At 42.6% G+C, this 142,594-nt stretch overlaps 6 protein-coding genes across 8 annotated transcripts in view; 3 read left to right on the top strand and 3 right to left on the bottom strand.

Annotated features, from left to right (window-relative positions):
- MED17 (mediator complex subunit 17) overlaps positions 1-3,829 on the top strand; it is a 12,538-nt gene extending 8,709 nt beyond the window's left edge. Inside the window, exons 11-12 of the mRNA XM_027677412.1 lie at positions 427-586; positions 2,475-3,829. Of these exons, the coding sequence (XP_027533213.1) occupies positions 427-586; positions 2,475-2,680 (366 nt within the window). The 3' untranslated portion in view covers positions 2,681-3,829. The remainder of the gene's footprint in view (positions 1-426; positions 587-2,474) is intronic.
- Positions 1-14,319, bottom strand: part of VSTM5 (V-set and transmembrane domain containing 5) — a 15,206-nt gene extending 887 nt beyond the window's left edge. Inside the window, exons 1-5 of one of the 2 annotated variants that reach the window (XM_027677420.1) lie at positions 14,143-14,319; positions 10,543-10,872; positions 10,305-10,442; positions 8,610-8,734; positions 7,321-7,438 (exon numbers count right to left, since the gene is read on the bottom strand). In XM_027677420.1, coding sequence (XP_027533221.1) covers positions 8,691-8,734; positions 10,305-10,442; positions 10,543-10,872; positions 14,143-14,227 — 597 coding nt within the window. In that variant the 5' untranslated portion in view covers positions 14,228-14,319 and the 3' untranslated portion in view covers positions 7,321-7,438; positions 8,610-8,690. Of the gene's footprint in view, positions 1-7,320; positions 7,439-8,609; positions 8,735-10,304; positions 10,443-10,542; positions 10,873-13,614; positions 13,707-14,142 lie in introns of those variants that run through there. The other variant, XM_027677421.1, reaches the window with a different exon arrangement.
- A 13,942-nt stretch (positions 14,320-28,261) lies between these two features.
- Positions 28,262-33,679, bottom strand: LOC113964768 (high affinity choline transporter 1-like). 2 transcript variants are annotated; one of them, XM_027677410.1, is made up of 4 exons: positions 32,543-33,679; positions 31,434-31,572; positions 30,363-30,580; positions 28,262-29,922 (listed from the first exon to the last, which is right to left on the bottom strand). In XM_027677410.1, exons 3-4 carry the CDS (start codon positions 30,522-30,524, stop codon positions 29,353-29,355), a joined length of 732 nt encoding a protein of 243 aa, XP_027533211.1. In that variant the 5' UTR covers positions 30,525-30,580; positions 31,434-31,572; positions 32,543-33,679; the 3' UTR covers positions 28,262-29,352. The 2 variants fall into 2 exon arrangements, with proteins under 2 accessions (XP_027533211.1, XP_027533210.1); XM_027677409.1 differs by having other exon boundaries at positions 30,363-30,487.
- Positions 33,680-42,239: 8,560 nt separating this feature from the next.
- Positions 42,240-57,723, bottom strand: LOC113964770 (transmembrane 4 L6 family member 1-like). The gene is made up of 6 exons (XM_027677411.1): positions 57,582-57,723; positions 54,388-54,567; positions 51,139-51,204; positions 44,458-44,603; positions 43,492-43,678; positions 42,240-42,975 (listed from the first exon to the last, which is right to left on the bottom strand). Exons 2-6 carry the CDS (start codon positions 54,556-54,558, stop codon positions 42,955-42,957), a joined length of 591 nt encoding a protein of 196 aa, XP_027533212.1. The 5' UTR covers positions 54,559-54,567; positions 57,582-57,723; the 3' UTR covers positions 42,240-42,954.
- Positions 57,724-71,809: 14,086 nt separating this feature from the next.
- On the top strand, positions 71,810-105,292 carry HEPHL1 (hephaestin like 1). Its single transcript, XM_027677407.1, has 20 exons — positions 71,810-71,979; positions 80,436-80,680; positions 81,419-81,631; positions 83,401-83,580; positions 84,552-84,806; positions 85,770-85,938; positions 86,624-86,760; positions 86,919-87,050; positions 89,704-89,915; positions 90,335-90,485; positions 91,700-91,912; positions 95,158-95,371; positions 96,990-97,129; positions 98,194-98,334; positions 101,185-101,291; positions 101,781-102,003; positions 102,715-102,854; positions 103,475-103,634; positions 104,848-104,928; positions 105,008-105,292. The coding sequence occupies exons 1-20, from the start codon at positions 71,810-71,812 to the stop codon at positions 105,208-105,210; spliced, it is 3,486 nt and encodes a 1,161-aa protein (XP_027533208.1). The 3' UTR covers positions 105,211-105,292.
- Positions 105,293-109,615: 4,323 nt separating this feature from the next.
- On the top strand, positions 109,616-135,575 carry PANX1 (pannexin 1). The gene is made up of 5 exons (XM_027677408.1): positions 109,616-109,829; positions 119,601-119,740; positions 129,034-129,257; positions 130,750-131,420; positions 133,155-135,575. The coding sequence occupies exons 1-5, from the start codon at positions 109,649-109,651 to the stop codon at positions 133,238-133,240; spliced, it is 1,302 nt and encodes a 433-aa protein (XP_027533209.1). The 5' UTR covers positions 109,616-109,648; the 3' UTR covers positions 133,241-135,575.
- Positions 135,576-142,594: the final 7,019 nt, after the last annotated feature.

The following is a 142,594-nucleotide window of genomic DNA, read 5'->3' as shown; positions in this document are numbered from 1 at the left end:
TACTTTTAAGATTTTTATATATTTTACAGTGGAAGTCTTGTTTTTATTCACAGACAGGATTGTTTAAAAATCCTGTTTGAATCCCTTGAATTAGTTCTTGAGACCTAAATATAGGTATTTGTAAATTGAAAGCAATATTTAAATAAATTGCATAAACCCATATACCTATGAAAAATTCATCTAATTGAATAATACAGTGGTCTCCTCTATCTGCACAGGAAGTAGTCTACATTCAAATAACACAAAGCTCTACCAGCATACATGTAAAAAATAAAAAAGTTCCTCCAAAGTAGAGAACTTAAAGTACAAAGTCACTTTTATAAATAACTATTGTATAGAAATAAAAAGGCTTGGTAAACCCAGTAAGCAATTCTTTCTGTGGTGTGCAAATACTGAACAGAAGGCGAACCTCTTGTTATCTTTCAGATGTCACAGCACCAAGTACATGCAGTTCAGCAGCTTGCAAAAGTTATGGGATGGCACGTGCTGAGTTTCAGTAATCATGTTGGTCTGGGGCCAGTGGAGAGTATTGGCAATGCATCAGCAATAACTGTAGCATCACCAAATGGAGACTATGCCATTTCAGGTAATGTTTCTATTGCAAATGCATGCAAAGTCATAAAATTCTCAAGTGAGATCTACAGGCTTTACAAGTCTATTTCTGAGATATTTTGTGGAGCATTTTGGTATAAATTGATACTATTCTATACAAGTGTAGAGACTATTTCTTTTGTGTATGGAATTGACATCTGAATAGAATCAATACTTTCCCTAGGAATCCACTTAATATAAACTTGATTTAATTTACACAAGTTTGAAAATATTTCTTACAGTTAGCATAAAAACAGAAGATTACAGAAACCATCAAGATCCTGAAGGAGGGGGAAAAGGTAAACAACAGGATCACAACTCTGGCCTTAAGGAGAAGAGAGTTTGGTCCCTTCAGGGATCTTTGTGAAAGAATCTTATGGGATGTGATCCTGTGGGATGGAAAGGAGTTCAAGAGAGCTGGTTGTTTATTTTTTTCAAGGATCACTTCTTTCAAGCTCAAGAATGGTCATACCTATGTTCTGGAAGTTGTGCCAAGGGGACAGAAAATCTGTGTGTATGAACAGGGAGCTCATGACTGAACTCATGACAATAGAAAAGAAGCTGCAAGAGATTATAAGCATGACCAGTTGACCTGGGAGAGAGAGAGAGAGAGAGAGGCTGTCCAAGCATGCATTGACGAGGATAGAAAAGCTAAGGTCCTGAGGGGTGTACAGGGCAACAAGAAGAGTTTGAGCAGGTATGACAGCAGCAAAGGGATGATTAGGGAAAATGTGGGACTCCTTTTAAATGGGCAGAGGACCTGATGGCACAGGACATGAAGAAGGCCAAGGTACTCAGTACCTTCTTTACTTTGGTCTTAAGACTGGCCTTTAGGAATGGGTCCATGAGACCCATGGGAAATTTTGGAGCAAAGACAGCCTCAGTTGCAGAGGAGCAAGCTAGAGAACCTTTGAACAAACTTAGATATTGACAAGTTCATGGGACCAGGTGGGATATATCCATGAGTGCTGAGGGAGCTGATTGATGTCATTTGTAAGGCCACTCCTGATCATCTTTAAAAGGCCGTAGGGATCAGGAAGGATTCCTGAGGACTGGAAGAAGGTAGATGTTGCATCCTATATTCAAGAAGGAGAATGTGGGGAAACTACAGTCTGATCAGTCTCATTGCATTACTGGGAAGATAAGGGGGGAAAAACCAGTCCCAGAAGAAGTTTCCAAACATATTCCAGAGAAGGTGGTGACTGAGAGTAATTGGCATCAATTTATGAAGGAGAAATTACGTTCAATCAGCCTGACACTCATCTGTAGAAGGCTGGCTTGGTAAATGAGGGGAAAGCTAAGTGTTGCCTCCCTAACTGCTATTTAAAAAGCCAACACACACCACTACCCAGCATCAAAACACAGAAATGCATCCAACCAACAAAACACCACCACCCCTCCACCAGTCTTGCAGAATTTTGAGATTAAAAACAACAACTATGCTGGTGACTTTGTCCCTGTCCATTTGAGATAAATGCACTAGAAACAATACATTTTTGCTCACATTTTTCAAAGAATAGTGGGAAATACATGCAAGGAAAGAATGAGCATAATAACCTTTGCCCTTCCTGGCATCATTAGGGAAAAATAAATGTGTTTGAAAGGTGTATGTGTGGGGGTTTTATCAGATGTATCTCTGGTTTAATCTAACCAGAGTTAGATCCAGTTAAACAGTTCGTGCTAAAGCAACAAAATCGTAGAGAACTAGGAGATGAGAGAGAGAAAATTAAAAGAAAAAGCTTTTAAAAAAAAAAATTCCCTTGTTTGCTTTCAGCATGCTTGGAATTGAGTAGGAGTAATGTATAGTATACACAAGGAAGAATATTTAATAGGAGAAATTCGTACAGTGTAAAAATGCTCATTAAAATCTCTGTTCATTGCAGTACGTAACGGTCCGGAAAGTGGCAGCAAAGTTATGGTTCAGTTCCCTCGGAGTCAGTGCAAGGATCTCCCAAAAGGCGATGTACTGCAAGACAGCAAGTGGAATCATCTCCGAGGGCCATTCAAAGAAGTTCAGTGGAATAAAATGGAAGGGCGTAACTTTGTGTATAAAATGGAACTGCTCATGGCTGCCCTAACTCCCTGCTAATGATACGTCGGCCTTACTGTGAGGGCTTTGAATAGTCTCTGTGCAACAATCACTGCCCCTGCAGCAAAGGGAAATGGAAGCTATGGGCCAATACAAGAAAGCAACCCCAAATTTATTTCCTGTACAGATATGTCCATTGTGGAGTTTGTAATAAAACTTTTTTCAATGGCATATAAAATACATATAATTTTTTGAAAAAGTTCTGCTCAGCTGTATCTTTGCTGATTGCTCTGTCCAGGGTAACATAACTGAGTAACTAATGTATTTTTTATTTATAAAATTAAATTCAGTATTTCTTTTACTACATAAAAGGTGTGTGCTTGGAATCATTCCCTTTCCTCTCATGCCCTTATTTTTTTCAATAGATCTTTGCAAGTATTTCTGAAAGATTAAAAATATTAGAACTGAATTGGGCTCTCAGTGGGCCTTTTAGTGGTTTGTACCACAGAACCTGGCTATCCCTGTGGATGGTAATGGCCTTGTTTGATGAGAAGTGGGACAACAGTAGAAGCAGAGCTCCTGTGTCAAAAATTGAAGCTAAACAATACTTAAGATCTTCGCTGTGTGGCATTCTTGAGTTGGATTGTTTGTACATTGATGGGGATTCTGGGTGACCCATTTATTACTTACTTGGCAGTTCGTTTAAGTTGAGAGTGTTACAAAGTCACAGCTTGTGTTTTCTGTCTCTCTTTTTTGCAAGAATATAGAGGGAAGGTCTTACTCTGCTTGCAAAATTCTGACAACTTGAGTTTGTGAGTGATTTGTGTAAATTAATGTCTGGATAGAAGGTGGTAACTCTCATGCAGTAAACCTTGGATCTCCACACTTGTGCTGCTGGGTTTTTATCCTACACTCTCAATGATTATCATCCAGGGAAACAATAATACCCTCCTGAATATCAGCTCTTTTGAGTTCTTTCAAAATAAAAAAAATTATGGTTTTGATGGTTTTGGTTTGGTAATTGTAGCCTTCTTGAAGCTTCTAGTAAGGTGTTTAACAAAGCTTTTATTTTGTTTGGTACTTAATTGCTAAAGGTCTTTTTGAAACCTGTCTGTATGAACTGGTTCAGATTCACGTCCGTGTTGTGTTATGAGGTGTGTGTATATACGTATATATATATGAGAATTTCTTGCACATGTTTGAATTGAACATCATACTTCTATGATGACAGTTATTATTTTGTTGTACTCAAGTAATAAAGAATAGTTTTGGGAAATACATATTAAGCAACTGCTTGTGGCAAGCTGCTGCTCATTGTGTATCCAAAGCAGCTCTTGATGTTTGCCAGCATGGAGCATCTTGTTTCAGTTCCTGGATGTATTGGCTTCTATGTAACTAATCTGTGAGAGAGAAAGGGTTTTCCTTTCAGGTTCTGATGAGTTGCCCAAGACAACTGATGAAAATGAAAAATACTAGTTGAAAATAGTCTACTGACCTTCTTGAAAAATGGGTGTATTATATTTAACACCCATGATGTCATGTCCTGTATTGCTGGACTAACAGACACTGTACAACTACAGGCAGGGAGAACTTTCGTTTCTTGGTGAACAGTTCAGCCAACAGCCTGATGCATCCAACTGTATGAGGCTGTTTTGACTCCTGCCAACACAACAAATCTTCCCTTACTAATAATTAGAAGATGAGTCTATGAAACTTGAACATGTCTTTACACTTCACTGTTGTTAACCTAAATTGACAGGTCTGCATGTAGTGATAGCCTTTTCATTAGGTAAGTTCTTCATTACCATGTAATCAGATCACTATGGAGCTATTAGAATCTCATGGTTGCAGGACTTGTCTCCTGAAAAGAAATAACGGATGCAAGAGGACATCTAATGTGTTGTGGAAGTGCAAGCACTGCATGTTAGCAGTGAAAACATTTGTCAAGACTTCCATATCTAGCTGAAAAAATAAGAATAATAACAATAATTTTAATGGAAAACAGACTGATTAGGCCTCTAACAGTCTTGAAAATTAGTAGTTCATCTTTGAATATGAGATGAAGACAGAGAATGATTAGGACCTTTACTACTTGTCATGGTTTGAAAAGTCCAAATCCAATTCTGATTCCTAGCCCCCCCCCCCCCACATCTCAACTCCATGTGAGATGGGTTTTCTAGACAAAAACACGAGTCTTAATATGGGGGAAAGGAATATATTACAAAGACTATACACATAAATAAATACTATAATACACTGCATACAATCTTAACTCTATATCTATCTCTACCATGACAGTAATATTTACAATGGGCCAAATCTCTTCTCCCTCCAAATAAAAGTCCAGGAGAGAAGAAGAAGAAAAGACCCCTTCTAGTCTCTGAGCAACAGGTGTCTCTCTAGGCAGCAGGCTTTCTTCTTCTCTTTCAGGCAGCAGTTGCAGCTGGATCCTTGCCAATACACACGAGGGGGGTCTCCAAGCCCCTCTCGGCCCTCCGTCTTCAAAACGGGGGTCTTTCTGTGGACTACGTAACCCCAGACAAGGTCGTTCCACCACGGTCATATCACGAAGCACGGGGGTCTTCGTGACAGTCTGGTATCTTCAGGGGAAATCAAGCCCCTTCACAGAGCTTCTGTGCTCTGCCTCAAAGATGGCTGCCAGCTTCTCTGAAGCTGCAGCAAGGAGGTGGGGGGAAGCCCAAGGTCACCCCCTCCACACACATTCCTTTGGCCATCCTGGCTGAGCTCTCAGGAGGCCAGAGTTTCTTAGCTCCTCTCTGTAGTGTATACTGCACTTTAGGACTCCACTCAGTCCACCACCCCCTCCTCTTTCTCGGAGGGGTCTCTAGTGAGTTTGGGGGTTTTGGTTTGTCCAGTTCTTACCCCTCGAAACTCTGTTCCTGCTGCTGCTGGCTCTTTTCCTTCTCTTTAGACAGCTCTCTGTCTGCCCTGGTTGCATACTGGCTTATGTTGTTCCTTTGGTCTTTATCAGTTGGCTCTTTGCCACTGCTCTTCGGACGCTGCTGTCTCCGCTGCTGCTCCGTCGCTGCTCCCAGCGTCTCCCACTTCTACTTACAGGGGAGAAACTCCCCCAGCTCCTAGCCGCAGGCACTCAGCCCAGCTTCAACACCATTCCAAGTCCCTGCAGCCCCCCAACCGGGGGCTGGGGGGGCAAAGCCCCCAGGGGCCCTAAGCCCCTGCTTCGTGGCTTCTACAACATGGCCACCCTTCTTCTAACAACCAGTGCCACTGCTTCTTTTCCGGTCTCCAGAGATATGTTTATATTTTGCAGGAGCACTGATTGGGTCAAGCCCCAAGGGTCACCACCCCCTGGGGGTTACCACTTTCAGCTTCAGGGGGAAACCTGGTTCAAACCACTACATACTGATTGCCAAAGCAATCTTGTGAACTTGGACATCTCTTTAATTAGTTTAAAAATAAAATGCCTTAATCCGTTTGATCATCTAGAATGCTCTAAATATTAAATTCACTGGTGTTCTGCAGGGAGTTTACAAGAGGAGTAAGAATAGCTATTAGTTTCTGAACTTCCACTGTAACAACTTGCCATAAGGCTTTAGATGCTTCAGGGCAGCAAGAAACTGTTATAGACAGCTTAGCCTCACCTTCTGTACATAAAATAATACTGACATTAATAATGCATATTGACAAACATAATTTTCAGAAAAATGTTAATGTTTTATAAAAGACCCTACCTGTGTAGAGTAAGCATGTTAAATTCTGGGTAAAATTTGTGAGTGAGGAATTGTCTATAAGGAAAGCTGTACATAGGCTAACTGTACTGGATGTCATCAGTGAATGTTCAGTCCCTGTTGTTCATCTGGGATATTACTGCCTAAAAGCGAGGTTGGCACCACGGTTAACAGCCAAGAATAGGTGCCTGAAGTTGCAGTGACTTTGGCCAACCTAAGAGAGGTAGAACAACTGTGCCAGGTGGAAACTTGTTACTGCTGTTGTAGTACATCTTAAACTGAAGAATTTTAAGTGGTCGTTTCTTGCTTTCATCTTAGCTTTCAAATATTGTAGTTTACAAGTGTGCGTGATCTCTACAATCACAGCAATGCACTTGAATAGTCATTCATGTCTGGATGTGTTTCCTGACTTCCTTTGGCAATTGCAGTGTTCAGGGCAATGTTAGCAGATAATAATGGTGTTATGTGCAAGCTGCACTTTTTGTACTTTCTAAATAAGTCTGGCAGAGCACCTACTACATATTCAGTTCAGCCTAATAACTTCACATTCAAATTCTAAGATTTAGGGAATAAAAAAATATGGAATAGGTAAACAGAAAAAGCCCCAATAATATTTTCCATATGCTATAAGTATACTTCACCAAGTACTTCAAGCTTGGTGATTGGAACAGATGCACTTAAGGGTTTCTCTGTTGTCAAAGCTTAGTTCACTCAAAGATACGTTAGCTCGGTAATACACATTTGAAACAGAAAATTAGAACAAACTGTCAGTCATCTGTGCTGTCTGTATCTGAGATTTTTAAAATTTAATTTCTTCCCTTCTTTGACCTGTTCTCCTAAATGCAGGAAGGAACAAACAGCTGAATCTAGTACCTGGATTTATGAGTGGGAGAGAGGCCCTTGTACTACAAATGGCCAGTTCAATCTGGGGATGACTTAAAGGTATTTTGCGTACAGGGTGCTTTGGAAAAAAGCTTGTTTGACACCTACCTGCATCGTTTTTCACTTGGTGAGAAATTCTCTGACAGTTTTTCCAAATGGAACCCATAGTACCTCTGCACCTGGTCATCCTAGTCCCTGACCAGAGGGGAAGCTCTGTCAGTCTGTCCTGTAAAAGGTTTTTGCAAACAAGTGAGACAAAGAGTGAGAGAGGTAGTAGGAGCAGTTTGACTCAAACAGCCGTGTGGCAATCTACAGGCACAGACTAGTCCAGGGTCTCTTACATTTTCAAAGTTTATTTCACACTGCAAAATTCTCATTACAAAAGCAAAACAAAATAACTTGAAGCTCGGTCAGTTTACTGCTTTCTTGCTGACAAACACAAATGTTATGCCACCTGCAACAGATCTGCAGGTGGAGGATTGCATTAAGTGCAATATGCAGATTCAAGAAAGCATTAGTTGGAACACTTCATGTTTTCTTTGAACATAGGGAAAGCAAAGGTGGCTTCTCAACAAGAGCAATTTCAGAACTGTTTTTGTAAATACTAAATTTCAAAGTAATATTGTTCTAACTTTTCTTCTCAGACGGTTTGTCACTGGGCTAAGTTTGCAAAGGACTGGACATCTTTCACAACAAAACTGTTTAGTACTTTGCCACCCCACTGGTGCAGTGTATCAGTATTTTGCGACCCCCTCATATCTTTGTAGACAGCGTCCTCTTCAGTGCCTGCACAGGCTTCCTTGTATAACCACCTGCTCTAGTAATGTCATAAAATGTGTGTTAATATCCATTCCGGGGCAGTGTAAACAATTGCAAACATAAGCGGGAGAACTTTGACCAGCTCGGCATTCTTTCCAAGTCAGTTTTGTCTCATGAAAAATTACAGTTTGTCTTCAGAGCTTCAGGAAGTTCCTTACACCTGAAAGTAGCAGCATAGCTGCAATAAACAGGATTCAATGCTTGCAATTAATTTTTAATGTAATACTGTAATTAGATATTAAATTTATTATGTTGAAGAATGCTAATGACCACTGTCTTAATAGGAGACTTGCTGTATCCAAAATACAGGTGTCCTTCAAGACCATGATAATTTCCTTTATGGGTTGGTCTTAAAGGCTTGGTTGCTTGGTTGGCTGGTTGTTTTTAAGAATGGTAGAGGCTGTAGATTTTATTAGTTAGCCACAAAAATGTGTTCATGCTTCGCATGAAAGCATTCTCTTTTTTACTGTGACCTTGACTAGCAGAACTGAAAACTTAACAGGTCAAAACAGCTCCATCAGACACTGCTGATTTAATTGCAAGTCAGGATGTTTCTGCAGTAGTCACAAACATTTTACCTTCTAGGTTTGTTCTTGCTTTCTTGGTCAATATTTTCTCCTGAGGTAGAATTGTTATTTTTGCTATGATACAGTCCTTGGCTAACACTCAATGGTTTCCAATTCAATCTCTTCCGTTGTACTTGCTGTAAATAGAAGCATATTGTTATTGATTGGCAAATGGATTGGAAGGCCAATGTTCCAAAATTATATGTGTTGTGCTAATAGCTGAGATATTTTGAAATTTTTAATATTAGCTCCAGCCTGCTCATCTACAGTTAGGTTTTAAATACATCTTTTCAAAATATTTAACTGCATAAAGAGGCCCTCACAATCTTTAAAGTGACACTGGTTTCTTCCAGTACAAGGCTAAAGGCACTATGAAAACCTAAGTCCACAGGGCCCATCCTTATACCTCTCTTCATAACTTCTGAAAGGAGGGCTCTTCTAAGGCGGACTTGGGGCAGAAGTTAGGTCCTTGCTTTGAACCATGTTCTGGGAGATGACACGACAAGTTTCTGGAACTGTGGTTTTCCTGAACTCTGCCAAATAACTATTCAATTCAGCTCTGTAGGAAGATTAGCTTTAACTGGAGGAAGAGGCTTTATCCCAACAAAAGCCTATATTTTCTGGCATGATAGGAAAATTTTCAGTAGCTACAGAACCTTGTGAATGGTGTGTGTACCATGAAAACAGCAGCAGCCCTTAAGCAGCCCTGTATGTGAGTGACAGAAAGGAATAGGCAGCTCAAGCCAAATTAGTTTCTTCTTTTATCAGGTTTTGCAGAGTTGACACAAAGTCTGGGCCATGAGGCTTAGGATGCTCGATTATCTGTGTTGGCCTAGTAAAATCCTGATAGCTATGCTGCTTGTTGTAATCTAAAAGCTTAAGCAGCACTCATTATAGAAGAAATACAGACCTATTACCTACAGGGCAAGAAACCACTAGTGGATCTGCACTTCCAAAATATGGAGGTAAACATCTGAAATGTTTTGAAGAGGTAAAAGAAACCTCCCATTCCAAGGATGCACCTAAAGAGCTTGATCCCAGGTCCATAGCATGGTACCTTGTCTTGCTGCCTAGGCCAAATATCCCTGGTGGTGGCTTGGAAATTTCTTCTCTAATATGTGAATGTTCCCTTCAGTGCAGCCCTCATGTTTCCTTGACCTGCTTTTCATGACTGTTGTCTTTGGTGCGTGTCAGGAGTCTGGTTTTGATATAATGCAGTCTGCAACTGGATCAAAGGTGAGGACAGATGAAGGAGGGGGTTGAGAGGAGTGGGAGAGGTGCAGTCCTTCATGAACTGAGGTGAGGGCCACTCCCAAGGGCTGTTTGATTATTTTCCCCTAGGATATACTCTTCTGGTGTGAACTCTGAAAGAATTGCTGATGCTCTTGACTTTGTCTCCTGCCCTCTGATACGGGGGTTATTGCAGCTCTTGCCTTTTCTCCCCGGGTTTTGCAATCAGCAATGTTGGTAAGTGTTTTATTATTTCTGATGTGAAGTGTATGAGGTAGATGTCCTGTGGCTTGTTCTGCAACCAAACACCTGTTATTCAGTTGCCTCAGCTAGTAAAGAATTAGAACAGGATAACTGATTTTGAGCCCTTCAGTCTTGTTTCTCAGTGTCCCTGTTTAGCACCCTTATGGCACAAATTTTAGGCTCAAACTTCAGACTTGAAACCCCTATACCTTGACTGCATTCTTAGAGAGATACCTGTGAGTTTGTGTGTCTTCTTCTGAAACAGATGCAGAGATTTATTACACAGCCACATGAAGCAGATTAGAATGGCAGATACTGCAGCGAGAAAGGCAAAGAGAACTGCTACAAAATGTAAATCTTCATAGATAATTTCTGTAGGGAGAATGGAAAAAAAATAATATTATAAAATTGATTACAAACAGATTGGTATTTAAACACAGGGTAAAGTCAAGAAGTCCCATCTAGTTTGTACCGTAAACATTGACTATGATGGTGCCGTAGGCGTTGTTTCCATACTCCTCTGTTACAGTGACAAAATAGTAGCCAGCATCTCGCATGCCCACGTTGTGAAGCTGTATAGAGCCATTTTCAAAAGTAGTCACTCTGTCCTTGTAGACAGTGGATATGTTGACATAATTCCCAATTTTCCACTCAACAATGCTGGTGGTGCCCCAACTTGACACATGCTTCCACTCAATGGTGGCGATGCCTCTGCAAGAGTATTCAACTGAGAGGAGGATGTTTTGTGCCACTGTTGCATTGATGTTGGGTTGTGGGACAACTAACGATACTCCTCCAGGAGCTGAAAGACAAAGGAGGGTGATGAGTGTGGAGGTGATGCTGCACCAACCATCCAGGGCAGGTTGGGACCTCTGGGTGTGATTCATCCTACCTATCTCAGTGGTCTGTTTTAAGAGAGGATAGATTATGCTTTCAGCAGTGAGAGTCCTGCATGCTAACCACTGGAGCCCGTTAGCCCTGTGAGGCCATCCATCTATGAGAAGGTCACTCTAAACAAACCTACGTCCTGAGGACCTCACTGCCATTGTCCAAGATTGCTTGGCCCCGGCAGATGAACCTTAGGATTAAAGGGTGGGCTCAGTTCAGCGCAGGTTGTGTCTCACCTAAAAAAAAAAATCCATTGCGCAGGCTGGAAAGGTAAAAAGACCTTTCCCAAAATCTTCGTTCGCGAAGACTGGCCATTATTATATTAGATTATGCTTTGCAGTATCTCTTTCTGCTGTCCGTAAAAGTAACATACATCCTTACAGACTAAATACACATTTGCAATTGGTGATAGCAAAAATGTTTCTACTATAGAGGATAAGTAATTGTGTGGTTTTAAATGTTTTCATACCCAAATCGAAAGGAACTTCAGAAGGGTCTTTTTGGATGAGGGAGCATAACATTTTCTGAAAACTGAGCAACACTTTTGTGTTCATCAGTAACTGGCTTTCTTTTAAAATCCTACATTTAGATGGAAAGTTTAATTGCCATGTCCAAGGTAACCTATTATATTAATTAATTACCATCACCTAAAAGCAAGAACTGTAGTAGGCATCAGTATGTGAAGACTCAGCAAGGACTTGGTCTTGTTTTCAGGATGTGTAATCAACATTTGAGACATGAGCTTCTTACAGGCAGCCAGTTATATGCCAGCACAGATAAATTGCATGTAATCAAAGGTACGCAGTTTCATGAGAAGCCAGGGATTTCATGTTCCTGATGATGTCCGGGCAAAAATGCAAGTAAAAGAATATTTAATTCTCATCTAGTTCCTCCTGATGTGATTACAGAGCTGTTCATAACTGTGAAACTGAACTGACCACTTAGTTTAATGTGTAACAGCAATAATTTCTGCTTGCATGTGGGTGTTTCTGCATGAAGATTTGGATGAACACCAACATCTGAGTTTCAACTGGCATACATTTTTTCTTTTTATTAGTGGCATGTTTGAGACATTTGGCTAGAGGCTGAAATCCTGTTATCTCCCCACAAAAATCAAAGCAGACAAAAGGCAGATAAAGCACAGAGTAAGGCTGAAAGCCTTTTCCTGGTTTGGCTTGGAGCAGCTCACCTACTCTCCTCTCTTGCTGTGGGAACAGCCTGACTGCAAGAGCAGAAGGAAAAAGTAATGCTGACCTGCAAATGTCTGTAACCCAGTGAGGAGTGAGAATGAGACCCTTAGCTACACTGCAGGAGTGCAAAGGAGGACCCCTGGGGATGTTCCTGGAGGTTCTACAGAGTCCTCAGAGATAAGAATGATTAAAAAAGGCAAAGAAAAAAATCTCCAAGGGAAAGAAATTATTTTTAAAAATCTTAAATTAAGAACCCTCCATGAGCAACCAGAAATGAAAGACATGGGTAAATTAATTACAAGCTGACTTCACTGTATTTGGGATATGTAACAAAATTCACTAACTCTTCTGGTCAAGGTAAGGCAAGGAAGCTCAAGAAGGCATTTCGATTCCCAGGCCCTCACCTATGGGACCAGATAAGATCTAGGCTTTTTCCAAGATAACACTTTTGGGATTCTCCCTTCATGGGCTTTGTCATGATCATGCTGCCCAGTCACTCTGCAGGAACATCATCACACTTTCTGGGCAGCCCAGTGCATCCTCAGCGGAGCTGTAGTCTGCTGTTCCGCCTGTGTACAGGAGAGACTACCCAGAGCTGTGAAAACAGACACAGAACAGCCGGGAACCTCTGGTAATCGCTGCAAATTGTTCCAATTGTTTTCTGCTCCATGTGTTTATTTAAAGGCCTTTCCCACTGTCTCTGACCAGACAGGAGCTGACTGTCTGCCCTCAGTGACTCTTTTATGTTTTGATAGAGGCATCTTTCCATTGAATTATTTGCAAACGTGTTCTGCCCGTATCCAGCATGCAAAGCTACAAAAGGCAGTGCAATATTTAAGCATTCAAAAATATTTTTAATAGGCAGTGTGCCTAGATCACCTGAACCGGTCTAATCCCAGCAGAGCTGCATCAGGCTGGAGAGCAAACATCACACCCACCTGCAGGCCCCTTTGCATGCCGCTCTGCTCTGCTGCTTGCAAAACCAGACCCTTCACGCCCAGTAAAACATGCAGCCAGGAGAAGAGGGCACCGGTGCTGCTCAGAGCACAATAAGTTTGCTGTCCTGGCACGCTGCACTGCTCCAAAGTATTTGCCTGGCCGAGTGTCAAAGTGGCAAGTGTGGCTCTGTGTACCAGACCGGCCATAGCTGGGGAGTGGGTGGGAAAGGGCTGGCAGTGAGGGACCTCCATGCAGGAGCTCTAAACTGGGGGGACAGCTCTAAAACAAAGCTCTGAAACCCTTGGAACAGTTCCTCCAGCCTTTGGTGTCCTGTTTGTGCATCAGATCTGATGATGGAGTGTTGTGGCATGTCCAAACCAAACTCTGGTGGCACGGACATCCCAGTTCCCAGGGGTGGGTGGGGTTGGCAGCAGTCTCCTCCAGCCCTGGCTGGAAGAGCGAGGACGGTTCTCTGCAAGTTGTCCCATCCCCACTCACTCATCCTGGGGTGCTGGGTGGGAACCCACCTTCTCTCTTCACTGCCGCGTTTCCCGGCGTGACCCGACGCCCTTCGGACTGGTTAATCGGGCTTGATTCCCCCTCCATGCCTTGCCCCTTCGGTTGCTGGAAAAGCAGGGGGCGAAGGACGGCTGCCGGGGCCGCCCCCGCCGGGAGCGGTAGGGGGGCGCGTCGCCCCCGCGGCCGCGGCTCCTGCCCGGGCGGCCAGGCTGCACTCCTGGGCCGGCCCCGCCCGGCTCCCCAGCTCCCTCCGAGCAGCAGGAGCCGGGACGAGCCTCCCCAGACCACGTACAGCCCGCAGAGAGTAGCGATGCCTGCCTGAGTCCCGGTATGTCCCGTCCCCATCCTGTCCCCAGCAGCTCCCGGGAGCACGGCCGGGCCGGGAACAGCGCTGGCCGCGGGCGGGGGGCGGCGGGCGCTCTGCGCCGCCCCGAACAGGTGCTGGGCGCTGGGGCTGAGCTAGGGTATCGCGGCGAGGAGGAGGAAAGGGGTGGGGGAGGAAGCGGGGGGAGACAGGGACGGAGTCGGACACTTACTCTGCAGAGCCCACCCGGCGGCCAGGCAGAGGGTGACGGTCCCCACGACGACGCCCCGTCCGCGGCAGCCCTTCAGCGGTCTCATCAGCGAGAAGCCGATGCCCCAGGGGCGGCATTTAAGTGTCTGTGCCGGCCGGCGCGGCCCGCCCCCGGGGATTGCCTGCCTCAGGCCTCTCCCTCGCTTCCCTTCCTCTTCTTCCTCCCCCTCCCGCCGCGGCGCCGGAGTTGCTCCCAGCTCCCCCCCGCACCGGCCCCAGGGCGCTCCTCCGCCTCACACCCCGCGACCCTCCGATCCGCGCTGGAGATGCAATTGGTTGAGGAAGGGAAGGCACTGCCCGGCGCCGGCCGTCGCCCAGCCGGGAAATGAGATGGGCGGCCGCGGAGCCGCGCAGCCCTGCCTGGCCCTGACGCTACCCGCTGGAGCTGGGAGCCGAGAGCCGAGCCCGCGGTCGGGACACCCTGCCGAGGAGGCTGCTTTTAGGTATGACTGCGCATCTGCGAGGGAAATTTCTCTTCGAGGTGTTAAAACTAACTTTATTGCCCTGAAGAGCCTGGTGATCCTGCAGGGAAGACGGTGAGACTGGGCATCAGCATCTCTGCCTCCAGGAGTCACCTTTAATGACCATGCTGGAAAATAAGACTCGTTCCCATCCCATCGTACCCAGCAGATGGGCAGGGTGCTCCTCTCTCCCTTCCATTGTCGTCCAGCGGAGGTTCCCAGACACCCTTTTCCTTTTTTCAGAAAAGCACAGGACAGTGTGTTAGTGAGAAGCGTGATTAGAAAATGTGAGAGCATCCCAATCCCGAAATTCATCCTTGCTCAGAGGCAGCCTTATACATGGCTGCCAGAAGCCATATACATCGCCAGGAGAGCCACTCCTCTGACCAGGGAAAGAGTTACACACCAGAACAGCCCTTTTGCAGGTCTTCCATCCTCCTCTTCCTCACATTTCCTTCTCCTCAAGTTCTCTTTCTTAGATTGTGGGTAAAAGAGACACACTTCAGTGTGCTGGTCAGCAATGGCTCCTCAGTGTGGGTAGGAGAAAAGGTCAATCCCCCAGGTGAAGAGGTACAGCTGGGATCTGCCGGAGCCCTCTGTGCTGGGCAGTCACATCTCCCACTGCACTAGTTTAGGTTTCCCTGGTACTGGTTGTCTATGAGAATGACAGGTGAGTCCCATGGGGGTCTGGGTGGCTGAAGCACAGCTCTTGGCAGGGGGCTGAGCAGGAGTAGGGCTGGGCTTGCACAGGGATCAGCTGTGGGGGACCCGCTCCCACTAGGGCTTTCCAAGTGTGATGCTGTCATGTGCAGCCAGGTGAAAGCCTCCCTATGGCATTACAGCTTCTTTCTTGCACACCTTAGAGGGGACTTCTAGGACTTTAGTGTCAGGCTTTGACAAGAGAGGGTGCAATCTGCATGGGCTCCAGGGCCCAGATTTTATTCAGGTGCAATAAAATCTCCAGCTTCCCAAAATTTTGGTGTCTCCCTTGAGCTTCAGCAATGAGTCAGATAAAGGGACTGGGGGAGAGAGGCCAGTGAGGATGTACTGCCCAAATATATAATCTCACATAGGTTTTTCAGCCTGCCATGGTGCTGGGGTTGCACAAAAGTGCATTTGCACTTAATCTTCAGAGGCAGGCTATGAATTGCTTATCTTCCATCCCATCTGGCATCAAGCAAAGCATCACCAGCCAGTCAAGGGAGGTGGTTGTCTCAGCATGTGAAATGGTGGCAATGGGTGAGTGCTTTGGGCAGGGTGCGAGCCCGGTGGCAGGGAAGCAGAGCAGCGGAGGGCAGGGGAGATTTTCAGGGTAGGCTTCTTGCTAGCAGCCTGTGGAGGAGTGTGTCCATAGCAAGCTGCACCATGGGAGCTGGTGCTAGGGACCATGAGGTGCAGCCCAATCAATAAGTTACTACAGAGAGAATCACTTGGCTTCAAGGAATCAGAATCATTTAGGTTGGAAGAAATCTCTGAGTTCATTGAGCTTGACTGTTATCCCAGCACTGCCAAGTCCACCACTAAACCAAACATCCCTAAATACCACATCTACAGTCTTTTAAATACCTGCAGAGATGGTGACTCCACCATTTTCCCGGGCAGCCTGTTCCAAAGCCTGTTCCAATCCTTTCAGAGAAGCAATTTTTACTAATATCCAGCCTAGACCTCCCCTACCACAACCTGAGGTCATTTTGTCTTGTACTGATGATAGCTGTATGATTGATTAGCAGCCAATCTAAGTTTGATGCTTGACCCCTCTGAGTTCCCTCAGCCTCTGCCTGCCTCTCAGCACCCCCAATGCAGTGAGGGATGAATCTCAGCAAGTATCTCCTGCTGTTGGGATGGAATATGAAGAGGATGCGCTGTGGATAAGCTGGTGTGTAGGCTGTGGGCTTTGGTGCTTGGGCATCAGTGCAAGGCTTCAGCAATGGAGCTGTTTCTGCCAGGTAAGAGCAAAGGCATGCATCCTGCCTGACTCTTCTGCAGGACTGCTAATTTGGTAGCTAACTCAGGGTAATTTTACAGGAAGGCCAGATTGGAGTGTTATTCCTGATTTTACTTACCTTAGCATATTCATGATGTATTTTCCTAACAAAGCTTTTTATTAAAGTTCTGTCCAACCACATCCAGATGAGGCTAATGATATGCCATTCCAGGTTATAGATGTTTCATCCATTAGTGCTGCTCTACTGGTTTTACTTTTCTCTGCTTGTCAAACAGCAGTTCTAGGAAACATGGACATATCATGCAATACAATACAGACTGTAATAGATGAGTTTTTCTTTGTTTATTACCAAGTGGCCTTAAACTAGCAGGCTCTGTCAATGATTTACAAGGCTTGTAAGAGATTTGACTCACAATCCCTGCACTGCTATAGATATCTGCAGATTTTATTGCTATATGCTCAGTATTTTAAGTTTCCCTTCCCTTTCCCTTTGCTTATTTCCATTATTTTAAGCATTTTTTCCTTCCTTCTTGCTGGAAGATGTCAGATGACAGTCTCTCAACTTTGTGTGGAAGGCCTGATTTCTTTTTCTTGTGTCATTAATAATGGAACAAAACCACATTAACAATTGCAACAACAGCCAGATAGGAGCCAGAAAGCTCCTTTTACTCTCTAATATGCTGCATAAGTAGTCTGAAGTACTTTATACAGAGGGCTTGCTTTTTTTTCCCCTCACCCTTTTGCATTGATATCTTTTTTCTACTTGACAAAATGCTTGACCTTGTCTTTTGCTGAAGAAAATGTAATAAACACCAGAGTTAAAAATTTAAAGAGACTGCAGACAGGAAATAGCCCTTTAGAGGTAATTTCATCCTGCAAGAAACCATGGGAAAAAACTGAGCAAAGAAATGTTAGCAGGGGCTGCAGGACATTGCATCTGCAGGGTCAGGGGGCTCTAGAGGCTGCTCACCACTGCCTTGAGATGCTTTTGATTGATGCAGTGAGCTGATAGAGAGCAGGAAAGAGCTACAGGTTTCTGAATCAGCAACAGAAATGTACACCAGGCATAGGAGTAGTCAAAAAATGGGTAACATCCTGCTGGCCCCTCCTCTTTCACATGGAGTTGGTGGTCCAGGCTTAGCTTATTCTGGTCTTCTCTAAGTGAAAAGAACATTCATCGTGAGGTCTTGGTGTATAAAAAATATTAATTCCACTTGTATAAGATGAAAAAAAGGCTTTTTCATCATCTGAAGTAGAATCTGGCCAAATCTGCACTCTGCGTGTCAGTGGTTTCTTTTTGCCTTTTATTTTTTTGGCAGAGGCACAGTATGAAAAGCCCTTCTCTTACTCCTAATCAATCAGTAGCTGTAAGAGGAGAGGCCATGGTCTGTTCTGGTCTGTCAGCATTCCTCCACTTTTTAAGCTATCTGGACTGCCTGAGTCTCCTTTTGAATTTGGTCTGTGGGTTTGCAGGTTAGAAAAACAGGGGAAAAAATCAAATGATGGTGCAGAAATGTGTACCTGAGAATGCACAGATACTTAGTGGAAGGGAGACATTTGGAAACAGCTGTTATCAAATTGGAGGTACTTTAAGCACACCTTTGAGGTGGGTGATTGCATTCGTCCATAAGGCACTGCTGTGGCATTAAAACTCTTCCAAGATCATCCTCCTTCTGTATTTATAGGGAGTGTAATATCCCTGTGTTCCTTCAATGGGAAACCAAAGCACAAAATTACTTTTTTTTCTAGGAAGTTTGTGCCAAAACAGAGAAAATAAATCCTCACTGTCCTGAGTCTCTGAGGAGGTCTTTATCCCACCTCTCTGGGCAACCTGTTGCAATGTTTCACCACCCTCACTATAAAAATTTCTTCCTTATATCTAATCTAAATCTAATCTCTCCTTCAGATTAAAACCATTACCCCTTTTCCTATCACTACAGTCCTAGCTGTGCCTTGGCCTTCCTCACCCCATACTTACACACCTGGGCAGTGTCCCTATACTCTTCCGGGGATACCTGTCCCTGCTTCCACTGCCTATGTGTTTCCTTCTTGCCCTTTAGTTTGGCCAGTAGGTCTCAACTCAGCCATGCTGCTCTCTTGCCTTCCTTTTTTGATTTCTTACAGCTGGGGATCAAGAGCTCTTTTGCTCTATGGAAAATATCCTTAAAGATCTCCCAGCTCTCTTCCACTCCCTTGTCCCTGAGGGCAGTTTTCGAGGGGGTCCTATTGACTAACTCCTTGAATGGCTGGAATTTTTCTTTCCTAAAATTCAGGGTTCTGATTTTACTCTTCACCTGACCTGTATTCCTCAGGACTGTAAACTCCACCAGCAGCTCAAGCTGCCTCCAGTCTTGATGTCACTGATCAACTCAACTCACGTTGTGGTAAAAATAAAGCAAAATAATAATACCCTTCCAATTAAATAAAAAAAATTATATTCTAGTTTGGCATATTCATATAACCCTTCACCTCACATCAATGTCTGAAGTTATTGTCTATTGCCTAGAAAAGGGCTTGGTTAGTGTTACACTGTACAAAGAATATATAAGAGGAGCCTTTATCGCATATAAGATTCATCTGACCATTTTCCAAGGTACTCTAGTTCTATTTTTCTGACCCATGGTAATTTTCATTGTTGATCATTAGCGGTATGAATATTTTCAATTGCAGAATTCAGCAAAGCGAATGGCATGTCTATCCACTATGTGCAGAATGAAAACAATCTCAAAAAGGGGCAAATGCAAAAGGGTCTCTTGTGTCTTCCCTTTTTTCCTGTGAGTTTCAATGCTACCCTCTCCACTACCAGAATAGCACAAGCTTCCATCATCTCAAATCTTAGGATGCCCCAGGTGCTCAAGCCTGTCTTCTATGTTCAATTTGGTCACTTCCTAAGATGCAGGAGTAGTGATATGTCCAGATGGAGTGAGAAATTAAATAAAATTAAGCATGAGTAAAAATTAAGCAAAGCAATGATTAGATGTGATTAAGCTGGTATAGTTGAAATCAACTATAATTTAAATATTCACACTTTAGTCTCAACCACACTTTTTATGTGGATCACATGAACACCTCTCCAATTCATTTGGCATAAATTTGGTGCAAAGAATTTACTTTGGCCTGCCCTGTCAGCACAACAGTGTCCTCACAGGGTCTAACTGAACTGCCAAAACCAAAACTCTCTTTTTGTACCACTGATTAGGCTCACTCTGGGTTTGCCGAAGCACTGGGCTGGGGCTGCCACAGGGTCTCTCTAGAGAGCCAGGCTTGATGCTCCTCACTACAGGCTGTGTTGGCTCATTGTCTGTGTTGGTTCCTGTGTCTGGAACAATGCCTGCAAGGCAGCTGGGAATATGGAGCACTGAAGCAAATTGAGTCAAGGTCAGCTCATCTGGCCCTGCAGAATGACTGGTGAAGCATGTTAGGCATGTGGCCTTTCAAATAATAGCTGTGATTGAGCAATGGTGGTATAATTATGGTGCCTCCCATGGAAACAAGTATGGGTAACTCAAGGCAATCACAGCTCAGACCTTTGCACACGCATCGTGGGTGGTTTCCTCCTGGAGCACCACAGATGTCACAATGTCATTTATAGCCTTGGCCTTATGCCCCACCTCAGCCTGTGTGTGTGGAGGATTTAGGAACTGCTCCAAACATATCAGAGATGGAAACTTCATTGATATTTCACCTCTAACTTGCAGGAGTACAATGTGGGAAGGTGGCTTCTGGAGGAGGTCACACATCACCATCACTAACAGCAGAAGACCTCCCAACAACTTCAACAGTGTCACGCTGTGGGTAGTGAGCTGCGATGGGCTGCAGGTGTCTTTCCAGGGCCCAAAGGCCACTGGCCACTTGGGGAAGTGTCCATCTGACTGGGAAGTGGCAGGCAATGGTGCTTGGTGGTAGTCTGTGTCTCCTGGTACGGACATTTCTGGTGATACTGGGAGGGCCCCACTCAGTGTGTGGGGAAGGGTGTACTCTGCAAGGGAAGTGCTGGTTTGTGTTACTGGGGACTGAGCTTACGCAGTGCTAGAGTGTAAATATTTAAAACATCTCTGCAATTTGGGTATCTGGGTGGCGAGTTCAACAACATTTGTCCCTAGAAAATCTTGTGAAGAATGGTGATCAGGTGGACTCAACACATCCCAATAAGGCATGTCTCACGGTATGTGCCAGGGAGCAGTGATTAGGGAAAAACCATCTTAAATTCTCTTAGCAGTTTAGTACTTTCTCAAAACTCAATTTGAAGGACAGTAGACCCTCAGGTTTTATCCAGTATAATTCTGGATATATTCTCACCACAGCGATATTTAGAATGATACAGTCCAAATAAAAATGCACAAACCGAACAGTGGCTTATGCATTCTCTTGCCTATAAAGCGTAACTGGGGGAGCAGTGAGCTCGGCCTCTGTCCTATTTCCCCTATGTCTCCTTCTAGTCCTGTTTCTTCCAACTTCCCAAGAAACTTCTTTCTCCTTTCTTGTCATGTAAATCAGGGTTTTGCATTGCCCAGGTTTTTGCATTGCCCAGGTTTTTGCATTGCCCAGGTTTTTGCATTGCCCAGCAAGTTGTGCCAGGGATTTTCAGTGATGAAGAATCTAGCTCAGTCCTTGGCAAATTGTTCTAACATTTAATGGATCTTACATTTAAGATGCTGAGCCTTGTTTGTAGTCTGAATTTGTCTAGTTTTAACATCCAGGCACTGGATGTTGTCATAAGCCCTGCCTGTGAGAAAAAAAAAAAAAAAGATAAAGTAGCAGAAGCATGCTCTGGGTAAGACTGATCTCCTTTGAATCTCCACATTAGAGTGCATAGAGTCACTTGGACCTTCTTTTTAGAACAACACAGCCAATAGTTTAGACTTTGATACACCTGATCTGTCTATAGACATCTTCATTAGATTGTCCATGAGCCCATACTGACCTGCAGCTCATTTGACCAGCTGAGCACACAGTGTGGACTGGTCCTCATTGCCTACCCAGTCACTGGTTAGTGCAGTAAAATTGCATGATGCCAAGAATCAACCTCGCTAGAGGTTCAGATACTGGATGATAATTTCCTACTTGTAATTACATTTCAAACCTGTCAGTTAGCCAGTTGTTAATCTACCTAATGTACATGGCATTGATTTGGTATTGTTTTTCTTTCATAATCAAATTTCCGTCTGATACCATCTCAGATGCTCCGCAGATGAACTATAAAAATGTCAAGGAAAACCAAGACAATGAAAGCCTCAGGGTAACTCGGTGGATCCTGCCAGCCCAGGCAACAACAGAATGCTGCACAGATGCTGGTGTTTGCTGCTTTAAGCCTGTCTACTGCAAATGTTTCAACCTTTCAGTTCAGTCCCAGATCCCAGACCATTCACTGTCCATTTTGTGTGAATGTTAGTGCATTCTCTGGACCTTTTTTGAGTGAACCAACTGGTTTACTTGAAATGAAAATTCAAGTGCTATTCTGGAGACAGTTCATCTCAGATGACTCCAGAGGACAGAGGTTGGACAAGACTTGGTTCCTCCAGTTTCTGCAATCTTCCACTTCTATTCCAGCAGACTTTTCACCCCCACCTGATTGCATTAAATCTACAATTTGGCTTAGGGGCCAGGGCTGCTCTATCATGCAGAAGCATTTAGTCATTTAGACATAACCTTTGAGTCCACCAGGTCCTCTCCATGCCTCATGGAGTGACCCTGTCCAAGCAGTGTCCAAGAGGCTTTTCATCTTGTTTGAGGTAGCAGACTAAAATCCAGTCCAAACACTCTTTTAGTCTGGAAGCATTTTTTCCACATTTTTAGAATCTTTCTTCTCATTGTCATGCATAAACTACAATGGCACTAGAAGCATTGAAGAATTCTTATCACACCCATATCCACAGAAATGATCCAGACCTTTCTGGCCTTTTTATCCCAGCTTTTGTTAGTTTTTCATATAGCCAGCTAAGCTAGACTTGTGTTATTGTGGACAATTTTAGGTCCGGACCACTGTATGACAATAAAAAAAAACCCCATAGCTTTATGAGAACTTTAAATAAAACCTTTCAAAGATGAAACTGTTTGTTATTGCCAGTGGCTAAAGTGAGAAATATCTAAAAGGAGTCCCAGCCCAGCCCACCAAAGGGATGCTGCCACTGAAGGCATTTACGTTGTGCCACGAGACTGTCATTGTATTCTTCCAGGGTCACAAAATCACACAAAGACTGAAGTGAGAAGGCATCTCTGGAGACTCTTTAGTCCAACCTCCTGTTCAGAGCAGGGTCAGTGAAAGCAGGTTGCTCAGACCTGTGTCCAGTTGACTTTGGATATCTCCAAGGGTGGAGTCGGCTCAACCTCTCTGAGTGACCTCTTCCAGTGCCTGACCACACTTACAGTGAAAAAGGCATTTCTTATGGATTATCCTGGTTTTCAGTTTGTGTCCATTGCCTCTTGTCCTCTCACTGGGCACCACAGAGGACAGTCTGGCTTTTCTTCCCCCAGCCCTGCCTCCCTGCATCCCCCTGAAATTTAAATGCATTGGTAAGATCTACCTGAGCCTTTTCTTCTCCAGGCTGAGCAGTTCCAGCTCTCTCAGCCTCTCATTGTATGACATATGGTCTGAATCCTTAATGACCTCTGTAGTCCTTCACTCAACTCTCTCACCAGGGCTGAGCAGAGGGGAAGAGTCATCTCTTGCTGGCAGTGTTCTGCCTTATGCAGCCCAGGAGGCTGGTAGTGTTTTTTCTTGCTAGAACACATTGCTAGCTTGGCTCCCAGCCTTAGTGTCTGGTTGATTCCTCCCCAACTGCAGGACTTGGCACTTTGCTGCAATTCATGAGGTTCCGGTCAATCAGTTTCTCCAGCCTGCCCAGGTTCCTGTGGATGGCAGCACATCCATCTCTTGAATGAGCCACTCATCCTTGTTTTGTATGATCTGCAAACTCACTGAGTCTGCTGTGCCCCAACACTGAGGCCGTTAGTGAAGATGCTAAACGGTAGCGGACCCAGCATTAAGCCCTGGGTCACACTAGGTTTTGGCATCCAAAACCATTGCTGTAGATCACAGATCTCTGAGCCTGGCAGTTCGGCCACTTTTCAGTCCACCTCACTGTCCACTTATCTAACCTGTAATTTATCAGCTTGCCTTTGAAGATTTTGTTAGAGACAGTGTTAAAAGTCTTGCTAAAGTAAAGATAAATAATTTCTACTGGTCCAGTGTGGGAATTAAACTGATGGGGAAAACTGTCCTCCAGCTCTGGACAGAAATTCTCACATGATGCAAAAAGACTGTTCACCATATGTAGCAGAGCATTCTTCCAAAGATCTCAAAATCCTTCTCAGAATGAATTAAAATGCTGTCCCTCTTCAAGGGACTGGGTAAGCAAAGCACAAGTCAGTCAAGTGTGTTGCTTAAAGGAGATCTGTGAAGTTGAACTCGTGCAACAGTACCTCAGGGTCTGGTAAGACAGCTGGTGGAGGAAAACTGAGGAGGGAAGGAGGAAAATGGACACCTCTGCCAAGACAGGTACTGCAAGAGACCTGCCAAAAGATTTTTTTAAAAAACACAACCATTTGCCCTTTTGGCCAAAGAACTGAGACTGTTTGTTCTTGAGGTTGTTTAATGTTGAAGAAAGACATTTCCCAGCAGAATTCAGGAAAACTTTATCTGTACATCTCTTGGGATGTTCGTGCTTTTGCATCTGATAGTAGAAACCTTACTCTAGTTGATGTTGTTCTACTTCTTTTGGTTATTCCAGACAGCCCAAATTCCAGACACAAAGGTGATCCTGTCCCTACTTGGGGGCAGAGAAAGCCATGCAGCAGCATTCCCATCCCTGGGGATGATGGATCATCTTGAAGTTTTAAGGATCAGCAAAGAAATCTGGGTTTTTTTAACATATTTACAATTGCTTTGCTGTGGGAGATTAATGCCTTTCAATTCTTCTTTTCTTAGAAGAGCACAAAAGTCAGTGGTAGTCTAGAGCAGGAAAAGTTATTAGAAGACTAAAAAGCTTTTCTGACTGAGGTGATGTTTTCTGCAGCAGAATTTGTAGCAAAGTCTAAGAACTGCAAGGCAAGACTGGTGTGTGGCATGTGGGGAAAAGCCAGAGAGCACAGAATTTGGAAACAATGAGAGGTTCATCCTGGCCCCATGCAGCTCGTAGTTCACCTGGAAGTATCTCCCTGGCAGTGCTAGAAATGTCTGGCAAACCTGCATGTTTTTGTTTGCTTTCTTGCTGAATGCAATTGTTATTCCATTGAGGACACATTTAGGAAATCCTAAAAATTAATAAGTGAAAAAGGGAAGAGATGCAGATTTCCCTTCAGTAGTGTTATCTTTCTAGTTTTCTTGTCTACATAAATGAGACATCTAAAGATGTCTGGTGAGGATCTGATGAGATGCCAGGAACTCATAGTAAACCATATGCTTCCCAAATTGCAGGTTGGGTTGGTTTTTTGGTTTTGGGTTGGTTTTTGTTTTGGTTTGGTTGGGTTTGTTTGGTTGGTTTTTGGTTGTTAGGTTTTTTTGTTTGTTTTGTTGTTTGTTTTTTTTTTTAGTTAAACATGAGAGATAGGGTATTATTAAAGTCAGAAAACATAAAAAATGCCAAAACCAGGTAGCAGCTGTCTACGCTGAGGAAAGTTTATGAAAACTGAAACTGAATAGAGTCATTGGCATGGACACATCTAAGGGTCAAAGGAGATAAATCCATATGTGGAGAGGTAAACTGAGGCCCTCCAGTGACAAATGAATTTTTTATAAAGAGGGAGAAAGAAAAATAAAGGAATATTGAACTGGAGGCAGTTCCTGTGAGAGGAAGGCTTTCCTGGGAGCTGGGTCATTTTCCCTCATCTAACATCTCAAGGACTTTGGGTGTGCTGGACTGGAACAACTAAGCATTTGGTCATTAAGTATAGGCTAGAATTACTTTTATATTTATTTTACTTGCAGCTAATTGCTTTCAAAACTTTGTCTGACCTTGATTAATGTTTTCTTTTTAAGCTTGATGGGGGATGTTCTGAGAAGGGAGTCATAAAAGGATGGAAAATGGTAAACATTCAGGAGAGCTACAGTAATTGTGTATTTGCCATTTTCCTCTCTTCACACAAAGCCGAGCATTTTTTGTGGTATGAAATTTAGGGAGGCTTTGAAAGGGCAGAGTATGGCTGAGTATGCCCCCTTACAGTGCTGAGGTGTTCCTATTTGAAGTCTCTGTGAGTTTCTGTGGTGACGCTGGGTGGTAACATGGTGGTGGTGCTGCTCTTCAGCAGTGTCCTTTGACGCTCTCTCGGGAAGCTGTGGATCTACTGTCCACCACGCCAAGCATGTTAGCACAGAAAGGCTTTAATGTCAAACTTTGGGACTCTGCGGGGAAACAGCCAGAGAAGTTGAGCACAACAGTGTAGAGAAAAAGTATCTCAAGATGTAGGCATTTGCCTTTCAGAGCTGCTGCGTGGGATGGCTCCTGCGCTGCATCAAAAGAGATGTGGCCAGAAGGTCGAGGGAGGTGATTCTGCTCCTCTACTCTGTTTTTGTGAGACCCCACCTGCAGTGCTGCATCTTGCTCTGGGGTTATCAGCTCAGATAGGACATGGACCTGTTGAAGTGGATTCAGAGGAGGCCACAAAGATGACCAGGGGACTGGAACACCTCTCCTATGAAGATAGACTGAGAGAGTTGGGGTTGTTCAGCCTGGAGAAGAGAAGGCTCCAGGGAGATGTTATTGTGGCCTTCCAGTACCTAAAGGGGGCTTGTAAAAAGGAGGGAGAGGGATTTTTTTATATGGGCAGATAGTGACAGGACAAGGAACAATGTTTTTAAACTGAAAGAGGGTATGTTTATGTTAGATATTAGGAAGAAATTCTTTACTCAGTGGGCAGTGAGGCACTGGAAGAAGTTGCCCAGCTGTGGCTGCCCCATCTCTGGAAGTGTCCAAGGCCAGGTTGGATGGGGCTTTGAGCAACTTGGTCTAGTGGCAGGTGTCCCTGCTTATGGCAGGAGGTTTGGAACTAACTAGATGATCTTTAAGATCCCTTCCAACCCAAACCATAGTATGATTCTGTGGTCAGGAAGCACAGTGCTGATCTTGGCATGAGGACATCAGTTTCACTCTCAACTGGGCCATGCAGCAAATCTGTGCCCTGGTTCGAGTGCAGTATGTCAGCTTTGGTCTGCTCCACCCAGGGGGAGGTACAGGTCCCCAAACAAGGTCAGCCCTATATCTTACAGGGGAATATGATTGAATCAGCATACAGCAACTGCGATTTAACAAGAGCCCTGTTCTTCTGGTGCTAAGATAATGACAGCTTTGGTGTCTCCCTTAGCTAAGCACATCCTCACTTGCTCCCACTCAAATCACTGGGGTGCAGAAGATTTCAGTGGGTGACCACCTACGGCCATTGTAAATGATAATGCTTTTAGTTTTCAAAACAGGGTTTTTTTCCCATTTTCTAGACACATTATAATTAATATTTCATGGCAGTCTCTAGAAACATAGAAAAGAATTTCTGGTCTTGGTTTAATAAAGCATATAAACAGAACTGCTGTGCATGGGGAGCTAAGTGTTTCCAGGTGTTCACTAACACTAGGGCAAAGCATAAGGTTGTGTGATATTTATCTGATGGGGAGCAGAATCTCCACCTTGCTGAGAATGGATATTTTAAAGGAGATGAATGCTCCCCATGGGGAGCAGAGTCATCAAAGCCATATCTACAGCAAAGAGCTGCCAGTCCTCTTCCTGAGCCATAACACTTGCCTTGGTATAGTTCAGAGTGACTTGTGGCTCCTCGCTGACCTTGGTGCAGCCGTGCATCATGGCACCAGTGGAGTTTCTCTCCTTGTGCATACACATGCTGGAAGCAATTCATGGAACAGCATATTGTTTTCACCCTCAGCAGCTCAGTTGGCTGTGAGTTGCTCTGCTATAGGGTATTTTGGTTATGACAGTAAATATCTTCCCTCCAACAGTGCAGGTGTTTCCATGCACAGCAGCTTCCACAACCACTTTGTAAAGGTATTGTGAACATTATTCCTGCTGACTGTTGTGGGTGGATTGCAACTGATCCCTGGTGAGCTGCTGCACAGCTGCTGAGGGAAGTATAAAATGATAGCTGTCCGTGAGCCGCTGCTGCAGGATCCTCCTGAATCTTTAATTCATCTCACATCTTAATGGCCCATCCCACTGTGGGATGTTCTTAGTCCATCAGACTTCAGACTAGAGGCCAAACTCACTACTGAGCTGAGTTCCTTCTCTTCCGAGCCATTGAGAATTTATGCAAACAAGGTATCAGGGGCTTTTTGTTCTGACCTGTGGCTTGAATCTTTTGGGATCTTGTCCTTGGGATTTCATGTACCTGCAGAAAGATTCACGATTAGTTTCTAGCACCTTTCTGTCATCACAGTCCTTTGAGTTCTCACACAGCGGTCTGTGTGTGTCCCTTACCATCCTATCACTGTGCTGGAGTAACACCTTCACATGAGTGATTTACCAGGTGTTTTAGAGAAAACTCATCCAAGAGTCTCTCTGGCACCTCTATTTTTTCCATCTGGTTTGATGCCAAAAAATTGGAGAAGAAACTCCCTAGAGTCATTTAGAGTATAGAAAAAGCACACACGTTTATTGCAGCACCGGGTGCATCGAAAAAAATCCCAAAGAATGCACCTCAAATCACACAGGTTTTATAACTTTATACCATCCTCTAATTACAGATTCAAGGATTACCTCACCCATCCCACCTCATTTTCTCCCACAGTACGCCCCCCTCGAATTGCTTGTTTTTCTCTTGACTCCTTGGTTCTGGCATGGTTTCCTGCCTTCTGGACCTGGTTCAGGGCCTAAATCCTGTTTCATCTTCTTTCTCACTTTTATCAGTCTCTTCACAGGTGCAAGGAACCATCTCTGTTTTATCAAAATTCTGCCTGTAACGAATCTTCACAAGAAATTACGAACTACGCGCTTTCCCTTGAGAACTTCCAACCTTACTACGATACATGAATTCTACGGCTAACACTCTTCCTTTAAAATGCTTAGTCTAAAATACATACATTCTATGGCTAACAATTTCTAATAAAGTACTTAATTTTACAGCTAAAGATTAAATTTTTGAGATAGTGGCTTATTGAATAATTAAGGGCTGTTGCTTCATCTTGCACATCTGCTTCTGCCTTTTCAGGTCAAATGAGAGGCGACGTCTCACACATCCCCAGGCTGTGGGATCCACACTGACTGTGTGGCCTGGTACCACAGTGGGGAGAGGCATAAGCAAAAGTTTTTGATGTATCAAGGAAAGCTTTGTAAAGCATACAAGGAATGGTGCAGAGCTGTTATTACTGCTGGACTACTGTGGTGGTTGCACCGCTCTCAGTAATCTGTGTTTTTATAGGTTTGATATTCTCCCCAGGGATAGTTATGCTAAACCTCTAGCTGTGTAATGGAAACAGGTTTGCCCACCTTTTTTTTAAATCAAGAATATCCAATCTATTAAACATTAATTTGTCTCCTTTGTGGTGAGAAAAGTATGTGACTTGGGAATGCCCTAAATGTTGGAGCATGATTTATAGCTTTGCTTTCAGGTGGGGTACCCAGAGCACCTTGAAGCAACCACTGCCGGGGCCCAAGGTGCCCGCCCTGGGGTCACCACCACAGGAGTGTGCTCCATCACCATGTGACTTTAATCACTGCAGACTTCAAGCTCACACGTAAACAGAATTTGGTTTTATTGCTCTGTGAGGACTTTAAATAATTCATACTAGAGAGAGCAAAGGGAAGAGCTATGCTGTTTGTACCATACTCTAACTGCTGAATGCACAGTGGCCTTTCAAATGAAGCCCCACGTTTAGCCACGGTTCTCTTCTGGTGCAATGGTTGGTGAACCCCTCTGTTTCTCCATCTGCTGCAGGAGGATGAGGGTGCGGTTCCCCCTGTGATATTGCAAACATCCCACCTGTGGGGAAGGAGGTGAATATTCTCTGAAATAAAACCTTGGCCGAGTATGAAACAGCAAGGATCATGCTGAAGGTGAGAAGCATGGTGAATGTTTTAAAAGGGAAGACCTGGCTGTAGATCCCGTTCACCAGGGAGCAGACTGGGTAGCAGATGACAGGGGGGATGCTCAGGGCAGGCTCCCCTGTTAGTAGCCTCAGCAGGAGCCCAACCAAGGATCCAGCAGCTAAGCCGTAGGTTTTGGTGCTGGGAGTGAAGAGAGCACAGCGGAACTGGGGGAAGAGGAGGGCATGCACCAACTCCCCACTGAGGAACCAGAGGTCATGGACAGAGCTGGAGTAAAAAGCCAGACTGGCAGCCCCAGCCCCAAACACCAACATGGAGGTCCTCATAGCCCATAACACCTCTATCTCTGCAGCCTGTAAAACAGAGATTGTAGCATTAAAAGTCATGGCATTTACTGGTGGGATGGCCAGCACTGCCCTGTCCTGGGCTGGTGCTCACCAAGCCCTTGATGCTTTCAGGCACTACTTGCTACCAGAAGCCACCCAAGGCAGGCACCCCTGGAGATGGAGCTGCCCTCTGGACTTTTAAGGGTCATGGTTTTATGCTTTTTCCATTAAGATGTTAATCCAAATTTTATACCAGTCATATTAGAATGAGCAAAGCTCACCAATATGGATATTGGTACCCCTACCAAGGATATGAACACCCTTGACTTACGCTTGGAGCTCTAGCTCCAGGAATTAGTTCAGAAGCTGAAGGACTGATACGTCCAATCACAGACTGGATTAGAAATAGTCTTGAAACAAGACTGTCTTTCCTGACGCCAAAACTGCTGAATGCTGCAACCAAGTACCTTTTTCCTCAGGATTTTCCTGTAGATATTGTAAGCAAACATGGAGCCAGCAGAGAGAAGGGCTGAATCAGCAGAAGACATTGTGGCAGCAGCAATGGCTCCCAAGCCAGCAATGGAGATACATGCTGGGCAGAGATAGTGCAAAACAAGTGGTAGTATCATTGCCGATTCCCCTCACTTGAGCAGACTTGGAAGATTATAGCTTGTCTGATTCCAGTCTTTTAAACAAAACAAGGAAAAGTCACAATAAATCCTTCATGGACATTTCTGCTGCCTTTGAAGTTGCCTTATCACAGTGACCAGTCACAGCAGGGCTAAGAGACCCACTTGGTATTTTAGGACTTAGATTAATTTTTTGGGTTCTTTTGTGATCTCTTGGGATTCCCCTTAGCATACTGCAGCTCTCACTAGATCAAAGATTTTCCTTTTCCTTTGCAGCATCTCTAGATACAGCTGTGCTTTGTGTGTTTCCAGAATTGGGATAGTTAAAGGTCAACCTCTAGACCTGGGTCACAGGAGAAGGGTGTTTTGCTCTGATGTCCCTAGTGACAGATGAACTCGTGACTTCAACTGATTTCCTTAAATGTTCAGCAATATGTCTGCTCTTCAACCCTTGCTCACCAACACAGGACTGATCCCCTGGGTGGAGGCTGTGAGTTTACAGGACTGAACTTCTTGCTTCCTTCAAGCGAGTTTTCTTCAGAATCTTGTTAACAATCTGTAGTAATATTGGTGGGTCTTACATGCAAAAGGCATTAATAGAAGGAAGCATAAGCTTTCTTCTAAAATAGTATCATACAGGGTTTTACAACTTTCCTCAACAAAGTCCATGAAAAGTCATATTATCATAATGAAATAGCTTTAAACAGGTCTTGGGACTGTTTAAATGTCTTTAGGTAGTTGTGCACTGAACCTCAGAGGGCTCCATATTTCTGGTAGAGATCACTCACCTTGGTGGCCAGGGCCACAGGACTGGGTAATTTGAAGTCTAAATCAGGACTTCTTTGGATCCCATTTTAATCACTTTTGACAAAAGCATGTTAATTACTCAGAGACAACAATTAGTTTTACCTGTTGATGCTGCGACTGCACCAATGAGCACAGAGAGGATGGCCATGGCAAAGATGTAGGAGATGAGCCTTGTCTGTCCTGTCGAGGCAGTGGAGAGCACCCTTTGGAAGTAGGTTTGCCATGGGATGCTTCCAAGCACCTGAAATATTCAGATGTTACCAGTGGTACTCACCAGGCTGCTGGCTGCTGTAGGGCATCATCCATCCATTCAGATGGATAATAATCTTTAGTGTTATAAAATTTTCATTTCAAATGCATAAATGTTGCCCAGCTCTAACTCTTGAGGATGGTATTTCTTATGGTTGAGGATGTCCTTTTCTTTTGTTTTCGTTCTGATGAATGTAAAATTTTAATGGAAGCAGGTTAATGGTTTGGCAGACTGAGAAAGCTGAAAAATAGGTTGCTTGCAATAGTGAATCAGGTGCTTGGAATAGTGAATCAGGCACAGAAGAAAGGAAAGTGAATTTTTTCAGGAATACCACTTTTGTAAATAAATCTACACAAACTTAGCTAGATTATACTCTACAGAGTAGAGACCTCCCATAACCCTAAAGTATGACAGTGCATGCTGAGACAATGATAGTCAAAGAGCCTTCAATATCCAAGATGACCCTCATTGTTGCTCCTGCAGAAAAGAACAGCAGTCAAGTATTTTAAGACGGATTTAATATGTGCAGAATACAGAATAAATACAGCTATGTTATTTTTTTGATGCCAGCACACCACATTACATAAGAAAGGCAGTCTACAGAGAGTGCAATGAGTGAGAATTCGGGACAGCCCATGTTCGCTTTCTGCTCTTGCTGGTACATTGCTGCGTGGCGTTTGCCAAGGCACTTTGCCTTTTTTTGTCTGCTCTCCCACAGGCAAGAAGAAGGTACAAACTCATATTGACAGACCTCTCTATTATATTATAACGAATATATACTACTGTCATTTGTTTTAAACCTAAAAATATGTTTTCCAGGAATAAGAAATGGTTGTTTCTCTCACAAAAGGAGACATGAAGCACAACCTTCCACAGCTTAATACGACACAATTCCCAAATGTGTATTATACTCTGACAGTTGTGCCACACTAACAAATATAATAGAAAAGTAAGTATTTACCCAGAGATGCCAGGATAGCTGCAAATCAGACCACCTTTCTTAGCACTGGTGGAATGAAGAGTAAGCTTCCCATCATGTTCCCGTAAGTTTCTTGTATGGGGTCCATCACTGTCACATAATTCTTGGATCTCATTGGATTTACAAAGAAGTAACCACCTATCAGAAGTGATGACATGTTTTATATTCCAGAAAAAAAAAGTAAGAATAATATGGTATTTGTGTATCAGACCCATATAGTGACTGTGGAATTCATATGTAATGGACCTTAGAGAATGACGCAGCCAACCAGACACCGGGGCCTAAATTCACTTGCCTAAACATGGGGGTTTGTCCATCTGGGAGGTCCCAGATTATAAAGATATCTGTTTACAGCTGACAGATACAACCATCCACTTTGGCACACCTGCATCTTTCTGGAGGCCTGGTAGGTCCCCCTAGGGCACCCCAAATGGCATAAGATAGCTGTGTGACTGTAACAGGAACTTAGCTTGGAGGATTGCCACATATAACCTTCTCCCCATCCCCAATGACCTACCAACATGAGACATAAAGTTTTCTGAACTGCATCCTGTGGAAAATGTCAGTAGGGAGAGACTCATATTTGGCTAAAAAAGAGACAAACTTTTGTCCTTGGCCATGTGAGGCAGCATGTTGATATATGTTCTTTTTCCGATTACATTTTCGTTTTGGTGGCTTCATTGCCTCTTCCCAGAACTATATTATTTTAATCTGTGCATTGAGCTGAGTCTCACCCACCTTCATCTAAATATTAGACTTCAGATGTGCAGCCATCTCATTTAAACCAAAGAATACGTATAGTGCCTAGCCCTGAAGCCAACAGGACTGCTTGTCTAGGCACTGCTGACCTGAGCAAAGATTGCAGGATCAGACCTGCACTCCTCAATTTCATTAGTAAGAATTACTCACATTAGCAATGCTTGCAATATATTTCCAAGCCTGATTCATATTCACGTCAGTTGGACTCCTTTCTTTGACTTGAGAATAAAGGTCATTGTTATTTTAGAAATTCCTGTGTAAGGTCTGCACAGGTCTCCTTGCTTTCATCATACTGTGTCCCTAGAGAGTTATGGTATAACACAGTGTGGCCTGGAAGAAACTTTGTTCTTGGCAAGACAGCTGAACCTCAGTGTGAGTTCAATAATTCTCGGAGTTAGAAATGGCAACTCAGATATAGAACACTGCACACTTAACTTAGTTACAACACAGTAGTGACCAGCTGTGAAGTGGGATAAGCTGGATGCACTACACATTCGTCCTGAGATGACACTACTCAGAAGAATGTACTTTAGAGCAAAAATCATGATAGTGTTATTTCATTCCACAGAAATTTCAAAGAAAAAATAAAAGATAACAATATTCTCAATAGTCTGTAAGTAAGAGACCATGTTAAAAAAGCAATATGCACATAGCCACACTCTTCTAAACTTGCCAGGTAAGATTTTTGTCCTGTAAGTTGCTCCAAGCAGGCAAAACTCTACACTAGCTGCAAGCTACCCTAACTTGTTATGCTTCAGTTTAGAGGATAGCATTAAAAATGCTTATTCTGGTTCTATGGGAGACTGAAGAATCAAAACTCACTTTAAAATGTACTTTATACTCTGTTAGATATCTTAATATGCTCATATGATATATTTTTAAAACTTATGTGTCCTAATTGCATGAATTATTTACCAACAACAAGGGACAAGGCAAATCCCACAGGTGCCTGGACCCACAATAATCCTTTTGAAGGCAGGTAGACGATTTCAGCTGTGCCATTGATATATGCTCCTCCAACCCGTGTGGCTATAAATGTGGAAGATGAAAAGATAAGAATGGCAATACATATCCTCAACTAGTCTTGTAGAACACTGTGAGAGCTTGTAAACCTTTTTCTCATACAAATATTTAATCACACTTCTATTTTCTTTTTTTCTCTCATGCTGAGATGTGCTGATGAGTTTAAACATTTAGAAGCAATTTGAATATATTAATTTTTAATTATTTTTTTTTCTCAGAGGAAGGCTTTTGCTACAGCAAACAGAATTGCCTTTGTTATTCTGCCATGACTGATTGACCATCCTTCATGAGCAGCACTTACATGGTCTAAGAAAATGGACATTAGAGAAAAAGTATGCAAGCAGAATTTGCAGTCAGAAAACAAACCTACAACACTGGCTGAAGTGTCTTAGGCAAATACCATTTGGGAATGCCTTCACAAAAAAACAGGTCAGGGAAGCAAATTTCAGATGATGCCATGCAGCAAAGAGAGTAAAGGGGAGCAGAGGGCAGCAGTCAGTGGGGAAACATTTTTTCTTTAGGAGAGAGTCCAATGGTCACCAGGAGTGGCAATTTATTCCACACAGAGCTAGACTGTTCCAGGAGTAAAATTGTTCTGTAATGCTGGATAACAGAAACTGGTTCAAGAATAAGACGACAGTTGTCCTTAATGAAAAGTGTCATATTCTTCAGTCACTCTTAAATTAAACTCTTTAACTCTTAACTAAACTCTTAAATTAATCTCTTTAATTTAAAAGCATCTACATAAATATTAGGTTCTGCTCAGTGTGAAGAGGTTTGGAAGAATCCATCCCAAAATGATTCATGAAGCTGTAGCCTTTCAAAGTCACACTTAGGTAAAATCTACCCTGACATTAAAGAAGTTAACTTGCTTTGAAAGAAAAGTCACCCAGTTCTATGTAATACAAGTGCTTTAAGAAGAAATTTGAAAAGAAAACTTACCAGTTGCAGTAAAAAATCCAGTGAAAACATTTATATTCTGGCCTCCAACTATGGCCATTTCTGTTGGGTTCCTGTTCTGCTGATCCTTTTTGCTTTTCCAAGAAGCCCGAATTCCAGCAGCTAAAGTTAATATAAAAAAAACACTCGTAGATACTAAGCGTGGTATATTTAGAGCCATTTTCTGTTGCTTAATTTATACCACAGAGAGGAATGATGTCATGATGATAGTATTCTTTGAGTCCACAATCAGAAAAATATAGAAAAAAGTCAGTAAAAATAGTGCTGCCTTGTAAAGAAACTGCTGAATATTTGCTGTACTTTGCAAAGGGAGATGCAGTATGAAACAGAGCAATAAGCCCTAAAGTCCTGAGAACTTGATGCAGAGTTTCTGTCTTTGGAGGAGTATCGGCAGTTCTGCAGTCTTCCCCCTTCTTCACAAGATATGCAATCTTATTTTGTGGGGAGCAGAGATTAAGAGCGTAGTAATTAGTGTAGTGGAACACTGATGTGAGGGTTAATAATAGCCTGTCTTAAAGTGAGGGAAATGGTATGTTTTGTATTGTATGAAAATAACGCATATCTCTCTAGGTTCTAGGCACAAGGCTAACGCAGAAGTTAGGGCTAAGAATTTATCTGTTTAAAGTTGAGTGAACTACACTCTCAGTAAATAAACCTAGGAAACAGTAAACAATTTACCACTGACCAATGGAAGGAACTGCATGCTGATACTCAAAGCAGGCATGTTATCATTCCTTTGCTGGAAACCAGTAAGAAAGCAAGGTGGTGTTGTACTCCCCAGTGAAACTATAGGAAGGATACAGACTTTTAAACTACTTTGTGAAGCTCCCTTTAAACAGATATAATTCTGGAAAAAAGCCTCATATGTGCATTAAGGAATTAAATTAGTTATAGAGTAGCCATACCAATATCCTTTTAGTTGCTCTGTGAACCATTATCATCTGTCAAAGTATGGTTCTTCATAACCAATTCTATGTAAAAACTGCCGTATTTAGGGCATATGTATGGCTTTTCTGGATACCTGCGTTCACCTGTGGAGTGGGGGACATCACAGATTTCTTCTTCACAGACGCACTCTGAGTGAAAGGCCAAACCTTTAGAAAGGTTTTCTGCAGTGTGCCATCTCCTGCAGACATCCAGGAGTAGCTGTGCACAGAAATGACAGTGGCACAGGCTAAGCATGTCTCATGAGCAGGACATGGTAGGAACATGTGGGCACATCGGTGATGGCTGTGAGAAGTGAGGAAAAGTGCAGGAACCCCATGGTGTCTGTGACACCTTTCTGTACAAGGGGAAATAAGGATTTTGGTAAGATTATGCAGTGGTCTGGTTGGAAGTGTTTACAAAGAAGAGAAAATTAAAAGAGATTAAAAACCTGGCAACCTTATTTATCCTGCCTTACAAGAAATATTCCTTTATATTTATAATCAAATGCTGTTTTAACTGAGTAATGGTTTTTAACATTGACCCAATTATCTAAGTACAAAAAGGGACACTGTGAATTTAAAGGTGCATTTTTCTGAGTGGTAATTAGAAACACTTCCTTCCACCCTAAATGAACCTGCTACAAGATCCTAGAAACTGCATCTGTCAGTGGCAATGGAATCATTGGTTTCTCTGGTTTGTCTCCCTTTATCAAAATGGACGTTTCAAAAACTTTTAAAACATTGTTTACACACAGATACATGCTAAGCTTTTCTTCTATGAGCAAATGTTTTACAGCATATTTCCTAGGCAGGCAAAGGATAGGGCTGCGGGTGCATGTGGCTGAAGGTGCACTCAGCCAGGTCTCGGCCTGCTCTGCAGTCAGCCACTCCTAGGAGGACATACCTGACATTGCACCCTTCATGGGGGGGTCTACTAAATTACACATGTCCAAAGCAAGATTTGAATTTGTCCTTTGACATCTGCAAAGATTGTCTGCTTTTTTTCATGTCTTGGGGGAAAAAAAAAATAGTGGCAGGAAGGGAAACTTCATTTAAAGACCAGAGAGGTGGAGGGCAGATGTAGTGGGACAAAACGTAAGTAAAAACATTGCACAATGGGATGAAGGAGACTTAGAGAAAAAGGATGTGTAAGGTAGTTCATCTGAATCTGGAATGTTTTTGATGATATACAGTGCATGGAAGAATTAAAAAAGCACAGGCTTATACCAAGAAGACCAGTTCCTCAATGAATCTGTTGTTGTACTCTTTTGCCGTTAAATGACTCTCAGATAAGGAAAAAAATGAAGAAATCTCATCAATTAAGAGTTTTTTGAGGCGGGCTTCACCTTCCCGCTCATGATGGGGGGCTGCAGCTTATTATGCCAGCTGCTGCACCGCTTGCTTCAAGCTCCTTGAGTAACCCATGGGGAGAAATATGCAATTTTAGGGCGTGATTTACTGACCTGTTTAGGTCTTGTGAGGCAGGACAGGGTGAGGGCAGGTCTCAGATTGCTGAACTCAGGGCTACTTTTAGGAGCAGTGTCACTGTACACATTAGATGTTTCAGAGCTTGATTTGAATTTTCACAAAGAGATGAGCATGTGTCACCTGAGATGCTCTAAAGCCACTGAGATGTCCACAGTCCCTGTGGGAGACGCATGCCCCTCTGGAACAGCAGCTGGGATATTCTGGTGTATCTCCAATGGTTCTGAGAACTTACTTGCAGGATACAAGTTCCTGTCAGTATCTGAAGGGGCTACAGGAAAGATGACAAGGGACTTTTTACAAGGTTCTGTAGTGATAGGACAAGAGGTAAGGGCTTTAAACTGAAAGAAGGTGGGTTTAGATTAGATATTACAAAGAAATTCTTTACTATGAGTTGGTGAGGCACTGGAACAGGTTGCCCAGAGCAGTTGTGGCTGCCCCATCCCTGGAAGTGCTCAAGACCAGGTTGAATGGGGCTTTTAGCAACCTGGTCTAGTGGGAGGTGTCCCTGCCCATGGTAGGGGCATTGGAACTAGATGATCTTTAAGATCTCTTCCAACTCAAACCATTCTGTCATTCTGTAATACTTAGCTGAGTTCTTACTCTTACTCCTTATCAGTTGACCTGGGTAGAACAAACTATGGGTTGTTGATAAAAGTAGAGGAATGCCTGAAAGAAAGCGAGGAGTGCTATGTACCAGTGAAGTTTTCTATCTCTGGTGGAAATGACCTGCACTGTAGTGAGCACTAACATATACTTAGCTTTGAATCTAACTGACTGGAAGAAATAAAGAGGGACAAAGCAGTGGCCTCTGGGCCTAAAACAAAGCCTTTGCCCTGCCTTTATGGGTTAAATGTGCTACAGTATGGCTGATGGGCTTTAGATGGCTCCCTGTGGCCCTTGGGCTCAGGGTAAAAAGGGTGCTTTGGGGTAAGAGATGTTCTGCGGGGAATGGCATTTCTGAAGGGTGGCTGTCCCCTGTCACTCCTCTGGAAAGGGACAAGCTGGAGCTCTGTAAGAGATAAAATAAAGTAGTCTGAAAGTCTGGAAAGATTTGGGTTTTTTCTTAATTTCCTTTGGGATTTTTTTAAAGTTCATTTACACAGAAGAGGTTGCCCGGGAGGAGAGGCACAGGACTGGGACAGTAAAGTAGAGGCTGTGGCACTCGGAGGTCTGCGGGGACCAACCTCTCACTGGTTTGCTTCTCTGTGAGTGCCAGCAAAAACCGAGCACTGGGGCCTGAGGTGTCTGAGCCATTTGCATCAAAGTGAATCAAGTTCCTCTTGAAATGAGATGTTATGAACTAGTCTGCGGTTTACAACGCAGTCATTTGGATTGTGTCCTTGATCCTGACAGATGAAACACTGAGCTGTTGGTTTTCAAACATTTACAAATTTTCAAATGGTATCCTTGGTCTAAAGTTTAATTCATATCCCAAGTCAATCCCAGGAATACTTTTCCAACCAACAGATTTGCAAGTGGCTGGTCTCCTCCATGAGTTTCAAATGCAGAAGACGGGGATAATTTGATGAGAAAACAACATATTTTTAATCCTTCTATAAGAGCCTGGGTGGTGCGACTGCATGGTAAATAATAAATATAAAAATTAAACACTTTTTTCATTATGTCTGTGTAAGTTTTTGACCAGTAATTAAAGATCATAGATATAGAGAAGACAGATTAATAGGTAGACAGAAAGATCAATAGAGAGAAAAGAGATACAGAAGAATATTATGAGTTCCTTAGTTTTACTAAATTCTTCATGTGTACAATACATAACAAATTTCAGGGACAAAATTCCTCTTTCTTTTTTTAAGGAGATTTCCCTGAAATAACTCTTTTCATTTTGGGAAAAAAAACAACCCAACAACTTAAAATCAATAGTAATCCCAATTATAAAGCATGATATCTTATCTGTAGTCAAGCCAACTCTCTGTTCAAATCAAAGTTTTTATTATATTTAGTATTATGCAGACATTGTATCAGGAACAGTGTGGTCAACAGGTCCAGGGAAGTGATTCTTCCTCTGTACTCAGTGCTGGTGAGGCCACACCTTGAGTGCTGTGTCCAGTTCTTGGCCCCTCAGTTCAGGAAGGATGTTGAGGTGCTGGAGCAGGTCCAGAGAAGAGCAACAAGGCTGGTGAAGGGACTCGAGCACAAGTCCTATGAGGAGAGGCTGAGGGAGCTGGGGTTGTTTAGCCTGGAGAAGAGGAGGCTCAGGGGAGACCTCATCACTCTCTACAACTCCCTGAAAGGAGGTTGTAGCCAGATGGGGGTTGGTCTCTTCTACCAGGCAGCTATCAGTGACACAAGAAGGCATGGTCTTAAGCTCTGCCGGGGAAGGATTAGGTTAGATATTAGGAAGAAATTCTTTACAGAGAGGGTAATCAGGCATTGGAATGGGCTGCCCAGGGAAGTGGTGGATTCTCCATCCCTGGAGGTTTTTAAGATGAGACTGGATGTGGCACTTAGTGCCATGATCTAGTAACCACAGCAGTGTTGGATCAAGGGTTGGACTTGATGATCTCGGAGGTCCCTTCCAACCCGACTGATTCTATGATTTTCTTTTGAAGCCTTGCCCACCAGAAGAGCTTGGGTTTGCAGGTCTCCCTGCAGTGCTCGTCATGAGGAGCTGCCTCTGTTGCAATGTGATGGCCAACTCCTGGAGAAGGCCCTGATGACACTTCTCAGAGGTCAGGCTTTGACTCCCATGAAAGATGATTTGGGGAGCTGAAATGATTTAATCTAATTTTAGCCTCCTTAGGTATCTTGGTTAAATGAATTTTTAGCATAGAGACAGGTGCTTGCTTTGGTCACCCACACTTTTGTGTTACCAACTCCATCTGAGATACTTAGGTCTCTAGACATCTGTGAGTGGCTCTCAGATGTGACAGGGGACATGGGAGAGACCCTTGCCACCTGGAGTGAGATCTGGAGGTTGAGCAGGATGCTTTGCTGGACTTCAATGGCACCAGAAACTCCTGTCCATGGTGGACAACTGAACCTTGCCCAGAGACACAATGCCTCTCACCTGCCTTAGGCACCTCTCTCAGTGTGGGCTGGGGGAAGGTTGCCTCTCTCCATAGACTATGTATCTTGATGCCTACCTAGAAAAGACTTCTTCTCAGTTAGACAATTTAACTCTGATTTCTGTGTTATTCCATTTCTCTTCCTACTGGAGGTACTTTGAAGTCTCAAGTCCTTTACGTCGCACAAATCAAGCCAGAAAATAACTTCAGAAGAACAATATTTAATATTTACATATATTAGTGAGACCAGTGATCACACAGTTGGCCCAGGAGCACACAGACATGACACTAGATATCTCCAGGGCGGGACAGCTTGGGACAAGCAGATGGCAGCAGTACAGTGCACTTAATGTTCTGTGCTGGAAGTGTGCCAGTGGGTATCTCACTCTCCTGGTGCTGGCACAGCCCAAATTGGCTTTATCAAAGAGGTGAGAGTCAGAGAGTCAAAGCTAAGGGATGAGGGCAGGGACCGTGAAGAGTTCATAGAGCCCCTCTGCTGGTGAAGGGGTGTCTCTCCACCTGACTACATGTGAATATTTCTAGCTGCCTCCTTGACTCTTTTCTTGGTTTGATGTCTCCTTTATGTGGTAGCACTGCCCAGGCTTCACTGCTGACAATGAACATGAGCTTTTTAAGCCACTTAGCAGGCTTGGATGCACCTAGTGATGATTACAAACTTCAACTTATTTTTTACAGAAGATGCTTTTAAGTTTTATGGGTCAAATTTCCTGCTTCTAGAGGTAAAACTGTGCTCCAAAGTACATATGCTCCTCATCTAGGCAACTTCTTCCCCATTTTTGTATAAAGGACACATTTATATGAAGCATTTTGTATACTACGTTGGAGGACAGCACAAACAGTGTGTGTCTGCAATCACTGTGTTCAAATAGCTTGCTCCAATGCAGAAATATGAACAACTATGACTGAGAAAACACAAATGTGTCTCTTTGAAAATAGGCTCCAAGTACTTTAGATATATTCAGGTTTTCATAGCTGCGTACATATGTTCAGCACGGGTAAAGATTGCTTAAAAGGCTGACTGAGGGAAGACAGTTCATGTCCAAGAATTAATCTTTGAGGAAGTCACTGAAATGATGGGTTTTCTGAAATTTCCCAGTCATGGACTTTAGCTCAAGATCAAGGGTTTATGTGATTATTTCCCATAATCGTAAGGACTTGTGTGATTATTCCCCATAATCACTCAAGATCTTGAGTGATTATGGGGAATTATGCAGATCCTGGTTGGGATTACTGTTACTGTAACACTAAAACTGATGCAGTTTGTTGCCTTCAGATTATATCTTTTATTTTTTACTAAGATGAACATAATTGCTACCTTTACCTAACCAAAGTTAGGTAGTTAATTGGTTTGGCCATATGATCTGTTCTAGAGCAGCCCTACAGACCTGTGTGGAAGTTAGTGAAATTCCTATGTAATCTCATGAGGGCAAAATGGTTTTCACTCTTGTGTTAAACCAGACATTTCTAAACTCTTGCTCCAAACCCTGCTGTCTATACTGACCCAAATGGCCCTCAAAGGCTCCCATATCTCTCAGATACTCCTGAAGAACCGATTTAGAAGTGCACTGGACTTTGTCAAACATGACAGCAAGTTACTGAATGGCACAAGGGGATTTGGCTCCAGGGTGGCTGAAGGATGCTGAAAACTGTGTTCTTCAGTTGCCTCTGCAGTGTCTCAAAAACTGCTTGATATATTCTCTGCTCATCCTAATTCAAATCTGTGAGTGCCCGGTTAGCAAGTTAATAGGAATGGACAGGGGAGCCCACAGTGGGATCTGGGGAGGACGGGACGTTATTTACATCAGGCAGAGAGTATCTTCTTCATGCAGTTGATAAATATATACATTAACAACAGTTCCATTTCCCACATACACAAGAGGGCAAGTGGTGATCCTTTATCTGAAGATCGTTGTGCTTTATACACAAGTCAGGACCAGGTAGATTAATGTTTTTGCCAGTACCTGAGGTTTAGCAGGTATAGTTAGAGAGATGAAAATGTGGAGTCTCAGATCTAAATGATCTAGCCCTTTTCCACCCTGCTGTCTTTTATAAAAAATTCATTTTGCCCTCGAAAACTCCTGAACATTTTGTTTTTAGTTTGTTGTTCCCCCATAAATACAGTACAGTGCACTATCCTTATTGTATGTGAATCGGCAGCTCGAGGCTTGTCCTGGCATTCCCTGTAGGTCATTCACATCCCAGAAATATTTGTCTGTAAGGCAATGAATGAAAAATGATTAATTAATATTCCAGGGGGATATTAGGCTTACTGCAAATATCTTGTACAATGAAAAGAAACAGTTAAAAGGAAGCAGTAGTGATAAATTAAATTTGAAAGAGGTTTTCTTCCATTTTGTAAAATAACAACTTAACTGCTGTTGACCAATTTAAAACATGTCTACTTTTTGTCTCTCTCTTACAGATGCTAGGGAGGGTCATTACACTTTATCAAAAAGGCTTCTTGAATAGGAACACAACCATGCAAGTGAGTATGTCAGTATGTCATACTGCTCTGCTGTTCAGAAATATCTGAGGACCAGGTTATTCCTGACTGCAATGTGATGGAGAGAGAGCAAGTGTGTGCAAATAAAATCTGTACTGCTTGAGCTCCCCAGAGGAGCTTGTTCAGGGACTGTGCACATCTGTCAGCTCATGTACCATTACAGAGCCTGAAAAATAAAATTGGAAGGAATGTAAAGCACTCTGATATCTTCTACTGCATACCAACCTTTCTTCTTCTCATACATGTGCCACATATGAAACCAGTAAGTCCATTGATGACTTGAATAAAACAAAGAATAGCTTCAATCACACCGATGGCCAGGAGAATAGAGAAAAGGACAATATTCCAAAGGATGATGTTTTCAGGTTCTTTGCAAATACTCCATGTTGTCTGGTTGAACAAGTAATTGTCTCTGCGTTAGAGAAAAATAATTGGCAAGGTATTAGAAAATAAAAACTGCAGAATGCTTTCTGTGTTTTCTGGCATTACATTTTCTGAGCTTGATTGCACAAAGTGAGTCTCAGATTCTACTAGTTGGTAAAAGCTGGTGATTCTCTTCAGAATTCCCTTTACACAGATGCAATTGATAACTAGGGAAGAGAACCACATCTGTACTTTGTTGCATACACAAGAAGCTCCTCTTTGTTCTATGGCTGAATTATATTAGTTATTTTGTTTTAATAACCAAAGAGAAAAGTCTGTAATGGTTTTAAGATGTGTCTCCATATTCTCCATTCCTGCTGTGGTATCTCAGCCCATCTCTAGCTCTGACTTGAGGAGCATGATTGCCAAGGTTAACTTTAAAGATTCAGAGAAGATTTTTGCTTTGCTTTTCAGAAGTAAGTAGAGCAGGCTCAATTCTTGATGATTTAACAGATTAACGTGGCACAGTAATCAAACATTTCTCTTTGACTCCTTTGGGAGCCACAGCTCACCAGCATTTTGAAAGCATGGTGCAAATTGCACAAGGGGCCCATGACAAGCACAACAGAAGAAACTCAGGCAATTTGCCAAAGGATGATTCCTTGGTCAAAGAGGTGACCAGCTGGAACATGCTATTCAGAGAAATGTGAGTTTAGTCATACACAGGGTGGACCATCAATTCATTTTGTAAAAATTCAAGTTTGCTATAAAAAGGTGGGGAAGAGATCAGGGAAAGCGAAGTTGGAGGAGCCTGTAAGCAATACTCACTTCAGAGTGTCATTCCTGAAAGGGTAGAGGTATTCTCCATCACCTGTGTCACACAGAGGACCCCCAATCAGCCCCAGTGAGGAGATGACCACACAATATGCTCCTCCTGCGAATCCCAGCACAGCCAGGATCACTGACAGCAGCATCTGAAAGGGAAAAGACCTTCAACATTGCATGCACAGAGGTTTGAGTAGCATAGAGAGTGTGGGAAGATGGCTGGCATTAAAAAATTAGAGGAGACTAAGAATTACAAGATAAAATGCAACTGCTACTCAATGGATGGAACACGGTTGACATGCCCCATGAGAGTTCCCTATACAGCAATAAACACCTGCTATGGGGGATGGAAGGGAGCAGGGAGCAAAATGGAGGTGCTATGGCCTCCCACCACTGCGGCACAGTGGTACTTTGTAGTTCGTAAGACTGTATGGCACTTCTTAACCAAGGGAGATAGATGAAGATGTTCTGCTGCTGAGCAACAACTGTTGAAATCCCACTCCTTGAATGCCAAGATACGTCCACCTTCCATTAGGCATGAGAAGCGAAGTGAGAGAATTTTACACCAGTACGAAATAAAAGGATTTATGACTCAAGTCACTCAAGCTCTACCTAAATATAAAGAAATAGTATAAAAGTAAGTTGAGAATAAGGGAAAATTGAGGAAGACTCCACTGAAACTTCTGGGATGAATCAACAGGCTGGACCTGTCTACCCCCCTATACGGACATCTGTTGGGTAAGAATCATACTTTATGTGCATTAAATACTGATATTAGGATTAGAGCTTGCTTTATAGTGTAGCAGATTGTTTTAAACATGTTTTTGCAGTCAGATACTATCACTGGCAACCCTCAAACCTTATTAACCTGTCACAATTTGTATTAATAAAGAGTGTTATTCCATAAACAGTTAGAGTGAGTCCTTTGCAGGTGCTGGCAGTTGACGGCAGCAGATAACACATTGGTAAGACCCACTGAGGGGTCTCCATGCTGGTGGCTTAGCCCCCTGAAAAGGGCAGTCGAATCACCCTCCGATCCAGGGAATCTGTTCAGTGAAGGGTCCCCTTATGGGATGCTGACAGACTGGTCAAGTATAAGGGTTTTGGCTTCCCTGGGGCACTGACAGACAAATAAATCACTAAGGGTTGAGAAAATCTCCCCACATTAAGGATTGGGTAAACCCCCCCTTTTCAAATGACAGAGAGCTTACACTGAATGGGAAAAAATTCTCTTTATTTGTTTCTTACTATATGTTGAAACTACTACTACTACTTTTTCTACTACTAATAAAAATAAATTTGTGGGAACAAAAAATAGTTGACTTTTTCTGACTCTTACAGCTATCCTAGATGTTAAAGGACTTCAGATTTTATTTGTTTAGCTTTTAAAAGGTGGCAAGCTCAGAGCTCTACTTATTCAGAGTTTTATACTTGAACTATCAGTTATGAAAAATCTAGTGAGTCTTCTTTCAAAAGCCAGTAAGAAGCCAGTCCTGGCTTGATGTATTCCATATCGTGTGCCTTGGCATTTCCAATTCTTCACCTTTCTTGGCCCTTGCACCAACAGAAACTAGAAAGCAACCACCAAACCAGGTATGAAAGTAGCAGAAGACGCATTGTTTTTGCTAATTGATGGAATGCAAAAAAACCTTACTTCATTCCTGCTTTCCTTCATTTTGCAACACCATGACACATGGTAACCACTGTCGTGTTGAGAAATATAATTGTGCTGTGTGTGGCAACAAACCAGTGCTTACTTTGAATTGTATGTAATGCACCTATATGTTTTACATCAGCCACTCCCACAGAAACATTACCTTTCCTCCATTTTGGGGTAGTTTTCTGTTAGTGGATGGGATGTATCTGGTTGCTGTTTGTATATAGAAACAAGAATACCAGGAGCTGTTACTGGTGTTTATTCTGGGACAGGCTTTCCACTAGTCTTGCTAAGAGTCACTGCTTGTGGTTGTTCACAACACTGCCAAGAAGGAGAAAAAAATCTGGAGCAGACTGATAGAGCCAGGGGAAGACCTGGAGCACGGACAAAGCAGCAAGCCTGCCTGGAAGTCAGGATAGAGACATGGCTGAGGAAGCACACAGGAAATACTTTCATCCATGACTTGGGTTTGAAGCCAAAAATACCTCAGGTCTCATTTCCCTGTTGCCAGCAAATACCGGTGAAACATAACAGTCCACAAGGCAGGTAGAAACCTCCTAGAGCCAGTTGCTCCACAGATCTCTGCATTACAGAGTCAAATGAAAATGCCCACCATCCATGTTGGAGATTTGTGACATAGTCTTGAAAAACTATTCACTGTCTAAACATGCTGGTGAATGCAGTTTCCAACTTGCTAGCTGATGACATTATTGCTTTCTGTAGAACCTTGCATGATGCTGGTGTGTGAATTGACTCATTTTGTGTGTCGTTTTGCCTCTAAAGCAATCCTTGAATTAGAAGTTGCTGAGATTTCATAATAATAACAGATTAATAACTTTTTTTTTTGCAAAGCTGGATACCCTTTTTTGTCTTTATCTTCATGTTGGCTGAGTTGGCTCTTAGCAGAGCTTCATTGTCAGCAAAAGGTAGGTAATTTAGTATATTGTCCCGGACCAAAGGAGTGCCTGGGATGTAGCTGGTGCACTGTCTGTCATAATAAGATCACCAACCATGCCTTGTAGTGAACGTGAGTGACTGATACTCTGTTTGAAACTCCTACCTATGCTGAATCACTTTTCTCATTTACTTTAACTGTGCATTCTGGTTGAAAGATCTTAATAATGCTAACAATTCATTTTAGCACAGTATAGCTGTATGGGGCATCCCAAACATAATTATGAGAGAAACAGTCAAATTGTCTTTTGCTATTACTGTGTTTTATGATAGTAGTTACTACTAGTAATACTTGTCAACGCTATCTTCAATGACTGTTCTTTGTCACATGATTTTCTCATTTGAAATCTGTCGACTGTATGACTAGCCTCAAACCATTTCCCTTACTGTGTATAAGATCATATAGACAAAGGCATTAATTGTCGCCAAAAGGGGAGTCTGAGGTTACTGCAGATGTTAGATTGGCTCTCTTGACATTTTCTAGACATGTAGTGGCATTTTCCCGTTATATGTACTGTTCTGGACACTTTTCTGGAGGCTTGCCTCATAATCTGTAGAAATCCAAGAATTTTATTAACTAATTCATGATCTCAAACTTTCAGTGTTTTCCCTACTTTTACTTTTCATTAAAATTTTTATTTCTTTATTTATGTCCTTGGTTGCAACACAAGGTATAAACTGGGATGCTTGAGTTTGTTGAAATTAGTTTCCTGTGGTGTTGACCTGTTCTCTACTTCTTGCAAAGGTTTTGCTTCTCTTTTTGCTGATTTTCTTTTAATCTTTTCCCTGCTTTATCCTTCACTCAATTGGATTGCCCCTGGTGAGCTGATGAAGACTTTTAGCATTCATTCTCTGAGAATTTGCATCAGCTGCTTTGGTGAAGTTACCAAGTTCCTCCTTTCCTAGCTTGTGTTGCTCTTTATTGCCCTGGTTCTTGTTTCATGCACATTTCTTTCTTCTTTGTTTCTTTCTCTGTAGGTGTGGAGTGGTTTGTTTTTTTTTTCAGTTGGTTGGTTTTGTGGGTGGATGGGTTTTTTTCTGGAGTTATTATTCTGTCTGGTTATCCAGATATCTTTGCTTTTCTAGGTCTGTTTGTCTGGAAAGCTGCTATGGCTATTCTTGTTCTACTGGTAATTCTTAAGGAAGGCTTAGAGAGAAATACTGGAGTATGTGTGCTGATGCAATGGGAGAAGCTGTATTTTGGGTGGGACTTTTTTCCTCATCATGCTAGTGCAGTGGGTGCTTTTAGATGTGCATATGCTAAGCTGCAAAACAAGGAAGCTTTCTAAATCTCTCACTTTTCAAAATCATTACTCCATAATGCAAGGACAAGAACCCATTTATGCATGTTTGAAAGTAATAATTTAAATTGTATTAGTGAAAAACTTGATGCAGCACATAATCACTGTGAACTGAAGAACTCGATAAGGTGACTAAAAAGTATGAGAAATATAGTAATTATTATTACTGTTGTAGATACTTTGGCAGTGTGTGAAGTCTTTGATGAAGTCTGAAACTGTTAAACCAGATATTGCACAAAATACAATAGGATAGAGTCCCTTCCCTGAGGAAAAATGTTATGTTCTGATCGAATGATAATTCTGATCAGTAATAGTGCTTTAACCTTTTTTTTTTCCTTGTGTAAAGCGATGCTGAGTATTCAGTGTAGATTGTCATTTCATACCTAAGATCTCCAAAGCAGAAAAGTGCCCAAACTAGCCTTTGGTTTACAGCTGCTCTTGAGTAGCTCCAGTGAGGGCTATTTCCCTGGCAGTAGGTGGAAGCTGGTGGACAAGAGCTGGGGACCCCTTATCAGGTCCACCCAGACCTACCTCACAAGGACTTCTGGTACTTTGGGAAGTTGCTGCCTTTATGCATGTTTGAATGGATCCCAGGGGTCCTTTGCTCTCCAGAGCCTCACACCATCCCCTGCCTTGGATATGCAGCCCGTATGTTCAGGACATCTAAGCAACCCTGCTGTGGATGTCTCTGCATTTTCTTCCACTATCCCCAAAGCAAATTTTCCTTGAGCTTCCTTCTCTTGAAGAAGAATATTATTGACCTTCAGATCTCCCTGCAATACTCACTTGTTTTTGCATGCTTGGAAATCACTTTTCCCCTGGAGCTGTGCAGGGGAAACTTGTTTTTAGTGCCATTCATAGCCACTCACTCTTTGCTCATGTCCCCATCTCATCTCTACTTTGAACCACATTCTACTTAAAACATAGGGTGTAGACCTTCACCCTTTTCACCTCACAGAGGTGTGTTACTCCCATAGTCCCAGAAAACAGCATTTTATTTGATATACTGTCCTCACCGAGCTGATTCCCTAGTTTGCTTTGGATAGCTTCATCACCTGGCCATCAGCTAGCCCTCTTCATATGAATATTTACCACTTTGTAATAAGGGTTAGTGGGTATGGTGGTATTTCTTTGAAGGTTGGTCTGAATGATCTTGAAGGTCTTTTCCAATCATAAAGATTCAATGAGTCTCCTGATTCTATAAAATATCATTGTGCATACTGAAACTACTTTGTCAACATCTATTGTATTCTCTGTAAGTGAAAACAAAAAAGAGGAGGAACAGCTTGTAGGTAACTGATCAGTGATGGGAAGGTGCAGACGGTATATCTGGCATTCATATACTGCTGCTAGGAATGTCTCAGACTGTGAAAGGGTGGTGGAGGGGAATGGAGGATCGTGGGAGGTCTGTGGATGTGGGCTACTGAATGACATTGTGCTAACAGCTATTATTGTTGGGCTGGGGAGTGAACCTAGCCAGTCTGGGAAAGTTTGACTCTTGGCTCTGTAATATTTAGTGTTGGAATAAAGGATGGAGAAGGAATATCTAAGATGTGTGAACTCAATCCAGTTCAGCTGGATTTCCCCTCATAACTCACCACATTCAGCAGAGTGGGAGAACCACCACAGTATGGCTGTTTTTCACTGCTGCTTTCTACATCACACAAAGTCAGGCGAAGCAGCTGGCTCAGGCACTGGGTTCAGGGTGCTTGGGCTCACACCCCAGCTCTGCAACTGGCCTGCTTGGCCATCGTTAGCATCCTGTCTGTGCTTGTGACATTTGGTAAAATCAATGTAATGGCATGCCCCTTGGGATGTACTTGCTTACATCCTAATGAAGAATGCTATTTTGGTATTATGAATAATGAATTAACTTAAGTAAAGCATCTTGAAGAGGTGAAGGTCGTCTTATGGATCAAACTAAATATTAGTTGAAGACTAGAGAAGATACATGCTTTATTGTATGGAATCTCTCATTCCAGGTTGCTTCTGGGAAGGATGCAAACTAAAAAAATATTTCTAAGTCAGTTTATTCTTGCCAATCATGATAACCCCACAGAAGTCTGTGCTCAGGGCTTGAGAAATAATGGAGATGTCTGTATAGCGTGTTGCTTTATAATATTCTTAATTATCAAGGCAAAAAGTCTTTCTGACCTTTCTTTAGATGACAGAGAGCCTAAATTGCATTTGCATGTTTCATGTGCATAACATTTGGGCAAATACAGACTACTAGTCAAGACTGTGGGAAGCAGCATGGGCTCCTTAGGGCCAGATGCAGCAGCTCAGGCTTTTAGCATGTACCTGCCAATAGGGGACCTATCTACCCCTACAGAGGAAAGCAGGAATGAACCTGCGGAAAAACAAATTGCCATGGAAGGGTATGGAGGAAACAGGGCCTGGTGGAAGCAGAAGAGACAAGTAGCTGTCTCAGTCTTTAGTATTGCCTTGAGCAGGGGAAGCTGGAGCCATGTTTTACTTTATGTGGTGTAGTACCCCTCTGCCTCAGCTCTGTGCCTTAGTGCTCCAATATCATCGCTGGCTGATTTCCTTTATACCAGCAGCCGCAATACTGTAACATTCTTGTTGGCTAACTGAGCTCTCAGCCCCAGCCCAGGGACGCTGTAGATCAAGCTCCTCTTCTATGTTTCCCTGACATGGCTGTTGATGGTGGCGTGATGGTTTGTGACTGCACATTTCCACCTGCTGAGCAGCCATTTAGGAGCTATTGCACAAACTCAATAGTGCCATTTCAACACATAAATATCCACTTACCCCACATCTGTTAGCGCAACATCCTGCTCCTCCTGCTCCCAGCATCATGAATGCCGGCAAAATAACCTGTGAGAAAAGCACAAACTGAATTGGTGTGCAGCACTTTTGCTGGGATGGTTTTTAAATTCTGAGAGCTGGGGCATCATGTTCCTCAAATGCAAACCACCTTCTGTCTCTTCTCTGTGGGTTACACCTGCTTAGATGTTGGTGCTGCTGAAGAGTTATTTTGAAATAAGTGTGGGATTACAGCTAGAGCTGTCTGGCAAGTAGCTAGTACATTAATTCTGGTTTCTGAAGCTATACTGCTTCATTTCAGCAGGGTATTGCTGGGTTTTTTTTGGAAAAAATGTGTCAGTTTTGAGAAAATGGAATTTCTGTCCAGAAAAGATGCATAACTGGACTAAGAATTATGTCACTTTAAACCTCCTGAGCATTCTGCTCTGTATTTTAATTGGGAAACCAGCCTTGTACTTCCTGAAACAGATCTGACTTTTTTTGTTTGTTTGTTTTTGTTTGGGTTTTTTGTTTGGTTTTGGGTTTGGGTTTTTTTGTTTGTTTGTTTTTGTTCTAAGCTTCTGGAAAACCTACAAAATGGACTTCACTCAACAGGGAACTTCAGTTCACATCAGCTTTCTTCATGGTAATTATCAGGTAGAGTCGGACCAATACAGTGAAGTCAGTAACTATCTGTGGCTCAAGATATAATGCCACCTTACAGAGGCACTCTGGAGATAGGAAAAGTTGCCTTTAATAGGGTAGCCATAGGGCAAGAAAGCTTTTGTGGTTCTAGCTGTGCAGCCAGCATACTCCTGCTGGCTTGTCTCTGCCCACCAATCCTTGTTAAGCCATCTCAAAGAGCAGCACAAGAAAATGAGTATTTTAGAAAGTAGGAAATGATCCCCATGAAGTTAATGAAATAACGAGAACCCCAAACAAACAAACATAAAAGGTGAAAACTGGAAAAATAGCCTGACCAGATGTTGGAGAGATATTTTGTCATGCAGATTAGGAAGAACAGAATGTCCACGACGAATTAAGCCGGGGGAATTTATGTGTGTAGTGTGAGTATCTCTGTTAGACTATGTAGGACAGGGTTATGAAACCTGCTTAGATTTGCAGACCCCCAAATATTTTTCAAAGGATTTATTCTACGTTGCCTTTTATGCACACCCCAGAAGCAACCTACAGCACCTGCAGTGGTGGCTGTACCACAGCTGGAAGCCTGAAGAAGTAGAGCTTTGAGGTTAAAAAGGTGTTCCTCTTCCTGGAAAGAAGTCAGCTCTTAAATAATCACAAGTGGACCCCAAGGCAGCATCAGCCCCAGCGTGCTACTGTCTGGCACTCAGAAGAAGAGTTAATACCTCTGCCCATCAAGCCAACACTCCCTTTCCTCCAGGGCTGTCTTCTTTCTTTCGAGGTTTTCCATCTAAGCTGCAAACACCTTTTTGTCATCTATTAGCCTGGCTCAGGATGAAAGATTTGCTTGCCAGCTTTCTTTTTATGCAGTGCCTGATTATAAACACTGACCTTTTGACATGGGAATGAGAATTTGCTAGATTTGGCTGTTGTCAGTAAAATAAGAGCTGTGCATGAGCCATGGCTCAGTCAGGCATTTCCCAGTGTTGCACATAAGCTTTCCCTGAGGAGAGATGTTACAATGACACATAGAACCTCTCTTTACACCCTAAATGTTTGAAATAAGGAAACAGAGAGGTGCATGGGGTATTGCAGTCTCATCTTCCCTCACTGTAGAGCCAGGATATGGACCAGACTCCAATCATGGGGCATTCTTCCCCCTGTTTAACTCATTAGGAGGCCCAGAAGTCAATCCTCATTTTTCCATGCTTCCAGCACCTAGAAAACAGAGCTGATAATAATGCTTTCTTCACCCTTCTCTTCACCTGTGGGCATTTCTCATGCTGTTTTCTGGAAAACCTGTACACCCAATAGCATTGCTTGTGGATCAATAATTACTCCTAATGCTGTGTTTTGAAGCTCAATGCAAATTTTTCCTCTCCTCTTACTTACTGTTCTCATTTTTGATGTATGTGGTGCTGGCCACAGGCAAGTCTGTGTGGAAGCCTTAAAAGAGGGCTCATTTTCAATGAGCCAGTGATGCTCTTATGTCTAACATCTGCCTTTTCTTTCATTGAACGCCAATGACTCCTGGGCTTGCAGTGATATGAATTTTCCACAGGTCTCTAATGTAGTTCCACTTCTTCCTTTTACAACTCATGCTTACGTTCAAGCTCAGCATGAGTAATAGGCCCAAGCAGTAGCTGGAAGAAGAAGCAGGCAAGCTGCTGGTGGAGAACAATTTATTGAATGATCTTATACCATGTCTCTGCTTTAGGATATATGAGTCTGAACCACATCCACTGCAGATTTTCCATAGACTTAAGTGGCAGCTGCATCATAGCCTGACTGTGAATGAGATTTGCTTTATTTCTAAGTTAATTCTTAAATGTTCATTTTTTTTTGACGTGCAGGTAGTTAGCTCTCTGCCTAGGCTGCATAGCAGCCATTATACTGGTCATATGTATGGTACTCTCTCAGCTTTTTAACTGCACTTGGCTAGATAATTGGAAGAGCACAAAGGGAGCAGGTTTTCTGATGAACTGGAAAGATAAGTATTGCCCAATGTGTTCCCTTCCAGCCATGGATATTCATATAAAAGCGATCTTTCCCGAGACCTGGAATGGAGAATTAGTTATAGAAGAGCACATTCAAACCAGATCAAACCCAAGAGGATGTAGGTGGGAGTGTGGGAACATGAGGCGTTCAGGCATTTGCAACTCCACATTTGTGGAGTGTTAGTTGGGTTTTGAACTAACACCTACTGAAATGTTTCAGTTTTGTCCTTAAAGTTTCTGAGAATTATGTGTGCAGTTAGAGGAATAATGAGGCAGTGCAGGCAATAGTGACCTCCAGCTAATCTTAGGACCTCAACTTTGCTTTGACCCATGGAGAATGAACACCCATGTAATCCTCCTCACAGTAAGCAGTCAGTCTTAGTGCTTCCTTCTGTCTTGGAGTCCTGTTATGTATTTCAGGAATACCTTCATTAGCCACTTTTTTGTCCTAAATGCATTTTTTCAGTCACGTTACCCAGCTTCCCAGTTAAGCTGTTCATAAGTTTATGCAAAACACATCTCTATGACTTTTTTTGTTAATGGAGGTCTTCTTGGCCCTGAATTTAAAAGAAAACAGAACAAAACCCCTAAGAAACATTAGAAACACCTCTCTTACCAATATCCCAGCTCCCAGAATGCCATGGAAATACCAGACCAGATCGGTTATCTCGCTGAGCTGCAGAACTCGTCCGTTGGGGAAGTACAGGAGAATGTTGGAGACGATGGCACATGTCGCCAGTGGGAACAGGGTAATCCCAATGCACTTCGAACACTTCCCCGTGCACATGGCAGCGCTCTGCTCAGGAAAGACACAGGGAGGTTTGGGTTACTGCAGCGCAGGTAACACAGGATTTCAGCATTTTTCTTCTTTAACAAAGAATCTTTAAAGAAGAATCAGTTTTGAAGAAAGAAATGTTCCAGGTAAAATTTACACAGATAATCCTATTCTACAGACCCCGTTCCCTTCAGTGACTTTATTTAAAATTGAATTACTCAAAACTGGAATGTTTAATTGGATTTATTTAAAACTATAGGACTAAACTTGTGTTGCTATGAAATTAACAGAGAGTTTCATTTTAATTGTTAATGTACAATTGTCTGTCCATTGGGAACATAAGTAACAAACCCATGACCACACAAACAGATACCCTGGCTGGCAGTCTTCATGGTGGGGCTAAGGCCTTGAGTGGAAGGGGAGATGGATGTACCGGATTGTCTGGGATCACTGTCTTGGGAAGCTGGTTTGAAATGTCTTGTACTGAAGGTCTAAAAGAGCAGGAAATGGCTACCGAGAATGCCATAGGAATGTACAACCCTGCCTTGGCACTTTGGAAAATGGGGAAGCCTCACTGGAACCCCTACCAGCTGCATTTCCACTGTTTCAGTCAAAAATATACTGTCAGCAAGAATTGGTGAAATGTTCATTACTGTTTTCTGTAACATGCTTATTCTGCAGGTAAGGGTAGATAAGACTGTTGTGGACTTGTTTGGCATCTATGCTAAAACATCTGAAAAACTATAAGCCTGTTTAATCCTGTGGCTATTTGCTAAGGACAGGTCAAAAAGACATCCCACCTAATTTTGAGAGATCTGCCATAACATATAAAACAGCTGCTTAGTATTTCACAGCATTTGGGTTCTTATTTTAAAATAAAAGAATCAACATAGATGAAGCACTAGTTGAAAGAGATCTCTGCAGGTATCCAGTCCAACCTTCTGCTGAAAGTAGGACTATCAACAGCACTAGGTCACTGTGTCAGTCTTGGCTTTATGTAGCTGAGCTTTGAAAACCCCCAAGGATGGAGCCACAAACACCTCTCTGGGTGACCTGTTGCCAGGCTGACCCAACCTCTTGGTGAAAAATGTTTTCTTGTGTCCAACCTGAATCTCCCTACCTGTAAATGGGGCTATTGCTCCTCATTACATCCTCTCCCACCACTCCACCACCTCTGTCACCCCCAAGTTTGTTGTAGGCTGCTATTAGATCCCTCTTTACCGAAGTCTACAATCTCAGCTCATTCTGCGCACATGTTGTAATCTATAGCCAAGGAGAAAAGACTGATCAGTACAAAAGTGGATCCACAGATATTTCTCCACGTCAGCTTGGAAATTTCAAACCACTGAGGCAGAGATTATTGAACTTTCACATGGCCATGAACCTTATGACATAAACAGATCACAAGTTCTTCATGATGTTTTATCATAGCTTCACTCCCGCTCAAGGCTTTCAAATGCATAAAGGTATAAAATATGCATGAAAATACAAGATACCAATCTGTGGGTTTCTTTCCTCAGAGAGAACTGACAGTTTATGATAAAGAGGGCTTTGCCCTCCTGTGAGCAAATTACCAAATGCAAGAGAAGGAAAAGGATCTGGTCACACTCTGTTGCAGTACACACACCTGTAGCCAAGCACACGCAGATGCCTATGCTTGCTACGTGCAAATAGTTATTATAATAACTGAGGCAGTAAACATGAAATGTCCCTCAATTTGGTCATATGCAGTGGCTAATCCTTAAAGTTTTATGACAAAGGTTGGTATTGAGAAGGTATTAAGCAGGGTAGGAGCACAGAAATGAGTCAAGGTTGGGTTCCCAAGCAAAAAAAGGCCCAGGTGAAAGGTAATATGAAGACATTTGAGAAAGACAGAGACAGACTAAAACAGACTTTGCTGATAAAACAAAGACAGTGAAGAGGTAAGATAAGGCATGAGGACAGACAACAATGTCCTCAGACCTCTGTAACTGAGAGGGAAAACAGAAAGACTTTATGGGGTGCCATATATTGCTGTGAGGTAGCTGTGACTGCCAGAGACTTCTGAGTTTGCATTTCTATAGCAAAAAATCTGCATCATTCTCTGCCGCTGTGAGTTCAGTAAGAGAACTGTGTTTCCCTGCCTTTTTTTTGGAGCACTTTGCAATCATGTACTTTTTAATCCAGCTTTAAAACAAGTTAACTGGAATTAAACTATTCCAGATGGGAAGATTTTTAACAGAGATACTTCTTTGTTTATGGTCATTACCTATTTTTTATATGGTGCTCAAAATTTGACAAGGCATTTTGCAAGCCTCTGGGAAAAGCCCCAGCTCAAAGAGGTAAAAATCTAAACAGAAAAACAATGTGCAAGTCAAAGATGAAGTGGGGAAGGAGTGAAGGCACATGGTAAAAATATTGGATATTTTACCTGTCTTTGAAATAACCAATGTGTAGGTTATTTTCTGCATTGACTTTTGCCTGTCTGCTTTCCCATCTAATTCCAGCTTTAGCTTTTCCATGTGTTTTCCCAACCTCACTTATTCCCCTCCCCAGAGAGAAGCAAACAAGCGCAGGCATTTCCTGGCCTCTTACAAAAGCTAAGTCTTGTAGTTGAGTTATAAATCCTCTTCTGCACCTTTTATACAACATTGGAGGGCCCAACTGTCATTCAGTGCAAAGCAACATGACGCTGCTTTGGCTGGAAGAATAGGGGATAAGAGCCTGTTCTCTCTGACCTATCTCAATACCACTTCAAACTGCAGGGAGAACTTACCTAAACAACAATCACCAGGCATAGCGAGAGCCTCTGCCACCAAAATCAATTCCATTTTGCTACCTGTGCACATCAGAGGATCTGACTGTGTTATTACAGTTTAGGAAAACACTCTGGACTGCCAGAAGCACTTAAAACACATTATTAATTCACCAAACAAAAGCACATTCTACAGCTTAGTTAAGCAAGGTGGCTAGAGCAAGCTTCTAATTTTTAACGAGGGTTTTAGAAAGTTTTGCTTTTTAATGCTAAGGAAAGCACTGTAAATACTTTTGGTTACCTTCTAGAGCTAAGATGGCCTCGAGGCTCCAGAGTTTCCCTCAGTCGGTTTCAGGCTTTCCAGCTCCTCTCTCCTGGAGTGTGGCAGTCTGAGGGAGGCTCAGAGATGGTTTTGGGTGACGGCCTCTATTAAACAAATAGCTGTTTCTCTTTGGAGAATGAGGAAATACCCCAAGTTATCCCTGGTTGGCCAGCGCAAGGTTGGCGTGTCACCCGGGGTTATTGATTATTTTAAGGGCAGTGTTCCAGTGGTCAATGCCTCGGCCCCCCGGGACACGCGGATCGGAACAGTGGAGACCTTTTTACAGCTGCAGCCGTTTCAACCATGTGCAGTTTGGCAGAAGAGGAAAAGCAGGAGATAGCAGAGAAACAATGGGTGCTTGGCCGAAAATGTGATTGAAGCACAAGGTGGTGGCCCAGCAAAGTCTGGCCACTGGTGTGTTGTTGTCTTCTGCACGATGGGTTGTGGCTGTTAAAATTCAGTACTAGTTGTGCTCCAAAAGATGCTGCTGGGAGAGATAGATGAGGAGAGTGGAGATGGGAAGGGAAGGAAAGAAAATTCACAGCAAGCCAGGAGAAAAAAACAGGAAGAAGGACAGAAAGGCTGGAGAGAAGGGAGAGATGTAACCAAAGGGAGAAGCAAGGAAAAACCTACTCAGTAGGTCAGATTTGGCCCAATCATGCTGGGAATATGCTCAGATTCCTCTCTTCCACTGGAAACATCTGCTCTCTGACAGGGCCCTCCTGTTGCCTTGTTCTCAACATTCAGATGGAAGGATGATGTGATCACAAAAACATCTGTGAAAGGGACATGTGAGTGAAAGCAAATATGGAAAAAATTTCACTCTCTACTCTGCCATCTCTCACCTTCATCCTCTAAATCCTCTATGAAAGATTGTTTTAAGGTGGAATTCATCTCATATGACTTTGGGTGTCCATGAGGTAGCCATCACCCTAAGCTGCATTTATTCTTAGTGAGAGAAACACACAATTCCAAGGAAAAGATTCACGAGATCTCCTCTAGGAGTAGGGCTATAGTAAATCATTAATGGTGAAAGAATCTCACCACTTTTTCAAATCTAGATGTCAGAATCTGTGGTCAGATGAATTGCATCTATGAGGACTACCAGCATGGCAGGGTGACTGCAAAACACAGGGACTTCAGTCCCCGGATTGCATATTTAATATAAATAATAATATAAAATAATATTAAATAAGATTGTCCTCATCACTGACTCACAGCCAGTGAAAATCTCTATTGATCTCAGAGTGGTGTCAGGTAAAGAACCTTCATTACAATACAGAGGGCAACAAGGAGGAAAACAGAACAAACTCACTGAATCCAATGCCCCAAACTTCAACTGACATCAGCAGCAACAGCCTTTCACCATGATTTTTGGGGTGGTACTTTGACCCCAAGGTAAAGGAACAAAGTAAGTCTCAAACAATCTTCCAACAGGACAAAGGTGCAAGACCTAATGCCATTTAAAGCAGTTAAAGAATTAAATTTAGAACAACTTGAAGACCATCAGCAATTCGCACTGACAGCTGGGGCAGCTGGGAGGATCTGCCAGCTTATGTAGACAGTTAAGAAGCAGATAAGGAAATTTCATAGTGATACACAAGACGAGTCTTCCCCCTAAATTTCATATCCTGGTTGCTTGGCGTTTTTATACAGTCTTACTCTGTAATATCTCTAAGGCAGCACCTTTCCCATCCTTATATACCTTATACCTTCAGTTAGCCTCAGCATCCTTGATTTTGATTCTGGTTTTGCATGGTTCATAGCCCTTCAGGGTGATGTGCAAACCTCACTTCCGCAGTTTCTCACCTATACTGTGTCGCCAGCACTACACAATTTTTTTACTGACCTTTTTAATTTTCTTCTCTGCACTTTCCAAAGCTTCTATCTACTATGTAGATTTTAAACTGTTTGGGTCAAGTTTGGTGTTTTCATCTATGTTTGTTCAACATTTTGCACTCAGGGGCTTAACCAAAGATGAGTACTTCTAGCCATTGGAAAAAAAAAGGAATACTAGTAAGATGTTTTAAACACAATTCTCTTACTGCTTCAAGAATATATTTCGATTTTCTGATTATTGAGTAATATCCATATTCACACTATGATGAGATCTGAACTAAATACTGCTCATTGTAAGATACAGAAGGAATGCCAAAAAAAAGAACATAATAAAAACATGTATAAGCACCAGACAGCCTGATTCCTACCTGTTTTTCTGATGTGATAGACTCATCCAAAAGAAATTAAAGAAAGCAAGCCCTAAAACACCTAGAAACACTGAACTTTGTCTGTGAAGTGTTTAGCGGCTAAGCTGGGTGTATATGATTTTGTACATCTATTTTTCCCCCTGCAATATTGGCTTTTAAAGGCAATGAAAGCATTTTGTGTTCCACTGATCAATGCCTCCTGATTATATTGACTGACTGTACAGCAGCTCTGGTTCTCCTTTTATTTCTACCCTTTTAGCCATAAACTCTTTATTAATTTTCCAATTACAAGTAGTAACATGGGTACTGAGAGAGGAACTGTATATATGTGAAAAATCCTGTTCATTATGCTAGAAATGAAAGCCATTCCAGCCCCACCAATTCCCTGAGTGGTACAACGCGAGAGCTAGAAACTGAAGAATTATAGCCCTATGCAGGTTTTTGAAGGGCATATCTGACTGCCCACTTACTCTATTAATAGATCTGCCCCATTTGGAGTGTAGCTGCTACACACTAAGGAAAAATGCCCTTTTTGCTGTTGATACACTGTAGAAAAAGGAACCAGGCAGCTCTGCTCTCATCTATTCTCATCTTATGTGACTCCTCTGAAGTCAAAGCTTTACTCCAAGTACACAGTGACACTCCACTCAATTTAATTTATTACACTTTGACACTGTGACACAAATTATCTCTTGCTGCTGTTTCCTATGACACTTTGCTATTAATGTTCCCTTCCTTCAACTGAGAGAAAGGAAGGTTGATTTTTCTGAGGAAGAATCAGGAATCAAACTGCCCTTAAGAAGCTTTTTCCAAGAAGAGCTGGCTCTGCGAATGTTCACGAGCTTGGGCGCTGCAGGTCACCTAGGCCAGAGCCCCAGCAGGTACTCAGGTTAACATGCCTGCCTGTATCCAGGAGCATGCAGATGCTCTGTTAAGGTAGAAACAGCAAGATGGAAATGGCACTACCGACGTTATTCAGGTTTTCTTTTTTCTGGAGTATCCCAGACCCACATGACCCAGGCAACGATGAGCTAATTGCATGGCAAGAACATCAAGGAAGCTGAGGAGCAGCTCAATGGAAAAAAGCTCAATTTGGATCAGATTACAGATAAGTAGAAAAAAATAACATTTAATAACTGAGTGGTGCAAGTTATGGTGCTTATATTAAGAATATATATGAATCTGAAGGGATGGAATGGAAGCTAGTCTGTACAAAGTTTGAAATAGGCTCTCCTCACTCTTTGGGAATATATTGACTGCATGGTACCATCATGCACTGGTGGTCCTAAGACACAGCATTTACTGGACATGCACTTCACAGCAACAACAGCTTAAATGTCATATGAATGGATCTTTCTTTCTCTTCTGTTTTACCTATTTTTCCTTTTTTTTCCCTTTCTTTCTTTTCACTTTTCTCTCTTTTTATGCATGATCCCCTTTCCTACCTACTTAGACTCTTTCTTGTCCCTGAGATGACATCCTGCTAAGCATAGGTTTCCCCTTTCAGTGGTAGCACACACATCATTGCCTCTGGGGACACTAGAGTCACTGTCGAGGGACCCTTTGGGAACAAACCCCATGGTTATCAGCGACTTTGTGAGCCCAGGGCACCCTAAGGTTGCACAGAGTACCCTCTACACCTTCTGGAGTGAGGGGGAATGGTCCTGAGACAACACCCAGTGAGCTCTGCCTGTCCACCAAAGTATTACCCACTGCTTGCTTGTGTGTATTTTGTTCCTCTGATTTATTGCAAAGCTCATTTTATTTAATTACCTGAGTGGTTTGTCCAGGGACAGCACTGTGCCAATCCCAATGTTTTCTAAAATAGCAATGAACCATGACCTGTGGCCAAGGGTTGTTTGGGTTCCCAACAGAGAACAACACTGTCACAATCCAATATTAAAATAATTAGAGGTTTGTGCTTTCATTTTGCCGGTTTCGTGCAACACTTCTTTCTGGTTTTGGCTGAAGGGCATTTCTCATGCCTGTGTTTTGACACTGGGATTTGTCCAAGTATGTGCTCAGAGTGCAGGTGAATTAGGAGCTAAAAGCAGTACCCACCGGAAAATGCTCCTTTTACCTGAGCAAATAGGAGAAATGTTATTGCTTCTGGTGATCCTTCTCCTCCCTTCCTCTCTTGCCCTGAGCTGCTCTGGGTCACTCAGGAATCCTTCAGAAACGAAAGCAAATATTGGGAATATAGTGAAGAAACACGGGGTTTCTCAAAAAATGCTCATTGCACTTTTTAGAGCTGTTTGACACTGTCAGGAGGCAAGGTTTTTGTAGTCCAGAGTGGTGATTTTGGTCAGACTGAGACTCGTAGCTTGTCCAGGTAACTTGAAAGAGATTAAAAATTTCTGTGCAAGGCTGAGACACCTGGGGCAGCGACTCCCATCAGAATGAAAGAGGAGGGAAACAGCCAGGAGGTCAGAAGTGATCATTAAGTGTTTTGTTATTGCAGGGAGACTGTCCTGTCATTCACCATGTCCATCTGGTTTTGTACCAGAAGGAAAAAAAAAAGGAAAATCAATACTAGTTCTGTGTGCCTAACTATGATGTTTTGAACATCACACACGAGGTCAGGTTTGTAGCCAGAATTATTGCTTGCTAGTGAAAGTACTTACTGCTTACTTTGACTGTATCAGAGAAACAGATACATGTGGAAAAATTGGATAAGTCTTAGGAAATACAGCTAGTCTTCAGATCCTGAGGTTTGTCTGTTTTTTTCCCAGCTGATGCTGGCTGGTTGAAGACAGGACAATGCATCCCCTTGCTGACCCTGAAGTTGTTAGTTTGGGCCCACTGTGGGACAGGATAGTATTTGAAATCTCTACATGTGTAGTAGAAGGGTCTGAGGCAATCAAGTCAATATTTCCCAAAGTGGGAAGTGCCTCTGGGCATGTCTTAGCACTGCATGAATTTCTAAAAAGGATTCTCTGCTTGCACAGACAACCACATCACAACTTCTTCCCAGAAATGAAGCAATCTCCATCTTCAAATTATTTATTCTTTCCTGTTCCTAGGTCCACTAGAAGGCAGATTCATTCTCACTTTTTGGAGGGTGAGGGGATGTTGAGGTAAACTGCAGGCATTTTTGTTTGTGTCTAAAATTAGGAAGACATAATTATAGGTCCTTTCTGAAAAGCTGTGAACACTCTGTCTCCATTCTTGAGATATAGCATCTCCATCCTTGGAAATATTCAAAAGCCATCTGGGCACAGTTCTGGGCAGCCAGCTCCAGGTGGCCCTGTTTGAGCCAGCAGGAGGAAGACCTCAAAAAACTAGACTTAAAAACTGGACTTGAACGAACTGTCCAGTGTATGCTCTTGTCGTTCCTCCGTGGTGTACTCCATTCTTTATAGTAGGTGTGAGCCTGAATTGAGCTAAAGGGCAAGGTGTCCATTAACTCTGCAGTGATGGAATGTCTCCAGTGGCTGGGGAGAAAGGCAAGAACCTGGGGAAGTGTTAAGACGAAAGATACTGGGTGGAGACAAGATCATAAAAGAGCTAGGTGAGAGATGAACCCACACATATTAATAAAACAAGAACCTGGAGGACGTCCTTTTTAGGCACATCTCACCCTGTGCAACGCTGGGGCTTTGTGCCTGTGTCTTGCCCATGTGGTGTACACACAGAGACAATGACCCACAATGTCTGTGACCATTAGAGGGAGCTTGGTGAGAGCCCAAGGATGAAATCCAGCCCTGGAAAGAAGAAGGGTTGCACGGGGAACAGCTGGTTCAGCATTTTAAACCTATTTGTAATATCCTTGAGATGCTTAATGAGATAAGGACGCACTTCTCTATGACCTCCCAGAAACACTGCAGCTTCTTCCTTGAAAGAATTGTTTTTTGAAAGAGTAGTTCAAGAGTTTAATTACAGTGCATGTCTGGTGGTAGTTTCCATCAGGCATCCTCATCCCTCGAATAGTTCACCAAAAAAATGCAGCTGATATTGTCCAAAGCATGTTCACTAGCTATTATTAAATCAACTGTATGACTTATTTGGGAAAAAGCTAACAAGAAAACCATTTGGATTCATACAGTGGTCAGATTCACCCAGGACATTGCAGATCCACTCCTTCCAATGGGCAGAAACAGACCCCGAAGGAGGTGAGGGATGCAGATGCCTGATTGCCAGGCTAGCCTGGTACTCCCTGACCCAAGATCTGCCTCTGCAACACTTCACACTCTGAAAGAAAGGTGAGATGGCTCAGATTGGTACTTCTCAACTCAGAGCATCCCAGTCCTGCTGTGCTACTGGTCTTGGTCATGCTCCCCACTCCCTAATCTGAACCAACACCAGCCCTTTTGCAGTGATGTGTGAGTTTTCAGCATTTGGCTCAGATCCACTTGATTTTTCACATCTCCGCCTGCCTCTCTAGTCAGGCATTAGAGAAAGGAACAAATGACTATGGAGCATCTCATCACTGCATGTAGACTCCTGTGTGGTGTGCACTCAGCCTCTGGTACCTTGGAGAGAATGAAAACTAATTGTGAGAGACTCACTAGGTGCCTGAGAGGGAAGAGGGATGAGCTGCCACCAAGCCCACGCTTATCTCCTACCTGCTGAGCAGCTGATTGACAACAACCTGTTACTATCAGGAATTTGTCTTACGTATCCAAATGTTTTAAATTGCTTTTGGACTGAAATATTTTCAGTACTTGTGGCTGCAGAGAAAAACTTCAAAACTTGATTTGCTCAAAAATCAGAGGCCAAATAAGGAGAATTAACATTTACTAGCTTTTGTAAAAAACTTTTCCTTTTTTGAGAGCCTGACTTGGGACTTTTAAATACCTCAGAACAGTGACACTGTGCTTTTTTTGGCTAACAGGACACTTAAAAAGCAGCTGTTGCAAAAACCAACCTGTGTGCAGTAAGTCACTACATGCGTTGCATTTGCCTGCTGTTTGTGCTCATTTCCCCTCTCCTTGTCTCGTTGATCTGGCTGGTAAGATTAGGAGCACTGCAGGGTAGGGAGGATCCCTGTCTGTGTATTTGCACTGTGTCTTGACACTTGTAAAGGAAGTAATCATCACTCTTGCTGCTTTCATGTCTGCTTGCACAATAGAAATAATTAATAATAATAGCAATGCTTTGCCTATCTGCGGCTCCTTTCATCTGAAGACCTGAAAGTGCTTGACAAGCATTAACTAAATTAGCTTCCAAATACCTGGAGAGGGAGTCAGATATAATCATCTCCACTTTACGGATGAGCACACAGAAGGAGAAGCTAAGACTAACTGAGGGCTTACAGTTAGTCAGCTGAAACCGTGTTTCCTCCATTGGGGGAACTTGCTCAGCACTTCTGAGGCTCTGGCTGTTTTCTGAGGTGACCAAAGGTGGGGTTTGATGTTCAGTTTTTTGCTTCCAAAACATACAGACTGTGGATGGACCTATATGATCTGGCCCAAGTCCTGCATGAGCTGGAGGAAGCATTTCAGGCACTATTGTTCATGAAGTTTCCCATTCTAACTATCGACCTGGCCTGGGAAAGGGGGAAGCTCTGCTGACAGCATGTTGGCAAAGCCAGGGTTCCTCTGTCTAAGTTGGTCCTGATTTCAGAAAGGTAAGTGGACTCCAGCACAGAAACACTCCAGCTTGCACCCCAAGGGGGTGCAGCCATATTGGCATCTTACTGCCTTTCACTTCATGATACTTTTGGAGAGGAATCTGCACCAAGTCGGCAAATTTCATCACTCTTGTATACAAAGTGTAGGCTTACCAGGCCACATCCCTGCCATAGTGTTTACAAGCCCTTACTTGCAAAAAAAGATGCCGAGACTCCTGATCCAACTCTGGAGTTTTAAATGGCAGCTGTCTTGTCTCCTGCATGCCTCTGTTAAACCAAGGCTGCTCTGCAGCTCCCAGGACTGTACTCAGCAGGGAAAAGGAGAGATTAAGCAAGAGCTGGGCAGACAGGAGAAGAAATTCTCAGTAGCAACTGTATAAGATTTGGTACTAACATGGAATTATAAAACAAAGATAAATGATGTCTTGAAAGACACAACAAGCTCTTCAAATTGATAACTGGGCTAGTAAAAGAGAGAGATTTTTTTCCATAGACTATGGAATTTATAATGCCCTAGAAATTATTTTCCTTTTTAATATCAGACCTGAAAGTTTCCATTCCAGGAATGGCTCTCTGGCTGTAACACAGGCTCCTTCAAATAGGAAGTACCAGAGTCAGTGAAGAGTGCTCTTTATTGCAAAGCTTCGTAGATGCAGATGAAAGACGCTAAAAGTGTTGGCAGCATATCCCATAAAACACATAATTTCACTGTGGGCAGTCATCCAGGTTTCTACAAGGTTGTGACATTTTCCACATTTTCTCCTTTTCAGGCAGAGAAACTGGACAGAAGTAGTTGTCTGGACAACAGGTAACTCCTGTTAGCTCCTCCACCACACACAACACTCTCCCATTTAATCAGCAGAGCCTGCTGGGAGTGTGCAGGTTAATAGCACTCTTGTCTTGCCTGGCAGAGTTGAGTTTGCAGCAGTTTGGAAGCCACTTGTACAGATGCAATCACATAAATTCTTCCATTTCTGCTCACAAAGCTCGATACCTTCTTTTCTGCTACCTGCTTTAAATAGCCCTGGTTACTTTTCCAGTGCTGGGGTTTATTAACACAACTCCCCTATTTGCCCACAGAGAAAATGAGGCAATGATCTCACTGGAGGGAAACAAAAGGGCCACATTTCCTCTAGTAAGTAGGTCAGTGCTGCCAGACGTGATGGAAGAGGATCCTATGGTGCCCATGGGGCATCTGGAGGAGGCTAGGCAGGCAGAGGAGCTACTTGAGGGAGATCTGAAGTGGACCTTGGCACTGGCCCTTCTTCTGGCAGGCAGCAAAGGTGGGTGTGAAAGGGTTTCAACATGCAACCAGTCACAGCATCACTTCCACAAACAGTGAAAGTCCAGTGAGACCCAGTCTCCTCCACTCTCATGCTCAGGTGAAAGGTTATGGGGCAGAGGGGCTGTTGCCTTGCTCCCAGCTCTGGACAGGAAGTCAAGAGATCAGGCTGCCTTGCTGCCTGAGTGTCTTATGTGTATAATAGGGTTAATAAACCTGCTCTGTCCCACAGTGCTGACGTAATATTAAGCTCTTTCATGTTTGCTAAGTGCTACAAAGGGCAGCACCATAGAAACCCATAAAAAATGTACCTTGAAGTTCTGTTGAGGTATTAGCCTTGTTTTAACAGTGTAGATATTACATGAGTTACCACACGCAAGAAGCTTCTCTTAATTAGGATCAAAACGTTCTTTTTTTTAGCTTTGTTTTAATGGCTTTTGAGGATGAGCACATTTCACTTGTCCAGCCTGTTTGGCAATTTATTGTAATCTCTTCAAACTTGCAGCTTCTTTCAGTACACTGGTAAATGCCTTCCTTCTTATCACTGCATTCCCTTGCATTTCTCAAATTTAAATATCTTCAGGTTTTTTCCCAATGTATAATTGGTTTCTCTAAAGTCTAAATTCAGCTACGATATTGTCCTTTGTTGTCGTTGTGGTGGATACTGGGTGTGGTTCAAAACTTTGAGAAGAATCTGTGTGCTGCTTCAGATATAACAGAAGCCCTTTTCCCCATTTCACACCTTGGCTCAAGATTTGTCCACAACTGGTAATGTGCCAAAGTAGGTGTTCTGCAAGGAAAACATCTGCACAGAGATACACAGAGAAAATTATTCTGCCCTAATGATCTCCAGACAACCATTGTGGTAAATGTCCAATTGTGTCCCTGAGCTGGGTATATAGACTGAGTCCAAGTGGCTGGAAGGCAATGCCATGGAGCCATGTGGGCTCTGACGTGGGAATCTGGAGGGATGGGTTCAGTCTCTGTCCTGCCACAAAGATTCTGGGCAGATGAGTCAGGTTCACTGTGTCACATGGAATATGGGTTACAGCTGTCCTTCTCCTCACTGATCAGAGATCCTTGTTATTCTTGGGGTTCCAGCAGCTTTTTTGTCTTTCTGCCTTCAACAGTTTCAGTGCTTAAACTTGGAGTGTTCCTGGGAAGTGTTGTATATGCCAAGGAAGCCTTTCTCACCAAAGTCCTATCCAGAATTGTAAATAGAAGTTGTTCGTGTCTTGGAGGGCAGGTGGTTTTTGAGATTTCCAACCTACCCGTGTGAACTCAAAAGATTTAAGTCACTCAGATACACCTTGTGTGACTACCCAAGGTAACATGGGATTTACATTCTTTCACTACTGCTGCAACTCAGAAAATTATTAGAAAGTGCAATAGAAAGTGTTTTTCAGCAACGTACCATGAGACTTTTGTGTGTAGTATGTGTTCATGACTGGAGAGCATAGGAAAACCGATGAAGGGAGAGGATGTCTTGATTAAAAGAGTGATGTGAAACTTATGAGGGTACAGCTGAGTTCCCAGATGTACCACAGGCACTCTTCGTCACCTTGGGATGGTCACTACAGGCACAGCTCCAGGGTTGGTGGCAATACCAGCTGAGGGCAATCTTATGCTGGAAATAGACAAATTCCCAAAGCTGGATTGCAATGGAGACACAAACCAACACAGCAGAGGGACCAGGAAGGGACACGTATGACTGGAAATTCTAATGCTATCAAGAAGAAGCAGAGGGAACAGAGTAAACAGTCTGCATGAACATCAACTCATACTCTATTCAATGGAGAATGCAAGCTGGGCTTCAGTAGTACACAGTCTTTTGTGAGCTGCCTGATTTCAAGGAACTGATCAAGATCAGCTCATCCAGAATCTCTATTGATTTTTTGGCAATCACAAGGTTACCTTAAGTATTGTAGTTAAATCACTAACACTAGTTGGCACAAGTCTGTTCTTTAGTGCATTAACTTAAGATAATTGTTGCAATCATTCCTATTGTACTTGAAAAGAGAGGTCTATTGGTGATGTTTCAGGGCTCATTCACAAACTGGTACTCAAAATGTTCACCCTTCAGACCTATGAGTGTTGCTTCTCATTACAAAATTTTGAAACCCAGCCATACTCTAATTTTAGCCTTCAGAGGGACAGAAAGAGGAACCTGTACCCAACCCCTTTGCTGAAAGGATCCTGAACAAAGTGACAAACTTAATCCCATTACCTCACCACTGGAGGGGAGCTTCCCAGAAATTTTCCTGATGCAAGGGCAGAACAGCTATTCTTTCATCTTTTTCTGAGTCACGCCCACAGCACCTCTCCGGAATGTAAATGTGCCTGGGTTTAATGATGTGACAAGGTAATTAAGTGTTAATGAGTGGACACAAAGGGTATACAAGTTGCCAGATCTAGTGAGTGCCAAAGCCAAGCTAAGGCGTTTACCAGATTTACAACATATTACTGATATATGGTGGTAATGCCTGCACGTTATTTCAGTTACATAAATAAATTTTATAGTAATAGACAAATAAATTAACTTCATATTTGAATTTTAAATAGTTATTCTAAGAAGAAAGCTACAAGGACCCAATCCTGCGTGCATGAGAAGCAATAGAAAAACTAGGACATAGCACTATTATTATTTAAATTACTATAATGCAGTCAAGTGCCAGCTCAGAATTGAACACTCCCCCTTCCTAGTCCCCTATAGCTTGATGCTCTTGAGTTATATGAGTCCACATATACAGAACTTTAGTTAAACATATAACAAAATTCTTTAGTTACATAAAAGCAAACAGACAGGAGGTCACAACAAAACGGTCTGGATGAAATTACCCTGTACCTTAGTCCTTAAATATCTCTAATGTCATGCGAGTGGCTGATTTAAGCAATTGAACTCCACACAATATTGTTCAAAGTGCACTTTACCCTATAAATAAACATATTTTCTATTCAAATGCAAAATGCTTACTACTTTATGACAATGAATATTTGCATAACACAGGCACCCTGTTCTGAGTTCTGTAAACTCAGGTGCTAGAGTGACAGGACATGAAGTCTGTAGCTTCCCTGAGCTCAGGATAGCTACTCTGGGCAGTGGAAGTATTCTCTGCCGGAGGGTCCCAGGCCCTGTGCAAAGACAACAGTGGGGTCCTGTTAACCTTCAAGCATCACCTTGACTTTTTCACCAGCTGGCCTGTGTGTCCCAACCCAGAGCCATGTTTGATGTCTATGCCACCGGCTGGAAAAACTCTGCTTGTCCTGAAGTCATTGTCTTTTGCTTTCTAATTATGCCTTTTAGAATCACAGTACTTTTAGTTGTTATCCTTCAAGTAACACAACAAAGTGACACAACAAAGCATTAGAAATGAAAGACAGTTTTAAAGTATCAGTGTTTTGGAAGAGAAGATACAGACTGACATGAGAAGCCAAGAAGCTGGGCAGCATCTGGTTTGCAGCCGAAGAGTGAAGAGACAAGCAAGGTATCCAAGACTATCAGGAAGACTGCAGGTGCAGAGGATCAGGAACTCTGTTTGTACAACATCTATCTTGTCCTATCACCTCTCCTCCTTCTCATTGTTCATCAGTTAACTGACATGAGAAAACGAACATCAGCATGTATCAAGGAGAGAAGATTTCAGCTGAGAGACTCCTGTTTTACAGCTGTGTCAAGCTGAGCATTTGCAATTGTCTGACTGTATCCTTGCCCATGCATACTGGGCTTTCAGCTCAAGAGATGCCTAAAACAACCAAAAGCTTCTTTAGCAAAATATTCTGTGTGTCTGTGTACCTTGTCTCTTAATGTACATGAGATCTATCATGGTCCAGGTGGCTGAAGACTGGGTTGCTGTAAACCCACCTACTTTTTGTTATTCTCTGTGTGACTTCAGAGGCACCTGCACACCAGTAATGGAGAGAGGTGTTCAGCACAGCTGACTGCGCGTGTAGGCATGGCTGCTGCATGCCAGGAGGTGAACCTCACACGACTGCCACATAAAACCTCATTCACATCACTGAGCTATGTCTTAGCTGACAGCATTAAACCTGTGACTACCAAATCCATTTGTGAAGCCTCTTGAACCCCTAGCCATGAGTTGCCATTTCAGAGGATGAGGTCAGATAGTTCTGGAGCTGAAAGGGGAATTTTGCAATTGTTAAAGCTTGCAATGAGTCTTGAGAACTGTATTCCAGACCTGCAAGTTTTTTATGCCTTTATTTAGTTAAAAAATAGAAAGAGAGTGGTATGATTTTGCAAAATGTCTTGCCACCTAGGTGATATTTTTTGGAATGTTTCCTAAGTGGTTAAGAATATCCTATCCCATCAAGTGTAGGTTTACACTGGCTTTGCCAAGACGGTAACACAGATATCCTTTTAGAGGAAGTTAAACTATAAAAGGAGGGACTGATTTTCTAGACAACTACATGTGCATGTTAATTACCAAGGTTAATAAAGGGGTGATCTTTGTGTTCCTCAATTCTTAGGTGTCCAAATGAAAAGACTTTATAAGAGCTCTTATTTCCAGGAATGTTTGTAAAAAGAGGCCTCATTTTGGCCTAAATGGAATATATTCAGATCACTTGCAATCTTAATAAATGGATCAGAAAATCCTAGAAATTGGAGAGGTACTGGCCAATGCTTTTTCTCTCTCCAATAATGATGGATTATAGCTTAGTGTTATGCCATTGAAAAAAACCCCAAACAATGAAGGATGCTAGCTCTAGAAATATCAGACATGATAAAGAAGTTAAAATAAAAATTTTTTAAAAAAGGTTTTTACAGAGGTGTCAAAACCACGATCTGCCTCAATACACCATATCATCTAGTCTAGAAAAGAGGACAAAAAAGCATCCAAACTTCTAAAAACCACCGACTGGCTCTAGCTTGGGCAGGTAAGTGAGCCATTTATGCACTCACCAAAGCATTGGCAAAGGTCCTGCCATGACAGCAAGCTCCTGCCTAGCCCTGCTCTGCATAGCCAAGCTCTCTACCTATCCGAGTCCTAACCTGCTGAAAAGGAGGAGCTTTGCTCTGTCCCTTCCTTACTTATAACTTGTTGAGAGCTGGGAGGGAGGGAGGGGTGAGCTCCCTGTGGTGCATCCTGCTGCTGCCTGCCTGCTGCCAACCTCGCAGTCACCACCACAAATGTCTCCTGAGCAGCGTGGTGGCTGCCTCTGCACCCTGGGGTTCCTCTGGCTGCTTGCAGTGGTAGAAGCAAAGACCAGAACATACTACTTGGGAATTGTGGAAGAGAACTGGGACTATGCACCATCTGGGAAAAATCTGATCACTGGACAAAGCCTCTTAGAAGACAAGTAAGTGACTGGGGGCTTTGATAAGCTGAAGGTGTATCAACAGCTTCAAACAAAATTGGTTAACATGGTTAATATTGCTGGAAATGTTGTAAGATGATCTTTTTTCTTGGTTTTATTCTAATGACATTGTCATAGTTGGGATTTCAGCTTTGAGGCAAGAGTAGACTTTGATAGACTTCTCTTCCATCACGGTTGATTAAGCAAGGTGATAGTAAATGTGAATTTGAAGGGGATGTTAAGGAACTGATATTTGTCAAGAAAGTATCAAGTAGTGGGCTTAAAATCCCCTGTATATCTTTCATGAAGAGGCAGGTATTGCTGGGATATCCAAAAGCAAACCCCAACTTTGCTATAATCAAGCACAGCATCTTCCAATAAGACACAGAAGTCTGTTAAACTGCCAAAGATTCTAAGTTTTCTCCCTGTGAGATGATAAAATTTGGGGAACTTGGTATGATATTGTGAAATGTGTATAATACCTACGAATGAGATACAAGTCCCTATATCCCTGAAATGTATACAGCTTTGGGGACCTCCATTTGGAAAATCTATTTGATAAATGCTTATATATAAAACAGTGAATGGTCAGACAGAATTCCTGGTGATCACCAGAGCTGAAAATGGAGAGCCTGGGTAAGCACTGTGATGAACTGTGCCTTGGCCAGTGGAAAACAGGTGTCTGTTCTCGTGTCTGTACTTCTGGGGTTGGCCATGTGTTCCTCCCACACCGAGGGAGCTGGCCTGGACATCAGATGGAGGTAGAACTGATCCTTGGTGCCTCTCTAAAGAATAATTTGGGGTGGAAGGGACCTTTAAAGGTCATTTAGTCCACGTCCCCTGCCATGTTCGGAGACATCTTCAACTAGATCAGATTGCTCAGAGCTATTTCCAATCTGACCTTAACTGTTTCCAGGGATAGGGCATCCACCACCTCTGTAGGCAGTGTGTGCCAGTGTTTTACCACTCTCATTGAGAAAAACTTTTTCCTTGTATCTAATCTAAATTGACTCTCTTTTAGTTTAAAACCATTACCTTGTACAGCATGGTAACACACATTTCAAGCATGTGTGGGAATATTTGTAATATTTCACTGGTATCTTTGACATGATAGAGATAGTTTGGAGGTCCTTCCCCTGAATCTAGACTTGGGATTGAGGCGGGAGCTGTGAGTGAGTGAGGAGTTCCTGGTGCCCATACCAGATCTGGGAGCACACTGGGAGCTGGATGGCGCACCCCAGGAGTTAGAAATGGAAATGTCCTTTCTGACTTTTCAGGAAATCCCAAGCAATGCTGGACTGTTCTCTAGTGGCCAATAATTTTTGAATCACTCTTCGGTGCATTTCATAAAGAAAATCATTTTGCCACAAGCAGGAGGCAATAAAGAGTTTTATTTTTCAACACAAGTTTATGATTATACTTTTAATAAATAAAGCTCCTTTATAAGGAGAATTCAGGAGAATAGTTTGTTCCCAGCCCATGAAAACAAGCTTTTCTGGCAAGGTTATTCCTCATTTGTGCTAAATTCTCAAATTTCTCACTTTCCTACTCTTTATAGCAGAGGATAACTTTCTCTACTCACTAAACCAGAAGACCTCTCATTATAAAATAATAAATCCACTCCAATACACTAGACAGATTGGAACCTGTTCTGTAAATTGTATTTGCACTTTGTGTTCCCTGAACATCAAGTAGCACATTTACTTTTAAGTCTGTGACACAAATGCAATGCCTTTCACAAAATGGCAGGACAGGGCGGGAAGATAGCTTGTGTCTTCAGTCATCACTGTAATGTAATAATTACAGAATGCTAATTCCAAAGGATTTACCCACAGAGGATTTTAATGTGGACTATACATTCAAGGCTGAGGAGCTGTTTGCCATGAACTCCCTTCATGAAGAATCCCTTAAGTGATTCTTGTTATTATTTTATTCCATTTTCAAATTGTATTGACTTGAGCCAGAATGAAGTGCTTTATTCTGGAATAATAGTGTGTCTGCATAAGCATGTGGGTTAAATACTGAACCAGTAATAACTATTTTGACTATTAAATTCTTTAGGATAACCTCTAATGTAAATTTAAAGCAGTATACTAATGGGCTACTTTTCAGCTAATTAATTGGTTCCTATGGATGTTATAAAAAATGTAGTTCTATAAGCAAAGTTTAAAGATTATTTCCCAGATAGTGACAGGGATGCATTTTAAGCCAGCTGTGTTCTGCAAGCAGCAACGCTGTGCTGTGCTCGCTGAGCCTAGCACTTCTCACCTTGTGATGCATCCTCATAGCACCCATCTGATGGGGCACTATCCCAGTTTTATTGAGAGGCAAGTGAAGATAAAGAGGTTGTAGACAAACTGATTATCTTTAAAAGAATTGGTGCATACACATAAAGGAATGCACCCTTTGATTCCCTAGTTAGCCCACAGAGATATAATCAAAACCATTTATTCTTCAGTACTTAATGAAAATCCTGAATTAGCAAGTCTGCAATGGAAACTGTTGCGTTACCTGGATCAGATAGTGACGTATAAGAGATGATTTTCAATGTTGTTATGCCAAAGTCAATAATACCTTCCTCAGCCTTCAGTTTTTAGAAATAAAGAGGATAAAGGAGGCTTCAGTAGCTGAGGCATGGGGCTGGAAATCAAGTGAGCTGATTCTGGCACCAAACACAGCTATGCCACTCAGTTCCTGCTGTGCTGGTGCTGAGTGAGCTGCCTCTGGAGCCAGGAATCCTAGTGCTGCATCAGAACCTCCATGGGTGTGAGCTGAAGAGGGTGCCTCTCCCCAGAGCCAATTAGCCCAAACCCAGCCCTGTGTTAGCATAACTATTCCGCTTGGATGATAATTTTTATTATGCCTTGTCTTACTGCAATGCTCAAGGGCCAGTCTACTGCTTGCACAGAACAAGTATCACAAGCATCTTGCTGCACATCAGTACTTTTTATGTAAAGAGAATAATGAGGCTGTTCACCTCTTCCTTTTGTCTTGTCTAATTGAGGCCTTAAGCTGTTCTACTAATTCTCATAATTTGGAGTGTTATGAATGAAACAAAGAAATGTCATTCTCTGTTTTCTCTCCAAAATTAAACTTACATTTTCCAAAGCATAAGGGCCTTTGGAAGTTGCAGATCCTCATTATGGCCACTGGGCGTAGGTGAGCTGGGAAGGTGTTCAGCATCCCTTCCCACCTGATATAACTGGTGAAAGAGTTGGCATCATTAAACCATGCTGAACTGGACACACAAGGTGCAAGGTGCTGTCAGTGCTGCTGGATGTGCTGCAGACTTCGTGAGTTAGGGCATGGGTATTACTGCAGTAGGAGGGTGAGCTTGACTGTTACCTCTTCCCTTTAATGGTCACATGGGAAATGACCTTTCCAAAGGAAAATACACCTAGGTGTTGTGTCTTGACATGCATAAGTCATTCTCTCCCTCCTGTAGCTCAGCCTTCAGGATTAAAGTTTAGTTGATAATCCGTTTAAATTAATTTGATACTAGTTTACACTATGGACACTTAAATCTTGCTCTGCTGGTGGTAGAGGTTAGTAAGATTTGCCTGATGTAACAGCTCATCCCTTTTCTTTAGAACACCAATTCTACATTTATCTGGGCCAAGTCTCGCACCTACCAACACTAACGGGTGTTTTTTGTTACCACAGCATCAAACATGTTTTGAGCAATTTGCCTATGAGGAGATCCCACCCAGACAAATGACGGTGAAACTGTCGTCACAGATGCTAAACTAATGGCTGAGTCATTATGTGGCCAAATAACCCAATTGCAACAGCAGAGATGATCATTATGGGAAGGGTCAACATCAAAAGGGCATTTGAGGTGAAATCCTGGCTCTAATGAAGCCTGAGATGAGTTTTATTATTGACTTCAGGGGAAGTACAATTTTATTGTAGGAGAGAAGCCATCATACCACACTAGTGACACCTCAGAGCTTCATCTAAGATTTTATGAATTTGATTGACCTTTTCCATGGCTCATGTGGGTCAGAAAAAGCCTAAAACATTCTTTGAGGACTTTGTATCTCTCTCTTTTGAAGACATACAACTTACTTTGTTGTTTGATGCTTTGTGGTCAGGGTACCATCTACAAAGGTGAGTTGGCACCACCAGTCCCCCTCCACTGGCCATTCCTCAAGAACAGACATTGCATTGGCCTTAGTATGGGAGTCATGGTTTGGCAGACAATTACCCTAAACAGATTATATGACCCAGGGCTTAAAATGGTAGGGGCAGTCTAGAGCCATGGGCACTATCCCTGCTTACTTCAGCCACAGGAAAAATCTGGAACTCTGAGGTAAAAAAGCTGTTATAAACTCAGTCATTGAGTATATGAAGAGGATAGAGAGTAAGGAAGGTTTCACCACCAACAGATTTTAGGGAACAAATCCATGAAGATGCTTGTTTAAATGTTTGCCAGTGTAAAATCTGTGGAACTTTAGTGGAACAATAAAAATAAAAGGAAGTTTTCATTTGCCTACAGTTTCACCCAGGACCGTACAGCGGCTATTTGCAATGTTAACTACAGGGAAAAATTTGGGAGTCCATATCTGCTAGTTATTCTGAATGCTGATTTTTTGGCACTCAGTGGTGATTACAGCAGCAAACAAACTCAGAAGGCTTCAAAATTCTATTAGAAAGGATCTGTCTCCAGGCTACTGGGGAACTGTTTACTTGGCCATGCACACTATAACACAGTACTGGTGTAAGCACCTCTTGGAAAACATAACATCTGTTAGGTTGTAACCCTAAGATCAAAGTTGACATAAACATGGTAAAAATCATGGCAAAACACTTATTCTGTGTGGTAAAAGAAATAAGCGGAGAAATAACACTTCACTCATGATCCTGTCCTAAATCATGATCCTTACTGGACACAGCAGATTATCTGCATTTCTAGCCTTGAAGTAGAATCTATGTGACACTCTTGTTTTACTCCTTCTCTCATTTGGAAGAGACTTACTGTTCATCATTGCAGGGACATGAATGTCTGTAATTATGTTAACACTTATTTTAAGGAATTAGAGTTAATTCCCTATTAATAACTCCCTGTTCCATTCATTTGCGTTGCCAACTTTTCTTGTACGTTAGGAAATACTGAGAGTGGTCAGACAGCAAAATGAAACCAGGCACAAAAATAAAGGCAGGATTGCACAGCTTTCTTAGTCTGAACAAGATTTTTTTATACCCTAATTTGCAAGCCTGCTTATCTCTGTAACCTCAAGACTGCCCTGACTAGCGGAGATGAAGGGGGGAATTCAGGAAACTTTCATGGGTACAGCCCCAGAGGGTGGAGTCACTGCCTTTGCCATCAGGAGTGGAGCTGGCAGACCATTATGTGCAGGCTGACAACTGAGTTGGAAGGAGATAGTTAAAATTTAGAGCAGCAGTTCTTACATCTGCACAAGACCAGAAAGATGGAAGTGATTCAGGCAGTGATATCACAAAATCACCAGGAGGATGAAACAGTTTGCAATGAGCAGGGGAGTATGAAGAGGGAGGGAGAAGGTTTGTCTTCTTGTGACAAGAGAGGAATTACAGATAAGAAACATTTTGGCACGAGCTCCAATGTGGGTATTCCAGTGATCCTTGCAGGTCCCTTCCAACTCAGGATATTCTGTGATTCTCTGATTCTGCAAAGGACTTTAAGCACTGTAATGTGCAGCACAGCTTCTTTACACCTGTAAAGAAGCACAGAGCTACCAGCTACTTGCAGTGCTGAGGTGGGCACCCAAAATCCTCCTGGATGAAATGGGGTAGCCTGGGCACCTAGAGTGGGACTAACAACCACCAATGAGCCCTGTTCTCAGGTACTGAGGGCAAACAAATGGGTGTGCTGAAAATACATGTCTCTGTGCATACAGAGCATCACCTACACTGTGACTGCTGCACCTGATAACTATTGCACTGACAGTGGGCTCTGCAGCTCCAAACAAGGGGATTGTTTGAATAGGCCACTTTCAGAAAACTGCCACTAAAAAGGCTTCTTTTCCTGCCTCCTAGATGGCTTTAAGTAGGAGACAAGCAAAGATCCAGATATTATAGCATGGCTTTATATGAGAAAGTCTCCAGTGCTTAATCCTAGAGGGTTTCCTCAGGGTGATTTCTTGAACTTCAGTAATTAATTGGATGTTGGAATCCCTGATCTGTGCATTTAAAGGAGCCAGGCTCATGTTAAGCATCGAACAAAGCCTCATCAAACAGTGCATTTTTCTGGGGTACAATTCTCCTTCTTCAGGAGAAACAATGTATCCCAGGTGCGTTATGGGAGAGTGTGCAAAATAGTCTGGCATGAAAGCCAAGGGCATAAAGATACTGTCACCATGGGGAAAGTATGGTGCCATTGCAGCACCTCATTTAAATATTGGTGGCTGATGAAATTGGAAAAAAATCTCTCTTGAAAATAGGGACTTTTCAAAAAATCTATTTGATATTTTTCTAAAGAAAATGTCTTATAAATCGTTTAAAAATCAATTCATAATTCGAATTAAGGCATAGCCACATGAATACATTGCCATGAGGTAAGGAAGCATATGCATTTACACTGAACTCCTACTGACACTATTTACCACTCTATGGTAAAGACTCTTGTAGTAGCTCTTCCCCCCAGGCAGTGGAAGGTACCTTCTCCTTGATGAATGCAGTGTGACTTGCCAGGTCTTGCTATGTGCACAGACAGTTACCACAGACCTGCTAATTCACTGAAAATCCAGATTTCTTGGCAACTCATTCCTTAACTGTGCTTTTGGGGTGTATTTATCTGATGTACGTTTTTCTGTGAAGAAGCAGACTGAGAAGCTTCCGTCTGTTCCCTGCCATCCCTGCCGACTGTTTCTGCCACAGCAGTATCATTGGCAATGTTTCAATTTGTGCCAAAGCTTGTGGCTTGTTATAAAACCCATGTTTTAAATGAAAAAGCATTCTTTTTGGAGGCTTTTATATCTGGATCAATTCAAGGGCCTGTTTTAGACAGTGACAATGGAGATGTAGTGACCACATGGGGGATGTTGTGAGTTATGGTGTCCTAGAAATCGTAGAATCATAGAATGGTTTGGGTAGAGAGAGTAGTGTATCTTATGGTGAAGAGCTTACAGCAAATCATACCTTTCAACTCATGCAATATCCACCACTTAGGTTACTGGCACTTCACAAAAGCATCTAAAAAAATTGGTTAAGCAGGTGAACTGACCAGTCTCAAAAACTCACAATGAATATGAAATTGCTGTATTTCTGCCAGTGATACTTCAGGAAAATTTAGTTCAGCTTTTTTTATGAGTTTGTTAGGAACCATGAAAGTTAAAAAAGTCTTCAGGGAATGAAAAAGTTCATGGAGCAGTCAACTATGGTGAAGTTGGTTATACAATCCACTGCTGATTATGTAGAAAAGCATTTCATTTCTGCCCTCATTGTGTGGGATAATTAGGGATTATCAACCATAACCTGGAGAGAAGCAAAAAATGGATTTTATATCATCACAGTTGGGATGAACACAGGTTGCGAGTATGATGCTATAATTAAAAGGAAAAAACTATTTCCCAGTTGTGTGAGAAATATTGACTGGGAACACCTCTGGCCCTAGCTGGAACATTATGTACCTATTGTGTGAGTTCTTGTGTTCAGATTTCAAAAGAGATGGGGAAATACTGGTTTTCAAAAAAGACCTTTGGGAAAGATTTGTGGCATAAAGAATGTCAGTGTGCTTGGTTTGTCCAGAAGTGCTTGGTTTGTCCAGAAGAGAGGTAGGAGGCAATTTAGTCAATTAATTAAAACTTATGCAGGTGCCTGCATAGAAAAGAAGTTCTTGATGGCATGTGGCTCCTTTGATCTGAGAGAGGGCTTGATGGAAACCAGTTGGAGTGTGGAGCTGGATGATATTAGACTGCAAATACACTTCAGGCTTCGAAGGAAGCAGGTATTTAAAAGCTATAATATGTTAACCACTGACCATATGGTGGGTTCTCCATCACATGAAGTTGCTATAAACAGACTCTGGAATGTAGAAATTATGCGTTTCATGCAAAACACATTTAATGTTATTCTTCCAGGGAGTCAAACTGTCTGATTAGAATTGCTCTTATTGACTTTTGAAAAAACTTAATTTGGATTTCTTTTCCTTCTGAACAGTCATACTTTCAGAGGTGAGGTTTCAAACCTTCAAAAGAGGGAGAAGCTGCTAAAACTGTACAGAAGGGCTTGAATGGCCAGTCCTCAATGAAGACTTGTAGCAACTGTGCTAAAGACCAGACCTGCAAGTAGATGGTTGTTATTGTACAGAAAGGGGCTTGGACCCTGCTAATCTTGTTCAGATTTACTCCTTAGCTCTAATTCCACCAGCTGTGTGACCTGTGCAGGGAACTATTTATCTTCACTGTAAGCATCAGTTATTTGATCAATTCTTAAGTGAGGTTTATTGTCTCTAAATTATTTTCCCTTCCCAACACTAGGTTTGCAAGTGTGTATGCGACAAGAGGAGCCAACCGAATCGGACGTGTGTACAAAAAGGCTATTTTTAGGCAATTCACAGATGACACTTACTCCCAAGAGATCCCCAAAGCAGCATGGCTGGGATTCCTTGGGCCAGTCCTGAAGGCAGAAGAAGAGGATGTCTTTATCATCCATCTAAAAAACTTTGCTTCCCGCCCATACTCTGTGCATCCACATGGGGTCTTCTATGACAAGGACTCTGAAGGTAAAAGCTCATTTGCCTTTTCCTCTCTTTTCCTCCTGGAGTAACTTGTATCATGGCTAAAAGTTTGTTTAAGTATTTCTTGCTATGGACATTGACATCAGAGTACTTGAGATCACTAAGACCAGGAACAACCTCATCTCTTAAAACTTTTTAGCACAAACTTTCGATATTTGGGATAAATCCAATACTGAAACAGGTTAGATGGGTCTTTGTTCCGGAATTATTTTTCTGAATTATAGGTAACCAAAACATCTTCCCTCCTTCCTTTTACATATTTAGTCTATTTGAATGCATGGAGTTCTTGCAACTAAATGTTTTCCTCTCTTTTGGGTTATAACAGGCATGATATGGTTTTCAGAATCCCAAACCTATGTATGTATATCTTTGTTAGAGGATTGTGTGGATTTGCCTACATTCACTACCCTCATCAGTTTTCTGTGAGAAGATACATAATGTTAGCTGACAAAATGTGCACATGACTGATGAAAATAAAGAAACAAGAAAAAAATAGAGCATTTTTAAAGCTTTTTCAACTGATAAAACATGGATTTTAACTCTCAACATTTTTTGATGAGATTGCCAGAAATATTGAGTTTTTTCACAATGTCTCAGTGATTCTGTGTTTGAGTGCTGTTATTATTTTATAAACAAGTGTTAAATTAGAATAAATTACATATTTATTTAACAAAATCAGTTAAGGAGGGGCTAAAAGCTTCCTTTTTCCTTTTTATGTATTAGGAGCACTTTACCCTGATGGAACCGGCGGTAAAAGCAAGGAGGACGACTTTGTTGTTCCTGGTGGAAATTACACATACACATGGCCAGTAAGGAAAGATTATTCCCCAACTTTGGCAGACTCAAACTGCTTGACTTGGATTTACCATTCTCACATTGACACACCAAGAGATATTGCATCTGGTTTAATTGGGCCTCTGCTGGTGTGTAAAAAAGGTACTGAGCTAGAAACACTGATAGAGCAAGCCCCTCTGCCAAGCTTGGCATCTTAAAAGTCATTTTTGCTTACAGGTATAATCATGATGGTCTAGAGTCTATCCCTACATAGCCCATAAAAAGGGGCAAGGAATAGATGGGCCATTCCAGCAGCATCCCAGGGTAGGTATTGTAGCTCTGGGACAATCCCCTTCCTGCTCCCCTTTGGCTTCATGAGAGATTTACCTCGGCAGGTGGAGGGACTGCAGCATGCTCTGTGACCATCCTGTCATGGCCGAGACCAACTATAAATGTTCCCAAATTGGGGTCATTTCAGGAAGAACAAAGGACTCATTGCTCAGGAAATGAAATTAGGGCTGGGCAGGTGACTTTGGCAACAGTGTTTACATACTTGAAAGTCCAGCGTTTGTAATTATTTCCCCATACAGATCATATGTTTATTTTTGCTCACAAGTTGTATCTTACAACCATAGGGGGTGTGCACTGAACAGCTGTCCTGTGTACGTTATAGCCTGCTAATGTTGTGCTGGAGACATCATCTACCAGCCCTCTCCCCTTGATCAGCTGAGCCATTGCCACCTCTGTCTCTGGGCACGTATAACTATGCCCTTTCTTTGCAGTAACTCCCATAGTACAAAATCAGCCCAGATTTTATGTACAGAACATCTAAGTGAAGCAGGTTTTACACACAAAGAAGAGAAAGACTTCAATGTGGAAAGGACAGGCCCTGTCTCCAGCTTAACTCACACAATTAAAATGTTTCTGCCTTCTATTCTCTTGGAGAGCCTTTGAAATCTGCAGAACTGCCTGAATATGTGAAACTGAGCTGATAACTACACAACAATACATGAAGCTAGGAGATAGCACATTCTAAACAATCCTAGCCTGAAAGGCCAGTGTTATCTGCATGTTTGCTGTTGAATTCAAGGTGGATATCTACATAATGTTACTGCTCTAGTCATCCACACAGCAGTGGTGGTCACAAGGCTGACAGCAAGTCTCTGAGCTCTCTCCTTTGCAGGGGAAGCAAAGGTTTTCATGGGCTCAGAGATAGACTGGACAATTAGATGAAGTTTACACCTGCCAATGGATAATAATAGACTCCTTGATATCGCCACTCCTATAGTCTCAGGTTGTTTGCCAAGCGGTCCTTTGGATAATGGTATTGAACTTCTCTGGAACAGATTCTGTTCATCGTGCCTTCAGCCTTTTTATCTAGTCCTAGATAACTGTCAAAGATTCCTCATTAGTCCATGGAGAGTGAGTCACATTTAGATGGCCTTTCTGGTGGTATGATTCAGCAGTCGCTTCAATGCAACAGAAATGCAGGCTGCCACTCTCCCCTCCTTAATTCCCAGTCAAAAAGAACTCTCCTTGCTTTCTGTCTAGATCAGGCCCACAAACTGGCTCACTGTGCACAGTTGCTAACTAACGCTGACTGAAGGGCAGGGTTGGGTGCAGCAGGCCAAAGAAGGGGAAATAGGACAACAAATATTGACAGGTACTTGTGCTTATGTCAAAACAAAGAGGTAGTGAAATATCAGCTTGAGTTAGACAAGATGAACTGCCTTCTGGAGGCACTTATCTGTTCAAAGTCTGTTGGAGGGGAGTCAAGATGTCTTAGAAGAGCAAAATTAGGAGATTCATCCTGCCCTGTAGAACATGGGCAGCACACTGTATTTCCTTGAGTGCTCCAAGGTTATCGTCACTTTTAAATTCAATCCCCTCCAAGGCTTTTTCTATCACTTTCCTTTTTGTTTGCAATTTAGGAACTGCAGATGACACCACAATAGAAGGGACTGGTGCTGCTAATGCTTTTGCCCTGATGTTTAGCATTGTAGATGAAAACTTCAGCTGGTACCTCGATGAGAATATAAACACCTTCTGCTTAGAACCAGACACAGTGGACAAAGAGGATGAAGGTTTCCAGACCAGCAACCGAATGCATGGTGAGAAGGACTCTTGAGCAAATGGTGACCTACAGCAGTTAGCAGGCTCTTCACTTCAGTAGGACTTCCTGTACCCTGTAATGTTTCTCCTTTATCTGTGGCAGCAAGGAATGAGTCAGGATGTTGAAGTACTCTGTTGATAAAAACCTCTCCCTAAATAAAGCATGACACACTGGTTCGCAGAAAGGAGATTTGGCTTTCATGCCCAGCTCTGCCATTTTTTTATCATTTTATCTTAGGCAACAGATTTAAACCATTTGTTTGTCCAGCTGTGAAAAGAGAAAAAGCTGCAGAGCACTTAGAGATGTGTGTATTGGAAGGGTTCTCAAAGGACTTGTGGCTGGTACAACCACTCTTGCCCTTCAGAGATCCATTGGCCAGTAGTGCTTTGTGCCATTTGGACATCTGGTGTAAGAACTTAATTCCAGATATTTCAGTATATTTTGGTTGTTCCAGGGAGTCTAGGAGCTAAAATATTTTGCAAAATATGAGTCTCATTCTCTGAGTGTCCTGATACATTGTCAGATGTGGAAGCTGAGGAAGAGAAAGCTGACTAGACTGATTTGACTGATATCATAATTTTCAAATCTGAATTGCTTAAGCCTGGCATATAATGACATATTTATGACTCAGCATAAGAGTAAATAGGTTTCATCCATGCTAAATAGCTGCAGAACAAGTTAACTTCATTATCTGGCCTTTTTGACTGTGACTCAGACTTTGTAACATCTTGGTATTACCCAGGAAGTCTATTACACAGACAGAGAATTTGGGGCATTTGATCATCTACAGCTGTAAGCTGTATGTTCAAACTGTTACTCTTCATCGAGGAACCTGTGAGGGCCTTATTCAGTGTGAACATTCAGGCAGTTTCTTTTCTGGGCTAGGAAAGAATCATCCTTAGAAATGGGATCAAAGGCACTTGGCACTTTTCTTTCACCTCTCATAAAGTCTCATACTTTTGTTTTTAGCTATTAACGGTTACATTTATGGCAATCTCCCCGGCTTGGAGATGTGTGCTGACACTTCCATGTCCTGGCACTTGTTTGGCATGGGAAGCGAGATAGATATCCATGCTGCTTATTTCTACGGCCACACGTTCACTAATAGAGACCAGAGAGCAGATGTTGTCGGCCTGTTCCCAGCAACGTTCATCACAGCGGAGATGACTCCCAGGAGCCCTGGGAGGTGGCTGATAACGTGCCAGGTTAATGAGCACTTACGAGGTATGCTGCTATAGATCCCCCTCATCCTTTCAGAAGTTCCAGACTATTATGTTAGGAAAAGAAAACTGAAGGATGTTTCCAGGGAAAGCAGGGTTTGACACTTTTTTTGTGACTTTGAAACACTTTGGAACTACTTCATCAGATAAACATCATGAATATGAGTTTAGTCACCAGTGGAAATTATACACATTGGGCCAAATCTTTAGCTAGTATGAGTGACTTGGCTGTGTAACTCATATGAGGAAGGCTTGCTAGACTCAGCACTGTCACCACGCTTTCTGCATAAACCGGAGATTTTTATGAGCAATGAGAGGAGCCTTCATCACCACTTTTTGTTGTAGACAAGTACTTACACATTAAAAAAATCATGCCAGCTGAAGGAATTTGATGATGATGTTGCGATACTTGTGTGATGTGAGACCCCAAAAGCACATATCATAAAGTAGGTCTCACAGCAGCGGGCAATGTATAATTATCATAGCAGAGATGAGTTGGGAGAATTTTTACTTCTGTGAGCTTGCACATTGATTTCAGTGGGATTTGCATCAGGCAAAACAGACTTGATTCTGGCAAGCAACAAATACCTTCAGTGGAAATACCCAGCCTCTATTTCAATGAAAGTCAAGGGGAGATGATGCCATTTTGCAGACTTCTGGAGGCACTCTGATACCCCAAATCATTCTACCATCCTTACACAGATTAAGAAATTGAGTAAATAAGCAACTAATGAGTGCCACTGTTGTCAGTGGGTTTCACCTGTGGCATAAAGCACCACCTTGCAAAAGAAGGACACTGGCATCTGGCCCAGTGTAGGCAGAGAAAGTCTTTTAAAAAAATAATTTACTCTGGTAATTATTTTCAATCCATGTAGCTCCCAGAGAGTTTTGAATGTGCATTTGTATCCATGAGATTGCTGACACTGCAGCTGGTCAGGGACTGTCTCCAGACTCTTTCTCCTCCCAGGTGGCATGGAGGCACTATATGATGTTCAGATCTGCCAAAAAAACCTGTCTCACCCTTCACCAATCAGTCATATGAGAAGATACTATATTGCTGCCGAAGAAGTGCTCTGGAATTATGGACCTGATGGTTATGATAAATTCACTGGGCAGGGTTTGAATGCCACTGGCAGGTGAGTTTTCTTGTACTCTCCTGTTGTGCTTTAATTTCAGGAGTCTGTGTGAGACTTCCCCAGTGATTCACCAGGGCTAGGTCCTGCACTGTTATTAATTTTAATTGAAAGGGGCAGGGAAGAATGGATTTACACAGCCTTGCTAGGAAGTTAGATTCATAACTGTGATGCTTGTAGATGCTTTCTGGAAGCACTTATCTTGCTCCATTAAGTCCATGAAGAAAGTGACCCCAGTGAGGCACACCAAGTTCAACAGAGTTAATGACCCTTTGTCAAGACTACTCAGGCAGCTTTCACAACTACAGTCAGTGCATTTCAGAGGCACCATAACAGTAGAATTTCCCCCTCTGCTATTACTGATGAAGACAAGCTGCATTATGGTATCTCCCAGAAAAGCCAACAAGGATTAGAGACACATTGTGCACAGTTCTTGCCCTAAGGTAAGTCGGTATAGATGTCTCCCTAAGTAAATTGGGGTTAAACATTAAAGTCTAATGCACAATGAATGCTCATTTGTTAACTAATTCCAACTGGTAATATCTCTCTTCGTCTGCTAGAAAAGTGTATGCAAACTAGTAACTTCTGGGGTCATGTCTCCCGTGTCTGGAGTAATAACTTTATCTGAAATGAAGGGTTCCGTCTGAACCTCCAATTATTTAATCAGTCTGATTTGCTAATTCCACAGTGAATCTGCAACATACTTCACACAAGGAACTGACAGAATAGGAGGACAATATTGGAAAGTTCGCTATGTGGAGTACACTGATGCAACATTCAGTAAGAAGACTTGGTCAGAGGACATGAAGCACCTGGGAATACTTGGTATAGTGAATATTTTCCCCTCCTGTCACTATATCAGGTTTGAATGCAGAACCATTTGGATCCAGAGGGGAACTTAGTGCTTGCAGTCCCCTCTTGTTTTGGTGGAAATATGTTAGGGAGTGGTTCTTCTAATAGCTTCCTTCACCCTCTTTTTTAAGGTCCCGTTATAAAAGCTGAAGTAGGAGATACAGTGCTGGTTACTTTTGCCAACAAAGCCAGAAGAAGCTACAGCATTATGGCCCATGGGGTAAGCTTCAGCAAGCTGTCGGAAGGTGCTCCCTACCTAGATGGTAAGTTTAGACTGTACTACTGTATCATCACATTCAGAATACCTGAGTTTAAAAATCTGCTGCTGCTCTGCAGGTTTGTCCTTTTTGTGGGTACTAAGGCACGGAAGGGATGATTTTATAAAGTTTGTGCCTACCATACCTGTCACAATCCATGGGATTCCACAGTGTGCAAATGTGTTCTTCCACTTGGATATGTGCCAGACAAGATGTCTAACACTAGCTGAGGTCCATGTTGAACAGAAGTCACAAGCACAATCCAATTTATATTAGTTCTAATCTAATATTACTCCATTGAAATCAGTGGATCTCCTCTGGACATACTCCAGAATTATGAATCTCAGGATCTGGCATGATGGCCTTGCTGAGTCTTTAGATATAGCTATCCACTATTCTCTAATCCAGGCCGGCATTGCCCTTGCTTTACTGTTGGGATAGTCAGTGTCAAAGCCAATTTTTATCTGATTGCCCTGAAATGTGAAGCAGTGATAATCCTTATTAACTCTCATAAATAGATAAACACTGAAATGGAGCATTTGAGAAAGTCTTCCTCTAATTTTGTGCAAGGACAGGAAATTTATTCCTTAACTGATAGATGTTAAATGTCATATTTAATAGATAGGCACTTTTTACAGTCAGTGACAAGAAACAAATCCTTCAGAGAGTGACGAGTCCCATTTATTTTGAACACTTCTTTCAGGAGACAGTAGTTCACCCTCTGGAGATGTGAGTCTGTCTCAATCAACTACAGAAGTCTAGAGTTTGGGTTAGGGATTAAGCTTGAGATGGCTCGATTAAGGTGAGCTGAATCCCATCCATAGCCTAAAGATAATGTTGTGGTCTCTGAAAAATTTTTTGCTGCATTTGCAGCACTGAAAAGAAAGGTAGTTTTCTTGTTGCCTAAATTGTTTTGTTTCCACCACAATACATCAAAAAGAAACTCATGGAACATAATCCCTCCTTTGAAAACTGTACTAAGAGAACTAGGTCAACGTGTAAAACTCATCATACAATAAAATAAATGCAAAAGGCTTTATTAAATTGTCGTGTCTAGTTGCTGACCTTGGAACTCAACAAATTTGCTAGCAGGCAAATCACAAAAAAACCCGACTGGCTTGAGTTCAGCCTTGAAGTTATCTGCACAGATCCTAATGCCACCCATGTCTGAGGTAGTTCCCCAATGGAAGAGCAGTTTCCCTCTGCTCTCACTCCTATTGTGCTTTCATTTAGCACTCTCTTGCCCTCCAACATTGCACACTTTGACCTGGAACAAAATCAAACAAAAACCTACAATTCAGCAGCTGTGTGGGTCTTTGGAGAGGAACCTGACTCCAGATTCATCAATAATCTTTCCGTTCCTCCTTCTCTCCTTTAACCCTTGTGCCTTTGATTTCCATTACATCTATCTACAAGTGTAGAAGTCCCACAGGAGCTGTAGGTTTACACAGATAAATGATTTTTCAAACGCTGTGCATTGTCTGAGTGCAGCCTAAACATACCTGCAGATACCTACAGATGTTTGCAGACATATGTTTTTTTTCAGTTCTGCCCTCAGGAAACACCCTTCCATGTTGTGTTTGACACTTGTCCAGTCTTAGAGGCTTTTTGACTCCAAATCAATGTTTTCCTTATTAAGCATTGTTGCAGAATGAGACCGGTAGTATAAGATACTGTTGAATCAGTACTTTGTACTGCTATTTGCAGTAAATAGTATGTCTTCAAACATAATACTGTTGTTTTCACTTGTGTCTAAGTTTTTAAGAGGATTCTCTTTCAATATTAGAGAGGAGTATTAGATCAGTGCGGTGTGCTGCTGCCTGACTCATCTGACTATGATGAAAAAATCTAGCCAATGGATGCTTAAGTGTTAAACAAAACTTCTGATTTGATCTTCCTCATAGCAAAGACCAGAAAAGTTACTCTGCATTTTTTTTTCTACAAAGGTTGCAGGGCTGACCCCTTTTTCTGACTTTCAAGTCCCTTTTGTAAGTTCTCTCTGAGTGAATACAAACACTTTTTTACAGTTGCTAAATTACATGAGAGGTGCTACACCCATCCTTTGCATGGTAGCAGACAATGGCCCAAATCCTTTAAAAGTAACCTTCAAAAAAAGTAATATCTGCCACTCTGTGGAGATGCTGACAGAAGATCCTGTGCATTGCTTCAAAATCAAAAAGAAACAATTATCAGGATCAGATTTGTTTAGAATTTCTAAAGACCCACAGCTACAGCTCCGCTTGCTAATGTAATTGCTTTGTTGGTGCTTAATGAAGAGCCAGAGTCTGCGTTTGCACCACAGATAAATCTCATGATAGGGCAGGTAAGCTACAAACACTAGAAGAAACCATTTAAGCACCAGGATGAGGTCTGCTGTATTGTCTGATTGAATCCAGATAATCCACAGTAGCGTCAGAAGACGTCTGGGTGAAGCAGCTAAACTTGTTCTTCGGGGAATGGGCTTGGTTGTCCCCATGGTACAGAACTCAGGTGAAACGTCCCCATGGCATAACTGCCCAGACATCAGGATGGTGCTTGAGCTGCGGTTGAAATTGGGAGCTTCTCCACAGAAATCAGCAGCTATGTCTTCCTGACTCCTTGTAGTCAGAAAGACAAAACCTTCCTGTAATCTTATTGCATCTCAACTTTCTCTCTGCAGGCTATCTGAAGCCAGGAGCCCATGTTAAGCCAGGTGAAACCTTCACGTACAAATGGAAGGTGCCTGAAAATGGAGGTCCAACAGAGAGTGACCCGCCATGCCTGACCTATCTGTACTACTCAGCTACTGATGCCGTCAAGGACACCAACTCCGGCCTCGTGGGGCCTTTGCTGGTGTGTCGGAAGAACACACTGAATCATGATGGGACACAGGTGCCAAATGTGAACATCTGCTTGTCCCTAACAGGAGGGTGGTGCACTGGGGGGGGTGGTTCCCATATGGGCTATTTGCCCAGTTCCCCATTCAGTTTACAGAGATTAAACAAAGGTCAGTCCTCAGGGTAAAAGCTGACCTCAAGGGAATGTTAAGAAGATGAAACTGTAATTCCTTGATATCCTGGCTTGTCCCTAGTTTTTCCATCTTTTTCATACAATGAATACCTTTTTTCACCCCAAGTAATGGACAATTTATTTATCCTTCTGGTTGATGGAAGAATGACAATCCCTGTCTCTACACAGACTTAGTAAGAAGGCAGCTTCAGATTTTTGGGGAAAGAAAAATTTGTTAAAAAAAGAAATTCATTCTGATTGAACATACTTTTTAAAAATCTTGGCTTGCTTTTTGGCTTCAGAAAGGAATCGATAGAGAATTTTACCTCCTCTTTTCAATCTTTGATGAGAATGACAGCTGGTATCTGAACAAGAATATTGAAGCATTTACTGGAGACCCTTCAAAAGTAGATGAAAATGATGCTGATTTCAAGGAATCCAACAAAATGCACGGTATGAAATGCCTAATATCTGTTAATGATACCTTTTCTTCAATCATATTAGGAAGATGAGTTGGCAGGTTTTATCATCATTCATAGCCAACTGCAGTGCACTGGAGAGTGAGGGGGAAAGCTGTCAATCAGCTTATGGTCAGCTCCTGATGCCCTTGGAGTATATGTTGAAACCCTAGTCATAATAGCAATGAATGCATCCACCTACCAACTATACCTGGAGAAAGGGAACAGAGTGTAGTTTGTAGATACAATACTTAGGTCTATAGAAAGACATAATGCCAGAAACAGGCATCAACTGCAGAAAAAGCCAGTGTACACTAGTTTTAAATTTCTCTGATGGCCTTGGCACTGATTCAGACAATAAAGGTCCACTTGCTCTGCTCTGCCATCTCCCACTTGGGCAGTGACCACCTCTGGGACAGGAGAGGCAAAGACTAATGGAATGGCCAATAATATTTTAAAACATCACCCCTGGATGTAAGTATCTGACTTCAGCATATACCTCCTCCAAGGTAACCCTGACATGACAGACTTGAGCAGATCGCATAACCAGTCTTTGCTTTAGTGTTCTGAAGAGCACTGAGACTATATATGGTTAGAAAACCCTAGGGCCTTCTGGGCCCATCTATTTCATTCTTCTATTATTATGTGGATCTCATACTAAAGTTTTGTTCTGTTACAGCCTCTTTCACACGCTGATCTCAGCAAACATTTGAGGATTATGGGATTTAGCCTGATAGCACCCTTGTAAAAGAAATGGATAAATTTAAGAAGTAAAAGTGGAAGTCAAAGATCGAAACAACTTAAAAAGGCTCCATCAGAGTTGAATTTATAACCAAGAGTCTTTGTGGCTCTCTCCATAGGCTTGATGACACAGTTATACATTCTTACGGTTGAAAGGAGGTACCGAATTTATACACTTAACTGGTGTCTGGAAGGTACTCTGAAAAGCTCGGAAGAGGAGTGCTACATCACTGTAAAATGCTATTACAGATTTTACAGGCTAAAATCAAAAAGGTAGAAGGTCAGAGGTTATAGGAATAGCACTTATATATTAATTTGGTGTCCTCCAATGCTACCTTTGCTTCACAAAATGCCCCTTTAATGCTGTGACTTGCTGAGCCATGAGTCTCTTGCCAGGAAGGTGGTAGGAGGCTCTGTGATGAGTTTCTGTAGACCTGTTGCTAACTGGGATCTTTCCTTTTCCTCCAGCTATCAATGGCTACTTGTATGGTAATCTGCCAGGCCTGACCATGTGCAAGAACGACAAGGTGTCCTGGCACCTCATCGGGCTGGGCAGTCACTATGACATGCATGGGGTTCATTTTCAAGGGAACACCATTGACCTCAGAGGGACAACAAGGGATGGGCTGGCCTTGTTTCCTCATTTATCGGGGACAGCGCTGATGCAGCCAGATCGTGTGGGTATGTTCATGAATTGGTTTTGGTGGTGTGGCACTTGCAGACACCAGTCAGCCAAAATAACAGTTGGTGAGATGCTCTGCTCTGCACAAGGAACCTGAAAGCATGGAGACTGTGGAGACCTGGCATAGCTGAGAATTCAGTCTGGGTTGCTTTTCTGGGAAGGTTCTATAAATCAAATATGCATGTGCATCAAAGAGTGGAGGCTTCAATGACCTTGGGATGGGAAGAGCAGCAGGCAGAGAGATAACTAAGAGGATGCTCACAGAATTTCTATAATTCTTAAACAGGCATTTTTAGAAGAGCAAATTCACTGTTATGTGGACAGTCAGCATCATTTAAGGTATTTTAGGACTTCAACAATAACTTTTCAAAAATAGTCAGTCTTTAGGAGTTTCTTCAGAAGCAAACACATTAAAGACACTTTTAATTCTCATGGGTAATCCAGTGATTCATACTTCAAATTAAGAAGGGGTGAATTGTTTGTGGGAGACTTAGCAAATAAGTTTCATAACCAAGACTGCAACATTACTTTGTTTTACATTGGTGCAACTCTGTTTAAATCAAGAGAGTCATCAGAGTTGTGCAAGGCTATGCCAAGGGCCATCCTTGGCCGAAGCACCTGATAGTTGGTATGTTGGTGTTGCATACATGCCGGGTGAGACCTCTGGTGCAGGTGTCTGTAAGACAAAAGATACTTTTCTTATGCATATCCCAAACATTTTCACCATCTGTCATGAAACTGCATTGCAGGACTCACACAAAAAAACTATTCTAAGAGATTATTAATTTTTGCCAGCTAACCTTCTACTGGCAATAACGGAAATTGAATTAATTTTCAGATCTCTACAATCACCAATGTATGTGACTTTATTTAACTGCATGTTATTTTATATTTTTCATCACTTTTGCCCTAGAATCACAACGAACGGATTGAGATCCAGATTGGACAGAGCTATGTTTCTAATTTTGGTTCCATCACTGACTCACATGCAGACCAGCTGTGAAAGTGCTTTCCTCCTTCACAAAGTGTTAGCAGGTGGAGCTGTGTAGGATAACACAGTGGTCAGCTTCTGCTTGAGTAAATGGGAAAGAGAGAAGGAGAGTATAAATATTAAAATCTGCCCATGGATATGTCAAAAATGCTCCCACTATCACTGCAGCCTTTGACCATCAGAGCTACCAAAAAAAACCCCAAAAACCAAAGGCCTATGGTGGCTTGGCCTTTTGTGGAAGGAGTACAAAGAGTCAGAAAGTTGCAGTTTAGCTCAATTGTTTTTACACCATATAGGTGCATGTCCAGATATGGTTATAAGCAGGCATTATTGTACAGTGTGTCTGTACTGCAAAGAGGCCTCCATTAGCTTGATTGCACCGAACAACTGCAGGGTCTGAGTGGGAAATCTCTTGCACCAAAGGCTGATACAGTGGTTCTGTACTCAAGAACAAGGAAACAGCATCTCTGAAACACACCCCTTGTTTCTCTACGCCTTTATTGAGTTTTGCAATGAATGCTTCCTCATACATCTTCTCGTGTTCCTTGTGGGCATGTCTGCAACATGGGCAGCATTGGTGAAGGCTCACTGGCAATCCTGTTCCTGCTGCCAGACATCTAATCAATTGCTTTTTAGAGTTTCTTGACTAATCTAACTCAAATTGTTAGAGGTAGTTGTGCAAGTTTTGAGCTGGCTTCCTGCCAAGTCTCCGAAACTTGACAACAGGGTCTGCTTCCCAGAGAGGGAAGGAAAAAAAAACCAAGCAGCCAAAGCTATAGCAAAAATATATATTTTACATATAAAACAGATATATACAATGAGAATATTATATATGTATCTATAACCCCAGAAACCCTAAATAGCTTCCCAAAGGGAAGAGGGGAAGGGAGAAGGGAAAAGGGACAAAATTGGATGAAAAGGGACTGAAACAAAACAGGTATACAAAATCTAAAAATCTCGGTAACCAGCAAACTAAAGAACTGGCAAAATCTCACCACTTCCCTTGAGAGAAGCAGGACGCCTGGACGCGGCCCAGCACTCTCCCCTCACACGTGGCAGATAACAGCAGTCACTGTAGGCCTCAGCTCCGGATAAGCCAGACCAAGACAGGGACCACCGTTCTCCAACCTTGCCGGAAAGGAAGAGAGCGAACTCTCTTATCTATGCCCTATTTATACCCTAGGTTACGTAAAGGAATAGCATGGAATACTTCCTTTGTCACTTTCCTAGTTCCTTCCTGGTTACAAGCTGGTCTCCAGGAAGGCCTAGTCTGAAACCATCACAGTAGTTTATGGTGTTTTTGAGCAAAGATGGGGCAGGCTAGTGGTTCAAATGGAGCAAAACAAGGCCATGTTCTGCCAAGTCCTCCACGGGAGTCACCGGCTCATGGAAGAGTGGCTGGAAAACTCTCAGAAAAGGACCTGGGGGTGCTGTTTGACAGTGGCTGAACATGAGCCAGCAGTGAGTCCAGGTGGCCAAGAAGGCCAATGGCATCCTGGCCTGTGTCAGCAATAGTGTGGCCAGCAGGACCAGGGCAGTGATCGTCCCCCTGTACTCGACACTGGTGAGGCTGCACCTTAAATCCCGCGTTTGGTTTTGGGCCCCTCACTACAAGAAAGACATTGAAGTGCTAGAGCATGTCCAGATAAGGGCAACAGAGCTGGGGAAGAATCTGGAGAACAAGTTTGATGAGGAGGGTCTGAGGGAGCTGGGGGTGTTTAGTCTGAACAAAAGGAGGCTCAGGGGTAACCTTATCACTCTCCACAACTACCTGAAAGCAGATTGTAATGAGGTGGGGGTCAGCCTCTTCTCCCAAGGAACAAGCAATAGGACAAGAGGAAAACAACCTCAAGTTGTGTCAGCGAAGGTTTAGATTAGATACTAGGAAAAAGTTTCTTCACAGAAGGGGTTGTCAAGCACTGAAACAGTGGAACACTGAAACTTGCTGCCCAGGCAAGTGGTGGAGTCACCATCCCTGGAGGTATTTAAAAGACTATAGATGTGGCGCTTAGAGTCTTGGTATAGTGATAGAATTGACAGTGCAGGGTTAATGGTTGGCTCAATGATCAGGGAGGTCTTTTCCAACCTAAAATATTCTATGATTCTATATAAACATCCCCTTGTTTAACTTTCCATACAGCATCACAGATTAGGTTTGTCTGAGGACAGATCAGAGATGTACACTGGGCCTAATTTGCCAAGCTTCTTTTTATTTTTTTTAACTGATTAAATCTCATGTGCTTTTTTTTCCAGGCACATTCAAAGTGGTTTGCAGGACTTTTGATCACTTTGTTGGTGGGATGAAACATCTCTACGAGGTCAGCAGCTGCCACAATACCACCCGAGCCCAGCAGCAGTACAGAGCCATGAGGCTTTACTACATTGCTGCGGAGGAGGTTGAGTGGGACTATGCCTCAAATAAGAGCTCAGCACCAAAGATTTACAACATCAGCAGCAATGAGGAAAGGTACTCAAAGCAAAAAACTCTTGTGGGCATGAGACACACTCAGAGTGGAGGGGAAACTTTGAAACACTATTTCACAAAGCTAGCCTTGTACTTTTTAGGAGGAACTCTTTGCAGAACAAAATAACAGAAAACATATTTATAAAGTCGTAGCCTCTCAGCCTAGACTAGTCCATAGGCACCAGTTTCAAATGTTTTCATCTCAGTGTGTCTTGTAATGCTGCTGAACTCAAGAAGGCTTCCAACTCCCTAAATCCATGTGTGTGTTTCAGCCCTAGCTCAACCTTACAGTGATGCCCCCCAACACCCTCCTCTCCCTTACTTTTCCCAGTCTCCCCATTACAGTGCTCTGGTTTTGACATAGGAAAAACCCAGGTACCTCTCCCAGATGTGAGCCCCTGTAGGCAGTGCAGATGCATGAGGGAGGTGTTGAGCCTGCTTCTCTGCAGGGTGGTAAACCCTGGCTCCCCTGAAAAGGTCAGAACGTAGTAACCCCTGCAAGCAATTGACATCTACACTGCACTGTGCTAAGGAATAAAAATCCTGTGCAGAAAATACATGTTCCAGATCATAATGCTTAGGTTGGTCCTTGAGGACACTTCCGTGAAAACGAAAAGGAACAAGGAACATATTTCAAAAATAAACCTTAAGCATTTGGGAAACTTCTCCCTGTAAAGGGAAAGAAGGTTCTGTAAAAAATATACCTGAAGAATTGCAGGTGGTGAAGTGAGTTTAAAGAAAGTATTAACTCCAGTACTGTCAAAGGCTGCTGTTGCAACACAGTCCATTACTACAGTAACCAGTATCCCTGGGGCATTTTTCATTTAGTATGTTGCGAGCCAACCTTGCAACTCCCCTGCCAGGGGCACCTTGGAGATGAGCTGCCAGGAGACATAGCTGCTCTCAGAAGAGGGTGAATGCTCTGCTGCACAGTGGATGGCGTGTCCTCTGCCAGCGAGTCAGCCCTCTAGGATACCATGGGAGCAGCAACAAAACTGTGGGCGAATGTGTAAACCTGGAGGGCACAAAAAAAGCATCCTCTACCAGGTGCAGAAGGGAAAATACATTTCTCTCTTTATTGTCATGGTGGGAAAGCATCCAGCCCTGCGCAGAATACAGCAGCAAAGGCCAGAGTAAAGCAGCTCCCTCTTATCTCAGATGGTGGCATTTGCTTTCGAAGGTCAAGCTTTGGTTATCATCTTCCTGTGGCTGACTGATAGCCAAGGTAGTGAAAGCAGCCATCGTGATAAAAGGATTCAGGTTTTCAGGGACAGGCACTATCTTTTATTGGAAAGAAGAATGCAGCTGGAGAGAGTGGCTGAACCCACTCTTATCTTGAACCTCATGTCTGCTCTCACAGCTCTGGTGAAGGAACTCCCAAAAGTTTGTGGTGAGTGCAATTTATCCTCAGCTTTACCTGTTTGAAGAAGGTGTGCATTTAGTGAGGATTATCACTCTTATTATTTGCTGTTTAAAATCTCTTGCAGTACTCAAGGGCTTCACATCAATCATTACATTGATCAAGATGTACATGTTTATCAAATCTTTTGTGAGTAACACAATAATTAATAGCTTTTAGATGTGTAAAGTTTAGTGGGTTTATTGCCTTTTTATTTTGCAGCTATGGGCATATTTTTCTGAGCCAAGCAGAAGATCTGATTGGTTCAAAATACAAGAAGGTGGTTTACAGGGAGTACACAAATGGCAACTTCACACATCGCAAAGTGAGGACAGAAGAGGAGGAACACTTGGAAATCCTGGGCAAGTAGCTCTCACGTCTCTCAGACCAAGCCCGGTCAGTGAGAGGATTGTTTTCCAAAAACTAAGAGTTTTTCCAGCTTTGTTAAGATGGAAAACAAACAGCACAGATTACCAATGATTTTACAGACAATTTATATAATTGCTGAGTTTAAAGATGCTTTCCAAACTAAAGAAGTCAGTCTTGAACATGAATAAGGAGTTTCCTAAGGAGCACATACAGGGAGGAAGCTAAAATGGCAATTCCAGGATTCACCTTAGCTTTAGAGCTTGTGATATAGGGGGGACTCTTGTAGGCAGATTAAGACAATATAAAGGGGCCGGATTTGTGTCTGATTTGGGCAAGACATATTTTACATGTCATAAAATAACCATCAGCTCTTTTTTTATGGGGTGAGAAGTGGGTAACAACTGGTCATAAAGTAGTCATAGAATCACAGAATATCCCAAGTTGGAAGATCATTGAAGTCCAAGTCCTGGCCTGCACAAGACAGCCCCAAGAGTCACACCATGTGCCTGAGAGCATTGTCCAAACACTTCTTGCACTCTGTCAGGCTTGGTGCTGTGACAACATCTCTGGGGAGTCTATTCCGGTGCCCAACTACCCTCTGGGTGAAGAACCTTTTCCTAATATTTAAACCTAAACCTCCCCTGGCACAGCTCCATACTGTTTCCTGGGGACAACACTCCCTAGGCATGTATTTGATGTTTCCTTTTTCCTTGAAGTAAAAAAAAAGTTTAAAAAAAGGCAGTTACCAGCTTAAGAAATAAAATTTTAAAAAATACAAAAACCATCCACAAGAATTTTCTTTAAAAATAAGCTGTCAAAAAACCTGCCTCAAGAGTGAACATTACTCTTCATTGACTAAAAAGAAAAGTGCTTATTTGTATATATGGAGCTTTCCATGAGCTGAGATAACTAACCAATTTTGATGGCTTTGCTGAAGGAATAGAAAAGCCCAAGAGTTTTGATAAAGACCTTGGCTCCACTCCTAGACCAACCTATTGAAAGTTTATTGAAATCAGAAAAGCAGCGTTAATCACAAGCATTGTCTGTTTGAATTTAGGGCCATTACTCCATGCTGAGGTCGGTGACTCCGTACTGATTGTATTTAAGAACAAAGCCAGCAGACCTTATTCGATAAGTGCACATGGTATAGAAGAAGTGGGTTGTGAAGAACAGCCTGAGACACCAATTACCCTCCCTGGTAAGCTTCTTCTTTTTTATTTCTTTTTAATCTCTTTTCCTTGAGCTATAAAGGTTGTATATAAAAGCATTTAAACACATGAATGATAATCCCTTTTTCAAGCTTGCACACATCCATATGTTGACCCAGGCATAATACACTCAATGTTTACTCAGCTATGATTCTGAGTTGTTATACATGTAGGTTCCTGATCAAGTGAGCATATTTGGGCAGAGACTGAACCTTTGTTCCTATCAGGGATAGAAAAAGGAATGTAATATTACTGGAAAACTTCCAAAAAAAGCAGAAGCAGGACCATAATCGAGGCAAGAGAAGTGTAAGCCAGTGCTTCATTTGCCTCCAGACTGACGTTTTAACAATGTTTAAAAAACTTTCAAACTCAGTGGTAGAGTTCCACATGGCAATATTTACTCTGCCTCTCTATTAAGCTATACAGAATTGGCATTTGCATTCAGAGCTAATGCATAAAATGCAAAACGTAGCTGTCACATGAATTAAAAATCTTTGAAGAAGTGTACCAAATATGCCTCAGTTGCTAGTGAGGAAAATAGTAGAAAATAGTTCTCACAGCACTGAAATTTTTTATATAGAAAAATTCCCATTAAACTTTTTGAACTTCAACTTTTATGTTGGTTTTTACATTCTAGTAGGAAATTAAACTCAAACCCAGACATTATAGTCAATCCAAAATGTATATACCTTTGCTTTCCAACACCTATGCAATTTTTTTCATCGTATTTGTGAGCTTCAGTATGGAACTGAATGAAAAGAAATTCTGATGTAATAAACCTCTTTGTAAGCTGAAATTTCTTTCCTGTAAGCAGCTGCACCAGTACAGTATAATCACACAGAAACTCATGGCCAAATGGGAGCCAACATCTGCTTTGCTGGATTTTGATAAACGAATACCTGTGGTTAATACATAGGGAGAAAAAAATACAGCTGATTTATATGATTCCTTTTGTTTATTATTTGCTCCATAATGACGGTGCTGACAGTTGAGGCATAACACTGGGAACACTACTGATGTTTCTCCTGTGTCCACATGGGAGCAGGCTTGAGATAAGTAAGACGAGGGAAGGAGTCTGTGAGAGTAAACGAAAAGGATTCTTCAGCCAGATCTAAGGACAGACTTCTCCTTAAGAGTTTGGAAGAAACAGTTAACACAGAAAACAAATCCCTCAAAACAAGAATAATTCCTGGGGCACTTCAGTTGCTATCACCATCACCTAGAAATCATCGCTCTCTGTCTTCCTAGGCCAGGCTGGACTGCTAACCCCAAGCTTGCCAGAGTCCCTATAATTCTCTTAAATCAGTCATCATACAGACTTATATCCTGATAAATTGTGTTCCTGAGAGCACTCCCAGCTCCCAAACAGACTGTGGAGGGCATGGTAAATAGATGCAGAGAGCAGATTCACCGCAGCCTAAGCCAAACCAGCTCCCAGCTGCCACAGCTTTGTCCTCTCCCTGGCCATTCTTCCATTTACCCAGCAGCAAAAAGGGAGAAAACACCCATTTCCCTCATGTTTATGAGTCTTTTCAGGGGTTATGCTTTATTTACACTTCAAAGATGGCTCTTCAATGCCTTCTGAATTGTCTCAAGTTTTAAGTAGAGTGGAAATTTTTTCCATCTACAGCCTCCAAACATCCTGAAGTGGGGAGTAAAAAGTAAGGAAGTGGTGGAGGACCATGACCTGCCTCCCTTCTCACATCATACCCTCTAAAAAGAGGTGATGACATGTAGGTTAGATACAAGTGGATGACAAACTCTTCCCTGGCTTATGTCTCCATGACATGAATGGTCTGGAGACTGAGGGCTTTCTTGTTGCTGTTTTCTGTCCTATTAGTCTAGCGCTGTGTCTTGTAAGCTGTTAGCAGCTGTTGGGTTGTGGCTGTAAGACCATGGTCAAGAGTTCTATGGTTTCCTTATTTTACCCTGACTCATAACATGTCCCAAGATGCTCTTGGCTGTTGTCACCCTGGAAGATTTTTGGGTCTGAGGTTGCCTGGTTCAACATCTCTCCACCACTTAACATGGCAAGGTGTTGACCACATCTTGGTCTCCTACCCTTTCCTGCAGTACCAGCAAAAAAAAAAAAAGAGAAAATGCAGAGACACACAGCACAGACAGATCATCTGAACACAGATATTTGTGTTCAGTGTAGAGAACTGATCCACACCCAAATAGATAATTTCCTCATCAGTTTGTTCTGCTTCTTTTTAAATCAGAGGTCAGGGAACTTCTGCTCAGGGAGGATGTGGCAGATGTGATCACTTTGGGAAAGGGACGGAGGTTCTGGTAATTGCTGTGGAGCAGAGGCTTATCTGGTAGAGGACAGGAGCCCCCTGCTGCTCCCAGTCAGCAGGTTGTTTACATTTAGCTCTCCTCAGGCTCCCAGCTGCTATACTGCTGCAGCACCTTCTGCAAAATCCCAGTGGCAACTGCCGCATCTTTTTGCCCTTTTCAATTGAAAAAGTCAAAGAAAGCTTGGCTCCCAACATCTTCAACTGACCTTAAGCATCAGCAGCCAAGATCATTGAACTGCTACAAGTTTTGCCAAGGAGGAAGATGAAGAGTCCTGTCTGTAAACTAACCTCTGTGGGATGCCACTGTTGTAAGTATCATTTGCAGATCTTTTCTGGGGCAATATGCCTTCATTTACACCACTGGAACTTCATTGACCTCCTGGAAGGCAGAATCATATTCCTATCCCATTACTGCATGTTTCCACAGACAGTTTTGATGCAGATCATTTTTTGATGAGGAGGGTAGCAGATCTGAGTTACATACTCTTCAAAGCCTCTGATACCCAGCTGCTCATGGTAAAATTGTTCTCTCTGTTTCAGGGGAAATAAACACTTACAGGTGGAATGTCCCAGAACGATCTGGTCCTGGTAAAACAGATCCAAACTGTATCACTTGGGTTTATTATTCAACGGCAAATTTTGTAAAGGTAACCAAGAAACGGCCCTTAAAGCTTACATTACTTTGGCTAAAGCATCCTTGCATAAGGTTTCTGAAAGGATTCTGCTTCTCATTGTGGGGAGGACCACAGGCCAGAAGAGCCTTTTACAGAGCTAGGTGCTTTCTCCTCTTTGATAACAGTTGCACATACCTGGGTAATTTCATCTACTGAAATCCCAAGGGATACACCATGGTAACGTGATTTCCTCCTTAAAGAATAATTGAAGGGATTTGGGGTGAAGGCAAAACATTACACAAAATCACAGAATCACAGAATGGGTAGGGTTGGAAGGGACCCCTGGAGGTCATTGCTTTGGTAAATTAACACAGAGACATGTTGAGAAAGAAATTTTTAATCAGAGTACTGATTTTTTTTCTCATCTGCTATGAAAAAGGAATTTAATCTTTAATTAATCTTTATCTATTCCATGACTGGAGGAACTGAGAATCTGTAATACATATATTTATTTTATTTCAGGACACATACAGCGGTCTGATTGGGCCTCTTGTAATTTGCAGAAAAGGAACTCTAGATGAAAGAGGTCTAAGGAAAGACATAGATCGCGAATTTACTCTTCTGTTTATGGTGTTTGATGAAAATGAATCCTGGTATTTGAAAGCAAATATTGAAACGTACCTTCATAAGAATCCTGATGATTTTAATTCCACTGAGAACTTTGTAGAAGGCAACAGCATGCACGGTATGTAGGACTCAGTGGCTGCAGCCAAGAGGACAGAAGTTTATTTTTAGGAAAACATTGGACTTAGACTGCAGTTACTCAACCATGTGAGAACTTCATAAACTGCAATGCTGGAAACAAAAAGATTTCCTGAGGCCCAGCCAAGATATTTTTCTAACAAGATGGTTTGGGAAGAGGCTGGCCTGCCAGACTTCCCTTGCTATTTGGGAGCCATGTTCTTCGCAGGCTTGTTCTGTAGGAGTGTAAGGATGATATTTTAAAACTGTGGCTGTAGTAACAACGAGCCCAGGAGCCAGGCAGAACAGACTGGATGGGGACACAAACAGCCCTGGCAAAGCAAACTTCTCTTTCTACAGGTGGTACCCATTTTGGGCAACAATTCTATTTTCCTCTTCTTCCATGTAGCTTCTCAGAAAAAATCCTGTTTGTTCAGGAGTTCAATCTCAACCAGTAAAAAACTGATTTGATGCTTTTCAAGACAATGTTTGTTGATGTATACTTACACGATTTGGAAACTGAAACAAAAGCATGACTGTTTCCCCGCAATGGCAGTGGGTCACTATGGAAAGCCCTTGCCCTGATCATACATGCCTGTCCCCTCTCTGCCTGGCCACTCCTTCTTCCCCAAAAGTCCAAAGTGCCTCAAATGCAGGTTATCATCATCCATAAGATGGCCAGTTATTAATCATCTCTATTTTATCATTCTTCCAGCAATCAATGGAAAGATTTATAACAGTCTCTTGGGTCTAACAATGAATGAAGGTGACAGGACAAACTGGTATTTGATAGGAATGGGCAATGAAGTGGATGTCCACACAGTTCACTTCCATGCACAGACCTTCATCTTTAAGGTTAGTAAAATAAGTCAAAGTAAAACTTTTATAGTGTGATGGGAAATTTCTGAAGAAAACCAAACCAAACCAAATCAGGTTCCAGCCTTGTTTTGTAGCTTGGGCACGGAGCCCTGGGCTGATGCTGAGGTTGGTGGGAGTTTTGCATGTGAAGTAAATAGAAAATGAATTATATTCTTGCAAAGCTTCTATAACTCTGAGCCATTTTCATGTTATGAAACAGGAATACAGGGCACTATTAGAGGACATGGTTAAGTGGGTTAAAATACGTGTTTACCCATGGGTATAAGGGAAGATACAGGGACAAAATTAGAGCTACACCTGCTTAGAGTACGGTTTTATGTTGTGACAGCTTGCAGGCAGGACTACCTAAAAAAATCTGTCTTTCAAAGAAACACCTCTGCTCATCCAGTATCTGTAGTCATCAGGAGGAGTCTTGTGTTGTTATTTAGTGGATTAAATGAGAGGTGTCCACAGACTGCAGTTTCCCTGGATGAGACTCTCTTAGAAATGTACAAGAAGTAGCATTTCATCTGCCTTGAGGAGCTGGAAGTTTAACTGGAATATTTCAGTGCTTGTGGGGTTATTTGAGGCAACTCTCTGCTTTTTCCTTGTCACAGACAGATAAGGACCACAGAGGAGACGTATATGACCTTTTCCCTGGGACTTTCCAGACAGTTGAACTCGTAGCAGAAAACCCTGGAACATGGCTTCTGCACTGTCACGTAGCTGATCACATCCATGCTGGCATGGAGACAACCTACACCATCAATAAATCAGGTGCAGTATCAGAAACTTCCTAGGACTCAGAGATGGTATTACAGCACATTTGGATGAATGGAGGGCAGGGAAGAAAGGAGGAGATCCAATGTCACCGCTGCACCCTGGACACTGGTGGGAAGCACCTGTACGTTACTGCCATGGCCAGTCAGCATCGTCTAGGGGCAGGACAAACACCCCCAATGACATGGCAAAGACAGTAATCTTTGCTGCACTCTGCAACTTAAAAACAGTTGGTGCTTCACAAGTGCCCTTCTGACACAGTGGCAGTCTGTGGACCATTAGTTATCCACAGGTGGTGCAGAAAACATCTGCAAAGCTGGTTTTCAGCCCTTTTTGCCACACGGTGTGTGGGAGGGCCTACAGACTAGCATGCTTCTGGTTCCTCCTTGTGATCACTGCTGACTCGCATAGGCAGAGACCAGCTGAGATAAAAGATGCTCCAGAAAATGATTGTTCATCTTGTCCAAGAAATAGGTGATCCCTTGACTAAGAAAAGTTGGCAAACCCTTTGAGTGGTGCTGGTCCCTTCCACCACATGTGAGTGAGTGAAGCCAAAAGTACTCTCTGAGCCTCACATAACTTCACTAAACATTGGGATCCAGCATGTCCTGCCTGGGTCCCCACTGTGCTGGGGTTGTAACAGTGCCAGCAGGCACTCATACCTGTAACCACGTAGCAGCAGGATAAAAAATGTAATGGCCAAATGTATCCAAAATATTCCTCCCTTGGATAAGGTGAATTTATTTTATATCACATATTCCTGTGGGCTGTGAAATTTCGAATGAACAAGCAAGTGCAGAACTGAATCATGGAATGGTTTGGGTTGGAAGATGCCTCATCGCCATGAACAGGAACACCTTTCATTAGGCCTTGAACACTGCCAGCAATGGGGCATCCACACGTTCTCTGGCAACCTGTGACAGTGCCTCACCACCCTCATCATAAAAAAATTATTTCTTATGTCAAATCTAAACCTACCCTCTTTCAGTTTAAAACAGCTACTCCTTGTCCTATCACCACAGTAAACAGTGAAGTACAGAGATGCCTACAGAGAAGGGGCATGTTGTCCATGGAGCTGCCCAGAGCAACAGCTGTGCTGATCTACTAGGTAGAAATAATTAAATAAAATCAGCACTACTCTTTTTTGAAAGAGAAAAAAACTATTTATTAAGTCTTTCAACTTAACTACGCTTTTCTTCTCCCTGCACAGAGTGGAAAGTTCCGTCAGAAGGAGGACTCACAACTGGAGCATACAATACAACTACTGCAACAAATAGAACCACTGAAAAGGGTAAGGATTTTTTAAATTGTCATTTCAAATTCTTCAGATTCATGCGTAGCTTTCTTATTAACGACTTCTCTTTTAACAGATGATGACGGCAAGGGGGGCAATTTTTTTGGCAAAACTCTGAGTCCTGGAGAAACCAGCCTGATATTTGCAGCGCTTTTTTTCATTGGACTTGTTCTGCTGTCAACAGCATTAATCTTCTTCTGCCTCGTCACCCACCAAGGAAACAGAATCCATTACATGGCTCTGCATGACAAAAGTGCACTTCTGACAGATTCCTTGTAAATGCCCACTTTTAATATCATTCACAGGGCCACACTAGATTTCACAACATAGAATCATAAAAGCATTAGGGTGGGAAAATATCTCTAAGATCACTGAGTTCAACCATTAACCTAATACTGCTAGGTGACATGCTGCTAATGAAACTGGAGCAAGGCATATGCTGATAATCCTACCCCATAGCCAGCACTCACAAAAGCGAACATGAGCTGTAGGGCTCAGCTCCGAGAGCCACTTACCACCCACCACCATTTCCACTTCTCTGGAGTTCAGTTGAGCTTTGCCTGAGATCCAATCCAGCAGCTGAGCAGAGCAGCACACCTCTTGGCATCCACATCGGCTACACAGGATTTCCACAGGAGTAAGGAGCAAGCGGCAGGGCATCTATGCACTCTGTGCAGAAACATGGGGCTCACACTGGGAAAAAAACACCACCAGGGACTGTTTTAAGTTGTTGGCTTCTGAAGGAACAGGTGTTAATAGTAAAGTCCCTGCAGTTTCTCAAAGTCTGGCTCAACGATTTCACCAACATTTAAGTGATTCTCCCTTCTTTTTTTTCCCTGTCAAATGAGGAAACTCTGCACTGGGACAGATTTTTGAAAGCGTTTAGGGACCTACCGACGTATTTTAGCACCTGATGGGTTCAGCAGTACCCCTGTTGCTAGTTTCTAATAGCTTTTATTAATCTGATTAAAAATCTAGCCCTGAGCAATCTCCAAGAAAGTTAGTTGACTTTATAATTGCTGCTTGTCGTGGTCCTGATTCTGTACCTCTTCTTTGCACCAAGCAGCACCTCACTCCCTAACTGTAATGAAGCCATCAGGAGGCTGACCTTTGTGCTCTGCGAGGGAGACAGGCAGAATCAGGCCATGTTTAGTGATACTTGAATGTTTATAGCTCATTTTTAGTTAGATAGTGCTCATTCTTGCCTGCTCATGCCAGCTATAGGTCTTGCAGAGGAACTCCACAACAAATGCCTTTGTGAAACCATCTATCCAAATTTGATTTTGAATGTAAATTCAAGTTGTTGTTTTTTTTTTTTTAATTTTATTTTTTCCGCTTCTGTATTTTTGAAGTATATTCAAATGCAGGAAGCTTAACTGTGTCTCACTCCTGCTGTAGCTTATTGGTGTCCTGCACTGATGTCCAGTCAACCAACATGTTGATGTTTCGTGGATGTTTCTCAGTTATTTCTTGATTCTTTTTTTCCTCAGTCATTTAAGAGCACATATGTGAGGCAGAACTGCAGGACTGAGCCATAATAGAATTTATATCATAACAACAAACACTTAAAAACTCCTTCTCAAAATCTTCCATTTGAGCTGGCAAAACCAGATACTCTAAGCCCTTTCATCTTCCTGTTTTGTAAGCATTAAAATTTGGGTCTCCTGTTCTGTGCAAAAAGGCTATCTGTCCATGCAGAACACTTGTTCTCTGTTTACATATAAAATTAAAGCCTTTCACTTAAACATGAAATGTTAAGAAAGAAAATTATTTGGTACTTCCCTTCTTGGATAGCTAATGCGCCTGATGTTTTAGAAACAGAGTTATAAATATCTTTTGACTGTAGAAACTAGCCAGCCAAAGTGATTACAATGATAACAAAAAATCCAGTTATTTGTATGGACCTCCTGGCACAGTTCTCAGCTGGATGGTGGCCATGAAACCAGAACGAAGCCTCCGAAGGGCCCCAGGACGTCACCGCTGCTGGACCAGTGACACAGCCTGCCACAGAGATCATGAAGCATCACAGAAAGCGTAAAGCACTGAGTTTACCATGACCTGCCTGGTGCAGGCAGCCCTGTGCCAGCTGTGCCCTGACAATTGTGATGAAGGACAGCATTTCTGTTGGTCTGAAGCACCAGCAGGAACAGAGTTAAGAAACAAAATGAACAAAAGATCAAGTCACCAGAGCAGGCATGTTCTCCACATATTGCTACAGGCCCTCAAGTATGAAAGATCTGGATTATGAACTGGGGTAGCAGTTGGGAACTGTCCTAGAACTGAACAGTTTCCAGAGCAATAGGCAGCTCTATCAGTCCCACAACACGAGCTGGCTGAAACCATTCTAAAAAAACCAAACCCAAAAAACAAACAGAAAAGTGGCCAAGGGAACAAAAGAGAACATGGAAGAATTTAAACTTTGGTTGTTTTACTAAAGAAAATTGTGCCTTGGGAAGTTTTTTGAAGGACTCAGTGCATAGATAAGAGACTTGGACGAATATAACCTGCTTACATTTCCATAAGATGTTTGAGAAGGTCTTTAGTTAAAGCTTCTTAAGGAAATGAAATCACAATGAGATGAGATGAAGAGTCCATGGAGGTTAATTAACTGTTAAAAGGCAGTGAAAAATAGTCAGATTTCATGTTGAAAGTCACTCATGGAGTGCTACAAGTACCCTTGCTCTTCAGTATTTTCTGTAATTGTTGTGAAAAAGGTTGGCCAAGTTGAGTAAACGTAGCATGAAAAAATAAGTGATAAAAAGACAAAATTTAGTACAGATACATTTACAATATTACTTGTGGAAAAAAGCAATCCTAGCCTTATGTGCATCATACTGTCTAAGCATCTCAGAAATAGGATCTTATTTGTAGTAGTTTAATGGCAACATTATCTCCAGTGTTTTTTAGTGGGTAGAAGGGCAATTCAATACTAGGAATCACCAAGAATTAACACAGCAAACCAGAAAACCACTTAGTACCATTACATAAATATCTGAGGCACCTGCATCTTGAATGTAGCATGGGTCAAATCCCCAACCCCATCCAGACAGCAGCACAAGACCAGCACAGAATGAACAAGAAAGGGAATCAGTGTTGTAGAAGAGTTTCCATATGAGGTATGATTTCCTTGGATTATGGCTTGGAAAAAATAGAAAGGAAAATTGAAAACAGGTAGGATAGTGGTTTTGTAAAGGGAGAGTTGAGTGGAGAAGGGAGCAGTTTGTCCTTTTTGGCAGAAGCGATGAGCTGGGGGAGTGGTGCATGAAAGCACAGAACAGGAGTTAGCTCTTCATGGGGCAGACAGCCACCTCTGTGACTCCTGGGCTGAGAGGGCTGAAGATACCCCAGGTTTACAGAGGTCCAGAAACGAACAGGAAAAATACAAGGGTGAAAATTAAAGTTATTAATTTTCTGACTGACTCTCCCAAAAAGTGACCTCAGAAGTGGTGGGGGTGGGGAAAACACCATAGCACATGGTGGTAGGTTAGGGGCTTAGAGCATCTGTCTGACTGGAGTGGGGAAGTATGTGCTGAGACAGCTGGGGCTCATCAGCCTGGAGAAAGTGGCCCAGTGGATCTTCACAGTGTGTGCAAACAGTTGATGGGAGCATAGCATGGGTGGAGCCAGGTTCTTCTTGGCGGCGCCTTGTGAGAGGACCTGAGCAGATGGGCACAAACTGTGACACAAGAAGTCTACATCCAAATGCTGCACCTGGGTCAAGGCAATCACAGATATGAGTACAGACTGGGAGAAGAGCTCATTGAGTGAGTCTCCTAATTGGAAGCTCTCATGGATAAAAAACTGGACATGAGCCAACAGTGTGCACTCACAGCCCAGGTCAACTGCATCCTGAGCTGCATCAAAAGCAGCGTTGCCAGCAGGGCAAGGCAGGTGACACTATCCCTCTACTCTGCTCTCATGAGACACCACCTGGAGTACTGCATCCAGCTCTGGGGTCCCCAACATAAGGACACAGACACATTAGAGCACGCTCAGAGGAGGCCACAAAGGTAATCTGAGTGAGGGCTGGAGCACCTCTGCTAGAATGCAGATGAAGAGATTTGGAATTGTTCAGCTCAGAGAAGAGAAGACTCCATGGAGACCTCACTACAGCCTTCTAGTACCTAAATGGTGCTTATAAAAGAGAGGGAGAGCAACTTTTTACAAGGATAGGCAGTAATAGGACACGGGGGAATGGCTTTAAACTGAACAAGGATAGGTTTAGATTAGCTATTAGGAAGAAATTCTTTACTGTGAGGGTGGTGAGGCACTAGCACAGGTTCCCCAGAGAAGCTGTGGATGTCCCATCCCTGGAAGTGTTCAAGGCCAGGCTGGACAGAGCTCTGGGCAACTTGGTCTAGTGGGAGGTGTCCCTGCCCACGGCAGGAGATTGGAACTAGATGATCTTTAAGGTCCCTTCCAACCCAAACTAGTCTGTTATTCTGTGACCCCTAGGGACATCCCACGGCGCCGGCACGGCCCAGATCCCCTGCTCCGAGTTGGGAGGGCTGCACGATCCCAGTTCCCGCCATGAGTGGCGGCCCCGCCCGGGCACAGCGCCCCTCGCCCCGCTATGCCCGGGCGGGCCCGGGCCGGGCTGCGGGGGCGCTGCGGAGCCGCGCCGGGCGGAGCCCAGCCCAGCCCAGCCCAGCCCAGCCGCGGCGTGCCGGGCCGGGCCGGGCCGTGCTGAGCCGAGCCTGGCCACGCCGTGGCCGCCATGGCCATCGCACACATCGCCACCGAGTACGTCTTCTCCGACTTCCTGCTGAAGGAGCCGCCGGAGACGCGCTTTAAGGGGCTGCGGCTGGAGCTGGCGCTGGACAAGATCGTCACCTGCATCGCCGTGGGGCTGCCGCTGCTCCTCATCTCCCTTGCCTTCGCTCAGGAGGTCTCCATCGGTAACCCTGGCAGCCCCTCTCCCGGCCCGCGGCGGACAAAGGGCTCGGCGGGCGGGGGGCGGCGGAGCGGAGCTCGGGGCGGGGGGACAGCGCTCCGAGGGGCTGCGCTGCCGGGGATTCCCGCTCGGGGCAGGGCGAAGGGCGCCTTTGAGCCGCGGGGAGGAGAGCTGCCTTCCCGGGGAGCATCCCTGGCAGCAGGCTGTGCCTCCGTGCGGCTCACCCAGGTGTTCTGGACTTCCCGGCCAGCCCTCTCCGCGCTTCCCGGTGCCCTCCTCCTCCCTGGGGCATTCCCTGGCCGCTGCCGTGCTCCAACACCTCCCGAGCAGGAGCTCTATCTGCCCAGCCACCGCATCTTCTCCCATGGGAGCGATGGGGAGCGGTGGAGCCGCGCTGCCCTTTGTTTCCGAGCGCAGTTCAGCCTGGAGCGGGAGCGGCGAGCCGGGATGCGCCCCGTGAACTGCCCGTCTGCTGCCATTCCTGGCGCTCGGGGTGTTTTGCAGTCAGATCTCGAGGTCGTTCAGCAGCTGTCAGGGACAGGTGGCACGTAGAAGGCTGTCGGACCTCTGCGTTTGCACTGCGGGGGCACAGCGGTACCGTCAAGCTGGTCACCGGCAGGACGGGCAGTGGGAGAGCTCTCCAAAGCTTTCCCTTGCTCTGCTGCGCTTCTGCAACTGTTCCAGTTCAACTTCTTGTGGGACTCGGTAAATGAAGCTGTGCTTTACAGGAAAAGGGCCAAATTCCTAATTATTTTGCTATCTTTTTTTTTTACCCCTATTCCCAAGTTACAGAAGTACTTGTGCAGCAGCCCTTGGTATGGGGAGCGGAACTAGATGATCTTTAAGGTCCTTTCCAACCCAAGCCTTTCTATGATTCTGTAAGAATTACTCTGCATTTAAATGGCACTATATGAATGAATATTTCAAAAGTGAATAAGCAGTACTGTCCATTTTGATACAGGTGTGAATCACAGGACTTCCACCCTTTCAGAAATAGTTTGATTTGCTGTATGTACCTGTTGATTGGCATTCAGTGTTGTATAGCTGATCTACATCGTCTGTAGGATTGAGTCAAGTGAATATCAGAAGAATGGAAACTGGAATAGGGCTGCAAATTAGTGGTGAATCTGTGCATAGCATTAATCAGATACCAGACTGCTAAAGAGATAAGATGCCTCAGACTGCTGTATTCACATCTGGCTACACACGTGTTGCAGTAGATGTGGGTTTGACCCAGAGCACTGTGGCCCACAATATCTACGCAGGGGAATGAAGGACAACCAGGGAATACTAAGACCAGATCTGAGCCCTCTGGCTCCTCTGGTCGTTCAGAAACTGGACGTATACAGCCGTATTCTGTACTCTGACTGGCTGCTTTTAGTTTTAAATCTGCTACTGATATGTGCACATTTCTTCCTCTTAAAGCAATGAAAAAGAGGGTTGGCACTTCCACATACTAGCTTGTATATGGCCCCTTAGTTCTTCTTTCTGCTTCTACTCTAAAAGTGCTGGATGCAGTTTGAAACAATGCCTGTGTGTCAGAGTTTCTTTTATTTCTTTCATTTTCTTTCCTTACATAAAGAGTGAACACACAGTTGAACTGCATAGTTCAGTAAAATATGCCTTTCTTTCAGATGAGTTAAGTTCTCATCTTTCAATTATTTCAATATTCAACTACTTCAAATTGAATCTGTGACTGCAGTAGATTCATAAAGCAAGAATTAAAATGTGTGCTACATATTGCTTGTGCTTTATTTTGCTTATAATCCCGAGAACCTGTTAGAAGAAAACATGGGGTTAAAAACTGAGCTCTTTTAGTTGAAAAAATAAATATGAAAGTAAGTATGAGAAATACATCCAGCCCCTGGAGTGGGTGAAACTGCACCACGTGGTTTCCATACAGAAAGTGATAGTATATTGGCCATGCTGCTGTTACGGCTGTTGCCTATTTCCCACACAGTCCTCACAGCTTAGCAGGCTGGCTGCTTATGAGACATCCCAAAGCTGTTTCCGTTAAGGCTTTGGGGGAAACAGACAGAGTCTTGGGGTCTGGATATGCCCAGTTCTGTGAGTTCTGGTGTTCAGCCAGCGATAAAATAAGAGCAACAATTGGTTTCAAACACTTCCTGATGTAATCATGCTTTGAAAAAGCTCGGGAGTGCTAAACTGAGAGAAAATGTCAGGGTCCATTTTTAGGTCTGAAAAAGAGCAACTCAGAGGTGGATGTGAAAGTGTTTGGTGGAAACACCTGCCTCCGGGTACAAAAACCGAATACCCTTTCCAAAAATGAATGCTCAGCTCCTATTTCTGTTGGGATAATTGTATTCTTCCCACCTCAGATTCTCTTGGCACCTCATCCTGTCACCTTTCCTTCCCTGTCTGCTTTCCTTTCCATTGCAGTGTGGTATCAGCTACCAGTAATTTTCCTCCCCCACCCAGTTGCTCTTAATTGTGAAAAGTGAATAAAATGTTTACAAAGGCCATGGAGGTTTTCTGAAGCCATGAAGTAACTTTTAGTTTTGATAGAAGTTTCAGGAAATAAATAAGATTCCAGCTGAATTGCGGAGGATTTCTCTGCCAGGGGCGTGGAAAACCCAGCTGCTATGCCCAGCCAGGGAGCCCTGAGGAAACTTCTGGGGTTAGTGCCCATACTCCACTTCAGCACCCTTCGGGAGCAGGAAGAGATCTAACCTGAGTTTACTTTTGACTATATTTTAGAAACCCAGATTTGTGAGCATTGTAAGCTGGTTCTGGTAGTGCTTAGCTGTGATTGAGCCATTCTCTGCTAGCCATGGGAATCTTTGCTGCTTGAAATCCTTTACCTGCTATCTCTTTGCAGCTAGGCCTTGTTTTATACAATTTTTTGTAATTTTATATATACTGGAAATGTGAAAATGGAAATAACAATAGAATTGTGAGTATTGTGTTGTACATATATTCCTTAAATTATGGCTTGATATTATTTCCTTATATTATTTGGCAGTTCTTGGGTAAATATACTACAGATGAGCAGGTATTGTTGTAACAGAAACCATCTAAATGAAGCTAAATCACGTTTTTAATAAGAATAGGTCTGAGTTGGGATTGAGATTCCAGTTTTTGAACTCTGCGTGTGTATATTGTGAGATGTGCTTTCTTACTGTAAACAACTTGGTTGAAAACATAGATATTTATTCCCAAGGCACTGTTTGGAGCAGGATACCGCAGCCCTACGCAGGTAGTCAGACGAGCAGAGAAGAAATGGAAACAAGCTGCTTAATTTTGGCAGCTGTTTCTAAGTTAGTTCTGGGAAAAGTATCAGTGGCTGTCTTGGGTTGAAGCTGAAAGAAAAGCAGATGTGAGAGCTGTCCACTCAACATTTGCATCTTTTCCCATAGGAAGGCAATTGGGAATTGCTCATCTGTGCTTATCACCAAATGATGTTGTTTGACCTTTTGTATACAACAGCTTTCAGGCACTGCTGTGCAGTTGGCAGTCTATGCTGGCTGCTTTCACTGCAGCTTTGCATGGGAGGTGATGGCTCGGAAGGGATAAGAAGAGGGAGGGAGAGAACTGGAGAGGGGAGAGGAAAGGAATTTTGTGGTGGCCACAAAAAGTAGCCTTTACTACGTTTGACTTGGGTGTTGGTTGTGCATGGCTCATACATAGCTGGGATGAAGTAATCCTTGTGTTTTAGCATCTCTGTTTGTTTTAGCATATAAGAAAACACCTTGGAAACCTTTTCCAGGACACATAAACCATCACATGTTGAGTAAAGACACCTAAGAAACTTGGTTATAGTCATCATGAAGGCTTCAGTAGTGCTACTGGCTTATCAGTTGTGGCAGGATGTTGGGTTAGGAAGTGCCTGGCCATGGACCAACCCACAGCATCTGCACGAATCTGTCAAAATGTCAAAATGAAGATTTGCTGCACTAAAAGCATCTCATTTCCCACTGATGGTCTCTGGTGCATCCTATCCTGCTGGAGGGTGCTCAAAGGTGGCAAGGTGTAGCCTTGCCCTACCCTCTACACACCACAGGGTTAATGTCCCCATTGACCACTTTGGGCTTTCCCAGTTGTGACAATCCTTGCTTGCTCTGCTCAATTTCCACCTAATTTCTGGGCATTTTTTCCCACACTTTGTTTTTTTTAGTTCACATCCCTGTGGTTGGCTGCCTGTGGGATTTGAGGTGCTTTGGCCAGCAGGAAATGGAGGGTGTCAGTGGGGAACTCTGGGTGCCGCATCCCAACAGCTTCTGTGGGTGCTACAATGGCAGCAGTGCCCATCTGCAGCAACCCTTATTGCGTGTCCAGCTGTCTCTCTACACAGGTTAATCATATTTCTGAAACAGTCATGAGAATAAAATGTATAAAAGGAGAAAATTGTGACACTAAATCACAACAAATGCATAGGAAAAAACAGTCTTAACTCTTGAATTAGGCTTCTTTCCTCTCCTGCTACCCCCTCACTGGCCCTCTCTGCTATGTCCCTTTCCCTTCATGTTCACAAGTTGCTGGGGAGGCTTTTGGGAAATAATCCTATCTTGTGACTTCCGTAAGAGCCGGGGGTTAAGGTTGGGTTCAGTTTTAATTTGGCCAAAGACTATTACTATGGCAGCTGCTGGCTGAGAGCTTGAAAAACACTTCCCAGTGCTGCTGAAGCAGGCTCTATGCTAATAGTTGATGTTTGCACACCTTGCATTTAATTCAGCAGGATGCTCTGAAACCCAGGGCCTTAATGACAGAACTGAGTCAACAAGTGTGTGAGTAGCCTCAGTCTGGAGCAGCCAGACAGGCTGTGAACTTCTGTCATCAGATGTGCAGAGCCCAGAAGCATGTGCTGCTCTTTGGCATATAAGGAGTGCTCAGGACAGACTAGAAGTTTCAGCATCAGGTACAGGCCTGCCTGGGAGCCAGGACAAACTTATAAAAACATTTACTTTAATCAAATTTAAATTGTCATTGGGTGAACATCTTCAAATGTTGGTAAGATTTTTTTCTGTTTAACTCCTGCAGAGCCAGCTTTACGTTTCCTATGGGAATGATGGTAAGCTGCATTTGGTGCCAGAGTAAATTTAAAAAGCATCATGGGCCTCTGATGTTGCTTGAGATTTGGGGTACTACCAATGTTGGCAGTGCAGCTAGGTGGTCATCGCCACCATCTTGAGAGGTTTCTCCTTCAGATGAAGGGAAAATTTTTTCTTTTTCCTGAAGTCTCACTGGAGTGAATTTAATTCACAAGGTTTTTTTCCCCACAAATCAAAAAACCTATCACTCTGAAGGGAATCCTTGATAAACACCCAGCTCTTTTATCACTGCATGATTTTGAGACTCCTCTGAGAGAAAACTGGCAGCCCCTTGGAGAGGGAAAGATACTTGCTGGCTTCTCTGACCCACTCCACTTTCACATTGCATCACATGAGCGTTACATTCTGCTACTACTCCATTGCCAAAGTAAACCTTAGGGAACAAGTTCTTTTCTCCAGTGCACCCATTTGTGTCTCTCCATACTTCCTTCTTCAACGTGGTGTCTATTCTGTTTCACCCAACCTGCCACTTTGGTCTATGAGAAGCATCTATAATCTAATAAAATCATTCCCACTGGTTTGCTCTTAATGCATGTGCATACTCCCACATGTAAATTTCATTCTTCTTTGGCATGCATTGAGATATCCTTTGTCAAATTTTAAAATATTTTTTAATGTTGGTGTGGAGGATGTAACTTTGGATGGTGCCTGGCAGTCTGTACGTTGTCTGTGTGCCTTGATTTTCTTGTTTGGGTTTTTCTTTAGTGGCTACTCAAGTGCATAATTCTTGCTAGATAAAATCAGATGTCTGGGTATCATAGCTAGTTCATTTTGCCTTGTGGAAAATTACAGCAATAATTAATGGCTAGGTTTCCCTCCAAGCTTATGCAAATCTTTTTTGCAGTGTATTAGGAAACAAATAATTACTTACTGAAGGCTTAGTCCTGTCAACTACAACCATCTGATCCTGGTTCAGGAAAAATAATTCAGCATCTGATTAACTTGGATTCTTGGAAGTACTCTGTTGCAGAGAGTTAACTCTGTTAATTAGATGGGTAAGTCAGCAGAGAGATGATGAGCCACTGGAGAGGAAACCAGTCTGGCTTGCTGATTTTGTGCTCTCTTTGGTGAAGGATGCAGCCAGAGGATGCTGAGCCCTTGGCTCATTCTGCCTTGCACCCCAGCAAAGCAGTCAAATATTGAACAGGGACTGTCTTTCAGATTTGAGATTTTTCCTTGGGATTCTAAGAGTTTATTTTTGTAGGTAGTTTTCCTTTTTTCAGAAAACACCTACGGGGCAGTAGGGTGGGAATCACACATGTGTCTTGTATCCTGCTCATTTAGCATTGGTAGCAAAATTTCCACCTCCACTGGGCAAAAAGTGCCAGAGTAGGTCCACTGCTTGCATATCAATTCTGAGAAGTCCTAGCTGAGGCTGGGACATTTTCTTTTAAGCACCTGATGGAGGATCCTTTCCAAATGAACTTGCAAAAGTTAGGCAAAGTGGATGCAAAGGTGTAATCCCGGGGCAGAGGATCTCCACCTGTAGTCATGCTGGCTTTTACAGTGCTGTATAGGAGCTGCAGAGGAGCCAGCTGTAGAAGAAGAAGATTGTCCCGGTACAGACATGGAGGAGATAGCTGGAGGTTTGTTGGCAGAGCACCTATGAAGACGTGCCACGGCTGGGTGGGGTGACAGCTCGTCCTCAGTGCGCACTGGCTGCAGTGACTCAGGCTTGTACTCTGCACTTGGTTGCATGCCTGCAAGTAATCCTTGCTGCCAGCAAGCAGCTCCATGTGGCAATCTTATCACACTTATAAAAGTGACATTTTATTACATGTGGCTGCACACCTATTGCTGTCTTAGGTTTCTACAGATCTTTTGGGTGGTCTCTTTTTAGGATACCATAGTAAGTGGCATTTTTTTAATCCTCATTTGTTTGCAAAAGTATAAATCAGTTGCTCCCTCTCCAAAGCTGATTTAGGACCAGGGATTGCCAAGTATAATAATAAATTGGCCAAAGACTGTTGTGACAACCACTTAGCAAATGCAGTCATTTGTTATTCCTCATCCTTCTTGCTGCGTATTTTATATCCAAGGTGTTATCGTGAGCTTGTCTGCTGCTTTTCTCTTTCCCCATCTATTACATGTGGGAGCAAAAGATGGGAATGGCTTCATGTCACAAAGCTAGAACATTTTTCTTTTGATAGCAGAGGACTAATAGCCATTCATAAACTAGCTGTGTGCATGACTGCACAGTGTGTCTGTGGAAGGCATCTGGCCTTTTGCCTAATTTCTTCTCTAATGAAAACTACAGATTTTCTTTTTAACTTCCTCCAGAATAGCCCAACATTAAGTTAATTATCAATATAGATCTATTGCTATTATTCCTTTGGAGGGGAGAAGGAAGGAAAAAAGATGGAAAATTGTGACCATGTTCAGAGACATTTAATTAACTGTGTTCTGTGTATTATGCACAAAAACGTATTCTCTGTTTTAAAGTCTTAACATTACCACTATTACTGCGAAGTTGTAATTTACATTAACAAGTGTTTACAAACAAGACTGCATCTAGTTAATTAAAAAACAGTACAACAACTGGAGTGTCCCCAGCTTCTGCTTGATGTTGAGCTCTATCTGCTTGGCTCCCAAGTCAAGTTGCCAAAGGTTTCCAACCTCCATGCTGAAACACCAGAGTTTAGAAGAGTGTTGTTAACTGCTCCGCTGCAGCACTGGCATCGCTGGAGCTACTGTGGTATGAAGTTGAGCACATGACATTATGGAGAAGGCAGCTGGTTGCCTTTTTCATCACTAATTTTGGAGAAGGGTGCTGTTTGCCATTTTCCTCAGTCCTGCCTTTTAAACACTCCATCACTTTCAGTGGTGTCCCACCCGTTAACAAGAATGAACACATGGATTGTGTTTCTTATTGTGGATACACAGAGATGAATAAGACAAAGCAACACTCCATTGCTCTCCCTTTGAAAGGGTCACTTGTTTGCTGCTTTGCACTGGGCACAGCCAGCAACTGGAGGTTGATTAAATGATGAGAGCAGGGCATAAATGGTCCCTATCCAGTCGAGAGCAGACACTCTGATTGCCTGCTTTTTTATTTTCTTTTTCTCCTCCTTTTTTTTTTTTATTTTTTATTCTGGAGTGTATTATTTCTTGAGCTTCCACAACTAATGGAAATCTTCTGGAAAGCAGAAATGCACAAAGCTTTGGGAGAGAGCAAGTGTTTGTTGAGTGCCAACTCTGCTAAGTCACATGAACTCTGCTCTCATAAACAGTAACTTGTTTTCCATAAAAGAGGCTTGTGACAGGTCAAACCATGATGATCAAACCATGCCCTTATGATACTACAGCTTAATAAAGAATTATAATAGTGACTCATGTGGAAAGGCTTTTATTCATAAAGCTCCTTGACTACGCTACACTGTAAAGAGGCAGCACAAGTTACAAGTGAGTGTGGTTGGCTCCTTTTCCAAAAGAAGTTCTTATTCTCTGAACTAGTGAAAAGACATGGCAAATGATACAACCTTATATTAAATACCAATTCCCATAAAGCACACAGCAATGCCATTAGCGCGAACTTTGATGGATATATTGAGGGGAAAAAAGGTAGCAATATTTTCCCCCATTAGTCTTTTGATATTTGTAAAAGTGTTGGAAGTTGCTCTTTGAAGAGTTGCTCGTGAAAGAGCCATCTCCACTTTGTGTAATCATTTGATGAAATAGCTGTCTTATTTCAACATTTATGAAAGTTTACTGGAAATGTGTGTGTGGGGCGTTTGCTTTCACTATCAAAGCTTCAGAAGGAAAATTGAACCCCCTCATCCTGTTTTGCTGGCTTAATCTGAGGAGCCACTGATACTTCATGTCCAGTAACCACTCTTCCTTGCTGAGATATGCCGCAGAGAGTGTCAGCTGGTGCCTGGAGCTGGTCAGAGCAGAATTTGACCCTAAGGCTGATGCTGGCTAAATAGCTGCTCTTGCTGTCAAGTAATCCCCTGATCTTAATTTGAAGTTCTGAGCAGCTGGAGAGGTCCTGGAAATGAATGGGGATGACAGTGTTATGCGTGACCTTGGGCACAGCATATCACTGCACTGGTGAGGACGGGTCTGGCATCCTTTGGAGATGTCTGAGGCTACAATTTCTCTGCCAGAAGTTACAGGAGGAAATCCTTGTTTTCACAGATATACCTTGAACCCCTCAAAATAATTCGCAGGCTCAGAGGCAGGAGAAGTGGCAGCACCCTGGGCCAAACTTGCCCTTCCCTCATTGCAAGGACTGCCAGGTTGCAAGAAAGGTGTTTGAGGTCTTGTTTCAGTAGACGTGTGACCTGTAGGTTGTGCTTTTGGGCACAATGGCGGCTGTTGCCTCAGGACACCTCAGGACGCCTCATCTGATCACACTTTGTATCTGCTCGTTCCCCTTTGGCCAGCCTCAGTTAAGTGCAAGTGAGACAGGTTTTCAAGGCCACATTGCTTGCAAAACTTATGGAAATAGGCCTGAAAGATAGGTGCTTCTAATATTCTATCTTAACCCTTAAGAGACATCAGAGAGTCCCTGTGGGAGTTATACCCTTTGGATGCAGTGGGAACTTAGTGACCCTCCTCCCTCAGAGCTGCTGTGTTTTGTCCAATTGCTTAACCTAATAACTTTGGTTACCATAAAATCTGGAGTGTACACTTTTCTTCCTAAACTTTTCTTCTTTTTTTTTTAATATTTTGAGGATGTGGTAACCTTTGCTTTGTTTTGCCAGGTGCTCAGATAAGCTGTTTTGCACCCAGCTCTTTCTCCTGGCGACAGGCTGCTTACGTGGACTCCTACTGCTGGGCAGCTGTGCAGCAGAAGCAACCATCGCAGAACAACTTAGAAAACATACCCCTGTGGCTGCATAAAGTATGTATAGATCTCCATCTCCTGGAAAAGTTATTCCAACATAGAAATCTACCTTTGCCTCACTTTTCTTGCTCCTCTGCTCTGCTGTAGTCCTTGGCTTTGACTTGACTCTATTTTTAGAACTTTTTTTTCCCCTTACTTCCAAAGATGGTAGTAGTGGAGAAGGTATTTTCTGCTTTTAAATAAAGGGTCACCAGTTATCTGACACAAGAGTAATGTTAGGGTTGCTGTGTTGCCCTGGAGCTGAGTGCTTTACCTGGCTTTAGCCAGGAACTATTTTAAAACTGGAATACAGGACACAACAACTGCCTTAATGCTAGTATCAAAAGCTTATTTTAGGAAAACAGGGTAGTAAAAACATTTTATATTTTTATTGTGTTACACTTGGCCAATTATGCATGGAGAGAGACTTATGGCAGATAGGCATTTTTGAGAGATGAAGTTAATCACTGGTACCAACAGGTGTGACCCCTGTCTGCAGTGTGCTCTTCTTCATGTCTGCAGGCTGTTCCCTTTCAAACTGTGAGCTGGCTTTCACTGCTTCAGGTAAATCAGCATCATACTGAATGCACAGAAAGAGACTTATTTTGTGGGTAAAAAGTGCAGTGGGTACTAAGATACCTGAGCTGGCTCAAAGCAGTTAGCTGAGCTTTGGCAGGAGTTACAAACAAAGTCAGGGCCATGCCAATGCCTGGAGCTGACTCAGCTCAAGAGGCAGCATTGGCTTGCTCAGGCAGTGCCAATGCCAAAGTAAGAAGTGCTTTTGGGGCTCTGCAAATTTGTGTGCTGCCTTCCTCAGCCCTTTTATTACTTGCTCCAGCAAATGTTGGATTTTATGTGACAGTCACCTGCTGACAGCTCTAAGACTGCTAGTTTGCCAGCCATGACAAATAGCTTAGGCAGTCATACTTTTGTGATGCAACCCCTGTTATTTTGCTGAGTAGTGCTGTCTCAGGAATTGTTGCAATTCCTCAGTGACAGCTTAGTGGTTTGTGATGTTTCCTTGTAAATACCCTGCAGACTGCCTGCAGGAATACATATGAACAACAGAGTAAGAGGCTGTAGCAGAGGCTGGGCACCTTGTCTTAACCTCCTAGATCTATGATTAGCCACCTACTCTTCTAATCCAGGCATTGGGAGCTGCAGATGCTGTTTGGAGGGCAGTATTAATTAATATCCTTCTAGTGGTTGTTCCTCAGCTTCCATGCTTTACAAGTTTACAGGTAAGGAGTGGTTACAGCTATTAACAGTGAACTTTGGTTCCCAGTGTGGTATCTGAAGGTGTCTGGTTGTTCTTTGCATCCAGGGCTGGTGCTGCATGACATGGGATCACTTATGCATGAAGACTGGGCTTGCTTGGGTTGTCTCCCTAATCTTGCACTGCAAGGTACTCTGCAGATTTTGGCTAGATAATGAATTTAAAAATGGGCAGAGCAGAGCCTTTTGGGAAGCACAGTGATGTTAATGAGAAAAAGGAGCCTTCCTATGCTCAAGTCAGTGGAGACCTGACTCTGCAATGCCAGGGCAGGGATGCACACAGAGGGACAGTAGGAATCATTAGGCCCAGTTCTTCTTAAGACAACACTTAAAACTCTTTCTGATTTCTGGACAGCAGGGCTTTTATTTACAGGGTATCTCAGGTTCTTTCCAATACTCTGACTCAGTGTCTCACTGTATTGGCATGTTGGAAAGGCTCCGTAAAAAATGCTTAAGGAGGCATTATACAGTTTTGGGAGAATGAGATTGTAGGTGCCAATTCCTGATTAAAATAGATGGATTTTCTTATGGTGTGCTCTCTGTGCTCTGTCAGAGGGGCTGTCAAAGATTTGCCTCTCAGGGCAGTGCTCAGGGTGGTATAGAGAGGAAGTAGGACCGGAGAGTTCTTTAGTGAAGAAGCCAAATCATAACAACCTGCCCTGCTTCTGTTTTAAGCATCTGGTTGCCTGGAAGGTTGAAGGTTCAAACCCAGGTTGAATTACAGAGAAGCTGAAAACTTCCCATTTTCCTCCTATTTCAGAGTACAAGTTTGCACTGGGATTTTTGGTTTCTTGGACAGTAAAATGTACGTTTGAGTTCTGGGCAATCCCCAAAGCTTGGTACCTTTACTGGTTGTCCTTTCTGCTCTGGGAGATCTCTCCCAATGGTTGAATTTATCAGTTTGGAAACTTGTTTTGGAGTGGAGAGGAGGAGCGCACTGCAACTTTTTGGGTTCCTTGACTCTCTAGAGATCTGTGTGCTCCTAGAGGGTGCCCAGGACCTTTCTCCATGCAGAACAGGAGTTCTGAAATTTCCAGTGATCCTGGAATAACTCTTCATACTGGATAACCCTGAGGAGAAAGCAAAATGAGTTGTGTACTGAAATACACAATTCAGTAAACAAAATACCTGCAGGTAGATAAATGTAAAGAAGAGACTGTGGTAGGTCGTGCCCATATTCTTGGTTTAACGCTAAGATTTCCTCCTCTTTGTCAGTGAAAGAGCTGTCAGAATGATTATATGGTTGAGTCCTCTGACAAACCTCCTCTTCAGGTTTGACATTGATGAAACCTACTGTGATCAGGCTTCACTCTTCTGTTGTCTCTGTTTTCTTCTGGGATTGTCCATTCAGGCTTAATTCTCTTAGAGGTTTCTTGTGTCTGTCTGAAGTGTCAAAACAGACATACTGGTTTCTAAAGATGAGTGGTAAATAGAGACAGACAGTGGTGAGGTGGGATAGAGGAGATATGTATTTGTTCCCCCTGTGCAGATAGTTTGCTTATTGTCTCCAAAGGTGAGTGCTGCACCCGACAACTTATTTTAGTAAAACTTGTCTTGATCCTTAACTGGAATAGGGACAAGCTTTTGGCCACTGTGTGTGGGCAGTCTAGTGGTCGAGGAGACTGCAATATGAAGCCTTTTTAATCCATAGTACATAGAAAAATTTATAAAACTCACGCAGAAGAACAGTGAGCATCATCTTACTGGGTCTTGATAGCCATCAGACATGATAGCAACCGAGCAAGTTGAGGGGTAGTTGAACACTGAGTGATGACCTCATTATAGCCCTGAAATCTGGATTGCTAGGATGGAGCTCCCTATGATCAAGAGTCTTCTAGGGATAGATCTTCATGGCCTTAAGCTCTGCCAGGGGAGGTTTAGGTTGGATATTAGGAAGACATTTTTTACAGAGAGAGTAATCAGACATTGGAGTGGGCTGCCCAGGAAGGTGTTGGATTCACCATCCCTGGAGGTTTTTAAGATGAGACTGTATGTGGCACTTAGTGCCATGGTCTAGTAACCATGGCGGTGTTGGATCAAGGGTTGGACTTGATGATCTTGGTAGTCTTTTCCAACCCGGTTGATTCTATGATTTTTTTAATTACTCTATTTTCTAGTCTATTATTAGTTAATGACAAAGAGGAAGATAAAGGTAAGCAAAGTAGAGGTAAAGGGAATAGAGAGTTGTTCAGAAGGCGGCAATTTGTACTGTGCAGGCAAACAGTTCATGTGACTGACAGCAGAGAGAAGAGGTCTTCACACATGGCATAACTAAGAGAGGTCAGTCATCTGGCTCAGATCTCTCTCAAAGTGCAGGGCAAGTGCTGTGGGACCTTCTGAAAGCATTGCATACATAGAGTGGGTCTGGTGTGAAACTTGAGTTGTCAAAAACCCTTACTTTTTGTAAAAGAAGATTTACCGTGAACCTTGTTCTTTGAATTACTTGTCTGTGAATACACCAGAAAAACCCTCGAGGTTATTATATTCATGGTATAGTTATAATCATGATTGTTCTAGTTACTCAGTGTTTGTACAGCTTCTTAGTTGACTGAGGACTCCTCATGTTTCACCTAGAAACCCTACCCAGAGGGATTAAGGGCTGTTAGAGTAAGGAAATCTGAATGCAGATGTGTTTATTAACAATTCTTTGAGAGTGTAGTGTTAGAGCTACTTCAATCTGTTGCAGTCATGCACTTTACTCGTAAGAGAGAAGCAGCAATCTGTTGATGTAAAAGAGTGAGTTAATATAGTTCAGTGGGAAATGAGACTGGTTTAATAAGATTCAGTGGGAAGATACACTTCATTATTTAGTACATGGAGGATAGAATCAGACAAAACTGTAGGGGGATCCTCGTGTTGAGTCATGAGGTTCAGAAAGGACCCCCTTGTGTTCTAAACTCCTCCTCAGAGGGGAGTTCAGACTTAGTGGCTAGATTCAGACTTACTCCCAGACTTCAGCAATAGTTTATTTCTAAAGGAAATCCTTTATATCACTTAGCTAAGATTTCAAGGTTTAGCATGTTTTTGATCACTTACTGACAATGTGTTATGGCAAGGAATCTCCCAGCCTTGAGGAGTAACCTTGAGAGGTATCCATACTCAAGGTATGCAGCCTACAGCCGTTCAGGAAAGCTCAGCAGGCCCTGGGCTGCCCACTGGTATAGAGTTTGATAATTGACTTTTAGTCAATCTGTATACCAGCAAGAGGTCTGGGTCACCATTCCAGACAGCCCTTGACTACCAAGTTGCCATCTGTCCCCCAAAGTCCAGAATAAACTGGATGCAACCATCACAGCCTCCACTGGTGAGTATGGCTTGAGCTAATTGAAACTGGACAAATACAGTTTTTCGGCTATATCAAAACAGAAAGTATTTAACAGGCGGGATATGGTGTGGTTTGAGATTCACTAGTAGGTTTGAAGACAGGATAGGATCTCAATCAGAATGATGAGTCATTTATAGCTGTTTCTTCTGAACACCAATGAGACATCTCCCATTGCTGCAAACAGGAATAGGTTTGTATCCAGAGGGAGTTTAATACCTTTGCTTCTGGAAACATGTAATTGCCATCATTTGCCTGTTTGGAGAAGCCTTTGCTTAAGCTCTTCCCAGTGACAGACAGAAATTTGGAACTGAAGAGGCAGACACTTCGCCGTGTTCATATATTGTAATGAGAAATATTGTAATGTCAGGTGAGGGAAGACACTTCAGTGCTTCCTTCTTTGTTGAATACTGTCTGCAAATTAATTTTCTCAAACCTATTATCCAGACCTGTGCAGCTTAAAGCTTTGTGTTATTGTCCTTGTGCTATTGTTAGTCTTTGACCGTGGTCAAATATGGTAGAGGTCAGAATGCTTGCAATCAGCTTGTATGGTGTTTGCCCAGAGGAAATAGGGACTGAAGATGCAGTAAAATTAGAAAACTGTAGTTTTCTAAATGCCATTGAAGTGGTTTTCATCTTCTGCCAGCCATCTTTATCCAGACCTTGGCAAAACTTTCTGTAGACTAGGTCCTTGAAAATGCCTTTTATGTCAGTCCACCAACACCTGCTGTATTTTCTCTGGATGATAAAAGTGTATTTGAGGTTATAAAGAAGTTATTTAAATGCCCTTTTAACTTATTTGCTGCATATATACTGTGTTTTAGAGCAGTTGAAGCTGGTGATGTTATGTAACAGGCTGTTTTGTGTTTTAGTCTGATTTTCTCTTTCACGTTCAGGAGAGTGTGGTGCCCAATGCCTCTTTAAAAGACAGTTTTGTGATTCCAACATCTTATGTGCTTATGCAAACGGATTACTGGAACACTTCTTCTATACCCATGCATATGTTCTGGCTGAACAGTGAGCTGGTTGCTAACAAATTTACTTAAACTGCCTATAACGTACACAGAACTCAAAGGCTTGTGAAATGAACTGCAACAGTACAGAATAAGGGGCAGCAAACCTCTTGGCTTCCTAGTGTTCTGCTTCCTTGGGAACCTGCTGTCCCACTCAGTGGGCTGTCAGACTAAGGGTCAAGCAAGGCAGAAGAACCTGCTTCCATCGTCTTTAGCTTTCAGGAGCTCAGCAATACTTACCAGAAAACATACAGGGGACTGCCGTTCATGTCCCTGGGGTGTGTGCCACTCATTTCGTCTGTCTCATACTGAAGGTTAATCAAACAATAGCTGTGTCTAGTACCTTCCAGAATGTCAGATTAGTTTAGTTGAAGCTCTGCTACTCTGTTTTTGAGCGCCAAACTCGATGGGCTCTTCCCTGTCCTTTTCTCCTTGTAGCTGGGTGGCAGTGAAGACTGAACAACCAAGTTGAAGATGTGTTGTAGCCCTCAATGTACTTTGACTAATGAAGTTCAGAAAGAAACATTTTGAACCATTTGATGTTTTATCCATTCTAATGTGTCTGTTGTAATCTGCTTTCAGAGGACTTTTCTTCAGTTATGCAGTCTCATACCATTGTGAACTTTCTGTTGAAAAGGAACTTGATAACTACACAGCAAAGGAAAAACTGAGTTTTACCTCTAGACCAGTATCTTTCTTTAGCATATCTTTGACCACACAGTACTCAGTTGGTGACACTTCCCATTTAACTTCAATCCTGCAAACTACCCAGGACTGAAGTAGCATTTCCTCCTTGTGTATTTGGGGCCTTGGAAGCAAATAAACCTTAAAACCATAAACCATAAAAGAAAAGTGGGTGGCATATGGTCATCTGTGCATGAATACCATGGAGTCCTCTTCTTAAAATGGGAAGTCATTATGTGTGACTGTAAAATGTAGACAGACGAGCTGGATAATCTGAGTCTGTTGCTCTGAAATCTAGGACTCATGCCAGATAACTTTGCATTTTCACTTCTGCCTGTTGGTTCAAGGCCTTAATTTTTAATGATTCAAAACAATTTGCTAGTTATCTAAGCCTACTGTTAACAAATAGAACAAGCATATCTTTCATTTTCAAAAAAGCCAGAATCCGAGAAGGATGGAGTCGTGCGTCAAGTGCTGTGGAAGGGCTGACAAATACAGGCTTTTGTTTCCAAACAAAAAGAGCTGGACTAATGGTCACGCTGCTGCTCTAGTTTTGAGACCATTCAGAACAGAGCTGCACAGTGTTTTCTCATGCTGCCATAAGCTACAGCTTTGGGAGCGACGAGAACCTGGCAACAGGAAGCCCAGCAAATGCATGGCAAATGTGCCTTTGCCCCAGTGGTGTGATGCTTCTAGGTGAAGAGGCAGTGGTGAAGGAGTTGGGGAGAGGAGGATGTGCAAGAGAAGATGGCAGAGGCAGGTTTTCTTAAGGCAACAGCCCAATGAGGTAGGGGAGATGGGGGGACTGGAGGACGTCTAGGGCAGAACAAGAGGGCTGATGCCAATTTGCTACACAAGTGCAGAGTGTACCCACAGTCTTTCAAGGTATAAAGGAAGAGGTGGAGACTGGGACAATGGAGGTTTGGGGCTGTGACTTCAGTGTGTCAACTATCTTGCCTCTTGCCACATGTCTTGTAGGACTCGGGGTAAAGAAGTCTCAAGGATTAATGGGATACCACTAGTGGCATTTCCAGTTTTGAGGATCAGAAAGGAAATTCATAAATCTCCTATGCCTGTAAAATTTTAAGTGAGTGAGTAGTAAAGCCAGGTGGTATAAACCAACGTAAGGGGCTTTGGTTGCTTCTTACTAAATCACTTTTCTTCGTTGTTTCTTTCCCCACCTGGTACCAGTGGAAGGGAGCTCAGAGGTGTATGACACAGAAGTAAGTGTAGTCAAACAGGTTTTGCAGCAATTTCTACATAATATAGAATTCAGAGAACTGACAGAGCCTGGACATGCAACCATAAAGCTGTGGGTAGGCCAAGGCATCCAGGACTCAGATCTCTGAGACCTGGTGGCATTGTCCACAGGGATAAATAAGGAGAGCAGATTCTTGTGCTGTTGGGCTTGAGTTGATGAGATGTTTATAAAAATGTGCTGGACATGCATGCCAGAGCTTTACATCTCAATTGGAAAAGCTAGACCTAGAAAAAAAGAAAATAATCTGAGGTTATCTGCTGTGTGCAAAGAGGGAAGAGAGGTGGTAGTGGGGGCAGAGCTCTGGACAGTTTTTATGGGCTGCTGGGGGTAGGAGAAGTCAGTTTTTATTTATGATCTAATATATCACGTGCATTCCTACTATCAATAATAACACAGGATTTTGCTTTAATGGTAGATTATATTAGAAGTAACTTTCCTGAATAAAATGTTCAATAACATATAATTACCTATTTTGTGCATGCAAAACTTTAATCTTTCTTCATTAATGCAAATACAGGTTAACACAGTAATATTAGGTCCAGATTCTCATCTTGTTAAATACCTACAAATGTAAGTGGAGCTTTTCCACTGGCACTGATTAATGACTTCAGTCCAAGTTTCCTCTAAAATTCTCCACTGGCTTTTTCAATGACTGTGCATGTGCATATGGCTGTAACACTTAAGATGTCTTACATCTGTTTCACATTTATTCACCACAACTAATTTAAAATTCCTTCGAAACTGATGCTAGATTTGAGTTTAGTGTGCTTGTTATCAGAAGTTGAATGTAATGAATTAGAATTTGGCCAAATTTGTAGTACGTTTCATTAACTAACTGCTTGTCTAACCAGATCTTACATCATTTCCCTGTAAGGGTAATGTTATGTATGATTGTACACCTTGAATTTAATGTCACAGTAGATAGAAAATACCATCTTTCCAGCATCTGGGGGGAACTAGAGTTCAAATCTCATGATAAAAACCTCCTACTTGCTTATGAGTAGAAGGAAGATGGAAAGACTTAAAACTGTTGTATTTTATACCTGCTTCAGCCCTTTCCCTAAGCAATGGGGACTGTGTAAAGGCTGACTTCTCAGTGCTGCATTAACACCAGACGATTCTGGTGCTGTATGTTGGTTTCCATTTAGGTGTTACCTGAAAATAAATACTCTGAAATATTGTAGCCAAACTTACATCCTTTACAGTTATTGTACATCATGCATTCTAAACAGATGTGTTTGCAGGCAGATGCAGAGCTATTATGGGTCTATTCATTAACCTCCTGACAGCTAATGGAAAGCAGGAGAGATTTTGCTGGTGTTTGGAGCATTCTAATTGCTGTGAACAGTAATGACACATCTGGGAGGGGGTGTGACACTATCCTCTTCTTCCAGTCAGCCTCTCTGATAGCTGCTTTGCTGTTTGTTGTTGCCCAGGTTAGTGCTGTGTTTCTCAATGTCAACTCGAGCAGTGCAGTTCTGAATATGTTTGTGTGTTTGTTTGTTGTGGCTTTTTGTTTGTCTCCTTTTTGTGGGGGGGAGCTCTAAGCAGCAGTAAGGTCACTGGAGCTGTCTGGAAAGAGATTTTGCTTCCCTGCATATCCCAAAACCCGCAAAAGTGGGTTTTACTAGAAGGATTTAAATAAAATGTAAGGGAATTTAGTAGGCTTATAGGGAACTTAATACTTATAGGGAATGATTGGCTGACTTATTTTATATACAGGTGAAGCTTAATGAGGATTTTTTTCTCCCTTCAGTTCTTCCCATACATCCTTCTGCTCGTTGCTATCCTGCTGTATCTACCATGTTTGTTCTGGCGCTTCACTGCAGCACCTCACCTTTCCTCAGACCTGAAATTTATTATGGAAGAACTTGACAAAGCCTATAACAGGGCAATCAAAGCTGCTAACAGCATTCGCAGTGGAGACCCCAGGGATCCTACTGACTTGGTTCCAGCTGTTAATGAGAACTTGACACAGAGGTAAGATGTTGGGGCTTGGCTTTCTTTGCTGTTTTCTCAAGTTCTTAACAGATATGATGTGTGTACTCTCTTAGAAATATATTGCAAAGGTTTGAATGGTGACCTGACATACTTAAATTTGGTTAAAAAAAAAAGAAGATACCTGAAATGATTACTGTGGGCACTTGGAGCTGGAGCTTATAACTTTCTTTTTTTGAAGAAAACATTTAATGAGCTTTTCAGATTACTGACTACCTGAAATATTCTTATTTCTTTAGTTGTAGTAGGTGTTAAGTATTTTTACCCACCACAATGTAAGAAAACAGAGATGCTGCAGTCCTCAGTTCTTAATGTTCTTGCACACTGTAAGTCAGTTACTTGTTATCTCCTGTCCTTTAAGATCTAGGTCTGCAAAGCTTCTGATCAAATTAAAAAACAATAAAAACCAAACACCAAAAGCAACCCCTCCCCCCTCTGATCAGATTGGTGCTCTATTCTGATCAGATGCAGTTTCTGCTTCCTTCTACATCAGGGTACCTGTTTCTCTCTGCATATGGGGGTATACTAGGGACTTAGGTCCATTCTTTAAAATGTGGAGTTAGGTCTTAACAAGTGAGATGCCTTCCAGTGTTCTATTATTGAACAAGTGCTTGGGAAGTCTGATTTTCCTCATTGATTTGCTTACTAGACTTCTTTTGTATTGGAAAAGAACAAAAATATTTTTTTTGCCATGAAGTCTATACCCTTTTTCAATTTTCCAATATTTGAGCTCTTTTGTCTCTTAAGTGACTTTTCTGTATTAGAGTGACAATATTCCTCATTTATTTGCTGTTCTGTTGGTCTTCTACTGACTTGTATAAAACTACCCTTGATTTACCCCAAAAGAGGATGTGGACCTGTTGGAGCAGGTCCAGAGGGGGTCACCAAGATGATTAGAGGGCTGGAACACCTCTTCTATAAAGACAAGCTGAGAAAGCTGGGGTTGTTCTACCTGGAGAAGAGAAGGGTCTGGAGAGACCACATTGCAGCCTTCCAGTACCTAGAGGGAATCTACAAAAATGCTGGAGAGGGAGTTTTTAGAAGGGCATGTAGTGACAAGATAAGGCGGAATGGCTTTAAATGGAAAGAAGGCAGGTTTAGATTAGATATTGGGAAAAAATTCTGTGAGAAACCTGTGAAAAACCCTGTGAGAGTGGTGAGGCTGGCACATGTTACCCAGAGAAGTTGTGGATGCCCGATCTCTGGAAGTGCTCAGGGCCAGGTTGGATGAGGCTTGAAGCAACCTGGTGTAATGGAAGGTGTCCCTGCCCATGGCAAGGGGGGTGAGGCTTGATTGGAAGTATATGATTTCTAAAAAACTCTTCCAACCCAAACCATTCTGTGATTCTATGATTTTAAGAGGGATTTTGATCTCGTGTTTATTTTAGATTACTAGATTTTATTGATGTTTGAGGTAGGTGAATGCTGCAGCATCTGCTCTATATGATTTGGTGTTTTTTTCTCTCTTTTCCAGTTTGTGGGAAATATCTGAAAGCTACTTTAAATACCCAATTGTGGAGCAGTACCTGAAGACGAAGAAGAATTCCAAATGTTTAATAATTAAATATATTACCTGCCGTTTACTCACACTAGTAATTATTTTCATTGCAAGCCTCTACCTGGGCTACTACATTAGTCTCTCCTCTTTGAGTGATGAGTTTCTCTGCACTATCAAAACTGGGATCTTAAAGAATGACACAACTGTTCCAGAAGTGGTTCAGTGCAAGCTTATTGCTGTTGGTGTTTTCAAGGTACTCAGCTATATTAACCTGATAGTCTATCTGCTAGTGATGCCACTGGTAGTGTATGCAATGTTTGTCCCATGGAGGTGGAATTCAGGTATTCTCAAAGTGTATGAAATCCTGCCAACTTTTGATGTTCTGAAACTTAAATCAAAGTGTTTTGATGACTTAAGCCTTTACCTCCTATTTCTTGAGGAAAATGTGAGTGAACTTAAATCATTTAAATGCCTCAAAGTGCTGGAGAACATTGCAGTTTCTGAGAAGTTTGATGTGATGCAGCTTTTGGTAAACCTTGGTACTATTAAGACTGATACCATAGATGGGAAGCCAGGGACAGCTGAGTTGGAGAAGCCTGAGGAAACAACTACAGAAGAGCTGGAAAAAGATGCAACAGAGCTACAAGGTAAGCTGATCTAAGTATGTATTCCTGCCAAAAACATTTTAAAATATTCTATAAGACAATGGACTCACCTAGTCCTTGCTATATTGTCTGCAGTATAACTGCTATAACCTCACATTTGTGCCAGAAGATTGTGGTGTTGCAAGTCAGTGACACAGGCTAGACCCTAAAGTGTCTGTAAGTTGTTGGTCCTTGCTAGCACATCTGCTGGAGCACCAAGAGGCTTCAGCTGTCTGAACCTGAACTTCTTACAACCCCCTGCACAGTAGAAGAGCACTAGATTGGTCTACAGTAGGTTGTGCTTGAAGAAGCTCCAGTAAGAAAGTTGGTGGTTTCAGGACTTTTTTTTTCAGAAATTAGCTTCAAAGTGTAGTAACTACTGCTTCTGCTTCTCATTCAGGCTTTGGCAGAAGTCTTAGGTGAATGTAAAAATAAGTCTGATGCTCAGAAATGCTGCTGGCAGAGGAAGAGATGACAAAAGAAGGGAAGTGGGACTGGGGCCAGTGAACACGCTTCTGTTCTGTTTTACACAGAGAGCAAGGAATACTGCATGTAAAGTGATTTTTGCCAAAATGGTCAGAGTCAATCTGAATTGGTGCAAAGATTTTCTGAATATCCCACCGGTTCACAGACACGATAGGCTCTGAGCGATCACTCCTGTATGAGATATAGTCTAGGATTCTGTCCTAAAAAGTGTGGCATATCTTAATTGTGATTCCAGTTCCATCCTCAAGTGCAGAAATAGAGAAGCCAAATATCCAGGGAGAGGCAAAAATCAAAAGGTTTTACAAAGTCCTTCACTCCTTGAAGTGGTGATTCCTTAAAATGTTTGGCAGCTGACCTGAGTAGGTGAGCATGATGCTGGGAGTAAATTAAAGAGCTGTTTCAAAGGCAGGAAAAAAAATCTATTTTCTCTTGAGAAAGTCTGCCCTATACTTAATAAAAAAGAAGTAGCAGTACTCAGGTGCTTACTGTTCCTCTGTACTTAGGTCAAGAAGTTCTGGTAGACTGAGATCTGGTAGGCTGAGATTTGGAGGAGAAGTCAATTTATATAAGCAGAATTATTTTTGAACCAGAAGAAGCATTTCTGGCAGCCAGCTCTAGTACAGCAGTCAGGAGTAATTCTGACAGTGTATAGTTTTTCTTGTAAATGTGTCCCTTTATGAAATGACAGGTGGGTGGGTTTTGGTAGGAGAATGTAAGAGCCCAAGGTGGAGGTCTCTGCTCAAGGAACTGAGAAAGTTAGTAGAAAATCCTACTCATTTTTAGCTGAAAGCAGAACTTTTGAGACCATTTTCATCTCACAAAAAACACTTGTAAGACTTTTGTCCAGAAGAGAACAAACTTGTGCTTGTAGCTCTGTTAAAACGTGTTGCAGAAAGAAGCTGCTGTTTCATGACCATCTCTGGCTGGTGCAGCCTTCTCCTGCCTGGGGGCAACTGCAGGCTTCACCACTCATCATCTAGGCTTCACCCATGGCTCATCAGATTTTCTTCTGTGGCATCAGCATGTTTTAATTAGTAATCATGTTAACAAAGCAGTGGTAGATGCTATCTGGGCTAGAGATGTGCAGGGCATCCTGCAGCTGGGTGCCACATCCGGACAGCCAGGGGCAGCTGAAGGCAGCACTGGACAGCCAGCAGTGCAGCACGAGCTTGTTGGCAGTTCCTTTGTACACAAGAAGATCTTGAGTGGTTTTATAGCTCATTCACTTCTAAAGTTTTACTTTCTCTGTAGTTTTGACAGACCATAATGCAAGTGGCAACGTGAATCCGAGAGAAGACAAAAGACTTCGCCAGAGACTTATAGATTCTTCATGCTGATGCTTCCCTGCTGCAGGAGGCAGGAGGTCTGTTCTGTGGGAAGGCTCCTCCTCTGCCTCTGCTTTGCTCAACACAAGGTGCTGCTCTTTGAATGCAACCATCTCCATTGCCTGACAGTTCCCCAGAGGCCAAACTGGTTTACAGACTACTTGATATATATTCAGGAGTCATGTGCCTGAAAAAGCAGGTTGTAGACTTTCATTATTTATTTAAAAAGACCCCAAACAAACCACACCCAAGGAGCAACAAGAATAAAAGATTTCTCTCCTGAGTGACAAGTGACGTGCATTGAATGCAGTCGAAGCTGGCGGCTGGAAAGAGCTCACACCACACTGTACAGGGATGGCAAACGTAACCCTGCATGTAACAAAAAGAGATGGCCACGTTGCATCCTGAGGTGTTGGTCTGCTGGGAGTGGCCGTCTCAGTTCTGGGGTTTAAGTAAGGTAACTTTGGGCTCTCTGCCCTGGAAAAAGGGGTTGGGAGATGGGTTTTTTTAATGAGCCTGGTTAATCTGTACCAGGTGGTGGCTGGCCACTGATATTGGCTGTGTCTTTATGGAAAAGATAGAGGTTGCTCTGTTCAGCCTGAGATGTCTTGGTTAGTCATACTAGCATTCATGTCTGGCATTAAGTACTCGGCACTGGTGGAAAAGAAACTACAAACAGGCTTAGAATAAGGGAGTACTGTAAACATTAGGGATTTTGAATTTTCCATGCATTAATAAATTAATAATGTCTTAACACCTTTTTTTACAAAATGTACTGGTATGTGAGCTAAACATTAGTTTAATTTCTCTCTCTTAGTTGTTTTGGTCTTAGTGTCTAACAAATCTGCTTTGGAGTTTTGGACTGAAGATCAGAGAAGTTGGTTCCGTTTCTGTAATGCTTTGTTGAAGTTGTTTTGTAGTGTTTTTATGCATGGAAGCTTTTTCGACGTGTTTGTAATATCAAACGCAATATTAGTTTTGCTGTTTTCCAAGCCACGCTTGAGAAGACAGACTTACTTGTATTACAGTAGCACCTGAATGCCTCAGCAGAGCCAAACACCTGATAGCCAAGGTGAGGTAGATGTAAATACGATGAAAGGTGGTTCTCCCCATGCACCATGTGACTGTATTAATTAAAGATAAGATGCTGAAGTGGATTGGAATAGACAAGGGGGAGTGTTTTTAAACTGCAAAACTCTCCTGGTTTGTTATTGGACTCTTTGGAGAGAGCAGTATTCAGCTTTAATGTTGTCTCTCGGGCCCAGGACCTCAACCTTCAGTGAGTGTTAAAATGACCTTTGCCTTGAAATTTTAGATACAAGATAAGGTGGGTGGGGGGTGAAGCACCGCAGTAGCAAGTGTGTATGTTTCACAAATGTTATATGCTGATTTATTTTTCTGTATTGTCCATGTAACTGAAATTATTTGCCTTTCACCTCTTCCAAGTTGTCTTTTTAACCTGCCCAGAAGTAGGATGAACTTCTTTTATAGATAGATAGGATGTCCCTGTTCCAGTTCCTCTGTGTCACCCACTGTTGTGATTTTGTCTGCTAGCATTCTGCATGTGGCTGTGGATGAGGGAAAAGCAGAAGTGATTGGTGTTACCATTTTTGCACAAAACTCTTTCAAAGAGAGTGCACCTACTTGAATTCAGCAGCTGTTGTTGAACAAGTGGATTCAAAAGTGCTGCCATACTATACTTTGGGCTAGCATTACAAGAACTTTTCAGTTATTATACGGCTTTTAGCTAATACAAGCCTTATTTTAAAATAAATCTTTAAAGCAATAGTATTATGCTACCTCTGCAGAGGAGAGCAGCACAGCTGCAATCCTAATGTCTGTTGCATTACAAGCAAGAAACAGGGCTTGTGTTGGATAGTGGTGGTCCAAACTGCTGAATTTTTTTGCCATACTTCTGACAGCAAACCTACAACCCCTCTGACCTTTTCTAAATTCTTTGTGGCTGTGCTGATGTGTTGCTGATGGTCCGTCATATATGGGCAATGCAAGTGCACATTGTGCATTGTGTGTTTTGGACAAGGAGCTATAGTGCAATAATAAGATTTTGTGATGTGAATGTATTTGAACTGTTTGATGTAAGTAGAGTTCTCAGTCTTTAAAATTCAAAGCTCCTGAAAGCCACGTGTTCATGTTTCAAGTTGGATATGTACCTAACTTTTAACTAATTCCCCTTTTGTATTTAAAAATATGACTTGCTGGAGTGAATCTCTTGTTGTCTTCTAAAGCACTCAATAAAATACATATAAATTCTCCTTGGTTATTTAAATAAATCAGTTCTGTGAACTACAGCAGCATAAGTGACTGAAGGTTCCAGGAACAGTCATGTGTCACCATCTGAAAACATGTAGTACAAAACATGTGATCTGATGCTAAAACCCGAGCAAACATTTGGACAGTAGTTAAAATTCTGTATTCTCATAAAATTGTCAGAGCAACATGAATGGGTTCAAAATCTATTTAACCTTTAAAAACTATTGAGAAAATGTCAGCACATGATAAATAGACTGTCCATTGTGTGATTTACTATCTAATAATTGGCCACAGTTTCAGCATTGCACTTTTCAACTATATCTTTCTGTTTTCAGATGTGTTTCTGAACTGCCTAGCTCAATTCTACTTACGTTTTAGTGGCACTGTGCCTGCTGTTTTTTGCCATTTTCAAAAGCTGGGCTTAATTCCAATCTAGGTCTTAAGGAAAAGAGTCCATCTTCAGCCTCTTTGTCACTACACTTTTTCTAGAAACAGCTACATGCATCTGTCCTGCTGTAAATACCCCAGAAAGTAAAATGGCAATGTTAAGATTCAGCTTTGGTTCATGCCATCCTTTTTTGACCCTTCTCTCTCCATCACTTGGATATTAATAGTCCTCCAAAGGCAAGAGAGTTGCAACTAGCGCCTCTGCATGCTCTTTGCCTTATAATGGCTCTTAGCTTCCTTGTGAGATTTAAAACTTGTGATTTAAAATGCAGAGAGACAGTAAAAATGTTTATGTCATTAGCAGATGGTATGCCTCTAAAAGCAGCTGTATCCCGCTGTTTTTCCTCCTGTGGATGTTGTCAGTCACTTTTAGAATAAAGAGTATATTTTAGGCCTTTTTTTTTTCCCTTACTAGGAACAGTGGGTGTTGTTTTAGTAGGAGCTTTGATGACTAGTTTAGTGCCCAAGCCTAGAGCCCCATTAAATGAGCATTAAAAGAGCCTACGAACAAAGGATGTCCTGGCTGCACTTTGTGAACAGGAAGACAGAAATCTGGTCATGAGTGGTTTTTTGAAGGTGGAGGTGCTAGGAACGATTTAATCCCCACCTCCACCACCACCACTGTCTGCTGTCTATGGTGGCTTCTGTCTATCTGAGTTAAAGCTTTGGAAGAAGGAAGCCACTTGGTTAAAACTTTATTTTTCAATAATGAGTGTCATGTCACTGATATGAATAATCAAAATAAATTATTGTGCCCTATGGACTAATTAGCTGAACTTCCTCCACAGTGTGCACAGCTCACAGGAAGCTCATAATTCATTATTCTTCTTCAATGAGTTCCCATTAAGAAATATAAGCTGGTTTTATGATGCTGAATACTGGTTGGATTTTTAGATTGCCTGAAGGGAGAATGTCATTGAAGCCATGTACAGCCACCTGCTCTGGAAGGGACATCTGTAAAGCCCGGAGTGAGGCAGCTCAGCCCCACCACCTTGCCCATGAGCTGGGAGCTCCTGTAGGAGCATAGAGGTGTATGTGGGAATACAGGAATGCTGTGTCATATGAACATGGGGGACTGAGCTGGATCACTGGTCTCTGCCTGCTCTATCTTTTGCAACATGTCCATATCGCATCCAACAGCTCATGAAGCAGCACTGCACACAGCCTGGCATGCTGGCTTCCTGCACACCTGTGTTTGCAAAATAATCCCTGATTCACAGAAAAAAGTGGAGCTGCTGGATGAATAAAATACTGCTGAAAGACAAATAACATATTGTGTCCCAGTAGCCATGTCAGTGGGCTAGTTCAGTAAAGAAAGAGATGAGTTTGTCACGGAAGGGGGAAAGAATCAGAGCTGTGTCACTGGAGTAAACTTTTTCAGAAATCTGTTCTTTGAGCAGCACTTTGCACAGACCACATAAGAGTGGCACAAATCAAAATCTAGCTGTATGTTAGGGATAATTTGTGGTTTTCTGTCCTGCAGGCTGCATGGCTGGAAGCTCTGGAAGAGCGTTTTCCTCATAATGGAATATTTGACTTAATATACTAAATTACTAGTATAATGATAAAAAGTAGTTACTTTTATTAAACACTAAAAAATATATTTCTGAAGTGACAATGTAATGAAAATAGTAAATCTATTATGGCTTCATATCATTAAGTATTCAAATATTTATTTGCTTGTAAACATTTTCATGTTATCAACTCTCCCCTGAAGGACTGTGACACAGAACTCCCATTATAACACTATTTAATCTTTTTAGATTAAAAAAGTTGACATCCTATCTTTTGCTTATTCAGATTTTTTGGTAAGTCACCTCAAACTTTCTATAACCATTGAGATTAACCAAACACCTTCATGCAAACAAAATTCCTTGCCTACAAATGAACTCCTATCCAACTCAGGGACCTGCTGAATTAGTCCTCTTAAGTCAGATTCTCACTTCCCCAAAAAGTCCAGGGAAAGTGGTAGGTGCCTTTGAAAGCATTTGAATGGGTAACCAGCCCAGGGATGAAAATAGCCTGGGCTCCCTCTGTCTGTGCTACATTTTGAAATGCTTTAGCTCTTGCACACTTACGAACTTCATGAACCTAAACTAACAGAAATGAAATTTCTCAACCAGCAACAAAAGAATTGTGGTTTTGTTTGCTTTTTCCTTCTTATTTGTGCTAAATTGGGATGATAGAATTATTTATGCTAAATTGGGATGATAGAAATAAATTCTGTTGCATAGTTCAGAACAGCACATCTGTGCTGGGAGTCTGAGCTGCAGGATGAGAAACAGAGCCTCAAGCTGCTTGTCTGTTTGACATCTCGGAATGTGTTTGCAGTGCCAAACAGAAATACCAGGGACCCAACTGAAGGGTTTAGTGTCTGCTGTCCACATTGTTCAAGTGTCAGATCATTCCTGAGCCCTGTCTTGGGCTTGTTCAAAACAAATGCTGGGCAAGGCACTGGGAACACTTCACTTCTAGAGCAGCTCCCAGGAGGCAGTAGGGATGTGACCATAACAACCTGGTTCCTACCACATGTCCTGCCAACAAACCCCACTAAGTTTTGTACCTTCTGAGACTCTGATGACATGCTTTTAGGACATCTGATACATCTTTAGCTTCATACTGTTAAAAACTGGTGACTTCTAACCAATCTGTCACATTATGGTGGTTTTAACTGAAAAAGCATACAAAAAATATAATTATGATGTCTTAAAATCCCCATATCCCTGTGACCTTAGGGGCTTGGAGTCAAGGACTATGTACTACCACATACCTGGTCTGCTGTAGATGCAGCTAGCCCTACATGCTATGGAAATGAGCGAGTTGACACCTTAGAGCCAGAAATCATTTGTAGGCCTTTAGTTATTTAATTGATGTCCTGGTTTTGTTTGGGGTACAGTTACTTTTTTCTTAGTAGCTGGCACAGTTTTGGACTCAGTATGAGAATAATGTTGATAACCCACTGATGTTTTGGTTGTTGCTGAGCAGTGCTTACCCTAAGCCAAGGACTTTTCAGTTTGCCATGTTCTGCCGATGAGCAGGTACACAAGAAGCTGGAGGAAGCATGGCTGGGACAGCTGACCCAAACTAGCCAAAGGGATATTCCATACAGTAGAATGCCATGCCCAGTTTATAAACTGTGGGCAGTTGGCCAAGAGGTGCTGATTTGCTTTGTAGATAAAGGCAGTTTTTCTCCTGGTCAGAGATGTAATGATGACTGGTTTCACCCCTGCCTCTCTAAGTACCATTAAAAGGCTTTGAGCCTAAGGCAGGGGGTGGGAGGTTTCACAGCACCAGGACTCACAGAAATCCCTTCAATCCTGCAAACCAGAGGAGAGGCTGAGGGGGGACATGGTTCCCAGAAGAAGAAAGAACGGGCTGAAGAATTTCCCTGTTTCTGTGTCATTAATGGCAGTTCAAACCTTCCCCCCAGGCCACTGTGTCACCCTCAGAAAGGAGCAGGGGCTGCCCTTCTGCTGGGCTGTGCAGAATGGGGAGAGCAGGGGAGGGTCCCATCCTCATCCCCCTTTGGTGGCACAAAGAAGATCAGGAAATAAGACAGCAAGCTACCCAGTCCTAATGTACCAGACCCAGAGGCTATGGGGAGATATGACCTGTCTCTCAGCCAAGCCTCTGAGAGCTGTTAGATTACATAGGTACCTTCGCAGGGGCAGACTGTTCACAGCCCCATGGCTTCGATGGAACGCTGGCTGACTGCGTCAGCAGCAGAGCTGGCTACGCTTTCTCTCACCAGCACTCAAGAAATTTATGAATAAGTCAAATGTGAATAATAGTTATTCTCAGTCTTCTGGGAAACAGCTATTTTAAAGCCCACTCTATGTGCCCACACACAGTTTTTAGGTCAGTCTGTTTACAGGACTAAGACATCCCTGAAGTTCTTGAAACAACTAGGTCCATGCATGGCTCGTGGCTCAGTCCTGTGCAGATGTATTTATTCTCACCCGAGAGCTGTGCAGCTTCATCCAAGTGTTGCTGAGCCCAGCATAAGCTCCCTACTCATTAACTTCACTGAACAAATGTAGCTGCAAGTTGGAATAAGCAGACAAGTCTGTAGCTGGCAATGGTGTCAGGGGCTCACACTGTCATCCATTAATGACTTCTATGCAGTTCATAGCCAGACTATTTTAATTGTGGTCTACCAAAAATGCATCAAAAAACATCTTGAAGTTTCACATTCAATATGGAAATATTTAAGACTCTCATATCCACATTGCAGCAGCTCATGGTGAACTGTTGCCAGTGGGATGGACTCACACTGGAGTGGGGGAAGGACTCCTCTCCCTGAGCAGTGGCAGAAACAACCTGTGATGAATGGATTGTAACCCCCATTCCCCACCTCCCTGCGCTGCTGGGGAGGCGGAGGTAGAGCTGGGAAGGGGTGAGGGGTGGGGGAAAGGTGTTTTTAAGATTTATTTTACTTCTCATTATCCTGCTCTGATTCTGTTAGTAATAAATTCAATATCCCCAAGTCAGGTCTGGTTTGCCCATGACGGTATTCAGTGAGTGATCTCCCTCTGTCCTTATGTCAACCCATTAACCTTTGTTTTATTTTCTCTCCCCTCTCCACTTACGGAGGGGAGTGACAGAGCAGTTTTGGTGGGTGCCTGGCATCCAGACAGGGTCAACCCACTACAGTATGCCAGATGGTGCATTCTCTATATGTAATTAATTTTCTCATAAAACTCCTGTTTTCAGGCTATGTGGATCTCCTTCAACGAACAGTTCAGTGCCTTGTGCAACTCTTGGTTATGCAGTAGACACTGCTCTGCGATATTTGCAGTCTGCTCCAGAGGCACAAGTGTGAAAGCTCCAGAGGGAACAACCAAGTCAGTTTAAAAGAATGACCTACACTGATAACCAAAGACATGTCTGAGAGCAGTCAGGCTGGCGAACTCTGGGGCAAAAAGGACCCCAGGGCCAGAGTTGTGGTGTGATGACTGGAAGATGGCCACAAGGTCACAGCACATCACCTGTACCATTGCTGTCCCTCACCCCAGCAGAAGTATGTGGGTATGAGGGTGGGAGTGGGAGAGTAGACTTGCTTAGGAAGTCAGCTAACACAAAATAACCTCCCATTTCCATAAAGCCTCATGTTTCACTCTGATTCATTATATTCCCACAGAGAAAAGAAAAGCCTCCCGACACCATGATCCTTACCACACTCCTTACCATGCTCCAGAGCAAACAGTCCCTTCTCACACCAATGTCCCCCAAAGGCTTGTTTCTGCAGATCTGTTTTTCTTGGGATAGCTACTAAACCACCTGTTTCAGAGCACTGCACACCTCCAAAATTCAAAAGGTAGCAAATAGTCCAGCTGCAGCAGGATTAAAATTAAAAAGCAGGATTAAAAAATTGAAAAGGATAATCTCCACCCAGTACATGTTTCTCGTTTTATCATCACTCAAATCCTCACTACACATCCACCAAGATGGCATCTGAATGCAGTTTACGCACCAATGGCTGTATTAGCATTTCAAAACAACCTTCTGGTCTGCAAGAGAGGTGGCATAGAATGAAAAAATACCCATGAAGCCTGGATGCCCAAGTTAAATTGCCCAGGATGTGATATTTTTGGAATAGTTTGCATCATACTGCACTTTGTGTGCACAGACCACAACCCCCCACTGATTTCAGCAGCACCGGTGAATGCAAAATATTTCTCCAGGATTCCAAATCAGATACAAAGAAAATGAAAAATAGCTAATTATCAGAAATTGCCCTGTAGCACATTAAGCACATTGCAGCACAGCATACGATGAACAGTTCTCAAGGACACCATTTCTACTGCTTTAACCAAGTCCCCCTCTTGCATGGTTCTGTCCAGTTCTCTCTGAAACTTGTACCTCTGCTGGCCACCAGCATTTCTGGAATGTCATTTCTGGACGGGCGGTTAAGGCTCACTCTCTAATCTGCCTTTTCTTTTCTTTTTACCCAGGTCATACCTTCTGTTCTTTTTAATTAAATCAAATAGCTTCAACACTTCTTGCACCCCCTCTGTGCCCAGATTGAGGATTGAGCAGAGCCTGGAGGAGAAGGATTTGCCACCAGGTGCAGTGGTGCAGGATCCAGAGCTGTAACTGCAGGAGCTCTGCTCAGACCCACCTAGACCATTTGAGTGGGCATCTGAAGATTTTGCCTACTGGAGTTACAGCAAGGTTCTTGCATGTGTAGCAGTTTGAAGGGTCATAACTGCATTCAAAAATGATGAGTTTTAAAGTGTTTTCTTCGGCTTCAGAAAGAACATCTTACTGAGGTATTCAGCACTCCCGAAGATTTATTTGCTAGTAAAGAGCTGGGATCTGGGGAGGGGAGCATTGTTCACGGGCTGTGCACATTTGGGAAATAGAATAGAATAGAATAGAATAGAATAGAATAGAATAGAATAGAATAGAATAGTTCAGTTGGAAGGGACCTACAATGACCATCTAGTCCAACTGCCTGACCGCTTCAGGGCTGATGTGTTGCAAATGCTAAGAGAGGAAATGGGACTTGGCGTAAGGGTTCAAAGAAAGTGGGAGGAAAGGTTTGATTCTGCAGATCAGTGATACAAAGTACTCTGAACTCCGGGAGCCTTGATAAAGGGCAGTAAAATAGCACTGGATTCACAGTGAGAGATTGATAACACCTTA

Source organism: Neopelma chrysocephalum, unplaced genomic scaffold (genome assembly GCF_003984885.1).
Source record: "Neopelma chrysocephalum unplaced genomic scaffold, ASM398488v2 Primary Assembly neopelma1_43, whole genome shotgun sequence".
Classification (NCBI taxonomy): Eukaryota; Metazoa; Chordata; class Aves; order Passeriformes; family Pipridae; genus Neopelma; species Neopelma chrysocephalum.
Note: the sequence above shows the minus strand (reverse complement) of the source record. Positions and strands in the feature narration are given on the sequence as shown.

Coding starts and splice junctions, on each gene's coding strand:
- LOC113964768 (XM_027677409.1), bottom strand. CDS start 31,479: ATGGCCATCCTCTCTGTGCTCATTGGTGCAGTCGCAGCATCAACAG. Junction 30,488..31,433: donor TGCAGTCGCAGCATCAACAG/GTAAAACTAATT, acceptor ATCTCTGCCCAG/CATGTATCTCCATTGCTGGC. Junction 29,923..30,362: donor GGAAAATCCTGAGGAAAAAG/GTACTTGGTTGC, acceptor TCTGTTTTACAG/GCTGCAGAGATAGAGGTGTT.
- LOC113964770 (XM_027677411.1), bottom strand. CDS start 54,558: ATGTGCACGGGGAAGTGTTCGAAGTGCATTGGGATTACCCTGTTCCCA. Junction 51,205..54,387: donor TTCTGGGAGCTGGGATATTG/GTAAGAGAGGTG, acceptor CTTTTCTCACAG/GTTATTTTGCCGGCATTCAT. Junction 44,604..51,138: donor GTTGCGCTAACAGATGTGGG/GTAAGTGGATAT, acceptor TTTCCCTTTCAG/ATGCTGCTGTCAGTGATCCT.
- HEPHL1 (XM_027677407.1), top strand. CDS start 71,810: ATGTCTCCTGAGCAGCGTGGTGGCTGCCTCTGCACCCTGGGGTTCCTC. Junction 87,051..89,703: donor AGGTGCTCCCTACCTAGATG/GTAAGTTTAGAC, acceptor TTCTCTCTGCAG/GCTATCTGAAGCCAGGAGCC. Junction 101,292..101,780: donor CAACGGCAAATTTTGTAAAG/GTAACCAAGAAA, acceptor ATTTTATTTCAG/GACACATACAGCGGTCTGAT.
- PANX1 (XM_027677408.1), top strand. CDS start 109,649: ATGGCCATCGCACACATCGCCACCGAGTACGTCTTCTCCGACTTCCTG. Junction 119,741..129,033: donor TACCCCTGTGGCTGCATAAA/GTATGTATAGAT, acceptor TTCTCCCTTCAG/TTCTTCCCATACATCCTTCT. Junction 129,258..130,749: donor AATGAGAACTTGACACAGAG/GTAAGATGTTGG, acceptor TCTCTTTTCCAG/TTTGTGGGAAATATCTGAAA.